A 144,179-nucleotide genomic window follows, 5' to 3' on the forward strand; every position below is an offset into this window, starting at 1 on the left:
AAAAACGATTTACGTTTTGCTTGAAAACAGACCCCATTGTCCAGCAAGATCGTAGAAGGATCTGAACCCTCACGAATCCTTTCCACCACGCGGACATTTTTCGCTCCTTTAGCGTTGCTCTGTAGGCTTGGCGCATGGGTGGGTCGTGATCCTCATTTGAAATACAAACAAAGCGATTCTCCGAATCTAGAGCCCCCGACCCTTCATGGCGGCCTCACGGAGAATGGGCTCGGAGTAACCCATCAAGAGACACCAGCAAGTGTCGCACAAAGTGTAGGCCCAGTGCTGGAAAACAAGGTGTTTAATCAGGCAGTAGCAGTGCAGCATTCTTCCAAATACTAACGTTTCGGCCGGAGCCTTGATCACAGCTGGAAGTCATAATCATGATTGGCAAGTGCGTGTGTGCCTGCTTTTAAAGAAATATCAGTCACCTGACAGTGCGTAGAAAATACAAGTCCCGCAATGATTGCAACACATAGAAAGCCATTATTTTTGAAAGTTCACAATCTTTCTTTTACCATCGTAGTGGATGCAATATTCTTACGTGCAATGACATCGTGTTTGTGTGTGATTAATCCTCAGAGTTGTCAGGCGATTTAGGCAGTCTCTGCAATTTAAAAACGATTTACGTTTTGCTTGAAAACAGACCCCATTGTCCAGCAAAATCGTATAAGGATGTGAACCCTCACGAATCCTTTCCACCACGCTGACATTTTTCGCTCCTTTAGCGTTCCTCTGTTGGCTTGGCGCGTGGGTGGGTCATGCTCCTTATTTGAAATACAAACAAAGCGATTCTCCGAATCTGGAGCCCCCGACCCTTCATGGCGGCCTCACGGAGAATGGGCTCGGAGTAACCCATCAAGAGACACCAACAAGTGTCGCACAAAGTGTAGGCCCAGTGCTGGAAAACAAGGTGTTTAATCAGGCAGTAGCAGTGCAGCATTCTTCCGAATACTAACGTTTCGGCCGGAGCCTTGATCACAGCTGGAAGTCATAATCATGATTGGCAAGTGCGTGTGTGCCTGCTTTTAAAGAAATATCAGTCACCTGACAGTGCGTAGAACATACAAGTCCCGCAATGCATTGCAACACATAGTAAGATATTATTTTTGAAAGTTCACAATCTTTCTTTTACCATCGTAGTGGATGCAATATTCTTACGTGCAATGACATCGTGTTGGTGTGGGATTAATCCTCATAGTTGTCAGGCGAATTCGGCAGTCTCTGCGATTTAAAAACGATTTACGTTTTGCTTGAAAACAGACCCCATTGTCCAGCAAGATCGTAGAAGGATCTGAACCCTCACGAATCCTTTCCACCACGCGGACATTTTTCGCTCCTTTAGCGTTCCTCTGTAGGCTTGGCGCATGGGTGGGTCATGCTCCTCATTTGAAATACAAACAAAGCGATTCTCCGAATCTGGAGTCCCCGACCCTTCAAGGTGGCCTCACGGAGAATGGGCTCGGCGTAACCCATCAAGAGACACCAACAAGTGTAGCACAAAGTGTGAGGCCCAGTGCTGGAAAACATGGTGTTTAATCAGGCAGTAGCAGTGCAGCATTCTTCCAAATACTAACGTTTCGGCGGGAGCCTTGATCACAGGTGGAAGTCATAATCATGATTGGCAAGTGCGTGTGTGTCTGCTTTTAAAGAAATATCAGTCACCTGACAGTGCGTAGAAAATACAAGTCCCGCAATGCAGTGCAACACATAGTAAGATATTATTTTTGAAAGTTCACAATCTTTCTTTTGCAATCATAGTGGATGCAATATTCTTACGTGCAATGACATCGTGTTGGTGTGGGATTAATCCTCAGAGTTGTCAGGCGATTTAGGCAGTCTCTGCGATTTAAAAACGATTTACGTTTTGCTTGAAAACAGACCCCATTGTCCAGCAAGATCGTAGAAGGATCTGAACCCTCACGAATCCTTTCCACCACGGGGACATTTTTCGCTCCTTTAGCGTTGCTCTGTAGGCTTGGCGCATGGGTGGGTCATGCTCCTCATTTGAAATACAAACAAAGCGATTCTCCGAATCCGGAGCCCCCGACCCTTCAAGGCGGCCTCACGGAGAATGGGCTCGGAGTAACCCATCAAGAGACACCAACAAGTGTAGCACAAAGTGTGAGGCCCAGTGCTGGAAAACATGGTGTTTAATCAGGCAGTAGCAGTGCAGCATTCTTCCAAATTCTAAAGTTTCGGCCGGAGCCTTGATCACAGCTGGAAGTCATAATCATGATTGGCAAGTGCGTGTGTGCCTGCTTTTAAAGAAATATCAGTCACCTGACAGTGCGTAGAAAATACAAGTCCCGCAATGCATTGCAACACATAGTGAGATATTATTTTTGAAAGTTCACAATCTTTCTTTTACCATCGTAGTGGATGCAATATTCTTACGTGCAATGACATCGTGTTGGTGTGGGATTAATCCTCATAATTGTCAGGCGATTTAGGCAGTCTCTGCGATTTAAAAACGATTTACTTTTTGCTTGAAAACAGACCCCATTGTCCAGCAAGATCGTAGAAGGATCTGCACCCTCACGAATCCTTACCACCAAGCGGACATTTTTCGCTCCTTTAGCGTTCCTCTGTAGGTTTGGCGCATGGGTGGGTCATGCTCCTCATTTGAAATACAAACAAAGCGATTCTCCGAATCTGGAGTCCCCGACCCTTCAAGGCGGCCTCACGGAGAATGGGCTCAGCGTAACCCATCAAGAGACACCAACAAGTGTAGCACAAAGTGTGAGGCCCAGTGCTGGAAAACATGGTCTTTAATCAGGCAGTAGCAGTGCAGCATTCTTCCAAATACTAACGTTTCAGCGGGAGCCTTGATCACAGGTGGAAGTCATAATCATGATTGGCAAGTGCGTGTTTGCCTGCTTTTAAAGAAATATCAGTCACCTGACAGTGCGTAGAAAATACAAGTCCCGCAATGCATTGCAACACATAGAAAGCCATTATTTTTGAAAGTTCACAATCTTTCTTTTACCATCGTAGTGAATGCAATATTCTTACGTGCAATGACATCGTGTTTGTGTGGGATTAATCCTCAGAGTTGTCAGGCGATTTAGGCAGTCTCTGCAATTTAAAAACGATTTACGTTTTGCTTGAAAACAGACCCCATTGTCCAGCAAAATCGTATAAGGATGTGAACCCTCCCGAATCCTTTCCACCACGCTGACATTTTTCGCTCCTTTAGCGTTCCTCTGTAGGCTTGTTACGTGGGTGGGTCATGCTCCTCATTTGAAATACAAACAAAGCGATTCTCTGAATCTGGAGCCCCCGGCCCTTCATGGCGGCCTCACGGAGAATGGGCTCAGAGTAACCCACCAAGAGACACCAATGAGTGTCGCACAAAGTGTAGGCCCAGTGCTGGAAAACAAGGTGTTTAATCAGGCAGTAGCAGTGCAGCATTCTTCCGAATACTAACGTTTCGGCCGGAGCCTTGATCACAGCTGGAAGTCATAATCATGATTGGCAAGTGCGTGTGTGCCTGCTTTTAAAGAAATATCAGTCACCTGACAGTGCGTAGAAAATACAAGTCCCGCAATGCATTGCAACACATAGTAAGATATTATTTTTGAAAGTTCACAATCTTTCTTTTATCATCATAGTGGATGCAATATTCTTACGTGCAATGACATCGTGTTGGTGTGGGATTAATCCTCAGAGTTGTCAGGCGATTTAGGCAGTCTCTGCGATTTAAAAACGATTTACGTTTTGCTTGAAAACAGACCCCATTGTCCAGCAAGATCGTAGAAGGATCTGAACCCTCACGAATCCTTTCCACCACGCGGACATTTTTCGCTCCTTTAGCGTTGCTCTGTAGGCTTGGCGCATGGGTGGGTCGTGATCCTCATTTGAAATACAAACAAAGCGATTCTCCGAATCTGGAGCCCCCGACCCTCAAGGCGGCCTCAAGGAGAATGGGCTCGGAGTCACCCATCAAGAGACACCAACAAGTGTAGCACAAAGTGTGAGGCCCAGTGCTGGAAAACAAGGTGTTTAATCAGGCAGTAGCAGTGCAGCATTCTTCCAAAAACTAACGTTTCGGCCGGAGCCTTGATCACAGCTGGAAGTCATTATCATGATTGGCAAGTGCGTGTGTGCCTGCTTTTAAAGAAATATCAGTCACCTGACAGTGCGTAGAAAATACAAGTCCTGCAATGCATTGCAACACATAGTAAGCCATTATTTTTGAAAGTTCACAATCTTTCTTTTACCATCGTAGTGGATGCAATATTTTTACGTGCAATGACATCATGTTGGTGTGGGATTAATCCTCAGAGTTGTCAGGCGATTTAGGCAGTCTCTGCGATTTAAAAACGATTCACGTTTTGCTTGAAAACAGACCCCATTGTCCAGCAAGATCGTAGAAGGATCTGAACCCTCACGAATCCTTTCCACCACGCGGACATTTTTCGCTCCTTTAGCGTTCCTCTGTAGGCTTGGCGCGTGGGTGGGTCATGCTCCTCATTTGAAATACAAACAAAGTGATTCTCCGAATCTGGAGCTCCCGACCCTTCATGGCGGCCTCACGGAGAATGGGCTCGGAGTAACCCATCAAGAGACACCAACAAGTGTCGCACAAAGTGTAGGCCCAGTGCTGGAAAACAAGGTGTTTAATCAGGCAGTAGCAGTGCAGCATTCTTCCAAATACTAACGTTTCGGCGGGAGCCTTGATCACAGCTGGAAGTCAAATCATGATTGGCAAGTGCGTGTGTGCCTGCTTTTAAAGAAATATCAGTCATCTGATAGTTTGTAGAAAATACAAGTCCCGCAATGCATTGCAACACATAGAAAGCCAATATTTTTTAAAGTTCACAATCTTTCTTTTACCATGGTAGTGGATGCAATACTCTTACGTGCAATGACATCGTGTTTGTGTGGGATTAATCCTCAGAGTCGTCAGGTGATTTAGGCAGTCTCTGCAATTTAAAAACGATTTACGTTTTGCTTGAAAACAGACCCCATTGTCCAGCAAAATCATAGAAGGATGTGAACCCTCACGAATCCTTTCCACCACGCTGACATTTTTCACTCCTTTAGCGTTCCTCTGTAGGCTTGGCGCGTGGGTGGGTCATGCTCCTCATTTGAAATACAAACAAAGCGATTCTCCGAATCTGGAGCCCCCGACCCTTCAAGGCGGCCTCACGGAGAATGGGCTCGGAGTAACCCATCAAGAGACACCAACAAGTGTAGCACAAAGTGTGAGGTCCAGTGCTGGAAAACAAAGTGTTTAATCAGGCAGTAGCAGTGCAGCATTCTTCCAAATACTAACGTTTCGGCCGGAGCCTTGATCACAGCTGGAAGTCATAATCATGATTGGCAAGTGCGTGTGTGCCTGCTTTTAAAGAAATATCAGTCACCTGACAGTGCGTAGAAAATACAAGTCCAGCAATGCATTGCAACACATAGAAAGCCATTATTTTTGAAAGTTCACAATCTTTCTTTTACCATCGTAGTGGATGCAATATTCTTATGTGCAATGACATCGTGTTGGTGTGGGATTAATCCTCAGAGTTGTCAGGCGATTTAGGCAGTCTCTGCGATTTAAAAACGATTTACGTTTTGCTTGAAAACAGACCCCATTGTCCAGCAAGATCGTAGAAGGATCTGAACCCTGACAAATCCTTTCCACCACGCGGAAATTTTTCGCTCTTTTAGCGTTGCTCTGTAGGCTTGGCGCGTGGGTGGGTCATGCTCCTCATTTGAAATACAGACAAAGCGATTCTCCGAATCTGGAGCCCCCGACCCTCAAGGCGGCCTCAAGGAGAATGGGCTCGGAGTCACCCATCAAGAGACACCAACAAGTGTAGCACAAAGTGTGAGGCCCAGTGCTGGAAAACAAGGTGTTTAATCAGGCAGTAGCAGTGCAGCATTCTTCCAAAAACTAACGTTTCGGCCGGAGCCTTGATCACAGCTGGAAGTCATTATCATGATTGGCAAGTGCGTGTGTGCCTGCTTTTAAAGAAATATCAGTCACCTGACAGTGCGTAGAAAATACAAGTCCCGCAATGCATTGCAACACATAGTAAGCCATTATTTTTGAAAGTTCACAATCTTTCTTTTACCATCGTAGTGGATGCAATATTTTTACGTGCAATGACATCATGTTGGTGTGGGATTAATCCTCAGAGTTGTCAGGCGATTTAGGCAGTCTCTGAGATTTAAAAACGATTCACGTTTTGCTTGAAAACAGACCCCATTGTCCAGCAAGATCATAGAAGGATGTGAACCCTCACAAATCCTTTCCACCACGCGGACATTTTTCGCTCCTTTAGCGTTCCTCTGTAGGCTTGGCGCGTGGGTGAGTCATGCTCCTCATTTGAAATACAAACAAAGCGATTCTCCGAATCTGGAGCCCCCGACCCTTCAAGGCGGCCTCACGGAGAATGGGCTCGGCGTAACCCATCAAGAGACACCAACAAGTGTAGCACAAAGTGTGAGGCCCAGTGCTGGAAAACAAGGTGTTTAATCAGGCAGTAGCAGTGCAGCATTCTTCCAAATACTAACGTTTCGGCGGGAGCCTTGATCACAGCTGGAAGTCAAATCATGATTGGCAAGTGCGTGTGTGCCTGCTTTTAAAGAAATATCAGTCATCTGATAGTTTGTAGAAAATACAAGTCCCGCAATGCATTGCAACACATAGAAAGCCAATATTTTTTAAAGTTCACAATCTTTCTTTTACCATGGTAGTGGATGCAATACTCTTACGTGCAATGACATCGTGTTTGTGTGGGATTAATCCTCAGAGTCGTCAGGTGATTTAGGCAGTCTCTGCAATTTAAAAACGATTTACGTTTTGCTTGAAAACAGACCCCATTGTCCAGCAAAATCATAGAAGGATGTGAACCCTCACGAATCCTTTCCACCACGCTGACATTTTTCACTCCTTTAGCGTTCCTCTGTAGGCTTGGCGCGTGGGTGGGTCATGCTCCTCATTTGAAATACAAACAAAGCGATTCTCCGAATCTGGAGCCCCCGACCCTTTAAGGCGGCCTCACGGATAATGGGCTCGGAGTAACCCATCAAAAGACACCAACAAGTGTAGCACAAAGTGTGAGGTCCAATGCTGGAAAACAAAGTGTTTAATCAGGCAGTAGCAGTGCCGCATTCTTCCAAATACTAACGTTTCGGCCGGAGCCTTGATCACAGCTGGAAGTCATAATCATGATTGGCAAGTGCGTGTGTGCCTGCTTTTAAAGAAATATCAGTCACCTGACAGTGCGTAGAAAATACAAGTCCCGCAATGCATTGCAACACATAGAAAGCCATTATTTTTGAAAGTTCACAATCTTTCTTTTACCATCGTAGTGGATGCAATATTCTTACGTGCAATGACATCATGTTTGTGTGGGATTAATCCTCAGAGTTGTCAGGCGATTTAGGCAGTCTCTGCAATTTAAAAACGATTTACGTTTTGCTTGAAAACAGACCCCATTGTCCAGCAAAATCGTATAAGGATGTGAACCCTCACGAATCCTTTCCACCAGGCGGACATTTTTCGCTCCTTTAGCGTTCCTCTGTAGGCTTGGCGCATGGGTGGGTCATGCTCCTCATTTGAAATACAAACAAAGCGATTCTCCGAATCTGGAGTCCCCGACCCTTCAAGGCGGCCTCACGGAGAATGGGCTCAGCGTAACCCATCAAGAGACACCAACAAGTGTAGCACAAAGTGTGAGGCCCAGTGCTGGAAAACATGGTGTTTAATCAGGCAGTAGCAGTGCAGCATTCTTCCAAATACTAACGTTTCGGCGGGAGCCTTGATCACAGGTGGAAGTCATAATCATGATTGGCAAGTGCGTGTGTGCCTGCTTTTAAAGAAATATCAGTCACCTGACAGTGCGTAGAAAATACAAGTCCCGCAATGCATTGCAACACATAGAAAGCCATTATTTTTGAAAGTTCACAATCTTTCTTTTACCATCGTAGTGGATGCAATATTCTTACGTGCAATGACATCGTGTTTGTGTGGGATTAATCCTCAGAGTTGTCAGGCGATTTAGGCAGTCTCTGCAATTTAAAAACGATTTACGTTTTGCTTGAAAACAGACCCCATTGTCCCGCAAAATCGTATAAGGATGTGAACCCTCACGAATCCTTTCCACCACGCTGACATTTTTCACTCCTTTAGCGTTCCTCTGTAGGCTTGGTACGTGGGTGGGTCATGCTCCTCATTTGAAATACAAACAAAGCGATTCTCCGAATCTGGAGCCCCCGACCCTTCATGGCGGCCTCACGGAGAATGGGCTCAGAGTTACCCACCAAGAGACACCAACGAGTGTCGCACAAAGTGTAGGCCCAGTGCTGGAAAACAAGGTGTTTAATCAGGCAGTAGCAGTGCAGCATACTTCCAAATCCTAACGTTTCGGCCGGAGCCTTGATCACAGCTGGAAGTCATAATCATGATTGGCAAGTGCGTGTGTGCCTGCTTTTAAAGAAATATCAGTCACCTGACAGTGCGTAGAAAATACAAGTCCGGCAATGCATTGCAACACATAGTAAGATATTATTTTTGAAAGTTCACAATCTTTCTTTTATCATCATAGTGGATGCAATATTCTTACGTGCAATGACATCGTGTTGGTGTGGGATTAATCCTCAGAGTTGTCAGGCGATTTAGGCAGTCTCTGCGATTTAAAAACGATTTACGTTTTGCTTGAAAACAGACCCCATTGTCCAGCAAGATCGTAGAAGGATCTGAACCCTCACAAATCCTTTCCACCACGCGGACATTTTTCGCTCCTTTAGCGTTGCTCTGTAGGCTTGGCGCATGGGTGGGTCATGATCCTCATTTGAAATACAAACAAAGCGATTCTCCGAATCTGGAGCCCCCGACCCTTCATGGCGGCCTCACGGAGAATGGGCTAGGAGTAACCCATCAAGAGACACCAACAAGTGTAGCACAAAGTGTGAGGCCCAGTGCTGGAAAACAAGGTGTTTAATCAGGCAGTAGCAGTGCAGCATTCTTCCAAATACTAACGTTTCGGACGAAGCCTTGATCACAGCTGGAAGTCATAATCATGATTGGCAAGTGCGTGTGTGCCTGCTTTTAAAGAAATATCAGTCACCTGACAGTGCGTAGAAAATACAAGCCCCGCAATGCATTGCAACACTTAGTAAGCCATTATTTTTGAAAGTTCACAATCTTTCTTTTACAATCGTAGTGGATGCAATATTCTTACGTGCAATGACATTGTGTTGGTGTGGGATTAATCCTCAGAGTTGTCAGGCGATTTAGGCAGTCTCTGCGATTTAAAAACGATTTATGTTTTGCTTGAAAACAGACCCCATTGTCCAGCAAGATCGTAGAAGGATCTGAACCCCGACAAATCCTTTCCACCACGCGGACATTTTTCGCTCTTTTAGCATTCCTCTGTAGGCTTGGCGCGTGGGTGAGTCATGCTCCTCATTTGAAATACAAACAAAGCGATTCTCCGAATCTGGAGCCCCCGACCCTTCAAGGCGGCCTCACGGAGAATGGGCTCGGCGTAACCCATCAAGAGACACCAACAAGTGTAGCACAAAGTGTGAGGCCCAGTGCTGGAAAACAAGGTGTTTAATCAGGCAGTAGCAGTGCAGCATTCTTCCAAAAACTAACGTTTCGGCCGGAGCCTTGATCACAGCTGGAAGTCATTATCATGATTGGCAAGTGCGTGTGTGCCTGCTTTTAAAGAAATATCAGTCACCTGACAGTGCGTAGAAAATACAAGTCCCGCAATGCATTGCAACACATAGTAAGCCATTATTTTTGAAAGTTCACAATCTTTCTTTTACCATCGTAGTGGATGCAATATTTTTACGTGCAATGACATTGTGTTGGTGTGGGATTAATCCTCAGAGTTGTCAGGCGATTTAGGCAGTCTCTGCGATTTAAAAACGATTCACGTTTTGCTTGAAAACAGACCCCATTGTCCAGCAAGATCATAGAAGGATGTGAACCCTCACAAATCCTTTCCACCACGCGGACATTTTTCGCTCCTTTAGCATTCCTCTGTAGGCTTGGCGCGTGGGTGAGTCATGCTCCTCATTTGAAATACAAACAAAGCGATTCTCCGAATCTGGAGCCCCCGACCCTTCAAGGCGGCCTCACGGAGAATGGGCTCGGCGTAACCCATCAAGAGACACCAACAAGTGTAGCACAAAGTGTGAGGCCCAGTGCTGGAAAACAAGGTGTTTAATCAGGCAGTAGCAGTGCAGCATTCTTCCAAATACTAACGTTTCGGCGGGAGCCTTGATCACAGCTGGAAGTCAAATCATGATTGGCAAGTGCGTGTGTGCCTGCTTTTAAAGAAATATCAGTCATCTGATAGTTTGTAGAAAATACAAGTCCCGCAATGCATTGCAACACATAGAAAGCCAATATTTTTTAAAGTTCACAATCTTTCTTTTACCATGGTAGTGGATGCAATACTCTTACGTGCAATGACATCGTGTTTGTGTGGGATTAATCCTCAGAGTCGTCAGGTGATTTAGGCAGTCTCTGCAATTTAAAAACGATTTACGTTTTGGTTGAAAACAGACCCCATTGTCCAGCAAAATCATAGAAGGATGTGAACCCTCACGAATCCTTTCCACCACGCTGACATTTTTCACTCCTTTAGCGTTCCTCTGTAGGCTTGGCGCGTGGGTGGGTCATGCTCCTCATTTGAAATACAAACAAAGCGATTCTCCGAATCTGGAGCCCCCGACCCTTCAAGGCGGCCTCACGGAGAATGGGCTCGGAGTAACCCATCAAGAGACACCAACAAGTGTAGCACAAAGTGTGAGGTCCAGTGCTGGAAAACAAAGTGTTTAATCAGGCAGTAGCAGTGCAGCATTCTTCCAAATACTAACGTTTCGTCCGGAGCCTTGATCACAGCTGGAAGTCATAATCATGATTGGCAAGTGCGTGTGTGCCTGCTTTTAAAGAAATATCAGTCACCTGACAGTGCGTAGAAAATACAAGTCCTGCAATGCATTGCAACACATAGTAAGATATTATTTTTGAAAGTTCACAATCTTTCTTTTACCATCGTAGTGGATGCAATATTCTTACGTACAATGACATCGTGTTGGTGTGGGATTAATCCTCAGAGTTGTCAGGCGATTTAGGCAGTCTCTGCGATTTAAAAACGATTTACGTTTTGCTTGAAAACAGACCTCATTGTCCAGCAAGATCGTAGAAGGATCTGAACCCTCACAAATCCTTTCCACCACGCGGACATTTTTCGCTCCTTTAGCGTTGCTCTGTATGCTTGGCGCTTGGGTGGGTCATGCTCCTCATTTGAAATACAAACAAAGCGATTCTCCGAATCTGGAGCCCCCGACCCTTCAAGGTGGCCTCACGGAGAATGGGCTCAGAGTAACCCATCAAGAGACACCAACAAGTGTAGCACAAAGTGTGAGCCCAGTGCTGGAAAACAAGGTGTTTATCAGGCAGTAGAAGTGCAGCATTCTTCCAAATACTAACGTTTCGGACGAAGCCTTGATCACAGCTGGAAGTCATAATCATGATTGGCAAGTGCGTGTGTGCCTGCTTTTAAAGAAATATCAGTCACCTGACAGTGCGTAGAAAATACAAGTCCCGCAATGCATTGCAACACATAGTAAGCCATTATTTTTGAGAGTTTACAATCTTTCTTTTACCATTATAGTGGATGCAATATTCTTACGTGCAATGGCATTGTGTTGGTGTGGGATTAATCCTCAGAGTTGTCAGGTGATATAGGCAGCCTCTGCGATTCAAAAACAATTTACGTTTTGCTTGAAAACAGACCCCATTGTCCAGCAAGATCGTAGAAGGATGTGAACCCTCACGAATCCTTTCCACCACGCAGACATTTTTCGCTCCTTTAGCGTTGCTCTGTATGCTTGGCGCTTGGGTGGGTCATGCTCCTCATTTGAAATACAAACAAAGCGATTCTCCGAATCTGGAGCCCCCGACCCTTCAAGGTGGCCTCACGGAGAATGGGCTCAGAGTAACCCATCAAGAGACACCAACAAGTGTAGCACAAAGTGTGAGCCCAGTGCTGGAAAACAAGGTGTTTATCAGGCAGTAGAAGTGCAGCATTCTTCCAAATACTAACGTTTCCGCCGGAGCCTTGATCACAGCTGGAAGTCATAATCATGATTGGCAAGTGCGTGTGTGCCTGCTTTTAAAGAAATATCAGTCACCTGACAGTGCGTAGAAAATACAAGTCCCGCAATGCATTGCATTACATAGTAAGCCATTATTTTTGAAAGTTCACAATCTTTCTTTTACCATCGTAATGGATGCAATATTCTTACGTGCAACGACATCGTGTTGGTTTGGGATTAATCCTCAGAGTTGTCAGGCGATTTAGGCAGTCTCTGCGATTTAAAAACGATTTACGTTTTGCTTGAAAACAGACCCCATTGTCCAGCAAGATCGTAGAAGGATGTGAACCCTCACGAATCCTTTCCACCACGCGGACACTTTTCGCTCCTTTAGCGTTCCTCTGTAGGCTTGGCGCGTAGGTGGGTCATGCTCCTCATTTGAAATACAAACAAAGCGATTCTCCGAATCTGGAGCCCCCGACCCTTCAAGGCGGCCTCACGGAGAATGGGCTCGGAGTAACCCATCAAGAGACACCAACAAGTGTAGCACAAAGTGTGAGGCCCAGTGCTGGAAAACACGGTGTTTAATCAGGCAGTAGCAGTGCAGCATTCTTCCAAATACTAACGTTTCGACCGGAGCCTTGATCACAGCTGGAAGTCATAATCATGATTGGCAAGTGCGTGTGTGCCTGCTTTTAAAGAAATATCAGTCACCTGACAGTGCGTAGAAAATACAAGTCCCGCAATGCATTGCATTACATAGTAAGCCATTATTTTTGAAAGTTCACAATCTTTCTTTTACCATCGTAATGGATGCAATATTCTTACGTGCAATGACATCGTGTTGGTGTGGGATTAATCCTCAGAGTTGTCAGGCGATTTAGGCAGTCTCTGCGATTTAAAAACGATTTACGTTTTGCTTGAAAACAGACCTCATTGTCCAGGAAGATCGTAGAAGGATCTGAACCCTCACGAATCCTTTCCACCACGCGGACATTTTTTCGCTCCTTTAGCGTTGCTCTGTAGGCTTGGCGCATGGGTGGGTCATGCTCTTCATTTGAAATACAAACAAAGCGATTCTCCGAATCTGGAGCCCCCGACCCTTCAAGGCGGTCTCACGGAGAATGGGCTCGGAGTAACCCATCAAGAGACACCAACAAGTGTAGCACAAAGTGTGAGGTCCAGTGCTGGAAAACAAGGTGTTTAATCAGGCAGTAGCAGTGCAGCATTCTTCCAAATACTAACGTTTCGGCCGGAGCCTTGTCCACAGCTGGAAGTCATTATCATGATTGGCAAGTGCGTGTGTGCCTGCTTTTAAAGAAATATCAGTCACCTGACAGTGCGTAGAAAATACAAGTCCCTCAATGCATTGCAACACATAGAAAGCCAATATTTTTTAAAGTTCACAATCATTCTTTTACCATGGTAGTGGATGCAATACTCTTACGTGCAATGACATCGTGTTTGTGTGGGATTAATCCTCAGAGTCGTCAGGTGATTTAGGCAGTCTCTGCAATTTAAAAACGATTTACGTTTTGCTTGAAAACAGACCCCATTGTCCAGCAAAATCATAGAAGGATGTGAACCCTCACGAATCCTTTCCACCACGCTGACATTTTTCACTCCTTTAGCGTTCCTCTGTAGGCTAGGCGCGTGGGTGGGTCATGCTCCTCATTTGAAATACAAACAAAGCGATTCTCCGAATCTGGAGCCCCCGACACTTCAAGGCGGCCTCACGGACAATGGGCTCGGAGTAACCCATCAAGAGACACCAACAAGTGTAGCACAAAGTGTGAGGTCCAGTGCTGGAAAACAAAGTGTTTAATCAGGCAGTAGCAGTGCAGCATTCTTCCAAATACTAACGTTTCGGCCGGAGCCTTGATCACAGCTGGAAGTCATAATCATGATTGGCAAGTGCGTGTGTGCCTGCTTTTAAAGAAATATCAGTCACCTGACAGTGCGTAGAAAATACAAGTCCCGCAATGCATTGCAACACATAGTAAGATATTATTTTTGAAAGTTCACAATCTTTCTTTTACCATCGTAGTGGATGCAATATTCTTACGTGCAATGACATCGTGTTGGTGTGGGATTAATCCTCAAAGTTGTCAGGCGATTTAGGCAGTCTCTGCGATTTAAAAACGATTTACATTTTGCTTGAAAACAGACCTCATTTTCCAGCAAGATCGTAGAAGGATCTGAACCCTCACGAATCCTTTCCACCACGCGGACATTTTTCGCTCCTTTAGCGTTGCTCTGTATGCTTGGCGCTTGGGTGGGTCATGCTCCTCATTTGAAATACAAACAAAGCGATTCTCCGAATCTGGAGCCCCCGACCCTTCAAGGTGGCCTCACGGAGAATGGGCTCAGAGTAACCCATCAAGAGACACCAACAAGTGTAGCACAAGGTGTGAGCCCAGTGCTGGAAAACAAGGTGTTTATCAGGCAGTAGAAGTGCAGCATTCTTCCAAATACTAACGTTTCGGCCGGAGCCTTGATCACAGCTGGAAGTCATAATCATGATTGGCAAGTGCGTGTGTGCCTGCTTTTAAAGAAATATCAGTCACCTGACAGTGCGTAGAAAATACAAGTCCTGCAATGCATTGCAACACATAGTAAGCCATTATTTTTGAGAGTTCACAATCTTTCTTTTACCATCGTAGTGGATGCAATATTCTTACGTGCAATGACATCGTGTTGGTGTGGGATTAATCCTCAGAGTTGTCAGGTGATTTAGGCAGTCTCTGCAATTCAAAAACGATTTACGTTTTGCTTGAAAACAGACCCCATTGTCCAGCAAGATCGTAGAAGGATGTGAACCCTCACGAATCCTTTCCACCACGCGGACATTTTTCGCTCCTTTAGCGTTCCTATGTAGGCTTGGCGCGTGGGTGGGTCATGCTCCTCATTTGAAATACAAACAAAGCGATTCTCCGAATCTGGAGCCCCCGACCCTTCACGGCGGCCTCACGGAGAATGGGCTCGGAGTAACCCATCAAGACACACCAACAAGTGTAGCACAAAGTGTGAGGCCCAGTGCTGGAAAACACGGTGTTTAATCAGGCAGTAGCAGTGCAGCATTCTTCCAAATACTAACGTTTCGGCCGGAGCCTTGATCACAGCTGGAAGTCATAATCATGATTGGCAAGTGCGTGTGTGCCTGCTTTTAAAGAAATATCAGTCACCTGACAGTGCGTAGAAAATACAAGTCCCGCAATGCATTGCATTACATAGTAAGCCATTATTTTTGAAAGTTCACAATCTTTCTTTTACCATCGTAATGGATGCAATATTCTTACGTGCAATGACATCGTGTTGGTGTGGGATTAATCCTCAGAGTTGTCAGGCGATTTAGGCAGTCTCTGCGATTTAAAAACGATTTTTTGTTTTGCTTGAAAACAGACCTCATTGTCCAGCAAGATCGTAGAAGGATCTGAACCCTCACGAATCCTTTCCACCACGCGGACATTTTTCGCTCCTTTAGCGTTGCTCTGTATGCTTGGCGCTTGGGTGGGTCATGCTCCTCATTTGAAATACAAACAAAGCGATTCTCCGAATCTGGAGCCCCCGACCCTTCAAGGTGGCCTCACGGAGAATGGGCTCAGAGTAACCCATCAAGAGACACCAACAAGTGTAGCACAAGGTGTGAGCCCAGTGCTGGAAAACAAGGTGTTTATCAGGCAGTAGAAGTGCAGCATTCTTCCAAATACTAACGTTTCGGCCGGAGCCTTGATCACAGCTGGAAGTCATAATCATGATTGGCAAGTGCGTGTGTGCCTGCTTTTAAAGAAATATCAGTCACCTGACAGTGCGTAGAAAATACAAGTCCTGCAATGCATTGCAACACATAGTAAGCCATTATTTTTGAGAGTTCACAATCTTTCTTTTACCATCGTAGTGGATGCAATATTCTTACGTGCAATGACATCGTGTTGGTGTGGGATTAATCCTCAGAGTTGTCAGGTGATTTAGGCAGTCTCTGCAATTCAAAAACGATTTACGTTTTGCTTGAAAACAGACCCCATTGTCCAGCAAGATCGTAGAAGGATGTGAACCCTCACGAATCCTTTCCACCACGCGGACATTTTTCGCTCCTTTAGCGTTCCTATGTAGGCTTGGCGCGTGGGTGGGTCATGCTCCTCATTTGAAATACAAACAAAGCGATTCTCCGAATCTGGAGCCCCCGACCCTTCAAGGCGGTCTCACGGAGAATGGGCTCGGAGTAACCCATCAAGACACACCAACAAGTGTAGCACAAAGTGTGAGGCCCAGTGCTGGAAAACACGGTGTTTAATCAGGCAGTAGCAGTGCAGCATTCTTCCAAATACTAACGTTTCGGCCGGAGCCTTGATCACAGCTGGAAGTCATAATCATGATTGGCAAGTGCGTGTGTGCCTGCTTTTAAAGAAATATCAGTCACCTGACAGTGCGTAGAAAATACAAGTCCCGCAATGCATTGCATTACATAGTAAGCCATTATTTTTGAAAGTTCACAATCTTTCTTTTACCATCGTAATGGATGCAATATTCTTACGTGCAATGACATCGTGTTGGTGTGGGATTAATCCTCAGAGTTGTCAGGCGATTTAGGCAGTCTCTGCGATTTAAAAACGATTTTTTGTTTTGCTTGAAAACAGACCTCATTGTCCAGCAAGATCGTAGAAGGATCTGAACCCTTACGAATCCTTTCCACCACGCGGACATTTTTCGCTCCTTTAGCGTTGCTCTGTAGGCTTGCCGCATGGGTGGGTCATGCTCTTCATTTGAAATACAAACAAAGCGATTCTCCGAATCTGGAGCCCCCGACCCTTCAAGGCGGTCTCACGGAGAATGGGCTCGGAGTAACCCATCAAGAGACATCAACAAGTGTAGCACAAAGTGTGAGGTCCAGTGCTGGAAAACAAGGTGTTTAATCAGGCAGTAGCAGTGCAGCATTCTTCCAAATACTAACGTTTCGGACGAAGCCTTGATCACAGCTGGAAGTCATAATCATGATTGGCAAGTGCGTGTGTGCCTGCTTTTAAAGAAATATCAGTCACCTGACAGTGCGTAGAAAATACAAGTCCCGTAGTGCATTGCAACACATAGTAAGCCATTATTTTTGAGAGTTTACAATCTTTCTTTTACCATTATAGTGGATGCAATATTCTTACGTGCAATGACATTGTGTTGGTGTGGCATTAATCCTCAGAGTTGTCAGGTGATATAGGCAGCCTCTGCGATTCAAAAACAATTTACGTTTTGCTTGAAAACAGACCCCATTGTCCAGCAAGATCGTAGAAGGATGTGAACCCTCACGAATCCTTTCCAGCACGCAGACATTTTTCGCTCCTTTAGCCTTCCTATGTAGGCTTGGCGCGTGGGTGGGTCATGCTCCTCATTTGAAATACAAACAAAGCGATTCTCCGAATCTGGAGCCGCCGACCCTTCAAGGCAGCCTCGCGGAGAATGGGCTTGGAGTAACCCATCAAGAGACACCAACAAGTGTAGCACAAAGTGTGAGGCCCAGTGCTGGAAAACACGGTGTTAAATCAGGCAGTAGCAGTGCAGCATTCTTCCAAATACTAACGTTTCGGCCGGAGCCTTGATCACAGTTGGAAGTCATAATCATGATTGGCAAGTGCGTGTGTGCCTGCTTTTAAAGAAATATCAGTCACCTGACAGTGCGTAGAAAATACAAGTCCCGCAATGCATTGCATTACATAGTAAGCCATTATTTTTGAAAGTTCACAATCTTTCTTTTACCATCGTAATGGATGCAATATTCTTACTTGCAATGACATCGTGTTGGTGTGGGATTAATCCTCAGAGTTGTCAGGCGATTTAGGCAGTCTCTGCGATTTAAAAACGATTTACGTTTTGCTTGAAAACAGACCTCATTGTCCAGGAAGATCGTAGAAGGATCTGAACCCTCACGAATCCTTTCCACCAAGCGGACATTTTTCGCTCCTTTAGCATTGCTCTGTAGGCTTGGCGCATGGGTGGGTCATGCTCTTCATTTGAAATACAAACAAAGCGATTCTCCGAATCTGGAGCCCCCGACCCTTCAAGGCGGTCTCACGGAGAATGGGCTCGGAGTAACCCATCAAGAGACACCAACAAGTGTAGCACAAAGTGTGAGGTCCAGTGCTGGAAAACAAGGTGTTTAATCAGGCAGTAGCAGTGCAGCATTCTTCCAAATACTAACATTTCGGCCGGAGCCTTGTCCACAGCTGGAAGTCATTATCATGATTGGCAAGTGCGTGTGTGCCTGCTTTTAAAGAAATATCAGTCACCTGACAGTGCGTAGAAAATACAAGCCCCGCAATGCATTGCAACACATAGTAAGCCATTATTTTTGAAAGTTCACAATCTTTCTTTTACCATTGTAGTGGATGCAATATTCTTAAGTGCAATGACATCGTGTTGGTGTGGGATTAATCCTCAGAGTTGTCAGGCGATTTAGGCAGTCTCTGCGATTTAAAAACAATTTACGTTTTGCTTGAAAACAGACCCCATTGTCCAGCAAGATCGTAGAAGGATGTGAAACCTCACGAATCCTTTCCACCACGCGGACATTTTTCGCTCCTTTAGCGTTCCTCTGTAGGCTTGGCGCGTGGGTGGGTCATGCTCCTCATTTGAAATACAAACAAAGCGATTCTCCGAATCTGGAGCCCCCGACCCTTGAAGGCGGCCTCACGGAGAATGGGCTCGGAGTAACCCATCAAGAGACACCAACAAGTGTAGCACAAAGTGTGAGGCCCAGTGCTGGAAAACAAGGTGCTTACTCAGGCAGTAGCAGTGCAGCATTCTTCCAAATACTAACGTTTCGGCCGGAGCCTTGATCACAGCTGGAAGTCATAATCATGATTGGCAAGTGCGTGTGTGCCTGCTTTTAAAGAAATATCAGTCACCTGACAGTGCGTAGAAAATACAAGTCCTGCAATGCATTGCAACACATAGTAAGCCATTATTTTTGAGAGTTCACAATCTTTCTTTTACCATCGTAGTGGATGCAATATTCTTACGTGCAATGACATCGTGTTGGTGTGGGATTAATCCTCAGAGTTGTCAGGTGATTTAGGCAGTCTCTGCAATTCAAAAACGATTTACGTTTTGCTTGAAAACAGACCCCATTGTCCAGCAAGATCGTAGAAGGATGTGAACCCTCACGAATCCTTTCCACCACGCGGACATTTTTCGCTCCTTTAGCGTTCCTATGTAGGCTTGGCGCGTGGGTGGGTCATGCTCCTCATTTGAAATACAAACAAAGCGATTCTCCGAATCTGGAGCCCCCGACCCTTCAAGGCGGCCTCAGGGAGAATGGGCTTGGAGTAACCCATCAAGAGACACCAACAAGTGTAGCACAAAGTGTGAGGCCCGGTGCTGGAAAACACGGTGTTTAATCAGGTAGTAGCAGTGCAGCATTCTTCCAAATACTAACGTTTCTGCCGGAGCCTTGATCACAGCTGGAAGTCATAATCATGATTGGCAAGTGCGTGTGTGCCTGCTTTTAAAGAAATATCAGTCACCTGACAGTGCGTAGAAAATACAAGTCCCGCAATGCATTGCATTACATAGTAAGCCATTATTTTTGAAAGTTCACAATCTTTCTTTTACCATCGTCGTGGATGCAATATTCTTAAGTGTAATGACATCGTGTTGGTGTGGGATTAATCCTCAGAGTTGTCAGGCGATTTAGGCAGTCTCTGCGATTTAAAAACAATTTACGTTTTGCTTGAAAACAGACCCCATTGTCCAGCAAGATCGTAGAAGGATGTGAAACCTCACGAATCCTTTCCACCACGCGGACATTTTTCGCTCCTTTAGCGTTCCTCTGTAGGCTTGGCGCGTGGGTGGGTCATGCTCCTCATTTGAAATACAAACAAAGCGATTCTCCGAATCTGGAGCCCCCGACCCTTTAAGGCGGCCTCACGGAGAATGGGCTCGGAGTAACCCATCAAGAGACACCAACAAGTGTAGCACAAATTGTGAGGCCCAGTGCTGGAAAACAAGGTGCTTACTCAGGCAGTAGCAGTGCAGCATTCTTCCAAATACTAAAGTTTCGGCCGGAGCCTTGATCACAGCTGGAAGTCATAATCATGATTGGCAAGTGCGTGTGTGCCTGCTTTTAAAGAAATATCGGTCACCTGACAGTGCGTAGAAAATACAAGTCCTGCAATGCATTGCAACACATAGTAAGCCATTATTTTTGAGAGTTCACAATCTTTCTTTTACCATCGTAGTGGATGCAATATTCTTACGTGCAATGACATCGTGTTGGTGTGGGATTAATCCTCAGAGTTGTCAGGTGATATAGGCAGTCTCTGCAATTCAAAAACGATTTACGTTTTGCTTGAAAACAGACCCCATTGTCCAGCAAGATCGTACAAGGATGTGAACCCTCACGAATCCTTTCCACCACGCGGACATTTTTCGCTTCTTTAGCGTTCCTATGTAGGCTTGGCGCGTGGGTGGGTCATGCTCCTCATTTGAAATACAAACAAAGCGATTCTCCGAATCTGGAGCCCCCGACCCTTCAAGGCGGCCTCACGGAGAATGGGCTTGGAGTAACCCATCAAGAGACACCAACAAGTGTAGCACAAAGTGTGAGGCCCAGTGCTGGAAAACACGGTGTTTAATCAGGCAGTAGCAGTGCAGCATTCTTCCAAATACTAACGTTTCTGCCGGAGCCTTGATCACAGCTGGAAGTCATAATCATGATTGGCAAGTGCGTGTGTGCCTGCTTTTAAAGAAATATCAGTCACCTGACAGTGCGTAGAAAATACAAGTCCCGCAATGCATTGCATTACATAGTAAGCCATTATTTTTGAAAGTTCACAATCTTTCTTTTACCATCGTAATGGATGCAATATTCTTACGTGCAATGACATTGTGTTGGTGTGGGATTAATCCTCAGAGTTGCCAGGCGATTTAGGCAGTCTCTGCGATCTAAAAACGATTTACGTTTTGCTTGAAAACAGACCCCATTGTCCAGCAAGATCGTAGAAGGATATGAACCCTCACGAATCCTTTCCACCACGCGTACACTTTTTGCTCCTTTAGCGTTCCACTGTAGGTTTGGCGCGTGGGTGGGTCATGCTCCTCATTTGAAATACAAACAAAGCGATTCTCCGAATCTGGAGCCCCCGACCCTTCAAGGCGGCCTCACGGAGAATGACCTCGAAGTAACCTATATATAATTATACATTTTTACATATTTTGAGGTGCTTATTCACAAGCATATTGCCCACCTTAACCTGGGAAAGTGTCAGAGGTGTAAGGGAATCACAGCAAAGATAAATATATTTATTTCTCTTCGTTTTTACTTTTTCTATGTGTGCTACATAATGCAGCACACATAGAAAGAGGAAAACACATCTTGTGATAGTGTCCCTTCTTGCACAAAAACAATCACCGCTTGCGTCAAAATATTGTAAATGAGACCCATCATTTTTTTTTAAGTGCGTCAGATAGCTAGCATGCGGAAATAATTAATCATTACATCATATTTTCAAACACATGTAATCTACCTAAAAGCTTCAGGTACTTTTCACTTCCTCAAATAGTAATGAAGATGCTTATTATGTGCTGTCTAACACATACAAATGCAATCTTGATTTCCCTTACATTATCCGTGAATCGCTCGTGAAAGATTTGCTCAGGCTAAACGCCATTTAGAAAACCAATATTCACAGAGAAATCATAATTTGTATCTGTATACCGATACATAATTAATTCATAATTAGAAAATCTTTGAGACAGCTAATTAAGCAGCATTTTTTTCATGAATTCATTTCCCGTTTTTGAGATGTTTACAGAGCTACAGGCAAAATAGATTAGGTTTGCAAATTGTTTTTCATAATGGTGTGAAAAAACAGTTTAACTCTTAAAGAATTTAATCAGCATGGGAAGGATGGAAAAGTTGGTGTACCGGCGAGTTCAGCGGTGGAAAGATATACCTGACAACAATGTGCATCGTGTTTTCGGTGAAATTGACACGTTCGTTCATTCGCTCTCCAATTAACAAAGGCCATTTCTCATATCGAAATAATTATGTATTTGGTTCTTTTGTAAGACTTTAATTCGCATGTTCTCCTTCGTCAGTTCTTTTATATATTTGTAAAATTGGCCAGACTAAGCGACACTTGAATCTTATGAACTCAGCAATTGATTTTCTCAAAAAGATTCTCCTGGAAAATAGTGATATATCTTGCTAATAGTTTGCCCCTGCTGGAATAATAATAATAGAATTGAGGATTTGCTCTCATGTCACAGGTGGTGCAATCTTCTCACACAGTATGCTTTCATCATTTGTTTTCTATCCTTGAAAATGAAACAAATTATATTTGTTCAGATTACATTTCCCCAAAAACGCGTTATTCTTTGGCAATTGCGCTACTGCGACAGATTAAGGTGTACGTCCCTTGCCTGATGCTGGAGCAGAAAAGTCATTTTCCACTTATATGTTTAGACTTGTGGATTATACTCCTCAACGTTTTAAGGGATTGACCTAAAACAATAAAGCAATTATCTTCCTAGGAGGTAAAGAGACATGTTTGAGATCTGCAGTGAGAGTCTGTTGTTTACATGCCAATGTAAAATTTATTTTTATCAATATTTCATTTCCTCTTTTTGTCCAATGGGTCTTTCTAGAGCTGTGTGTACTGTTATATTTTGCTTATGGCAGACTTCACCAGATATCACGGCAATTATCCTTTTTTCCATGATGGAAATATGTGCTTCTCCTGGTGAACAAATCACTTACCTTCGGCCATGTTCTTTCTGGTAGAGTCTCTAACTGCAGATTCCTCACCTTTTGAATATTCCCCAAGGTGCAAGACTGAATCTGGAAACTTTTGGGCAGTACCACTGTGCGCCGGTAGGGGATGCTGTGCGGCTCCGTAATGAGGCCATTCTACTCTGGAAATGTAATGTTAGGCCCTTTACAGCCACCACTCACATCCACTGATGTCAGTTGCTTTTGAGGCTGTCTGCGTACACAGATGTAGAGCCCCAGCAGCAAATTGTCTTCGACCTGTGTGCAGATTCCTAGCCGTGGGTTCTTATTCAGGGATAGAGCTGAACTTACAGAATGGGGAGGATGGGAGGGTGAATGAGGAGTCTGTTCTTAGATAGAGTCTCGACCATAAAGAGCATTACCGGAAGTAATTAACTTGCTCTTCTGATTGAGACTCCATATTCTTTGCATTTTTTATAGATACCATAGATATGGTCTGTGAATTGGCTCAAACCAAGAAGTCCTGTATGACCAAGTGGTTGAACCTGCTGTCCACACAGAACTGCTTTGTGGATCTATGTTGTGACTCCCACGTAGCAGTCTGGCAGATGTCCAGAACAGGAATTCCACATAGCAACACAGTGGTAGCAGCTTTGGCCTTGGTGGATTCGACTCACAGACTATGTGATACCTGCTTTTGAGGAATGTGTAGCAGATCTTGATGCAGAGTCCTCTTCTACATGGCCTTTCCTTTTGTTGCCCCATAAAACCCCACAAAGAGCTGATCGCCCACCAGGTGTTCTTTAGTACAATCAATTTGAAATCTCAGTGCTCTTTTGGTGTCCAAGCAATGTGGTATTTCCTCCATTAGAGGGGTGAGGCAGAGCATACAACACTGACAGGTTGATGTTTTGACTCATGTGGAATGGTGTTACAACGTTTGGTAATAAAGATGCTTACTTTCCCACAAACAGTTTGTCCGGGAAGAAGTTGGTGTATGACATGGTAACACAGAGAGCTTGAAGCTGTGTCACTTGCAGAACCATGATGATGGCAATGAGGAACACCACCATGTAGGCGAAGAGCCACAAATAACAGCTGTGAAGGGGATCAAAGGGAGTGCACATTAAATATGTGGGGACAAAATTGAGGTCTCAATGAGGCATGACGAAAAGAGAGCGGGAGAACGTGTTGGAGACCTTTCAAACAAGGCATCTGAATAGCTGATTTAAATAATGAGGACTGATCAAGAAGCAACATAAAGGCTAAAGGAGCTGAAAAGTATCCCTTAAAAGTGCACAAAGCAAAGCCTTGCTGGGTAAGAGTGAAAACAAACAACAGAACATCAGAGAACCTTCCATGGAGGGGGCCAATCTGGTGTATAAAGTACCAAACCACAAACTTGTCCCAATTACAGTCATATAAAGTTATAGCGAGGGACGCTTGGCTATAAAGATGACATGAAGCACCTCTGGAGGTGGAGAATGTGAAGGATGTGTGCACAACCCTGCAACGTTGTTGTGACAGTAGGCCCCCCAGGAGGGCAACCTGAATGAAGTACACTTGCTTAAGCCTGGAGCTCTAGTTACCATACTTTTCATGCCTAATCTTAGAAAACTAAGATGACTTGGGTCCAGTCATTCCTGATCTTCTTAAAAAATCAGGGCAGGGGTATTATCAACAGGAAGGCATGCAGGAGTCCAGAGTTCCACGGAGATTAGTATAACAGGTCTTTATTGTTCTATGTGTACAGCAAACTCAACATTCTAAACCTGCATTCACTTTACTATACTCTAACGCTTACATCACAGTTATATGGAGTCCCTCAGGAACCAAACGGGTTCCGTCATTGCCAAGTCACATTACACTACATCTCCCCCTCTGTTAAATATTTTTTTGTTTTTGTTTTACAAATACATACATTTATAACTCATCAATGAGACTTTGTAGCATTCTGATCTCATGTCCTGGCCATGTCTTTGGAAACTGGGTTCAGTCAGTCAAAGTGTCCATGAACTGCATTGATGATGTGGGGACAGAAGTAGTCAGGGGGTCTCCAATTCCCTTTCAATCCCAGACTCTACATTGACATCAGCTCCTAATGAGTGATGAGCCACATGTCAGAAATCCGAGGAATCTCACATAATAAATTTGACAGGATGTTGGCAGTCACTGTGTGTCCCTTGCTGGTCAAAACATTAACCAGCTCAACATCGAAGGGAGCATCATATTTACATTTTCTAGGCTGATGGACAAGACCTCAGTCTCCTTTAATGAACGTTATGTCCAATGCATGTCAGCACTTATTTTCATCAGGTTTTATTTTACTTTTATGAACCAAGTCTCTTATGCAGGATTCTTCCTCAGTACTCACTCTTCTGTTGGTCCATTGAGGTAGCTTGGTTGTCATAGCTCTCCTGAACATAAAGGTTGCAGGGCTTTCACATGTGGTCGAGATAGGGGTCAAATGGTATGCTCAAAGAGTAGAATCTAAGACAGTTTGAAGATTGTGCTTTTCTAATACAGCACACTGAACAGCTTTCTCGAGAGCACTCATGAAATGTTAGACAAAGCCATTGGCCTGTGGCCAAAGAGGAGTGCTCTTCTTATGCTACACATTAAGATGACTGAGAAAGTCTTACAACTCTCGACCATTGAAAGGTGGTTTGTTGTCAGATTCTAGGTTCCAGGAATACCCTATTTCATGAAGTTGCCAATCAATCTATCGATGACTCTTTCTTGAGTGATGGATGAGAGATCTTCTATCAATAGAAAGCAGGAGTGTTCATCAACAATCACCATCAGGTAATGTCCATTGTCAAGAGGACGGAAGAAGAAAACAACAATACATTCCCATGCATGCTTTGGCAACTCTGACATATTTGTGTTGAGTGGTTTTCAATGAAAGGCAGTTTCATAGATAAAAGGCCTTCAATTCTCTTTCAACACTCTCATCAAGATGGAGAAACCAGCATCCGACTCAGAGAGCTCGTTTTCTGGAAATGGTTCCATGATGTTCTTCATGAGCCAATTCAATTATCTGTTGTCGCAGATTCTACAGAATAACAATCCTCAAACCTCTCAGGGCAACACCTTCTTGAGTAACAAGCAGTATGTCTTTGACATTTTTAAACTTCTGGTGTTCACTGTCACTGGGAAGAGGTTGAGTGTGCTTGTTCCAAGACTGATGTGCAAAAATGTATTTTAATTGTAACATGTCACTATCTTGACTTGTGGCAGTCACAATTTGTTCCAACAAAATGGCAGCTGGTGTGTTGCATTTCACAATAAATTTATTTAGGCTTCAGCTGTCTTTAAAGAGGTACCATGGCACTGCAGAGGCACTCGTGAGAAGAAGTCAGCCAGGTTTTGATCTTTACCTGGATGGTGCAGAATTGAATAGGTGTATTCTTCTAATCATAGACCCTAATGTTCAATGTGAGGAGTCATCTTGGCCTTTGGATTGCTAAAGATGGCCAACAACTCTTGATGATCTGTCACAAGCGTGAAAGACTTTCCACAGAAGAATACATGGAAGTGTTCACCAGTCCACACAACTGGTAAACTTTCTTTCTCAGGTTGTGAATAAGCATATTCAGTTTGGGGTTTCTGCTTGCACATGCTACAATACACCTCCAGGCATTTGGGTGTCCACTGTTCTGTGCAAGGTTTGTGCCTAACCCGACTGGGCTAGTGTTAATAAAAACATCTGCTTGAAGCTTTTGATTAAAGTATACTATTTCAGTAGCATTTTCAATTGTTTGTCTGATCTTCTTGAAGCTTTGCTTGCATTTATGGGGCCAATGAAATTAAACATTCTTTTTTTTCAAGTCTCTTGGTGGAGCACTTACAGTGGCAAAGCCTTGTATATACCTAGAGCAGTAGCTGGCCGTGCCAAGGAATGAACGTAACATGGAAACATCTTGTGGGGTTTGGTAGTTGACAACGCTTGCACTTTAGCTGGATCGGGTGTCATGCCCCCATCAGAAAAGGTATGCCCAAAGAATTTTTGTTTTGTCTTTTAGAACTCATATTTGTTGGCATTCAAAATCAAATCTGCATCAGCAAGTAAATGACACACTTGCATGAGAGCTTTATCATACTCCTTGAGTGTAGCTACAAAAAACAATTTGCCATCACTATCATTAAATGCATTCATGACAGGCTGTATGATACACCGAATGGTATCTTGAAATAACTCTGCAGCTGATAACACTCTGAAACTTAGGGCCTGATATGAACTCGGTGGATGGGTTACTCCATCACAACGGTGACGGATATCCCGTCCGCTGAAATATATACCATTAAATCATATGGGATTTATATTCCGGCAGATGGGATATCCGTCACCCTTGTGATGGAATAACCCATCCATCAAGATCTAAATCAAGCCCTTACTCTTTTGTTTCAGGGCAGACCAATATGTGTAGAAAAGGTTGGAGTGTACCTGCAATTCTCCTTGAGTTCCTACTGATGATATCCTCTATTCAAAGAAAGGCGAGAGAACATCTGTACACCATTCAATTGGGTTATCATGTTGGCAATGTGCGGACCTGGATTTCGTTCTCATTCAATTGCCTTGTTTGCCTGATGTTTGTCAACACAGATGCGTGCAGCTCATTTACTGTTCTTTTTGGGCACTACCACTATGGGAAAACCCCAGGGCTTTTGATCAGTGGAACGTTCATATATATCATGTTTGAGCAATGATTCAAGGTTTTTTACAACAGAGTCTTGTAAGTGAAATGCAGGTCGTCTGTATCTTTGAGCAATAGGACAAACAACCTAATATTATGGTGTAATTGTACTTTCATAGTCTTGATTTTTCCTAACCCATGAAACAATAAAGGGAACTGACTTACTATTCTCTAATGAGCATTCATATTATAGTTCACTGATATCAGTCCCATATCAGCAGCTGTGCTGAATCTGAGCAAACATGCACTTGACATCGTACCTTGAAATACACAAATGGGTGCTTGTACTTTCCTTTTCTTGTGTTTCATTATTGCTTCAAATAAACCTTGACTTTTTAATGATGTTGTGTAGTGTAGTTCCTATATTCCCAATAGGCTCTGCGCATTGGAATAACATAAACAGCAGTTTAGACGTAGGACTGAGGTCATCTAGGTCTCTACTGACTATGTTAGACTTAATTAGTTTTGCCAGCTAGCTCAGAGGTCACTAGAAACTTTCTCGAATGTTCAGGAAAGAGTTAACCGTCCTGATTTAGACAAGAAGGGATTAGTTTCTGACAACCGCATAAACATGACAACTTTGCTCCCTCCGAATAAAGAGTGTATCTCTAGAGTCATGTGAAAACAATAGACAGTTATTTCACTCTGTCAATCGTGCATACTTAGTTTCACCAGAGTGCAGAGAAATAGAGAGACGGGCGTTTTCAATAAAAGGTGTTATTTATTGAGCAGTCTTCTTTCTCATGCAAGAGAAATGAGTTGCCACAATTGCAATACTTATCATAAAGTAAAGTACGTACAGTAAAAGGAGTATTATGAAATAATACTGTAAAAGCATTGATATGGTTTCTTAGCCATATGATACTTTAAAATGGATAAAATATACATACATAAAAACATTGACTAACCAACTCAACTGCTGCTTCTAAGATACGCCTACCCCGTTGTACCTGACCTAAGCCTAATACGTGGGAAGGAGTAAGTAAGTTGCAGTTTAAGTTAAGTTAAGTTTTTGCCAAGAATCTGAATCAAGAATTCTCTTAAGGGTTTAGTCAGCTCCGTACCTTGGTAATAGAATGTAGGAGGTCTTGTATCTCTCTCTCAGGACTCGATCTCCCAGCAACCCGCAAGGGTGACTGGAAACACCGGAGCTAGATTTCTCGGCGTGAGAAAAGACAGCGTCTCTCAGTGCGTCAAAAGGGAGGGGCGGCTTCCTTCGGCTTCTCGCATCAGCTGGGCTTCGGGTAAGTAGATAGCTGCTCTGTTCCAAACCACTGCGTGTTTGCTTAAGGCAACGTTGGTATATTTGTACCTGGAAGGTACCGGGTTTGACGTAAGGTTGGACATAAGACGTCACTAAGAACTAACAGTTCTTGCTGGACTCTAGAAGTTCTTGTGCAAATCAAAACAAGAGCAGCGGGATTTCCCGGGCTGCTGGAGGCTTGGTTTGTTTAAAGAACGCATTGTACTTTCTAGGAGTCTAGGGGAGTAGCCTTGCCATATTTTGACTGCATGGGCTATTACTAAATATGGATATGATTCTTATGCCTTTATAAGGATATTATTTATTATAAGACATAAGGGCATAAATCGGGAATATCTAATTAGGGTCCTAGATAGAAACACAACACCCACTCCACGTACTAATGTCCATCATTACTAAAAACGAAGCAATATTAAACTTATAACGATGCATGTGTGTTTTCCAACCCACCCCAAAATACATAATTCGCATTTGAAATGGTGTATGGTAAATACATGAAAATGAGTATTGGTACTGTACGTTTTTCAAGCAGTGGTATCATTCAGTTAAATGCATATATATATCAGCTGAATGAATTGCGAAAATTACACATGAAATGGCTCTGTATACAGAAAAGAAGGTCGAGACCATTTCATCACATATTTATACATTACTGTACATGTGCTAGAGGCTGAGGTAAAATATTGTCTCTAGAGTTCCTAAATTAGAAGCTCTGTTCTCTAAGAATAGTTCTACTTTAAGCCGATTACCATGTGCCAGAAAAAAGGTAAATATTTTGGAAGTGAAAAAAAATAATTTTGCTTTCAGGGGAAAAAATAGTTCCAAATGTTTTCAGTAGTTTTGTTCATCAAAAACTGAAGGCCGAATTCAGAGTTCAGGAAACGCTGTGTGCTCGTTGTTTTAAAAGTTATTCCCGTTGACTGGAGAGAACATCATTTCAGACAGGCTTGCAAAAAATTGGTCTACAACATCAGGTGAAAGTTCGACCAAGTTCGAAAAAGTTGAAATTGTGCACATGTGAGACTGATTGCTATCATCGATGTCGGGATCAGCAATGCTCACAGAAGGTTGTACCTGTTTGGTGCTGCTTTCCTCTCGTACTTCACCGCCACCTACTCGTAATGGTGAAGTCTCAACGAATGCCGTCATCAGAATAGGTAGCCGCTCGGGACAACACGATGCATGAGTCGTTACAGGACCTAGCAAAGTATCGATATCCATTAGTACTGCTGATGGTAGTGTAAGACAGACGTCCAACACGCATTCTTCTCCGCATAGCAGACATCGAAGCACAGGTAAGATGCAATTCTGCCAGATGGGTCTGAATGAAAGAAACCATGTTGTATTCAGATCTCTTAGCCATGCTAATCCGATGACTTTAGTGATTCGGTCTCGGTAGCGTATTGCTAGGATCGTTTCTTCCATCATAGCTGAAGCTTTATCTCTGGCTTGGCTTGCCATATCGGAGCAAGAGGATCAAAAATAAAATTCCTGCTATAAGTCCCAAAAGAAGAGGCAGGCCGCCAAAAAGGGAATGAACAAAATTCGGGAAAATGCCCAGAACTGTTTCAAAGGGTGCTAACAGTCCCGAAAAAATTGTCTTAAATACATGTGCGATGCCACTGGTATCAGACATGTTTAAGATTTGACCTAACATTTCTACGAAATGCACGGGGCAATTTGTTGATAATAGGAAATGTATCTCTGCCGCTGTCCTTGAAACTTGCAGATCATACGTTTCTTTGGACGAGGTTAAAGGCACAGTTGTCTGTAAAAGAACTGACTTCATTCTGCTTAAAGTATCAATTCTAATAGAAGAGATATTCAAAGAAGGCCATATTGCCGCCTCCGTGTCTGGATTGCTGTTTGGATACAATACTTGCATACAGCAAGTGACCATGGAAGTACCGCTCATGAGATAGGCTTTTCCTGGCACCATGCCACAACAGCTGTGGTCACTTATTAGAACGTACCTGCCGTTGGAAAGCTGTCTAAAGAATGGCTCTATGTGTGTTGCAGTAGTACCATGCAGGTGACATGAAAGGTTATTTGATGAACCCTCGCAGGCTCCATGCAAGTTAATACCTTGACACAGAAGTGTACCACTTAGTGATTTTTTACAATTATTACCACTAAGAAATACCTCCTTTTTTCCTTCACTATAACATTTGTGTGTATAAGGTAATTTCCATGTTGACTTGATGTATCCTTTACCCAACCTTTCATACAGGCCTGCTGGTATATATTTTTGGCAATACTTAAACTGGAAAGTTGTTATTGGAATAGTAATTATTCCGTGTATTATCCATTCAATGACAGGTCTCTCTGACATTGTCAATGGTAATCTCTCAAGTTTTTCAATACTCAGAATTGTATAGTCTGCTCTTTTTTGTGCCAAACTGATTTGTTTATCAGTAAGGTTAAAGATAGAGGATAATGACATTATGTTGATTAGACGCCATGGCACGTAGCCTGAACGCAGATTTTGCAACGTCCAGCCAAGTTGTACAATAGAACGCAATTGAGACTGACCATGTTGTAACATTAGTAAGTCCTGCTCTATTATATCAATAGCAGATGGTACAATGCTGTACAGTGAGTATATTCTGGAGGACAGAGTCGTTAACCCATTGTCCACTACAGAAAGTGATTTTCCCAAATTTATACGATCAATTTCTCGTATTTTTTCTGCAGTTTCAATTTGTGTTACTTTCCAAGCTTCGTTGTAAGCAGCGTATATACCGGCGTATATGAAACGTTTTTGACTCTGTTTGCGTGGTCCCAGTATGAAATCACGCAAGTCAGCACCGTCTTTAAGTAAAGTCAAGTGTTGCCTAATTTCAGCCAGTGTGGATTTCTGTAGCCACTCAAGGCATAGTTTCCCTAGACTGTATGTTGTAACTATCCCTGGATGTTGTCTCTGGGAGTATCTTGAGTCTGGCCTGTTCAGTTTTAACCACTGTATTTTGTTCATGAATCTATCTTGACAGTTATTAGTGTCTGTGGGCCAGATCAACCATTTTTTCCAATCAGGATTTGTTCTATTTTGTTGAAAAATATGGGATACGTCTATTTCCTCATCTGTAGTGCTATTACTATCAGGTATGTGCTTTGGAATAGACGGTTTGTTTAAGTCTTTTATCTTGGCTAAACCAAGACAGGTTGTTTGCTGAATGGTGTCATTCAGGAATATTATCTGTTCTGGGATCATGCAGGCTCTAAATAATGCTTCTAGACCTTGTACCTGCCATTCCTTTGAACCCCAGATGGTTTTTGTTTCAATGTTATTTTTCCAAAATTCAAAACCAAATGTAGACATTTTGTCATAAAATTTTTCAGAATAAATCAATTTAGTACTTGTCAACATTGTTTTCATTCCTGTCTTATTTAACATTTTAAAATAAAACGTTTCTGGATCAGTTGTGTTAAACCCTGAGAGGTATGGGAATTTCTCATAAAATGTTTTTGAGTTGCCTTTTGGCGGAGTTGCACAATGTTCCCATTGGTTATAATTAAAAACATTTCTAGGTTTAGCAGATTTATGCAAATAGTGATGCCCATATTGATTATAGCAATACATTTCTTCATATTTTGCTGAACCCTGCAAATAATCTTGTTCAGTGAATTTTGCTGACATGACTAATTCTGACATCCTATTATTAATATTTTCAAAGTCCCAATCATCAGAGAAAGTACTTGGTTTTACAAAGTCACTTAATGAAACCTTGAACTGTTGTGGATATTTCTGGAGCTCAATCGGGCCATAAATGTCATAATCAGTTTTGTCCCATGCTACCCCACCGGGTATTGGATTGGCTGTGATGTTCACTGATGACAGTTCTCTTTTCTCGATGTGTGAGGATTTGTGAGGCTTTAGGACCAAGTTGATGTTCTGACTTGCTGTGTCCATTGTACTATATTTTCCTTCAATGAATTTTTCCAAACCATGATGAGCCAAAATAGGAGGATAAGTACACCTAACACAATCCAAAATTCAATCCATGGTGAAATCAGATATGTTTCTTTTAGTTGGTGAAAAAGTTCAGTTATTTTGTCTTTGAACGTTTTTGTTGCTGGTGTTTCTTCATGCTTGTTTGGATCTTCAGAAAAGTCATCGAAATTGATGAAGTAGCGAGATGCAGTTCTGTCAATTGTTGGAATTGCTTCCGGATTTTCATTTGTCTTTGGATCTTTCTTTGTTACATTAGTATAGTTTGAAGCTATATCATTGTAGACAGGTGTTTCTTGACAAACTGTTGCTAATTGGGTTTCAAGAGGCACAAGTTCCATGGATTTGTTGCATAGTCCTTTTTTATTCACTGCAGGTTTATCAAATGTGATTAGTCTCTCAGTTTGAACCTCTTGGATTGTAGCAAGATTTGGTCTTCTGCTATTTCTTGGGAGTCCACTGGGCCTACTACTTATTATTGGCCACATGATTGTGGTTTTACCAGGTCGATGGATACAACTCGGTTCTCCTTTTTACCAGCAAGGGGCGGTAGTACAACTGATCTTGTTCCGCTGACAGCTAAGACAGGTACTGCTTTTCTGTAAGAAGGCCCAAATTCCTTCTTCACCTCGATCTTCTCTCTGACTAGATCCCCAATCTTTGGAATCCAGACAGGTCTTGCTGGGACAGGTGGTTTCTCTTCAGTGGCTGTTGGCTTTAACTTTATATTACTCAGACTTCTTCTTGTTTCATTAAAGTCCTGTAAAACAGCCAAATGATCTTTGATATCAAAGGAGTTTGTATGTACCACTGAAGTCTGACTATCTAAGTCCTGGATGTGCATTCTAGTACCGAACAATAGTTCGTATGGAGTGAAACGTTCTAGAGAATTTCTGGGCAAATTGTTAAGACTATGTTGGACACTTGTTAAATGTTTGACCAACCCATCACCGAACCTAATACCCTCGCCGTTATAGATTGCTTTATGTCACGTTTTTTCTTTCCACTACCGCATTACCCTCAGGATGGAAGGGGGAAGAGTACCGCAATGCAATGCCCATGCTGGCCATGGCCTCCTTGTACGCTCGAGAGCTAAACGCAGGACCCTGGTCAGAATGTAGCATGCCGATTGCGTATGTGCCGATAAACACTCGCAAATCTTTGTATAACAGTTCTGGCATCAGCCGAGCGCAGATGTCTGCATTTTTAAGTGTTTTTAGTCTTAATAATTATGGGAACGCATTTCTCCGGCAGGATTTTTGCGTATAGATAGCCTGATGCTTTCTAATAACGGTGTCCTGGCAATAGTCTGGTCCGGTTCACGGCTGCGATCTCTGTTGCAGTGTGGACAATCCTTTGCAAATTTGTAATTTTGCAGGCTCATCCCCAGCCACCAGTATTCTGATTGTAATTCTTTTAAAGATTTCACGATCTCTTGGTGCCTTAGACCCAATCCCATGTGCGCGTCTTCAATCAAGAAGACTCTCCGGTTTGTGTTTGGAATTACTCTATCCCCCACTCCAGGGATTTGAGCAAAAGGAACGGAGTTTGCATCAATTATGTATGTAATATTGAGTGGATAGCCGAGAGGTAATGCTGCATAGTCGCCTTTTAAAGACGCTTTTACCGCCAGCATGGTTTCTAAGTCTATTTGTTTTTTAGTATGCTTTTTTGTGACTACGGAAGCCGGTTGAACCGCTGCGGCTGTGGCTCTGTCAGCCAATGAAATCCCTGCAACGTGAACGCCATCACGTTGATGACTCAGTGTATGTATCACATGAGTCTTTCGTAGTTCTTTCTGCAAAAGAACTACTTGTTCCCAAAGCTTTTTATGCTTTATTGTGGCTCCTGTGTCATCTTTGTAACCATTTTTGATCCATGTCTGCATGTAATTATTGTAAGACCTGACGCAGTAATGCGAATCGCACACTATTAGTGTGGGGAATTCGTGATCGGCATTTTCAAGCTCCATCTTTAAAGATCTTATTTCAGCTCGCTGAGCTGAGCAGTTTCTGAGTGATTCAGTTTTGGTGATAATTGGTCTGAATTTACCAAAGCGCCAGCGACCTTTAACAATCGCGCACGCTGCGTTGTAGGATTTTTTCTCTACATCGTAGTGTTGTGCAAATCTGTCCATGTAGATTACACAGGTGTATTGATTTAGAGGCAGAATTTCGATTGGCTGAGGATATTCTTCTTCATATTCTAGACTTTCTACTTTTTTAATTTTTGGGTCAAAATAGTGCTTCACGTCTTCTGCAGAAAGAGAATTTTCCCGTTGTATCCATTTTGGATCTAATGCCACAGCATTCAAATTGCATGGGCTTGTTAGTGCCTCAAGGGCTGATTCTGCTGTTAAAACAGATATCCGTCTGCCTTGGGCTAGGGCTCTTTCTTTTGCTACAGCAGTTTGAACTGCTATTAGGATTTTTTCAGTTGAACTGAATTTCATTTCAGCTTGTGTGTAAAAGTGAGATTTGTAAGCTATTGGTACCGTTTCTCCCTCATTAGAGGTCAGGTACGTGAATCTGCATCTTCCTGGGATGACTCGGATTACAAGGTTGCGTACGTTTTCGCGAGTTTGCAATTTTGTTTTAGCTAACATGTCTGTTTGCAATGATCCTAAAATTTCTGTATGTTTCTGAGTCCAATTGATTGGTTTGAAATCAGGTTTTATTAATTCATAGAGAGGTTTAACCCTCTCTGCATAATTTAGAATGTATGTTCTTCCGAAATTCAGGAAACCTAGTATTGATTGTAAGTTCTTCAGCGTTTTTGGTGCTTGGAGTACAGCACATTTCTCTAAGAAATTGTCTGCTAGGCTTTTGCCTTCACTTGATAATTCATATCCTAAAAACAGGACAGTTAGATGAGCAATTCGTGATTTTTTAAAGTTGAATTTGTACCCTTCAGCTGCGATCCCAAGTATTATGGTGTTCACTCTTTTCAAGTGTGTCTCCAGGTCATCATCTGTGAGATAGATGTCATCGACATAAGATAATGCCTCATCATCATATATTTGTAGTAACTCTGCTTCCCTTGCTGAGAATAATCCTGGGCTATTCTTGAATCCCTGTGGGAGTTGACAGAAGTGTTTTTGCGACCCCGTTATTGAGAAAGCAGTCAAATACCTGCTTTCAGGTGCTATGTTTTGATAAAAGAATCCATTAGAGATATCTAATGATGTTTTATATTTTTTGCACACGATGTTATTCATTAGTGCTGCACTGTGTGAATTTTGTACTGCAAATGTTTTGCAACAGGAGTTTAAGTGTCTGTAGTCCAAAACTAGACGATATTAATAGTCTGGCTTGGACACAGGAAACAAAGGATTGTTCATTTGTGAGGTGCATGTTTCAATCACCCCCTGGTATTCAAGTTGATCTAAGATCTCCCTGACTTGCTTTTTAGCTTCTTGTTTAACTGGGTACTGCCTTTGTGCAGTGGGTTGATTTTTTAACTGGATTTTGTAAGGAGGAGCATCCTCATCCCATCCTACATGATTTTTATATAATGCAGGGGCTTGGGCCACTGCCCATTTTCTTGCTAATGTGTATTTTTTATGAATTGGAATATGATTTGAGAAGGCAGGCATAATCATTTCTTCGCCATGAGGGCACTCCCTGACAAACTCTGGTGGCCAGTCTTTTTCAGCTAACAGGATGTCATAGCCTTTAGATAAGTTATCCCAAAAGAGACCCCTTATTTTCCTAGTTTTATCCCCCTCTATACGCAATGTTATCTCGTATAATTTATGGGGTTTGCTACCTCTGGAGTCTGCAGTTTCCACCTGAATGTATTCATCTGTGTCCACTGTCTCCAGAAGATTCATCAGGATCTTGCGAACTATGGTTACTTCTGCTGCGCTGTCTAGCACTGTCTGGACCCACTCTCCGTATCCTCGGCATGTTTTATTTTAATACTGGCTACATTCTTTCTTGGAAATTGTAATTTTTTACTTTGATGAGCAGGTTCCTTGTCTTTGGACTTGACATGCTCTTACTTGTGTTCTGACCGTCCTCTTCTTTCCGATTTCTATGAGGATTTCTGAAAAGATCGAGAGGGACGTGTGTCAATATCTTGATATCTGTCAGGTTTTCTCAATTTAACCCTATATCTAAGGTTGTATCTTTTCTCAGAGGGCTCCCTTTGGGGAGACTTGTTTCCTCGGTCTGGAGATCTATTTCTCCGTTGAGGAGACCTTCCTCTGGACTGGAATCGTTTTTCTTTGGGAGTGGATTGTTTGTTACCATCCCAACTCTTTTTTTGGAGTATTCAGATTATTTTTAATAAAAGTTTTTTCAGGACTTTCAATTGGTTTTAGTGGTTTCCCACCCAAACTATCTCTTCCTAGTTCTTCATAGGATTTTTCTATGATTCTGGCAAGTTCAAAAGGTTGTTCTGCTATATCTGTTTCTTTCAATTTCTGGTGGATCGCCACAGATGCTGCTTCTCCTTTTATGTTGGCTAATAATATAGCCGCAACCTGCTTGAAGTCTTTCAGTAATTTCATACCCAGAGTTAAAGCAGGTTCTGGATCGTATTCATTTTGAATCTGTCTTAGTACATCTGGTATAACCGCCATAGACGGGACACCATGTTGTTTTGTGTAAATTGAAGCAAAGACTGTGCCCCAAGTGTCACAGTCCTCCACATGTGGTGAGATCCCCATTGGAAGGCAAATAGTCAGAATTCTGTGTTTCTCATGAGGTGTAGTATCAGGAAATACTGCCTCTATTTGAGTTATTTTTTGTGCTAACCAGAATGGAATTTGTTACCGTTTTGCAGTTATTTTGCCAATGGCTGATTGTATATTCTGTGGTGTGATTTTATTTGTGTTCCCCTGGTGAGGGGTTTGTTGTGGAATTCTTATTGCTGGTTGGACTGTTGAAGTCCGCATAACATATTGGACCAATTGTCTATGTATTTTAATTAGTAGTTTTAGCTGAGCTAAAAGTTCCCGGTCTGACATTTTGTCAATGTCTGGATGTGGTGTGTAGCTGGCTAGAACCGGCCAAGTAGCTCCTGGTCTGCCTAGTGGACCGAGCCTGGTAATGTGATTTTGATGTTTTAGGGTGCCTTTCAACCAGAGCAGGTGCTCTTGGTAAGTTAGTGGGATTTCAACGTCCTCGAAAGGAACGTATTCCTCCGGAGATTCCCCTATTTTGTAATAGTGGAAGTCTTGTGTTGCAGCGTTTGCTGCTGGAAAATGTATCCATGAATAGAATACCTCTGTCTGCCAATATTCATGGGCCTCTACCACGAATATGACTGTACCACCTCTCGATGATAGTCCATTTTCTATAAGTTTAAGAGATATAGTTCTTCTTACATTAACCGGAATGATTATAACATTCGGGTCATTTTCTTGGAGACTTGTGTCATCCGCTAGGAGTTGAGCTCTTAATGGAGCTCTCTCCCTTTCGTCTTCACTTTCTCCCATTTTACTGACAGAAAGTTTTGTTGCAGATCAAGTTTCAAGGAAACAAAGATTAGGTGCACAATATTTTGGAACACTGTATCCTTCAACGTTGACTAAACCAAAAACTAATACATAGGAATCTCTTCCTACTAAGTTCCGGCGGATTTTAACCTTTTAGCCACTCCAGACGTCTTTTGGAGATTTTATGGAAAAAGGGGTCTGTGTGAACAAGCACGACTGAGTTACTCTAATGTCTTGCATTAGATTATTGCCTTACCAAACGTTGGGCGCCATGTAGTGTAGTTACTATATTCCCAATAGGCTCTGCGTATTGGAATAACATAAACAGCAGTTTAGACGTAGGACTGAGGTCATCTAGGTCTCTACTGACTATGTTAGACTTAATTAGTTTTGCCAGCTAGCTCAGAGGTCACTAGAAACTTTCTCGAATGTTCAGGAAAGAGTTAACCGTCCTGATTTAGACAAGAAGGGATTAGTTTCTGACAACCGCATAAACATGACAACTTTGCTCCCTCAGAATAAAGAGTGTATCTCTAGAGTTGTGTGAAAACAATAGACAGTTATTTCACTCAGTCAATCGTGCATACTTAGTTTCACCAGAGTGCAAAGAAATAGAGAGACGGGCGTTTTCAATAAAAGGTGTTATTTATTGAGCAGTCTTCTTTCTCACGCAGAAGAAATGAGTTGCCACAATTGCAATACTTATCATGAAGTAAAGTACGTACAGTAAAAGGAGTATTATGAAATAATACTGTAAAAGCATTGATATGGTTTCTTAGCCATATGATACTTTAAAATGGATAAAATATATACATACATAAAAACATTGACTAACAAACTCAACTGGTGCTTCTAAGATACGCCCACCCCGGTGTACCTGACCTAAGCCTAATACGTGGGAAGGAGTAAGTAAGTTGCAGTTTAAGTTAAGTTAAGTTTTTGCCAAGAATCTGAATCAAGAATTCTCTTAAGGGTTTAGTCAGCTCCGTACCTTGGTAATAGAATGTAGGAGGTCTTGTATCTCTCTCTCAGGACTCGATCTCCCAGCAACCCGCAAGGGTGACTGGAAACACCGGAGCTGGATTTCTCAGCGTGAGAAAAGACAGCGTCTCTCAGTGCGTCAAAAGGGAGGGGCGGCTTCCTTCGGCTTCTAGCATCAGCTGGGCTTCGGGTAAGTAGATAGCCGCTCTGCTCCAAACCACTGTGTGTTTGCTTAAGGCAACGTTGGTATATTTATACCTGGAAGGTGCCGGGTTTGACGTAAGGTTGGACATAAGACGTCACTAAGAACTAACAGTTCTTGCTGGACTCTAGAAGTTCTTGTGCAACTCAAAACAAGAGCAGGGGGATTTCCCGGGCTGCTGGAGGCTTGGTTTGTTTAAAGAACGCGTTGTACTTTCTAGGAGTCTAGGGGAGTAGCCTTGCCGTATTTGGACTGCATGGGCTATTACTAAATATGGATATGATTCTTATGCCTTTATAAGCATATTATTTATTATAACCACATAAGGGCATAAATTGGGAATATCGGATTAGGGTCATAGATAGAAACACAACAGTTGATGCAGCCCATAGCTACACTATAGTTTGTGATGGCTTAAATCGTGGCAAGGGAGAAAGCTCATTGCATTTATCCTCAGGCCGTATGTTTATCAATGCAACACTGTCGATAATAAAAGGCATTGAGCTACCACTTATCTTTAGTCTTCAGACAATGTTTAAATCACTTTGGTGCTTTTTTGTATCAACATTTCTTTGACCTGTACTTTTCTTCACAAGTGGTCAGTCCCACATGCACACATTTTTCTGAGTTAAACATTGACATTGCACAACCTTCGTCTACACTTCACAGGTAGATATTGAAGAACTCTCGGATGATGATTTAGATGACTCACTTCTTTTTCCCTTCACCTTGCCAACCGTTACAAATTATTTCTCCTTCTCACAGCTGTTGTCCAATAGCGGGACATTTACCTTCATGTGGAAATGAAAATCCACACCTGAAGCACAATTTATCCCTCTGTGGTGACATTATTCACCGTCCCTCGGCCTTGTGCTTTGGATTTCTTTTTACGTTCATGAATGACTCACTCTGGGCACCTCCTGCCTTCATGTTAGCAGCTTGTCGATCGGCATGCTCTTAAGCTCAGGCAGGCATAAGAACATGCTCCAGACTAGAAGTTTCTCTCGGCATTTATCCTCAGAAAAAAATCTGACAGGCATCTGTCAATCACTCCGAGGCGTATTGCTTTCTCATCATTGAATTATTTAAGCTTACACTGTTTGATGAGTGTATCCACTCTCTTAACAAATGTGTTGCTGGTTTAACCATCTTATATCATTCTTGAATGAAAAATTACCTTTCTTAATCTACATTTAGCATTGGGTTAAACTTGAGATTCACACTGTCGTCAGGATGCTTAAGTGCAGAAAACACTGTCATCGAGTAGCTGCTGCGCTGGAATCGAAGGACGTCAAAGATGATTTAGGACTAGCTGCAAGAAACCAGTTCTGAGTAGGCCTGGGCAGAGTTGGCAGAGTTTTATTTCGTAGAACTCCACAAAGTGCCGAAAGAACTCCGCAGCACTCTGCAGCATTAGTGAGAGCAGCACACCATGGCAGATTCTGTTAAGGTGTGCTGCTCTCACTAATTGTTAGTGCTGGGAGTATGTCCTGCTCTCTAAAATCAGCACAAATTACAATATATGTGTTACACCAGAGGGTGCTGCTGCTTCCTGCCATGAAATTTGACATTCTACTTGAGCGGCAGCCTCCTCAAAAGGAGCAGCAGAGTTCTCAATGTGAGCGTTGCAATCTTCCACGTCACTTTGCGGAGTGGACAAAGCTCTACAAACTCCACTGGTGGAGCGTAATTCTTTGCCCACCCATACTTCTGAGGTCCAGGAATGGAGGGGGCACCTCAGGCAAGGGTAGGACTCACAGATGGCAGAGTGCAGAAGCTTGAGAAGAGTTGAGGGAAATCTTTGATGGCTCTGTGTTTGGGGGTGAACCTGCAGAAAGGGCCAGGTCCAATACAACCCACCTCCAGCCTAAAGCCAGGGTAGAATAATCGATACCTTGATAGACTTCCCTTCTCAAGGTGATAGAACATGGACAATGGCCCACTTCTGAAGGGGCACTTGCCAGTACTACACCTCTCTGAACTAAGTTGTATCCCTCTATCTAAACTCTTGGGCCCACTGAACCAACCCATGGGGACCCCTTCTCCTCACCTGTGGACCCTATCTCTGCAGCACCTAACCTTACTTTGCTCACAGTTGCATCCTGGTAGCAGTTGCATCCTGGTAGGCAGACATTATCACCATCGCCAACTGTGTGATGTGGCCCTTCCCACATTTTGGGCCTGACTTCTCTCCCCAACCTAGGGTAAACTTCGACCACAAAGACAACAGTGTCCAGAGCTAGGCCTCAATCCATTCAGGGCCTGCTAACCTCTGTGCTTTCTCAAAGTGGGGAGCTACAGCACAGGTGCATTGCACCCTTTTTGAACTTCACCTCCCTACAGCACAGGTGCATTGCATCCTTTTTTAACTTCACCTCCCATCATTTCAGGGGTGGTATCCTGAGACTGGTCTTTCAAGTTAGGATCTGTACCCTTACGCTGAACATGTGCCTGGCAAGCCAGGACTTCCAGGGGAGTATAGCTACCTCCCAAGGCAAACATATTCTGTGTGTGTTGTGCAAGAGTCTGTCTGTCGTCGATCCCCAGCCTTCTGTCATTGTAACAGTGCATGGAGCCCCCCAAGCCAGAAGTAGCTTCACCAGAGTCAGTTTTGGTGTGCTCTGATCTCAGAGCTGGCAACCTCTGACTCACTGGTTCTCCCACTGTGGAGTGATTCTACCTTCTGCCCCTCCATCTAGGCCTCTGTACTCTCCACTGTGGAGTCGTACCGCCAGAAACCAGAACTGGTAGGGTGCTTCTGGCAAATGCACCCTCCTGCTCTCCTGACTCTGTGGGACTTCCATCAGTGGGTGATCTCCTGGCACAGACCAGGTTCCCCTGCGTGTGCCCCTTTGAGAGCAGTTCAAACACTCATCTAGGAAATTCCAGGGCTTTGTTTTTTCAGAATCCCAAAGGGGTCCTTCTCCTCCTCAAAGTCCCTTGTTGAAGCTTTTCCGCTGAGTGCCTCCTCAAAGCATACATGGCTACCGGAAGATACTGATTTCTGGCTCTCTTATTCACTGCCAGCCCCCTCTGCTTACAGAAATGTCTCAGCTCCTTCACTGTATAGAATGATAGGCAGATGAGATCCAGGAGAAATTACATCCTGACAAGTCACTACTGGTGCAAAAACAAGAGACCCAGATTTAACAACAGAAAGAGTCCCAAGTTGATGAGGATGCAGCAGGAGTAACGTTTACAAAAATGACCCATTGACAGAAAAAAGGAGAAACACATAATGGTCTTAGATGTGAATGGTAGTGTGCACCAAATTATTGTAAGGCACTGCACAAGCACCAGACCTATCCCCACCGCTGATCTCCAATGTTCGAAATTGAGGTTTTTGTTTGGTAGAGTATATGCCCTGTCCATGCAGGAGCCACAATCCTAGTCAGAGTAAGTCAGATACACAATCTAAATTATCCTGCGCTCACCCTGTGCTAGCTTGGCACAGAGCAGGCACGCTTACTTGAGATCTAAAGTGTAAAGTATTTGTGGAATACTTGAATGACTGTAACACAGCAAAAACAAAAAAAATTAGAATATATATCTGAGCCAAACAAGACCAAAACAACAAACATCCAATTAGTAGGAGTCGAGATAAGAATTTAAAAAATCAGATCTAAAAACAGTCCTTAGATATCAATCGAGCTAAAATGTTACTTGTAGTCGCGCTAGACTGGAGTAAATCCTGAGTTCAGGCCAACCGCGATGGAGGACAGGTCTGCTAATGGACTCAGACAGGTCCCACTGAGGAAATACCTGGGCTGGAGCAAGTGCCGACATCAAGCCACGCAAAGAGGTTCCTACGTCGTCGAGCTCCGTTGGAATGAAGCTGCTTCATTGAGCAGCATCGGTGGTAGGATTGCTGTTGTCATCGAGCTGTGTTGGCCCTGGAAATGCTGTCATCGAGCAGCCTCTGCATTCATGTTGAAGGGTGATGCGTCGGCACCGATTGGTGCAAAGTCACAGATGGGTCAACATCAACATAGAAAAAGCTGCAAGAACCCATTTTTGAGGTCTAGGACTGGAGGGGGCAACTCAGGCAAGGATAGGACTCACAGATGGCCAAGTCCACAGGCTTGAGCAGGGTTGAGGGTTAATTTTCATTACCCTGGGACTTCAAGAGCAGGAGACAAGTCAGCAAGCCCTGGATGAATCTTGGTGCAGGGATGTTGAGAGCAGATACAGTCCTTCTCACTTCCAGGCAAGAAGCAGCAGGCAAACACGGCAAAGTAAGTAGGAAAATGGCAGCCCAGCCTGTAGCACAATAAACAGCAGGCAGCAGGCCAACCCGGCAATGCAGTGAGCAAAGTGGCAGTCCCTCCTACAGCACAGCAGCTCATCTTCCAGGCAGAATGTCCTTGGTTCCAGGTACGTTTGATTTGGTCTTGTCAGGGGTCCAGTATTTATACAGAAATGTGCCTTTGAAGTGGAGGAGACTTCAAAGAGGCCTTTGAAGACCACAAGGTCCCTGCCTTTCCTGTCCTCTAGCTCTTTGTGTGGAGACAGCCCAATTCAGGTGCAAGTGTCATTTCTGCAGCGTACCGGCTCCAGGAGGGGTCGTTCTTCAGCCTACCAGCACCACTCAGTGCCACTGGGTCCCTGACGTTGTGGCCGCCCCCGCCGCTGTGCAGCGCCATCGCACGGCCGCTGAGCGGAGCGGACCACAACTCCCAGCGTGCCTTGCCTAACCCACCGCCCACTTCCTGCACAAGCGCCAGGAGGCGCATCAAAAGGCGGCAGCTCCCTCCGCCTCGCGGACGCGCGCGGGCGGCGCCGGGCGGAGCCCGGGCAGAGGGCGGGCCGTCTAAGGCCGTCCAAGGACGACCAGGGACGGGACGGACCACGTCCATAACATCATTAAACATGGGTAAGCGCAAATTGGTTACAACAGTGGCAGATGAAGCAAAAGCGAAGGTGCCAAAGTATACTACCAGCATACTGACATACTTAACATCAAAGGTGGGGGAATTATCATCGCAGATTGCTGAGTCCGAACATGAACTAGGCCTTGGCCCAAGCCCGGGGAGTGTTGACACATCCAATTCCTCTGCTATAAACTGTATTCCGTTGGAGCCTCGGGTTATCATTGAGGCTTGTAGACCTACTTTATCACAACTCGCCACAGTTCTTCCATGCCCGGCTGTAACTGAAACTGTGATACCTAACGTCCCTATGAACCCCGGGGAGGTTGGAAGGTCTGCCTCAACTATGGCTGCTTCTACGCAGCCAACCTTTGTAACGGAGGAGGGCATTATGGCCTTACTGGAAAAACTGTTCACAGAAAGACTTGAGACTGCCTTAATTCAGATTGCCTCGGATATTAATGAAACTTTAAAGGATTGTGTTAAGAACCTTATGGCAAAATGTGATTGCATCAATGATGCTCTTAGCACTCGGGCCCCTTCTTCTTCTATGCCTTTTGCTCCATGTCCTTCAGTTGTCCAGGTGTCTGCCTCTAAAGTTGGTGACCTACCTACAATCAGGCCGGTGGCTATCCCTCTTCTGCCTAGTGTTAACCCTGTGTTACAAAAAGGGAAAGTAGATAATGGAATATATATTCCCATTACAGAGGCTGACAACAGTGCAAGTTCCTCCACAAGGCCTAGAGGCCAGTGGGGGGTAGCGGAAAAAAGGGTTCCACCAATACATTTACCTCCGGATGCAACTCCCTTTGTTGCAATTTTGGTAAACGTGCCCAAACTTGAAGATGGGGTGGTGGAACAACATGAGACCCTTCTTAGGCATGTAAAAAAATGGTGTAATGCTAACTGCACAGGAGAAAGTAATATTGCAGATAATATCGTTACAAGTAGACGGGTAAATTGGGTGGGCAGAAGCAAGAAGGAGGTATCTGGAGACTGTGTCATTGTAAATTTTAAATCCAAGAATGTCGCTAGTCGACTGCTCTGGGATGACTCTCCTCTGGATCCTGCAAGTAAGGGGGTTCGGGCGATGCCCCTTGGCTTTTTTTATCCTCTTCCTTATAGACCAGGTGTCATGGAGACCAATAAATTACAGTTTATTGATAATAATACCTGGGCAGAGGACAAACTTATCTCGCCTATGCCCACCAATGTCTGGATGACTAAGCCATCCAAAGGTAATGGGGTGGTAAATGCTGTAAGGAACACACCCTCTAATGATCTTCCTTTGTCAAACATGTTTTCGGCTTTAGCTGACAGAATAGACATTGAATGACTAGAACCTGAACCTGAACAGGAAAACCTGTCTCGCCTATGCTTAGGCACTACTGAGGTGGCCCCACCGGATGACAGAGTTGAAACTGTTACATATGATCCATTACAAATAGGTGGAGGGCACATACGTTTATTATCATGGAACATTGCGGGCCTACGGGCAAAACAGGACGATCTGATTTGGTTACAATCAGTGAAGAACCATGATATAGTAGCCTTACAAGAAACTTGGACGAAAGATAAAGGTTTTTGGGTTGATGGTTATATTTCCTTCTTTGTTGATGCCCAGAGTTCTACATCAGGAAGGGATAGAGGGGGTTTGCTACTCCTTGTTTCAGTTAAAATCGCAGGGAATGCTAGAGAAATCCCCAGTGCCTCGCATTATTTTCAACTGGTGGAAATTTGTTTGGCTGACAGGAACAAGATGGTATTAATAAATTGGTATAATTCCATGCAGGGGGGGGCCCCTAATTTTGTGTTAGATGGTTTATCGGCCTTTTTAACTAAATATATGTCAAAACAAACCACTTTTGTTCAACTCATAATGATGGGTGATTTTAATGTTCATGCGTGTAAGTCCCATTGTCAGATCATTGATGATACTGGTCCTGATCATACTTCAGTGCCACACTTTGAACATAGCCCGAAAGGTGTGGCAATGGAAAATCTGTTATCATCAAATGACTTATATGAACCGGGGTCTTCAGACCCAACAAACCGTGTGGCCACGTATAACGCAAGGGGCAGTGAATCGATTATCGATTACTTTTTTATGTCTCCAGGGCTCCTTCGCTACGTATTGTTTTATAATGCAATAGTAAGTGGGTTTAGTGACCACAACCCTGTTTTGTTGGTTTTGGACGCCCGCTCTGGGTTGCATAAAGGTGAATTAAGGGCTAGCTCTACAAGGGACGTAAGGAGTAAGGATCAGGGAAGATGCCTTAAATGGTGTAAAGTCTGCCCGGAGGATTTTCATGGTCTTATTGTACAAGATATGTCAGTTGAAATTGAGAAATGTATGAATGGAGAGGGGAGGGAGGGGGAGGTGGTGAGTGCCTTTGAAGCTATCTGTGCCAGAGTAGAAAAAGAGCTTAGAGCTAAACCAGGGAGGGGTTCTGCTCCAGCGTGCAGATGGTTTGACCGCTCTTGTTCGCAGGCTCACTCAGCTTTGCTGAGGGGTCTTAAACAATCTCCCAGAGATAGGTCTTTGGTGGCACGTCTAAGAAGACAATATGTTTTGGCAGTTAAGATTCGAAAAAATGCCATCAAGGATGAAGCATGGGACTCTTTGATGGATCCTATAACTCTTAAACATAGCTCCAAATTCTGGGCCATAATAAATAACCCTTTTTTCTCCCACACTAACAATATGGATCTTGAAATAAATATCCCTGAAGCGGACTGGATTAACCATTTCTCCAGTATATATGGCTCAAATGAAATAGCCGAGGCGTTCAACATTCCTTACTCCCTATCGTCCACTTTTAAATTAAATTTTACCAAATCAGAAGTAGAGTTGGCAATTTTGGGCTCTGCTGCAAATAAAGCTCCGGGCCCGGACGGGGTACCCCTGGACCTATATAAACTTAACTCTGAGATGTGGGCTGAGATTTTAGCTAATGTTTTTAATTGTGTGTATGAGGGGGGTTTGCCAAAAACGTGGTCCTGTGCTACTATAGTACCCATTTTTAAAAAGGGTCAAAGAAGCGACCCTAAGTGTTTTCGACCAATTTCGTTATTAGATTCTTCAATGAAGATTTTGGGCAAAGTCCTGCTAGCTAGAATTAACACCTGGTCCATAGATAACGATATTCTAGTAGATGCCCAGTATGGGTTCCGTGCTGGTAGAGGGACTGAGGACCAATGCTTAAATCTTCATTTGTTAATCTCGAAATACACAATTGCTAAAAAAGGGTCAATTTTTGTTGCTTTTATGGACCTGTCCACGGCTTTTGATTTGGTGAATAGAGCCCGGCTGTGGACCATGCTATTGAAGCTGGGCCTTGATCCTCCCCTTGTATACTTTTTGGCAGAACTACACAAAGATTTAAAAGCCTCAATTAGAATGGACCAAGAAGGAAATAGTACTGCGTGGTTCAAATCCAGTAGGGGCGTGCGGCAGGGCTGCATTCTTGCTCCCATGCTGTTCACTTTGTACATAAATTCACTTGAGGAGACTCTTTTAACTGCTACCTTGGATATTCCGCGTGCAGGGGACACTCGTATTCCTGTTCTCCTGTACGCGGATGACGCAGCTCTAATAGCTCGGACCCCGATAGGTTTGCAAAAACTTTTAAATGCTTTTAATGATTTTATGTCATCATTAGACTTAGTGATAAATAACTCCAAGTCTCACGTCATGGCTTTTGGGGCTGGTAAAAATAACTCAAAACAGTTCTACTGCAATGGTAACGTGATCACTAATGTCAAATCTTTTACATACCTGGGTGTTATCTTTGACACTAAGGGGAGTTGGGCTCCGCAAATTGTAGCTAAAACCAAAGCGGTTAGGAGCTCGGCCAATGCTATTTTAAGTTTTTCCAGGAGACTTGGCGGGAAGCCAACTGGTGCCTTACTTAACTTGTACAGGGCGAAATCTGTAGCAATAGCCAGGTACGGCTCAGGTCTGTGGGGCTATGTAAATAGTGAATCACTACAAAGGGAAGAAAATAAGTTTCTTCGTTCCACCTTAGGGCTTCCCCAATCTACAGCCACGTTTTCAGTTCACCAGGAAGTTGGCCTTGGGTACATATCTGATATCCTTCTCATGGCCCCTATCTTGTTATGGATAAGGCTCTGGACCAATAAAAACTTGGGTCTGAATCATAAAATACTGGTGGACTGTTTAAATCTGGATAATTACAAAAACATTACTTGGCTTTCTTATATACAAAAGTGTTCTCTGGACCTGGGACGGCCTGACATTTTTTTAGTCCCCCAGGGCCTAAAGAAATCTGATTTAGATTGGGTGAAGGCCAATTTCATCACATCAAAAAATGTGGAGAGGGAGGAACGCGAATTACTTAAGCCCAGGGTCAGAGCTCATTACCTGACCATCACCTGCCTTACTATACAACCGTACCTTACTATCGTCACTATCCCCTTTCATAGGTGGCTTCTGGTTAAACTTCGGTTTAATCAGATTTACACAGTTTTGTGTGATAGTCAAGGCTGGTTTAAGGAGGAGGACGCTCCTGTCTGTAATTGCGATAACTTCTCTATGCAAAATAATATGCACTTTATGTTGTTTTGTAATTTTTTCACTGCGCCCAGACAGAAATACCTGGTACCATTACTTAAGGACAAAGCTTTTTACCAGGCAAAACCTGCTCTCCTTCATCTCCAATTATTGGATTCAGCGTTGACCATGTTTAGCGTGGCCAATTACCTTGTTGCTGCTGTTAGGATTAGGAGGAGAAGACTTAATAATGCTACATTAGGGTTTTGTAGAGATGATCGAAATGGTAATGTTGTGCATATTTAAATATCTATTTTATAGAGTATATACCTTTTTACGATGTATTTTTAAACTGTATATAATTTTTTTTATTATTGATGTTTTTTTTTATATCTTCTTTTTACTATGCATATGTAAATATTATTGTTTAATGATTTTTGTAACTCCTCATGAATTTGTATCGCCCTTTTGTGATGTGATTGTAGAATGCTTTTATGATTTTTAACTAAATCGAATAAAGTGGTTTTGACTTGACTTGACTTGAAGGTGCAAGTGTCAGCTCTTCCGTCCCAATCAACATCAGGAAGGTTCATCAGCCTGGTGACAGGCCATTAGGATGAATGCCACATCCCACCCCCTTTAGTCTGACTGTCTAGGGGGAATGCACAAAGCCCAGCTGTCACTCAACCCAGATGTGTATTCAAGACAAGCTGAGGCACAGAATGGTTAAAGTTAGAAAATGCCAACTTTCAAAAAGTAAGATTTTCAGACTTACAACTTAAAATCCGACTTCATTATAAGTTGGGATATTAAAGTGTTTGTCCAAAGACACCAAATGCCAAACATTGATATTTTCCCAATTGGAAACTATACTTAAAAGATGTTTTAAGTCAATTCCAATGTTAACCTATTGGAGAGATAGTCCTTGCAGTAGTGAAAACACATTTAGCAGTTTTTCACTACCAGGACATGTAAAACTCAAAAGTACATGTCCTACCTTTTAAATATACTGCACCATGCCCATAGGGCTGCCTAGGTCATACCTTAGGGCGAATTACATGTGATAAAAGGGAAGGTTTGGGCCTTGCAAGTAACTTAACAGGTCAAAATGGCAGTTTAAAGTGCACACTCATATTCTGCAGTGGCAGGCCTGAGCACTGTTTAAGGGCTACTGAATTGGGTGGCACAATCAGTGCTGCGGACCCACTAGTAGCATTTAATTTACAGGACATCAGCACTTTACTATGGGCTTACAAGTCAATTAACTATGCCAATTGTAGATAAGCCATTGTTATCATGTTTAGAGTATGAAGCATATGCACCTTAGTTCTGGTTAGCAGTGGTAAAAGCTCAGAACCTTAAAGCCAACAAAACTTAAGAAAAAAAAGAAGAGGGAGGCAAATGGTTTGAAGGTGGCCCTGCAGAAAGGGCCAGGTCCAATTCAAGGCTTCTTTGATTTGACAGTATGCAATTTTGTCAACTCGCAGGATTTTCTTTATGAATCTTTTACACTTTCACCAGCTAGATTTTAAGGTATTTGATAATCTTCTTGTTATCTCTTTCTTCTAGAGCACCAATAAAATCATTAAAGATCTCTATCCAAGCAGTCCATCTGTTGCCAATATTATTATCGAATTATGGTGGTGGTTTCAGGAAGGCGCTGGCATTATAACCATTTATGTGATTGGCCGACACTAAGGGGTCGATTCCGATCCGGTAAAAAATTCCGCCGTACGAATCGTATTCGTAGCCGATTCCATACGAAAGGAAAAATTCCCTCCGAACTGCGAAGTACCATCCATTTCCGTCTTTCTCCGTACGATTACCAGGGATCCGTACGAACCGCAGTCGAAGACCCATACGAATAAGCGTCGGGAATCATACCGTACGATTTGTAAACCTGCCGTACAAACTGACAAGCACGATGCACTGCGGCAACCCAGTACGCGACTTGTACGGACCAAAGTAGTCGCGCATGATGAATGATTCGTACGGAAAATATTGCATTACTGCAAGCCGCATCAACATATACGACCCGCACCCCCCCCCCCCGATCAAGCGTACACGAACCCCCTACCCCCCAAACGGCCCGTATAAGTCACACGCACCAACAAGTACGACACGCACACCCCCGATCAAGCGTACACGAACCCCCCCACCCCCCAACGGGCCGTATAAGTCACACGCACCAACAAATACGACCCGCACACCCCACCGATCAAGCATACATGAACCCCCTACCCCCCAACGGCCCGTATAAGTCACACGCACCAACAAGTATGACACGCACCCCCCCGATCAAGCGTACATGAACCCCCCCACCCCCCAATGGCCCGTATAAGTCACACGCACCAACAAATACGACCCGCACACCCCACCGATCAAGCGTACACGAACCCCCTACCCCCAACGGCCCATATAAGTCACACGCACCAACAAGTATGACACGCACACCCCCGATCAAGCGTACACGAACCCCCCCACCCCCAACGGGCCGTATAAGTCACACGCACCAACAAATACGACCCGCACCCCCCCATCAAGCGTACACGAACCCCCTACCCCCCAACGGCCCGTATAAGTCACACGCACCAACAAGTATGACACGCACACCCACCCCCCCGATCAAGTGTACACGAACCCCTCCACCCCCCAATGGCCCGTATAAGTCACACGCACCAGCAAATACAACCCGCACACCCCCGATCAAGCATACATGAACCCCTGACCCCCAACGGCCCATATAAGTCACACGCACCAACAAGTACGACACGCACCCCCCGATCAAGCGTACACGAACCCCCCCACCCCCCAACAGCCCGTATAAGTCACACGCACCAACAAATATGACCCGCACACCCCTCCGATCAAGCGTACACAAACCCCCTGTCCCCGAACGGCCCGTATAAGTCACATGCACCAACAAGTACGATGCACACCCCCCCGATCAAGCGTACACGAACCCCTCCACCCCCCAACGGCCCGTATAGGTCACACGCACCAACAAATATGACCCGCACACACTCCCGCCGATCAAGCGTACAAGAACCTCCTACCCCCCAACGGCCCGTATAAGTCACCCGCACCTACAAGTACGACACGCACACATAACAATTATAAAGCGCACGTGAACCCCGAAACCAGCACAAGGAGTCCGCAAACGAGCCGCACAACAACACAAAACATGTCTCCTGTGTACACTCCATTGGGAAACAATGTCCTGGCCACATACAAACAGGCAAACAGAGGGCCCAAGTAACACCCACCCCATATAACACACCCACCACCAATGCAAAATAAGCCACACCCACAAATTGACCAATAAAAGGGTCCACACATACAACCCATCATCCTTTGCAGCATACCTATTTGCAAAAAGAAGACACTGCCAGCACTTCAACAACTGCACCCATTAACCCTCACACATACACCCTATCTCATCTACACCCACAACACCCCCTTCACAATCAGACCCACACACCCCCATCCATACACATCATCACCCCCTCAATCACATACACCCCACACCATAACTACACCAAAGAATCCAAAGTTCACTAACCCGGAGATGGAGGTCCTTACAGATGAGGTCATCAGAGTGGAGCTACAGCTGTTTGGCGCATTCGTCAGACAGACCAGCATAGCTGAGAAAACACGCCTGTGGCAGAGGATCGCAGACCGGGTCAATGCTGTTGCACCCATCAGGCGCACCAGGCAGGAATGTCCGTCCAGGTGGTATGATCTGTGGAGGATGGTCAAGAAGAAGATGGACCAGGACTACGCCTGTGCACACCACACTGGAGGTGGTGGTCCCCGCAGACCTCCACAATACCAGCCCATGGAGGAGAAAGTCATGGCCCTGCTACCACCGGTGGGAGTTCACGGAATACAAGGAGCCGTTGAGCCTGGTAAGTATAAAACAACTCAAATAATATGGGGGACTCCCAGCAGTGCCCAAAAGTATGGGGGTGGGGTGGATATGAGTCCCAGCAGTGCCCAATGGTATGGGGTGGGGTGGATATGAGTCCCAGCAGTGCCCAATGGTATGGGGGTGGGTGGCCATGAGTCCCAGCAGTGGCCAAAAGTATGGGGCGGGTGGATATGAGTCCCAGCAGTGCCCAACAATATGGGGGTGGGGTGGATATGAGTCCCAGCAGTGCCCAATGGTATGGGGGTGGGGTGAATATGAGTCCCAGCAGTGCCCAATGGTATGGGGGTGGGGTGGATATGAGTCCCAGCAGTGCCCAATGGTATGGGGGTTGGGTGGATATGAGTCCCAGCAGTGCCCAATGGTATGGGGGTGGGGTGGATATGAGTCCCAGCAGTGCCCAATGGTATGGGGGTGGGGTGGATCTGAGTCCCAGCAGTGCCCAACAGTATGGGGGTGGGGTGGATATGAGTCCCATCAGTGCCCAATGGTATGGGGGTGGGGTGGATATGAGTCCCAGCAGTGCCCAACAGTATGGGGGTGGGGTAGATATGAGTCCCAGCAGTGCCCAATGGTATGGGGGTGGTTGTAAGGGGGAGGGTGATAGTGTGGAAGGTATAGGGTAGGAGGCTGCCCTCATCCCATATGTCCCAGGTACACACCCAAGCACCATGCCCAATGTACAGGGAGTGTGAAAGGACGCACAAGATAGCAGACAATGGGCCCTGGTGTAGAATTGTTCTGATTCAATTCAGCACAAGGCCCTCCTGTGACCAGTGCAAACACAAACACCAGGACAAGGTCAGACATCCTGTGCAGGAACCTACAACCACGATCATGGCAGCATGCTTTATGGGGGCACAGCCAAACCACGAAGGATGGACGCTAGCAAATCACACTCAAACAACTAGCATGGCCTGTCACACACACCCTTTACAGAAACGTATCCCCTGGGGACAGGCAATGGAGTGCAACACTGTCACAATTGTCATGTAACAACAAAACAATCACTGATATGATGACGCTTCCAAATTTAACAGGCACAATGCTGATTCTCAAGTCCATTGTGCCTCTCACACAATGCACTTGACCCATCTCATGAACGTTGTGGATGCACTAAAGTTGCACCATGGACATGGGTATTGACAAGGTGATGCGTCTTGGAGAAGTGCCACGTCCTAAAGCCTTGAGCTAGAAGTGGGTGTACAGGTCCAGGGGGGTTGGCATCCTTTGGCCATCATGGAACAGCAACACCTATCAAAAGTAGCTGAATTGAATCTGAACAAATCTGCTCTGTCTCTTACATTAACATGCTGCAACTAAACCCTGTGCATGCTTGATGCTGGCATAAGGATTGACACTATATGTTGAAAATTGCATCAAACAGAGCACTGCTGTATCTGTGTCGTCCCGGAAACACAAGCCACAGCAATGGCTGTGTCAGTCATTCTCAAGAAAATGGAACATGGCTAATACCCCTGAGCACATGTTAATTGGATCCCACTACATACACATACACAAGTGAACAATGACAACAATGTAACGCAGGTTGAACTGTGATGCTGACAATGGAGAACAAAAAAAATATGTCATGATAGTGCATTAACAGCGTCTGTCTCTCACACCCACAGGGCAACGTGTGGAAACCACCCCCAACCAGGGGGGAGAAGGATCCCAGTCCCAGGCTCAGCAGGACCCTGACCCCCCCGACAGCGACACCTCACAACACACCGTGGATGACCCCAACCAACCTGGCCCCTCTGGATCCCAAACACCTGCAGCAACTGGATCAGATACATCTGTGCCAACCACCAGACCCATTCCCACCACATCCCAGCAGACAGGTCAGAGCCCTGCCCATAATCCACCAGAGAGCCAGTCTGAAAATGAGGCACACCCTTCGGCGGGCACCCTGAAGGTGGCAGACAACATCCAACCTGCCAACACTCGGGGGTCCCGTCGATTCGATGTGCCCACAAGTGCAGACCGTGCTCTTGTGGGTCAGGGTGGTGGGAGTGGCGCAAGGTGGAGGTGAGATTCTGGCCAGGAAGCTGCAGGCACCGGTATGGCTCAACTGAGTACCATCCTGGAGGCATACCGGTGGGACACCAGGGAGGTCAGCCAGGTAGTGGAGGCCCTCAACGAACTGAAACAACAGCAGGCCGAGCAACATGGCAGGCAAGTACAACATCATGGACGGGTGGAGGCAACACTGGCTGAGCTCTTGACGGTGCATCAGGATATGAGCCAATCTCTCCGTCAGATGTCTGCCAACATGCAGCACCCTCCCTGTGTCACTAGGCCACAAACATCAAGGCAAAGTTCTACTCCAGCCACAGGGAGGAAGGAGGAGGAGGAACAGTCTGACGGAGCATCCCATGCATCGTCAAGGCCTGCATGTGAGGGTCCCCTAAGGAAGGTGGATTGTCCACGGCGAAGACGTTGAGAGGCAATGGGCCATGCACAACTCCCAGGACACCTGCCTGGCATATTGCCCTTGGGTGCAACAGCATCACCTATTTGACTCTCCCACATGGACTTGCTGGTCACAGTCTGCCCAATGATGCCACGCACTGTGGCCTGGACTCGGTTGACTGAAACTGTAAGGCATCTCATCTCCAGCTGTGAACTTTGGATTCCCACATTTTTGTACAGCACCTACTCACGTTTCCTGCACAAGATCACCAAATAAATCTAAGAAACATCATACGCATTGGTGTAGTAATCTTGTACCCAGAGTCTAAAGCATATGTGTGTGGAAATGTATGAAATGCTAGAGTATTGAACAAACCGCAGCCATTCACACACTTGGATCAGAGTCCGGTTGAGGACACACATAGGTCAAATTTATCAAATAACAAGATACATGGATGGCAATACACACCCGTGATGGTTACTAAATACAGTAGGGGGGTTTGGCTTGGAATACTGCAATTACAGACAAGCACAGGAGAGTCACTTGTAGGCGTATAGATCAGGGTTAAAATGTAGGTGTCCATGTAGGGAGTACCAACATCTGTGTCCTGATGTATGAGAACTATCATCAGCATGCAGCTGTACTGTGGATGTGATTAATGGTGCACAGGCCAAGGGTGGCAGGACAAACTGTGGGCAATGGCCTGTTGCACTCTCTACAAGCTCACCTGATCACGTGACCGTCCCCGATGCAGCTACAACAACCAAACTCATGTGACGGGTGTAACGCATCCAGAACTCTTCGCCACGTCTGAGAAATCTCTTCACCAGACCGGCCACATCACCCCACACCCAAGAGACGTAGTTTTGGTGTGTGTTCCCGGGGGCTATTTGACTGTCTGCGACTGCCATGTTGAAGTGTTGTGCTGAGGTTGCGTACTGCCACGTTACTGTAAGAAAGGCGAGGTGTGCTGCTGTGGTTTTGACAAGGTAACACAGTACAATATTGTGCAGCTAGAAGGTGTGTGTGTGCTGTACGAGGCACATGACCTGGTTGTACGTAGACACATTGTCATGTGGGGCAGCATAGTCTTGCCAGCATGTGTTGCACACACAGGCAGAGAAGCTGTTATGGGTGAGTTTGAGGTATCGTGATACCAGGTGGATGAATGTCTGATGTCCACTGTGTGTAGGCTGGCAGGAGCATGCTCTACAAATGGATGGAAGGAGGAGTATCCTGTAGGCGTGTGGGCTCCAGGATCTGGCCACTCTGCGCTGCATTGTGGCTGTGGGTGTGTCTGGGTGACTCAGGGTCACTGCAAGCAAAATGGCAGAGTAATCACCAAATATCACGGTCACAGGATCAGGCCCCTTAGGGCCAAGTGGGGCACAGGACACACAGCGTCAGCAGGTGTAGTCTGCACGTAGTGGGTAGCAAGGTAAACAGCACTTACACAGCCATCTACCTCACACACAATATTGAACTTTTGTCTTTAACAACACCATGCATGTTGTCACTGTACACGTATCAACATATGAACAATTAATTATCATTAGGCAATATTGAATACATGCACATTAGAAAGACATGTGCATTGACAGCAAGGAGGCATGACAGTGACATGACATACTGGCACAAGGGGCAATGCATCCATGCAAACAGACTCACACGACAGTTGTCTTAACATGAGGGACATACACCGGCCCACACCTACACATCATGGTATTTGAGAAACTAAAGTGTACTGGGCCACAGGGTTGAGGGGATGATCCAGACACATCCTGCTGCACACAGTGAGGCTGCAATCCCCCACAGAGCTTGTGGTTGTGATCTCCCACACAATGTCCAAGCATGGTATATGCAATGTTTCAGTGTCAATGTTTACACACATTGATGCTTTCACCAGAGTCAAAACTCAACGACAGATGACTGTTGGATAGGGTGACTATCCTGTCATGGGAGTGGGGCTACATGGAATCGGAAACCTGATGTTGTTGCATGTACGCATGGTCCAACAACTTGCGCATGAACATGTACCACACAATTGAAACCATACCAACGCTAAAAAGCCTAAAATGAGTTCTTACCCAAACTGACATTTCCACATGTCTGATTTTGGAAAAGGTGATGGACAGAGTTTCTGAATGATGCAGAATACTCTTACCAAGTCAATAGATCATGGTTTTAATCCATCACTGTTTTTTAGCTCACTGCACCATCCCAGCTCAGAACCTGGCTATATGCAAATTAGTCTGTTCCTGTCCCAGTGCATGATGGGAACAGGGCAAACCAAACTACCAAGCCAATTCTTATACTGGGAAGGAAACAAGCTTCCGGGGACCGGTTTCTGGCATCACAGCCGTCTTCGGCCCGGCTTGCTTGAATCCTGATGGTGCAATGAGCAAGGGACTCACGTCTGAGTATACCCTCCCACACATAGTGTGGATAAAATCGATTTTGGAAAAGGTGATGGACAGAGTTTCTGAATGATGCAGAATACTCTTACCAAGTCAATAGATCATGGTTTTAATCCATCACTGTTTTTTAGCTCACTGCACCATCCCAGCTCAGAACCTGGCTATATGCAAATTAGTCTGTTCCTGTCCCAGTGCATGATGGGAACAGGGCAAACCAAACTACCAAGCCAATTCTTATACTGGGAAGGAAACAAGCTTCCGGGGACCGGTTTCTGGCATCACAGCCGTCTTCGGCCCGGCTTGCTTGAATCCTGATGGTGCAATGAGCAAGGGACTCACGTCTGAGTATACCCTCCCACACATAGTGTGGATAAAATCGATTTTGGAAAAGGTGATGGACAGAGTTTCTGAATGATGCAGAATACTCTTACCAAGTCAATAGATCATGGTTTTAATCCATCACTGTTTTTTAGCTCACTGCACCATCCCAGCTCAGAACCTGGCTATATGCAAATTAGTCTGTTCCTGTCCCAGTGCATGATGGGAACAGGGCAAACCAAACTACCAAGCCAATTCTTATACTGGGAAGGAAACAAGCTTCCGGGGACCGGTTTCTGGCATCACAGCCGTCTTCGGCCCGGCTTGCTTGAATCCTGATGGTGCAATGAGCAAGGGAGGGTATACTCAGACGTGAGTCCCTTGCTCATTGCAAGGTAGTTTGGTTTGCCCTGTTCCCATCATGCACTGGGACAGGAACAGACTAATTTGCATATAGCCAGGTTCTGAGCTGGGATGGTGCAGTGAGCTAAAAAACGGTGATGGATTAAAACCATGATCTATTGACTTGGTAAGAGTATTCTGCATCATTCAGAAACTCTGTCCATCACCACCCCCCTTTTCCAAAATCGGTTTTATCCACACTATGTGTGGGAGGGTATACTCAGACGTGAGTCCCTTGCTCATTGCACCATCAGGATTCAAGCAAGCCGGGCCGAAGAAGGCTGTGATGCCAGAAACCGGTCCCCGGAAGCTTGTTTCCTTCCCAGTATAAGAATTGGCTTGGTAGTTTGGTTTGCCCTGTTCCCATCATGCACTGGGACAGGAACAGACTAATTTGCATATAGCCAGGTTCTGAGCTGGGATGGTGCAGTGAGCTAAAAAACGGTGATGGATTAAAACCATGATCTATTGACTTGGTAAGAGTATTCTGCATCATTCAGAAACTCTGTCCATCACCACCCCCCTTTTCCAAAATCGGTTTTATCCACACTATGTGTGGGAGGGTATACTCAGACGTGAGTCCCTTGCTCATTGCACCATCAGGATTCAAGCAAGCCGGGCCGAAGAAGGCTGTGATGCCAGAAACCGGTCCCCGGAAGCTTGTTTCCTTCCCAGTATAAGAATTGGCTTGGTAGTTTGGTTTGCCCTGTTCCCATCATGCACTGGGACAGGAACAGACTAATTTGCATATAGCCAGGTTCTGAGCTGGGATGGTGCAGTGAGCTAAAAAACGGTGATGGATTAAAACCATGATCTATTGACTTGGTAAGAGTATTCTGCATCATTCAGAAACTCTGTCCATCACCACCCCCCTTTTCCAAAATCGATTTCCACATGTCTGTGCATGGTCCAATGATTTGGCTGACATTGCTATCATCACGAGCAATAGCAGGCTGACCAAGATGACACCAACGGACAACAGGCAGTGCAACCTGGGAATGAGAGGCACACAAGGGGTCAAGTACATAATAAATTCAATAAGACATGGTCATGTTGAATAGACTAAGGTTGTACTACATTTGTACATTCCAAGTTCACACATAGCACGTCTGTGTGTGGCATTACATCTGTACCTGTGTGACACTGCACAACAAACATCAAAGTGACATTGCATACAGTCAGCTGGACACACAGCATGCTACCCAGTCAACTCTATGGTACATGCGTGAACAAAATGCACCTAGGACTCACCATTATGAAAAGAAGTTGCGGATGAGGTGACTCCGGATATCATCTTCATCCTCCTCGTCACTGGCATCCTGGCAAAGTCCTTCATCCTCCACAGGCGGATGTTCCAGCTCATCAGGATCTAGGATGAGTGGCACGGCCTCCTCCACTGCCATGTTGTGTAGCATGCAGCACACGGTGAAGATGTCACACACCTTAAGCGGGGTGTTTGGGAGTGCTCCGCCTGTCTTGTCGAGGCACCTAACCCGGCTCTTCAGGAGTCCAAATATTCGCTCTATCACCCGCCTGGTCTGCCCATGAGCATTGTTGTACCGCTGGTCTGCAGCTGTTCTGGGGTTGCGTAGCGGAGTCATGAGCCACGGCATGTTTGGATATCCTGCGTCTCCTGCAAATTGACATCATTGAAATGAGTGTGTAATATGATGCAGTTAAGGCAATAATGGCATACATACATACATGAGTAACAGAGTTTATCCACCAACAAGACATGCACGATGGTTGCGCAGCTGCAGCATCATCTGTGGTACCCTGCTACGCCTCATTATGAACGCATCGTGGCACGATCCTGGAAAACGTGCACAAACATGGGAGATCAGCATGTTGGCAAGACACACCACCAGGGCCTTTATCGAGTGGTAATGTTTCCTGTTGTGGTACGCTTGCTCCTGAGCCTGTGGTGGCACCAGAGAAACATGTGTTCCATCAATAGCACCAATTACATGTGGCATGCATCCCAGGCCATAGAATTTCCCCTTTACATCTGTCAACTGTGCTGGAGTAGGGAATCTAATCATTTTTGAGTCTGGCGTGGGCTACACATTGAGGACACATGTGCCAGCTGGCTGCCACTCCTCCATGACTACTGATAGACCTGTTGTCTGTGGAATGGACATGACATGCATACAAATGATCTGCTGGGCTGGTCTGAGCGAGCAGGACCATGCATCATGTCAGTGACACACGTCACGTGAACTGCATGAGGAGGTTGTCTGCACATCCAGACAGCTGACAGCAATGCACACACCCACATCACATGTGCCATCATTTGCACATATCAGACATATTGTACTTGAGGTGTGCATTTGCAACAACTACAACATGGACATTATCAGGCTGCAGATATGTATGTTTGGGGACAAATGGTCTATAATGCCATCACACATATGAGCGGATCATTTGCACCAGTGGCATGGTGTGCGTACTTGTGTAACCCTGACATCACGGCAAAGACCCATCATAGATTCTCCTACAGCAGATGAACTTGACAGTATACAAACAGCATGCACAATTACACACATGGCACACACATGACGTGGTCACACACGGTCATGCTGGGCGTCATTTTTACATCTGTGACAGTGGGCATGTTGCTGTCATCATGTGACAGATGCGTGTACTGAATGTTGTGCCATACCAGTGTTGATGTGCATCACAATATGTTCATGATGCAACTCAGGTGAGAAGTGTTGAATGTATGTGGAACACATGTGCACCGTGATTAATGACATGTCTGAACAGCTCTTCCCACATCAACTCTGCCACAATATCACATTCCCTGTGCTATATCACTGTCTGCCACACATAGGGCCTGCTGATGTAAGGATGCCATGCAAATCTATACATCCACATCCTCAACATGAGCCTACACCTACATCCCTGCCATGTGATTTCCTGGTATCACTCTCCCAATGTTGACATCAATGAGCTTATGAACGCAGCCTACACATGTATTCACTTGAGCATGTCAAACGCACAGTACCCGGATTGAATGTGCGTGTGTACGGCTCGTTTCCCTATTGCATTGTAGCTATACGCGAGCAATGCGTACCCCAAGTGAAGGTGCGTGTGTACGGCTCGTTTCCCTATTGCATTGTAGCTATACGCGAGCAATGCGTACCCCGATTGAACGTGCGTGCGTACGGCTCGTTTCCCTATTGCATTGTAGCTATACGCGAGCAATGCGTACCCCGATTGAACGTGCGTGCGTATGGCTCGTTTCCCTATTGCATTGTAGCTATACGCGAGCAATGCGTACCCCGATTGACCGTGCGTGTGTACAGCTCGTTTCCCTATTGCATTGTAGCTATACGCGAGCAATGCGTACCCCGATTGAACGTGCATGTGTACGGCTCGTTTCCCTATTGCATTGTAGCTGTACGCGAGCAGCACATAACCCAAGTGAACGTGCGTTTGTACGGCTCGATTCTCTATTGCATTGTAGCTATACGCGAGTAAGGCGTACCCCGATTGAACGTGCGTATGTACGGCTCGTTTCCCTATTGCATTGTAGCTATACGCGAGCAATGCGTACCCCGATTGAACGTGCGTGTGTACGGCTCGTTTCCCTATTACATTGTAGCTATACGCGAGCAATGCGTACCCCGATTGAACGTGCGTGTGTACGGCTCGTTTCCCTATTGCATTGTAGCTATACGCGAGCAATATGTACCCTAAGTGAACGTGCATGTGTACGGCTCGTTTCACCATTGAATGAGTTGCATTTGCGACGGCAATCGCACCATACTTGTGTGGGGATTCTAGAAAATACATAGGGAACATCTAGGGGAACAGTGGAATGTTTAGAATGCAGCCAGGTTGTCAAGGAAACAGATTTTAGAGTGTTCTACAGGTGTTCTTGAAAATTCAGTTGGGCAAAACTATACAATGTTGCAAAAGTTGTTGTTGAGCTTATGCTCATTTTTCAAACCATGCAAATGTGTGTCATGGCTTTATGTGTCATGGTATTGGATGAAACATAGGATGCAAACTATTCTGGCCTATCACACAGTACTCCTTTGACTCAAAGACCCTCTGCAGCACAGATATAAGGCAGCATGTGCCTGTGAGAGGGCACTTGCCTGCACAACATTGGAGTGGACAACACAGCTGCTGTGTCTGTATCCTCTGGACCCTGATTAGCTGAGCATGGAGAGGGCACCTGCATTCAGTGAGGGGGAGAACAAGGCCCTGCTGGATGCCCTCCTGCCTAACTACAGCAAGCTGTATGGGGGACCAGAGGAGCAGGTGAGTGATGTGTGCACTACCTTGGACTGTGCACCTGTTGTGTGTGTGACACTACAGCCATTGTGTATGTATTGTTAAGAGAAGCTATGTGGTTTGGAGTGAGTGCTGGTGTGTACAGTGTGGTCTCTCACATGCAGTTAATGATGTGGTGTAATAGTGTTTACTGCTCCTCAGCATTGAGCTAACTGTGACATTAACTGCAGTGTGCATCACACTTTCTGCTGTGCCACACCTTGCATGTTCTTTTTGGATGTTTTCCTGAATTGTTGCAGTGTTCCCACACGAATGACAGATGAATGTACTCACTGTGGATGGATTTGTTAATGACATGTGTGCCTGTTGGACAAAAGCATGCTTTGAAGTGATGTACATTGAAGAGTGTGATAGATCTTAGTCACCTGGCAAATTGTGTTGGTGATGTTTTGCAAGACTGGTGCATGACGTATGCCGCAGCTATCCCCATGTGATGAGACAAGTATGCTGCGCCGTGTGCATGACTTGGACAGTAAGCTTGAGGCCTGTGTCACATCTTTCGCAGGTGTGACATGTGCTAAGTGATGTATACACTGTTGACAATGACAAGCAGATGAGCTGTGCCAGGGTGTGCATGTGTGGTCTGAAGATGGTTATTTGGTGTAGTGGGGTGTGTGACAGCATGTCACGTGCTGCAGTGCACCCTGATGTAGCATATATTGCTCAGTGTGTGCCATGCTCACAGAGTGGTTTGCACCCTTTATGGCATCTGTAGCCTTTCTATGGCATGTAGTGCATTGTTGTTTGCTCACAGGCCACATACACATGGACAATGATGCAAGTGTGGTCAGCATCCCATGCCCTGTTGTCATCATCTATTTGGTGCAAGTGTGTGTCTTTGGGACATGGACCAGGTGTTCTGATGTTGTCTCACTTTATATTCGTGACAGGTATCTGCCTATGAGAAGGGTGACATCTGGATGGACATCGCCAGGGCTGTCAGGAGTGAGGGGGGCCTCGCAGGAGGCTCAGTAACATCAGGAAGAGGTGGCAGGACATCCGGTGCCGGACCCGCCCTATCGCCAGGGTACAGCTCAAGCTCGAGGCTCCACGCCGGCATGGCGGCACCCGCCACCTCACCCCTCCACATGCTCCGGGTCCTGGAAGTGGTGTTCCTAGACCTCCATAGGCAGTTGCAGGAGGGACAGCAGCAAGAAGGGGGTAGGTACATGTCTGTTTGTTGTCATGTGTGTCACATGCTACCTGCAGTGCTCCGAGGCATGGTAACACTCCCACAGTTGGAGTGGTGTGGTCAGATAGGCACTTTATGCATTGGCATAAGAATGGCCCAGTTTCAGCAGATGCTTCTTTACATGCCTTGCCCTACTCCAGATTTGACCAGCGCTTTGGCTATTGATTGTTTTTCACATGTACTCCTAAGGTGCAATGTCTTAGTATGCATATTCCTTTGCACATCATCATGTTGGAGGGAGGTCTGTGACACCTGTTGGTACCTTACATGTAGCACCACATGTGCACTGTGTCTGCCCTTCTTCATATTTTGCCACTGATCAGGAGTCTCAACATGTGTTTTCTGCACGAGTCAGCCTCAGTGACCTTTGTCCATGGTACACTTTCTAATTGTCATGTGTTAGCTACAGGTGCACACTGTACATGTAAACTAATTTTTGCTCGTGCATACCCACACTGGGCAGTGCGCATAAACTCAAAATATGTTGCATGTTGTTTGTAAATAATATTGATGGTCAGCCACACAATGTGACTTTGAGTGTAGACAGCTGTGATGCCAGTGTGAGGTGATGGAACACTTGTTTCAGGTCCCAGGATGGCATCACATGGCAGTTCTGGCAGGACTTTTCACATGTGGCACAGGGTCAAAGCGATTCAAACATGACCAGGTCTGGATTTGGGTGGCAGGGTGGGCAAATGAACAGTGATTCATCATCTGCAATCCTGTTGTCAGACAGTGGCTCATAATTGTGTATCTCATACAAGTTGTTGCCTTGCCTGTTACTTGTAACCTACTATACATTGAGTGTTGTGTCTCTTACAATTGCCCAAGACTAGGCTTAGCATTGTGCAGAGTTCAGTGGCACGTGACTCATGAGGCATGCCATGTTTAGAAATGTGCCCAAATGATTTGTAGCTGATATGTCTGATGTGTACAGGTGACTGATATGTTTTTCTTATTCTCCTTGCCAACAGCATCATCACCACAATCTGGAGGAGACACAGGCGCAGACCAGACAGAGGGACCCAGCGACAGTGCCACCTGCTTTGAGGAGTCAGAGGGAGGCGGTGGCACGGAGGGTTAGGTGAGTCAGACGGCCGGACCTCATGAGCACGACACTTCCTACCATGTGGACGGCTCGGAATCAGTCTCTCCGGAGGAGGGGGAATATGCAGCTATGCCATCTTCTACATCTTTGGCTGTTCCCTCCTCCTCCAGTACCATTGCCACCCTCCCAGTTGTTAGGGTCCCTAGGGTCCGCGCTAGCCCCCGTGTCTCTTTTGTTTCCGGCACCGCAGCCCCTGCCCTTGTCTCCCCTGCTGCCCTCAGTGCTGAGTCTGTGCACCTACTCCAGCAGATTCTAGTAGGTCAGACATCCATGTTGACTGTCCTCCATGGACATACACGAATAATGACACCGTTGTTGTCGTTCATGGAGGGCATGTCATCTGCCATGCCTGCTCTACGTCGGAGTATGGCTGCCATAGAGTCATCACTGACGGCAGCACTGTCCACCCAGCAGCATCTGCCCCCCCTCCTTCAGACCCATCCACCTCAGCCTCTCCCATACCTACCCAACGTACACGCAGACGCGACAGGTCAGACACCACTACAGACACACCCAGCACACCCACACGGCAGACAAAGCGCAAATCTCCACGCACCCAATCTCAAGGGGATGTAGGCACACCAACAGGGAGAGGGGACCCACGTCATACACACATCCACAAACCCATGACAACAGACTCACAGCCCTCTACCTCCACCCCCAATATGTCCCCGGGTTCAGGTGGTAGTTTTTCTGAACTGGCTGAAGTGTGCAGCCAAGTATATCTAGTCACATTCTGCAAGGCACCGGCCAGTGTGGAGGGATCCATACCACCTGCACCCACTACACCTGTCCTTCCCTCTACAGTCCCTGCGGTGCCAGAGGATTCCACAGATGATGCCCCCACTGTTTCCACAGACAATTGAACTCTATGTGCAGGCAAGTTTGGGTGTGACAACATCCAGGATGCCACAACATTTTTTCAACGTTGTTTGGACTGTCCATTGGCCTTCTGTGAGCATGGACTCTTATTTACTTATTATCTTTTGATGCGGTTGAATAAAGCTTTTGATTTTTGGTTCAGTACTTTTGGTTTTCTGATGATGGCTTTGACTGCTGTGTACCTGGGAGCTGGTGTGATGTTCACATTTGGGTATTTAACATGTGTCTATTTCCTGATGGTAATGAGGTTAACCATGGTATGTTTCTGCTTTCACTGCTGGGCACTGCTGGGACTCATAGCCACACACACCCTATGCTGCTGGGCACTGCTGGGACTCATAGCCACACACACACTCTAATGCTGGGCACTGCTGGGCACTGCTGGGGGTCTTAGCCACACACACACACTCTAATGCCGGGCACTGCTGGGCACTGATGTGGGTCTTGGTCACACACACCCTATGCTGCTGGGCACTGCAGGGCACTGCTGAGACTCATAGCCACACACACACTCTAATGCTGGGCACTGCTGGGGGTCTTAGCCACACACACACTCTAATGCTGGGCACTGCTGGGGGACTTAGCCACACACACCGTATGCTGCTGGGCATTGCTGAGGGTCTTAGCCACACACACCCTATGCTGCTGGGCACTGCTGGGGGTCTTAGCCACACACACCCTATGCAGCTGGGCACTGCTGGGCACTGCTGGGGGTCTTACCACACACACACTCTAATGCTGGGCACTGCTGGGGTCTTATCCACACACACTCTAATGCTGGGCACTGCTGGGCACTGCTGGGGGGTCTTTGCTACACAAAACCTTTGCTGATGGGCACTGCTGGGACTCATAGCCACACACACACTCTGATGCTGGGCATTGCTGGGCACTGCTGGGGGTCTTAGCCACACACACACTCTAATGCTGGGCACTGCTGGGCACTGCTGTGGGTCTTAGCCACACACACCCTATGCTGCTGGGCTCTGCTGGGGGTCTTAGCCACACACACCCTCTGCTGCTGGGCACTGCTGGGGGTCTTAGCCACACACAACCGTTGCTGCTGGGCACTGCTGGGACGCATAGCCACACACACCCTATGCTGCTGGGCACTGCTGGGCATTGCTGGGACTCATAGCCACACACACTCTATAATGCTGGGCACTGCTGGGGGTCTTAGCCACACACACCCTATGCTGCAGGGCACTGCTGGGTGTGTTTTACACACATCACTTAGATGTGACGCAACATACACATACATTACTGACGTATGTCACACACGTCTCACCATTCCACTGGTGATATGCGGTAGCGTACCGAACCCCGAGGTCGATGATGTAGGTGCGGCATGTCTCACAATTACAATGGTGATATACGGTAGCGTACCGTACCCCGAGGTTGATGACGTAGATGCGGCACGTCTCACTATTACAATGGGGATATGCGGTAGCGTACCGTACCCCGAGGTCGATGACGTAGGTGCGGCACGTCTCACTATTACAATGGTGATATGCGGTAGCGTATCGTACCTCAAGATCGATGACGTTGGTGTGGCACGTCTCACTATTACAATGGGGATATGCGGTAGCGTACCGTACTCCGAGGTTGAAGACGTAGGTGCGGCACGTCTCACTATTACAATGGTGATATGCGGTAGCGTACCGTACCCCGAGGTCGATGACGTAGATGCGGCACGTCTCACTATTACAATGGGGATATGCGGTAGCGTACCGTACCCCGAGGTCGATGACGTGGGTGCGGCACATCTTACTATTACAATGGGGATATGCGGTAGCATGTGGTGCAACGTACCGAGCCATTACAGGTGTGCAATGGTGGTGTGCTTGTGTGGCGCCACGTACAGGTATACTTCAGTTGTTGGGGTTCGTTGTACACACCGTCTGCGCCCGTCGTCGGTTTCTATGTACGAGGTGGTGGGCGTACAGGACTGGGATGACACGGACGATGGGGTTCATGTATTGTTTGTTGCGTACTGGGGTGCGGTTCATGCCGGACTCTGCTTTTATGGCAGTTTTGAGCTCTCGTATCAAAAGAGTCGTACGGAGTTTCTTCAACACGGATCGTACTTCCTGGTACGGATGGCGCGGTCTATTTACGTGTTATGTCCCATGGAGGTGAGCAGTCTCGAACACTGCCTTGAGACGTGTTTTTCAGGTAGAAACTACAGTTCCCATGATCCTCGGCGATGCGCGCGACGCATCATGCAGATGACGTCACACGCGGAAGCATCAAGACGGAGCCGTGGACAACAGCGCCTGACCGTTGATTCTACCTTTCTTCACGAAGACACGGTAGGGGTGTTCGCACCTAGTTCCAGAGTATCCTTTTTCGTGAGCCTCTCGGCTCGTCAGGTTTCCGGTTCCTTGAGTATCCCGGTTGAGCTCTGTGCTCGAGTGGGAGTTGACTATTGTGTGTTGTTTGGATCAGTTGGCTGGAGGCTCCAATTCTCGAGATCCTGAGGAGGAGCTTTCGTTCTGCTTCCTAGTGTCGGAACTTTCACTGGACTCTCCGTTCACGAGAGTGATATTGACATTGATTGTATGAGCGCCCGGATCGGGGCCTCGGATTGAGTGACCTCATTTCTTGATTCTTTTCCTGAGAATTCGTGACAATGTTTCCAAGCCCTTTGGGCCATTTTGCATTGACTTGGGCGATTGCTCTCTGGATTAAGAGATACAATAATACTTCTTTTATAGGAGGTTTCCTTTGGTACAGTGGGACTGCACAATTTAGGACATCATGCCAAACTGATGTTTATCTTTCTGTTTTGCTGAAGAAGTATTCAGCAATCTTTTGACTTGGTCCCTATGTGATATGCAGTAGGTATTCCTATATTGGATTGTCCGAAGTCTATTATTCATAGTACCACCCTCCAGGTGAAGCTAACCAGGAGAACATATCTATTGTGGGATCTGTGACTAACGATTGCGTTATCTTTTGGGTTTTCTTGCAACAGGGGTTTTATGAGCTTCGCCTGGCAGGCTGTTTTCCATTGCCCTCTGTTGAAGCCTTTTCTGTTATTACAGTTGGTACGTGTTTATAGTACTAGAGTGTTGGTATGTCATGTACTGGTGACCTGAAAGATAACCTGTAGTTCTTTGCTTTCTAGATTTGTGACAAATGTTCTACATTCCGATTGCCAGGCAAAGCAAACCTTTTTCCTTCCTACAGGTACTAAGCTTATTAGTCCATCTATCTCTTGTGGTACAATGTTTAATGCATCTGGGTAAAGTGTCTCCAGTGTATGTGCTTGACTTATAGTGCCTTGTTCTCGTTACAGCTTCCTCTCCCCGCTGTCCCCATCCTACCCTACCTGTTATCCCTCACTTGACCACTCCTGCGTGTCTGTGTTCATTCAGACCAAGGGGCTGTCAAGAGGTGGAACCCATTGAGCATCGTACGATCCTGAGGACACCCGGACCTGACAGAATCAACGGCCCAAGAAATTTAGTCCTCCCGATCGTACGATACAATGTCCACCATAGACGATGTTATGGCAGCACTGGCACTGGTGCAGTCTGAGTTGCAGGCTTCTAGAGCTGAGACTGCTGCGTTACAGGCACAGGTGGACAGGTTGAGCCGAAATCCCTTTGATGCTGGTACCACGCCGACTTCCTCACTGGTGGTGGAAGTACCCGCTCCAATACCCCTAGCCCCCCCGGAAAGATTCTATGGGGATAGCAGCAAGGTACAAGTATTCCTTACGCAGGTGTTACTACACTTCTCCTGCAAGCCTAAGGCCTTTCTCATTTCCTACCTAGCCGGGGATGCGGCTCAATGGGCATTACCTTTAGTAAAGAGAGATGACCCCATATTGAGGGATTGGGAGGCTTTTCTTCTAGACTTTGAGAAAACCTTCAATCGTAGATCAGCAACCCTGTCAGCGGATAGGGAATTGCTGGACTTAAAACAGGGAAACAGAGATTTGATTGCGTACCTCAATGATTTCCGAAGGCTCATAGCAGAAACTGATTGGCCGGAGGAGAAACGTCATGCCATCTTTTACAAGGGTCGGAAGGAGGAGATGAAGGACGTATTGGCACAGATCGATCCTCAGCCCAGCACGTGTGAGGATATGATTAGTCTGGTTCTGAGATTGGATCATCGCCTCAGCGACAGGAGGAGAGAAAACCGGCGGAAGGAAAGGCTACCACCACGTTACGAACATTCCAGAGTCACAGAGGGGATTGCAGCAGCTAAACCGGAACCCATGGAAATAGGGGCAGTGAGGTCTCCTTTAACTACAGAGGAAAGAGAATATAGAAGAAAGAAAGGATTGTGTTTATATTGCGGCCGGAAGGGGCATTTTATCAGGGAATGCCCTTCGAGAACAAGACCCAAATACGAATACAAGAAGGTATCTGTGGTTGCTTCAGACCAGGGGTCGGGAAACGAGAAAGCTTGAAGGTGGACGAAGGGATCCCTTCAAGTACTTTGTTCATCCCTTCGTTGGACGGCGATGTGATAAAGGAGGGTCTACATTTCTATGTTGATATCAGGTTGGAAATACACCATGAGTGGTTGATGATCCGAGCGATGTTGGATTCAGGAGCAACGGGTTGCTTTATGGACAAAACCAAGGCTACAGGCTTAGGGCTTGTATTGCTGGAAAAAGAGACACCCGAAGCCGTTTTTGCAGTGGATGGTAGAAAGCTGGATTCGGGACCTATCAGGTTACAAACCGGGGATCTCAGTATGTCCATGGGAATGGAACATCATGAAACGTTATACTTTAACATTATCCAGGCGCCGCAGTATGGGGTAATCCTGGGACTTCCTTGGTTACGAAAACACAACCCCACGGTGGATTGGGAAGGTCAGACCCTACAATTCACATCGGATTATTGTCAACAGAACTGCTACCCTTCAAGGCATAGCCCCGCTTCTGGTCTAGCTTGTATACATCATATAGCCACTGCAGCAGAACAAGACGTGGAACTCCCATTTGAGTATCAGGAGATGGCGGAAGTCTTTAGTGAGGCTATGGCAGAGGTGTCACCACCACACAGACCTTATGATTGCCAGATCGACTTGATTCCAGGGGCATAGATACCAGCAGGGCGTGTTTATGCGCTTACAGACCCAGAAACTTTACATCTTCGGTCGTATCTGGATAAGCTGTTGGAGCTTGGATTTATCAGAGAATCAAAGTCCCCTGCTGCCTCCCCGTTGTTCTTTATTCCCAAGGCTAATGGGGAACTTCGTGCTTGTGCGGATTATAGAGCTTTGAACGCCATCACGATAAAGAATAGATATCCTCTCCCCCTCATCAATGTGCTGCTGGAGCAGGTGAAAAAGGCGGTGATTTTCACACGGCTGGATCTTAAGGGAGCATACCACTTAGTCAGAATGCGACCGGGGGACGAGTGGAAAACTGCCATCAAGACCCGCTTCGGGCTCTACGAGTACCTAGTAATGCCCTTCGGGTAATGTAATGCGCCTGCCGCTTTCCAGTTCTTCCTGGATGATGTGCTCAAGGACTACTTGGAGCGCTTTGTCGTGGTATATATAGACGACATCCTGGTTTATTCGTCCACCAAGGAACAACATGCAGAGCATGTGAAAGCTGTCCTGCGTACATTACTGGAACATAGTCTTTATTGCAAGCTCAGCAAGTGTGAGTTTAATACTACCTCTGTGGAATTCCTAGGGGTGATGCTCACGCCGAGAGGACAAGAAATGTCAGAAAGAAAGATCTTGGCAGTGAAGAATTGGCCAATACCCAAAACAGTGACGGATATCCAGTGTTTTATTGGGTTTGCGAATTTTTATCGCAGGTTTATTGAGAATTTTTCCGCAATGGCCACCCCTATGATGAAACTTTTGAAAAATAAGGTGCCATTCGTTTGGACAGAGGAAGCCCAAAGAAGTTTTGAAAATCTGAAGAAGGCCTTTGTTTCAGCACCCGTTTTGGTACATGCAGATTCCGACAAGCCTTACATAGTGGAAGCTGATGCTTCGGATTCCGAGGTAGGAGGTAGGATCTCAACGCCACGCTGATACAGGCCAATTGCATCCAGTGGCCTACCTCTCTCGTAAACTGAATCAGGCTGAACAGAATTATGTTATTTCAGAAAAGGAATTACTGGCTATAAGAACCGCATTTTTGGAATGGAGACATCATCTCATGGAGACATCATCTCATGGGAGCTCGGCACACAGTAACGGTATATACAGATCACGTAACTTGCAATACATGGCAGCGGCCCGCCATTTAACACCAAGGCAGATGCGATGGATGATGTTCTTTGCTGAATTTGATTTCATTGTAACATACAGGCCAGGGAAGGATAACAGCAAGGCGGATGCTTTATCTAGGCAGTCCACTAAGACAGAACCCAATGAAGTACGTGAAGAATCCATTATCAGCCCGGAGAAGGATATCGGCGTAACATGTACCCAGGCGTTTCTGCGTAGTGTCGCTAGAAACATATTGCAGGATGGGTGAAAGAAATGGTTAAAAGAAAACAATGAGTGGAAGGTGGTTCAGGGACTCCCTATGCGGCAGAAACAACTTTTGTTACCCATCCTGGCGCTAAGGAAGCAAGCGTTCCAGTGGTGTCACAGTGCACCGTGTGCCGGACATAACGGAACCGGTAAGACACTCGAAAGATTACAAAGACAGTTTTGGTGGCCGAATATAAGAAAGGATGTTGCTGTTGGGTAGCTGGGTGTCCTGTTTGTAGTCAAATGAAGGCACTACATACCAAACAATCTGGACTATTACAGCCTCTTCCTACTCCTGAAGTACCCTGGGAGAACATTTCTATGGATTTCGTGGTGGGCATGCCTGTTGACCAAGGTTGTACAGCCATCCTGGTAGTGGTGGACTATTTAACGAAGATGGCTCATTTTATTGCATGTAAACAGGTTCCTTCTGCTAGTTTGTTAGCTCGTTTAATTCTATCACACATAGTAAGGCTACATGGACTACCCAGGGTGATAGTTTCAGACCGGGGCAGTCAATTCACAGCTAGATTCTGGAAGACCTGGTGTAAGGCCCTGGGAATAACATCTAGCACTTCCACTAGTTTCCATCCCCAAACAGAAGGGCAAACTGAACGGGTTAATCAAACTCTAAAGCAGTATTTACGATGCTATGTGGATGTCACAAAGGAGGACTGGGTAGACAGATTATGGTTAGCTGAAATAGCGTACAATAGTGCTGTACATGGTTCCACTAAACATGCCCCTTTTTACAGTACATATGGTTTTCATCCCAATTTCACACCCTTCTTACATCCTGCATCGGCAACACCAGTTCCAGAAGTACAGGAAAGAGTACAGGCTATTCAGGAGACATGGCAGAAAGTCAAGGGTTATTTGAGACAAGCCAAAATGAGTTACAAGGCCTATGTTGACAAGCACAAACAATCTGGTCCGGTGTATAAAAAGGGGGATTATGTTTGGCTATCAACTAAGAACATACGCTTCAAACGTTACAGTATCTTCAATCCTAAATACATAGGTCCTTACAAGGTAGTCAAACTTATCAATCCTGTGGTGGTCAAGTTGGCACTCCCGTCATCTTTGCGGATACACACTGCCTTTCACGTGTCTCTGGTCAAACCCACACGCACTGTTAAGAGAATCAGCCCTGCAATAGTTGCAGGAGATGGTGAAGAAGAACATGAGGTGAGAGGGATTGTGGATTCAAAAATATACTGCACCAGATTGTGGTATTTGGTGGCATGGAAGGGGTATGGCAATGAGGAAAATTGATGGGAACCAGCATCGGGTGTCCATGCTCCTAAGTACGTAAGACAATTCCACAAACGATTCCCATTCAAGCCATGTCTCTGTCAGTGTTCTTCGGGGGAGGGATGTACTGTTATGTCCCATGGAGGTGAGCAGTCTCGAACACTGCCTTGAGACGTGTTTTTCAGGTGGAAACTACAGTTCCCATGATCCTCGGCGATGCGCGCGACGCATCATGCAGATGACGTCACACGCGGAAGCATCAAGACGGAGCCGTGGACAACAGCGCCTTGCCGTTGGTTCTACCTTTCTTCACGAAGACACGGTAGGGGTGTTCGCACCAAGTTCCAGAGTATCCTTTTTCATGAGCCTCTCGGCTCGTCAGGTTTCCAGTTCCTTGAGTATCCCGGTTGAGCTCTGTGCTCGAGTGGGAGGTGACTATTGTGTGTTGTTTGGATCAGTTGGCTGGAGGCTCCAATTCTCGAGATCCTGAGGAGGAGCTTTCGTTCTGCTTCCTAGTGTCGGAACTTTCACTGGACTCTCCGTTCACAAGAGTGATATTGACATTGATTGTATGAGCGCCCGGATCGGGGCCTCGGATTGAGTGAGCTTATTTCTTGATTCTTTTCCTGAGAATTCGTGACACTGTTTCCAAGCCCTTTGGGCCATTTTGCATTGACTTGGGCGATTGCTCTCTGGATTAAGAGATACAATAATACTTCTTTTATAAGAGGTTTCCTTTGGTACAGTGGGACTGCACAATTTAGGACATCATGCCAAACTGATGTTTATCTTTCTGTTTTGCTGAAGAAGTATTCAGCAATCTTTTGACTTGGTCCCTATGTGATATGCAGTAGGTATTCCTATATTGGATTGTCCGAAGTCTATTATTCATAGTACCACCCTCCAGGTGAAGCTAACCAGGAGAACATATCTATTGTGGGATCTGTGACTAACGATTGCGTTATCTTTTGGGTTTTCTTGCAACAGGGGTTTTATGAGCTTCGCCTGGCAGGCTGTTTTCCATTGCCCTCTGTTGAAGCCTTTTCTGTTATTACAGTTGGTACGTGTTTATAGTACTAGAGTGTTGTTATGTCATGTACTGGTGACCTGAAAGATAACCTGTAGTTCTTTGCTTTCTAGATTTGTGACAAATGTTCTACATTCCGATTGCCAGGCAAAGCAAACCTTTTTCCTTCCTACAGGTACTAAGCTTATTAGTCCATCTATCTCTTGTGGTACAATGTTTAATGCATCTGGGTAAAGTGTCTCCAGTGTATGTGCTTGACTTATAGTGCCTTGTTCTCGTTACAGCTTCCTCTCCCCGCTGTCCCCATCCTACCCTACCTGTTATCCCTCACTTGACCACTCCTGCGTGTCTGTGTTCATTCAGACCAAGGGGCTGTCAAGAGGTGGAACCCATTGAGCATCGTACGATCCTGAGGACACCCGGACCTGACATTACGTTTGGACGTAGCGGTAAGCGTCAGCCGAATGCAAATCGTATGGACTTGCGATTTGTACGGAGTTTGTTACGAGTCGTACTGAGTGACGATTTTGGTTGGGATAGTACTTGCTGAATCGTACGGGGATGTTTACGAATACGAATCGTACGGGGAAAAACGCTCCGTACGTAGATTCGGAGCGCTTTTTACCGGATCGGAATCGACCCCTAAGAGTGCAAATCTCTCCGACACTGTCTGCTGTCTACTAGGACCTGCTTCCTTCATACCACCTCTAAGGCCCTGTACTGTTCTGCCCTCTGGGTCATGTTGGTGATTTGGTGGAACTGTGACCTCCATCTTGGTCTCCATGGAAGCACTTCACCTTTTTTGAGACCTCTGGAGTTGTTCTAAGCTGCCACCCAGGAGCTTTGATGGCGTGCTGCTTCAGATATGGACACCTGTGTAAGCCCAGCCTTGAGAACTTCTTCTAGGGCTATTCTGTCCAACAATGTGGGATGATGACTCTCATTATTAAGTTCTGATAAGCAGATAACAATTTCTTATATTTGAATTGCTTTGTTTGTAAGTGTCTCTTTCTACTGGTTGATCTCTGTCTTACAGCACTTCTGTTTGCAACATTCTCTTGCAATTGGCTGTCGCTATTTGCTGCTCTTTCAAAACCTGGATGAATCACCTACAGCATTATCACTCTGCATGATCAATCTCCGAATTATGTATGGCTTTAGGTTGCGTAGTAGTGCAGTATCTCTCTTTGAGGCAATCCCAGCAGGTTTTTTGCCAACGATTTGTAAACTTCTCAGTGAAACCTTTTATTATCTCCAAATGCTTTACACAGGCTGGAGTTGCACTTTGACTCCACATACATCAAGCGTCGATTCAACACATTAACTGAGGCAAACATGACATTTGTGAGAAGTGTGATGGACCACGGCAAACTATCTAGTAGAACACTGTTGATCTTCGGGTTACTTATTCCCTGTCTCCTCAACAGTTGTAGCTTCCGCCCCAGCCTGGGTAACTGCTAATGACTACCTCAAACACAGAGCTTAGTATACACATTATCATTCTACAGTGTGTAACCCCAAACTCAACATTCTAAACCTGCATTTAGTTCATTAGGCACTAATGCTTACATGACAGTTCTATGGAGTGATCAGGAGCCAAAAAGGTTGCATCATTGGTAACTCACAGAACACTACAGCACCATCTCAGGTTTATTTGACACTTGTGACGTAGTAGGCCTTGATAGCTGAGCTCATAGGCCCTGGGTTTCAAAGATCCTGCAAGTTGGTTCACCACCATGAAGATACCTTGATGGTCTAGTCATTTCCAGAGGCATGGTGCCTCCTGGCATAGGGTCCAATTTCCCACACTACCTTGCTTGGTGCAATACCACATGGCAGTGGTCTTGTCCATAGGCACCTGCACCCGCCTCCATTTGAAAGAAAGTCATTCAGTGACAAGTGAATAGCACGTAGCTCTAGGAGGTGGATATGAAACTGAGCCTCCACCTGAGACCAGAAGCCTCTGATTTCAACCTCCTGATGGCCACCCTGGCCCAGAAGCAACACAGCTGTTGCAACGGGTAACTCTGGCTTGGGTAGAGAGAGGGGGCTGCCACTGACCCAATTGTAGTACAGTTACTACCACTACAGATCTTTCACAGTCTCATCCAAGATTTGGATGCGGCCAGAAAGATCCCCTTGAATTTGTCTCTACTAAGATTTAGTATTGAACTACTGAGCCCTCATATGCCGCCTGGACATCAGACCTAGTATCCTCAGCATTGACCTCATTGAATTCCAGGGCAGAGTCTGAAAGATGGGGATGATAACCTGATAATCCTGAACTCTCCTTTCCAGAGAAAAGCAGTAAACCAAGCCATATTCAGAATGGCTCCAATGAAAGAAAGCATCTGAAAAAGAGTCAGGTGTGACTTTAGATACATTGATAGTGAACCTCAAAGATGACAATAGGTTCACAGTAGGCAGGGGGTGGTTGATGACTGCTTGGAGTTAGCCCACCATCAACAGACAGTCATTGAGGAGGAGGAAGACTGAAGCCCCTTTAACCTTCAAATGTGTGTTGATACCACCACCATCATATTTATGAACTCCGGAGAGACACTGGTGAGACTAAAGTGGTACATAGCCAACAGAAAATGAACCAGTCCTACATGAACCTCTGGTAGCATCAGTGGCCCTGCAGGATGAGCACCATAAGCCTTCAAGGTCAAGTGCAGCCAAGACCCGGGCATGAGTGAACCGCCTGAATTTTTCCTACCAAATGAAGGTGTTTAGAGGGCAGAAGTCTAAAATAAGTTCAGGACCTCCATCCTTCTTTTTCTCCAGAAAGAAGAGGGACTTACTACCACAGCCTACTTCTGGCGCTGGCACATGATCGATGGCCCCTTTGGCCAAAAGGAGTTGCATTTTCTGCCATAAGATGGACAGATAGTCCTCCATCAGTCACTCTGACAATGTTGGAATGTGCAGCATAGTGGCAATTAAAGGTAAGGTCTCCCCTTCCAGATTATCTGCAGGAGCCACCTGTTGAGGTGATTCCCTGCCAACCTGGCAAGGATCATCAGATCTGACCTCCAACATGGTTACTTTGCTGCTCGAAGAGTACACTAAAGCAGGGTTTGCAGCTGGGTCTGTGGGGAGGGTCACTGTATTCAGAGGCTTGCTAGCTGTGAATGTGGGAGCAGTGGGTGCCTGGGCCACTAAACTGCTCAGCGACTTGCTGAGGCTGAATTGGCAGAAGGTATGGTGTACCTGTGCTAAAGTTGTGAAAAGAACAGTAGGGCTGATGAAGCAGGCAAGGCGGGACTGATAAGCCCAGAGATCTTGCAGTGATCCTGCTCTGTTTGAACCACTCTAGTGCAGAATTAGCTTTCATAAGAGATGATTGGATGTCACCTGACAAACCAGTTGAGCTCAGCCAGGTGTGTTAGTGAAAGGAAACTCTGGAGCCAGTTGCTCACCTGATGGAATCAGTGATGTCCAAGCCACAAAGATTTATGAACTTGGCCACATCATCACTGTCCTGGATGGCTTGAGTGAGGACAGGTCATAATTAAACTGGGACACCTGGTAGGACTTGAGACACTGAATCCCAAAAAGCGTGGTCATAGCATCCCAGGAGGAAGCTTGCATTCACAGAATGGAGGGTCAAGCAGGTTGACGAAAATACCCTCTTTCTAAAGGTCTCCACTTGTTTGGACTTCCTATCAGAATCAATAGTCGAAAAGGTGTTTGGTTTCTTCCTACTTGTAGACTCCTGAACCACCAACTATTCAGGGGAAGGCTCCTGAGATACAAATGCAGTGTCTCCTGGAGCAGGATGGTGGCATCTCGCGATCTGACGTTGGATTGTTGTGCTACAGCAAGGCTTGGCCAAAGCTCCAAAAGGGTATCTGAACACACCTCAATGAAGAGCAGGAGGGGCTAAATAGATATTTCCCGGGCCTGGCTGGTTTTGACCTCTCTGGTGGAGAGCTGGAGGTCAAGAGCTTCGGCATCTCTAAGCAATGCTATGGCATAAGAAGCATACTCCTCAGGGACAGGACCAGCGGGTGGTAGGATGCTGACTCAGGGGATGTATCAAGGCTACTGGATTCTTAAAGATCATAAAAATGTTCCTTGTGGTATGATGAATCTCATTACCAGCATCATCATTATTGTTCAAATCTGTACTAAATAAGGCATACAACATAGGCGTCCTTCCTTGCGCGGGTGATATGTCAAATGGAGGAGGTGTCTTGTCAATGGAATCTGAGCTCTTCCTTGGGTAAGGTTGTAAAGGTGCTTACCTGGAGTGAAAGAACACAATCGCCCTCCAGCGTCAATGGAGTTGGCATTGGTTTTGATGCTCCAGGAACAGAATAGGAGCTTGAGGAGCACTACTTGTGAATTTAGTGCCAAGGACAAACCAGCTAGTGGTGCCCTACAGGTGCATTAGAGGAAGTGGGTAAGGATCCAAAGAGTTATAACATGGCCTTGGGGAACTCTCTGATCTTCCTCAGTGCCACCGACAGCCCTTGAAACTTGGATTGTGCTGGTAAAAGTTGCAAAATAGGCTCCAACATTGATCTTCTTCAGGAGAAAGATCAAGAAGCATGGTTATCTCTTCATGCTTTGTCAGGAGTGTGTGAGTGCTTGGAAAGGTACACGTCCGACTTGGATTTTTGTTTTGTTCCTCACGGAGTCTTCTTGGGCTTAGCGACTAAGAATTTTGCCTCACAGTATGTCCTTCGGGTTTATCAACACGCAGACACTTTAGGCTTTGGAGTCGTGGCTCAACTCCAGGCACCACAGGTAAACCTGATGAGGACCTGTCCCAGACATTTATTTGCAATAGTTTTTACAGCGTTTAAAGCATGTGATTTTGGAAGGTGACATTTTGATGGCACACTGGATTTTCACATTTGCAAGCAAATTAAGTCTGTGAGAGACAAGTGATAACTGCAGTTAAACTTCTGGGGACATGGAAAGGAAGGAACTGACGTCAGTGATTCCTATATAGGCCCTCCACATCATTTCCAGAGTGGAACGGAATCAGTGTGAATGTGCCTGCTTCACCTATCGGCATGCAATGGTACTGCCTGACATCTGGGGAATATTCAAAAGGGAGGAATCTGTAGTTAGAAGTCTCTATCAGAACACTCTTTACCCATACTTGTCCAATAGTCCTTTGTCAGGAGAGTGCCTTTGGTCCAGTACTGGTTGCATTGCTGTGATTGTATAAAGAACAATATAAAGTAAATATGTAATGCTGTTAAATAATAATGTCATGTTGTGATAAAGTTTATTGCCCAATATACACATAGCACGCAATGCAATACACACACTGCAGGTGGTGATCTTCAAACCAAATAAAATGTATGTCTGTTTATTGGTTGTCTCAACATACATAAACGACAAGGGCATTATTCACTGAGTGGGCCAATTTAGCTAAAAAGATCTCAAGTACAACATAATAGAAAATTTAGCTTAAAAGCCACAATTAAGCAAAATTTGTGAACAGTGAAAATGTGAAAGCTGTCCTCAACACGTCCCTATATTTGGGAAACAGCCATTACACCAACACAGAAATTAAATTTAATACTGTATGACATTATAACATTATAACACTGTCAATTACTGCATGCCTTTACCACACAATTTTTTTACCACACAACTATTTACCAAGTATATGCCTTTACTACACATGACTTTAAAATGCATGGAAAGTCTATTTAAGGTAAGTATAATGTTGGTGTGTGTGTATGGGTGACTGAGTGTGTGTATGGCTACGTCAGTGAGTGACTGGGTGTGTCAGTGGTATATGGGTGTGTGACTGCATATGTGAAAGGCAGTATAACTGAGTGTTGAGTTCTATGAGTGACTGTATGTATGAGTAGCTACATGGGTGAGTGTGTGCTTGTGTAAGTGACTGTTTAGGTGAGTGAGTAGCTCTATGGGTGACTGACTGTGTGAGTGACCATATGGATGTATGTGAGCATAAATCAGTGGCTTTATTAGTGAGTGAGCTAGTGTATGAGTGGCTTTATGGGTGACTGAGTAGATTTGTGTTTGTAGACCAATGAATCAGAGAGTGGATATGTAAGTACTGGTATGGCTGTGTCAATGGTCTTGAGAATGGTAGTTTGTAAGTTGGAGTGGTTGTATGAATAGCTAAATTGGGGAGTGAGTGGGTACATCAAAGAATCTGTATCTGATGTGGATGATGTAATCAGTGATGTCATTTCAGATGTCATCAGTGATGTCACTGACCATGTCATGAATGATGTAATATGTGAGGTCATAAGCAGTGCGTTGTGGGGCATGAGTTATAGTTAGCTCATATTTATGCCAAGGATTCGGGGTGAGGGTATTCCTATCCTACCCCCTTTTCTTTTTTTTCAGCTTTAATGTGTGACTCGGCTTAAGCCGAGGCCCAAGATGGCTGCCAAATTTCTCTGATTGAAATGATGGCAGCCAATCAGAGCTCAACATTTCCCTGCACTAGTCCTCTATTACTGTGGCCACAGATAATGCTATCTCTCTTTTCTTAAAGTTCTTAACAACTAATGAATGGATATATACCAAATAACTTAAAGTGTGGTCTGAGTAACCAAATCTAACTTTCTGATTAATTTGATGCAATTTTGTTCAGTGCTCCAGGCTGCAGGTTCGACTGGAGGTCGTATGGGAATTAACATGTGAAGCACACTATTTTACCCCCTCCTTTTTCTAGTCTCCCACTTCACAGATCACCCCAAAAATTTCCAGAACAAGATTTATGGGGGCACTCTTTATGAAAATGTCATGAAGATTCTGCAAACGGCGCCAACGATATTGGCAAGTCAGAATATGGTTTCCTATGGAAACATGGTTCTAACAATAACTACATACTGACTATAATGAGTAGGTAAAACTCATATATATATAAAGCTGTCAGTCTGAAACGAGTCTGCTTAGTGTTGCAATCAACATTCACCCTGAGCGCTTGAATTTTGGCAAAAAAACAGTTGTCAGCACCGAGCATATGAGGCACCCATTGTTCTGGAAAAGGGGAATGGATTATATACATATATATATACATACTTTCACACTTTCGTCGATTCAAACGAAATAGACAGCACTCCAAGGTCGTATTCGTGAAGAGGATTTATTGGCAGACCCACTGCCCCCTCGGACAGACGCGTTTCGCCTTTCACTTCGAAAAAAGAATATATATATATTCACTGAAAAACCATAGGTTTCAGGGGTGTTATAGTTAAAAATTTGCATTTTAAAAACCTTTAAAATTTACTGAAAAAAACATAGGTTTCACACATGTTATAGTTAGCTGGACATTTCACTCCTACAAAACCTTTGAAATTCCCCCGTTATAGTTAATTCAGCTAACTATAACTCGCGCATCCGCAATGCACTGCTGATGACGTCACATATTAAATCACTCATGACATGGTCAGTGACATCACTCATGACATCACTGATGACATCTCAAATGACATCACTGATGACTACACTGATAACATCATCCTATAAATGTGTGTCTTTCTGAAAAATAAATATGTTTTATATATGTATATCTAAAGGTCGATGGAAGAATAAATGGATAAATAAGTGTCTAAACGGATGGTTCTTTTTGTAAAACTGATTGTATAACTAACTTATTAAGTGTATCTTAGTGAATACATGTATTAGTGTCTTATGTTTAAATATTTAAATATCTGTATCAGTGTCTCACTTTCTGTATAAGTGTCTACATGGGTTGCTGCCTAGCTACATGAATGTGTATATGGGTTATTGGTTGTTTTTTTGAGTATCAGAGATGAGTGTCTATGTTTCTGTGGGGGATATTACTTAGTGTATAGATGCATGAATGAGTGACTCACTGTTGGTATGTGTTTTGACGACAGCATGTGTGCAGGACTGTATGGGTGGATGAGAGTGTGTATGGGTGTGTTAGTGAGTGATTGACTGTCTCAATAGTATCTTTATGAGTTACTACATTTGTTTTAATCTAGTATATGTGAGTATTGATGCATATAGGTGATTATATGTGAGAGTGAGAGATTGGAAGAGTTCCTGTAAAAATAAGTATGCGTTTCTATAAGTGATTGTGTAAGAGAGTAAGTATGTGAACGTTTCTGTAGAACTAAGTGTAGTGGAGTGTGTATAGCTGTATATGCAAGTAAATGGATGTTTGATAGTTTATTTGCATGTGTGAGTATGTGTGTGAGTAATTCTCTGGATGAGTGTTGGTGTGTAACAGGATGTATAGGTCTATGAGTACATATGATGAGTGAGTACATGTATGATCGACTATATGGAACTATTGGTGAATGAGTGGATGTGTATGTAGATTTTGGAATTACTGAATATGTTGTTGTAAGTGGTATTGGTATCTCCTTTGTTTTGAAATTTTTAGCTTCTATTTTTGAATGTGTGTATCAAAGGAAATATTACGCTGAGAAGAGGTCTGCCACTCTTTCACAAGGATGATGTCATCAGTGATGTCATCAGTGATGTAATTTGTGATGTCATCAGTGATGTCATGAGCAATGTCCATGACCATGTCATGAGTGATGTAATATGTATCGTCAACAGCAGTGCATTGCGGGCGCGCGAGTTATAGTTAGCTGAATTAACAATAACGGGGGAATTTTTAAGGTTTTGTAAGACTGAAATGTCCAGCTAACTATAACATGTGTGAAACCTATGGGTTTTTCAGTGAATTTTAAAGGTTTTTTAAATGCTAATTATAAATATAACATCCCTGAAACCTATGGTTTTTTCAGTGAATTTCTAAGGGTTTTTAAATGCTAATTTTTTACTCTAACGTGTTTTTAATTGTAACGTAGGAGAAACCTATGGTTTTTTCAGTGAATTTGAAAAGTTCTGTAAATGATAATTCTTAAATGTATTAATTATTGAGTTTTTATTAAATGTCCTCATTTTTATAATAAATATTTACATATTATTTTGTTTTATTTATATTTCATAATATAATGTAAAATAATAACAAAACTAAACTCAAAAATATTTTTTTTATTATTTTTTTTTACAAATATAAAAGTTACATTTTATATTATTCCTTTTTTTTAGATAGTCGCACCGTACGCGTACAGTGAACGCACCAACATTTGTACTGTAAATTGTACCCAGCGGGCACGCACACATCACGAGTACGCTTTGACGTTATGCGGCGCATCCGTGCTTCCGTGTGACCTCATCTACGTTTGTACGACCCCCGTACGCGCACCTCCGAAAGTTTTATAATGTTAAAAACAATATATTTATGTATTTTTGTAATTTTTTAAGGTAGACATTATCTGGGATAATCTAGAAAATGTTTATTTTTTTATTTTTAAGAACCGTATATTACTTTTTAATTTAAGAATATCGCGATCGTACGTCCAGCGTACACGCACCGTAAGAGCATCGTAAGCGGAACGTAAGAACTCCCTAAGCGTACCGTAAGAGTACATACAGTCATGTGACATTAAAAGAAGAGCTTTCATTGGTTCATAATACTTCCAACTCCAATTGTTAAAAGACCCCTCCCATTTTGTTAATTCTACTTGGACTTTCAGACAAGCAGGATCTTTTCCATCAAGGTGAAGTTTTGTGCAACTGTACTTTATTAATATGGCTGCTCGGTCTCCATCACCATCGGACCACTCTTCTGATGAAAATACTTATCTTCCTGAGCCTCCTCCTCAGAAGAAGAAGGAGGCTTTCATTTGGAAATATTTTACTTTTCCAGAAGGGGAGAAGAAAGTGAATGCTCCAAAGGTCACTTGCAATATCTGCCAAGTGACACTGTTTCACGGTGACCCAACCAAAAAATATTCATTTGGGACTGCAAGCATGGACCGGCATGTAAAAACCTTGCATCCCAACAACTACGCAAGGGAGGCCACACGTAGCCGACAGGATGTTGTACCACCTGCAGTAGTGAGCACCTACACTGCATAACCTTCTGGAAGCACTCCTACGCATGTGATTGTTCCCCAGTTTGCAAATATAAAGTTCCTATGCAAACACTGCAATGAACTGCTAGGCTATGGGGAACAGTCAGTGGACCTGATTGTAAGGAGGCAGGAGCACCACCAATGCCCCAAAAAGTGATTTTTGTTTTCTTTTTTATACAGTTCCACAGTTTTTTGTTTGGAAAAGTTCAATTTTTCTAGTTTCTGTTTAAAAAAAAAAATTGTTAAAAAAACTACAAAAAAAATACAAAATAACAAAGAAAAAAACCCAGTTCTTTTTAGAACTACCTCTACTGGTCAAAAAAAGAACTATATTTCTATGTTTGTCTGTAAATGTTTTTCAGAAAGAATGTGTAGTTCATAAATGAATGAATGAATATGAAAGTGTAAAACTATAAGGATGTGCTACAGCATTAATCTATAGGGTGTTTACCTATAGTATACTGTAGTACCTCCGAAGTACTTGATTGTAACATATGTATATAAATATGTTACAAGTCTATGCTTCAATTTGCACTATTGGTAAAACTGCGTGGATTAATTGGTATGTATTAAGGGTGGTTTTACAACCCCCTTGTGCCTCTTTTACACAACCGTTGCATCACGGTGGTGCAAAAGATGTACCATGATGTATGCTATTTACAATCTGACGTCATTGAAAGGTGCGTCACATTGTAAAGCTGTGCGCCAAAAGGAGGCTTTCCTGCATAGATGGGGGATGTTCTGGTGCAGGAACGCCTCCTAAAAGTGACTAAGTGAAATTTAAAAGATTTCATCCAGTCACTTTTGGGTTTATACTGTGTCAAAACCCTGCACCTGTTTGAAGCAGGTGTAAGGATTGATACAGCATTATGAGCATAGGGCCCAAACAGCATTTCTGCAGCTGCATTTTGCTTGCAATGCAAATGAAGCAATGTGCCATCTTCACAGCACAGATACATCACATATCTGCACCACTTTTCCCTCATAGTGCACCACATTGTAAATATGGTGCATCCATGGTGGTGATGTCACAGTGTACAAGAACTGTCATATCTCTGGGGATCTACCAGTTGTTCTACATCTACTAATTACTGTTTCATTTTAGTGAATGCCGTATTACACACTCTTCAATGAGTCACTAGAAAAGTATACCAAGAGTAACAGAGCGTTTACTGGAAGTGAAAAGATAGAAATTGCAAAATTCAACATAAAAAATGCAAATTTGCAGGTGCATACAACAATGTATGCACAGTCTGTAGGGGTTTGAAGCACTCTATGCCCTTAGGCCTACTTTGCACCATGAGTAATTGACTACTCACATAGGCCTCATTTATGAGATTTTACCGCAGAAAAGTGCAGCAGGCCTTCCTGCTACGCTTCCCTATGGGAAAAGAAAAATACAGGAATGTGCCATATCTATAAGATGTACAACAATAATCTCAAGATACTTTTCCTTTTTCTACGTATGTTGCAGAAAACAGCACACATAGAGAAAAGAAAAAAACGGGGAGGATTAAAACTATGTTTCCCCATTTTACCTTCTTTATGCCTCTCCTGGGAAGGCATACGTTTTTTGCAGTGCCTCAGATTTATAATTTCTTATAAATGTAGAGCAGTGTCAAAAGGCCATGGTTGTTGCTGGAAACACCCCCAGCAACACCTATTGCACATCCCTTTAACACAGAATACTACATTAAAAGGTCTGATATTTCTCAAGCAACAGCACACCAAAAAAGTGCATTAGTGCTGCCTGATAAATATTACCCTGACAGTTATGCCACAGAACATCACAAAAAGTGACTAGAAACCTTCCTCAGAAAATCATAAGTAAAATCATAACTATATCTATAGAAGCTTACCGTACTCTATACTGTACTCTGTACAGTATGCGTACACTGTGCATAGCTTCCCGAGCACATGCTGCAAGCTGATTGAATGTCAACTGTCTGGTTGAATATATAGCATCTTCACTTTTACAATATAGCCTTATAGCTCACCATAAAGGGCTATACCGGCTATTAGAACATTGGAATGTTGGGAGCTCCATTGCAGACAATGGAGTGCTCCCTGCCGGTAAAGGCCCGCAGAGCAACATTCCAATGTTCTACAAAGGCTTCTCGAAGTTCGAGGGGATTTATATCCCCTCGAGCTTCGAGAACCCTTTGTTTAATTTGTTAGAACATTCTACCCTCTAGTGGCAAAATGTTCTAGAAGCCTTATAGCCCTTCGTAGCAGGGCTATACGGCTATTAAAGTCCCGCTGTTTCGTTAAAGTCCCGTGCCTTCGGCCCGGGCCTTTAACGATTCAGCGGGCCTGTAATAGCCGGTATAGCCCGCTACGGCGGGCTATAAGGCTATATTAAAGACTCTCTCCATCATTAAAGGCGCGAGTCGAAGGTGAGGGCCTTTAACGAGGGAGAGGAACTTTAATAGCCAGTATAGCCCAGCTGCAAAGGGCTATAAGACTATTAGAACATTCTACCATTAGAAGACAGAATGTTCTAACAAAAAAGAACAAAGCCTTCAGTGAGTGCGAGAGGATTGGAATCCCCTCAGGCTCCCTGAAGCTTTTATTCACAGCCAGAGCAGTGAACAAAGTAACATTGGAATGTTGGAGCTCCAGGCTTATACCAGTCATTATAAGCCAAGAGCACTCCATTGTTATCAGTGGAGCTCCCAACATTCCAATGTTCTAATAGTTTATAGATAAGCACATAGTGCTGTATGACTCAATACAATACTGAAACAGTAGAGTGAGAGCGATTGATGAAAGTGTAATAATACAGACTGGAGAATTCAATATAAAAAAACACTAGTTTGTAGGTACATAGAAGACTGTAAGGATCTCCTGCACCAATACTTTCTTCTTCATTCTCAGTCTCCATGAAATGTATATTTAACTCTTCCATCAGAGAGTTAGTAATTTCAAAACTCTGTTCCATATTCTTCTGCTCCTCTTCCATAGTAAATTTGAATATGTTGTTGTTCCTTGCAGAAAAACATAAACACTTCATTTGAATATTTTCCCTAATACATAATACAAAATTAGCTTTATCAACTATTTTGCTCTTTAAAAAATATTATGCGAAAACCATTCTCAACTACGTTATATGATTATATCTATAAAATTTGCTTATATGAATATTTAGCTATAAAATTCCCTTACATTTTCAAACCAGTCACTCTTTATCAGTATAAAAAAACTAAGGCTATTATGATAAAATGCAGTACTAAAAAAAGTAAAAAATATCTATTCAGCTTACCAGTTCCAAAGCAGTTGATGTGTTGTAGTAAAATACAAAGTACACAGGTACACTCAGTATATATATTTTTTAATTTCTTCAAATGTGTTTCAAAGATACAAACCGTCTTTACAAACTTTTGTACACCATGGACGTTCTGTTACTTCACCTCTGTAGAAGTACATTCCATTGATTATTTTTGACAGTTGGTTATTCTTACCTTCAAAATAACAAATAAAAAAAAAAATTATTATTACAAATTTAGCATCTGTAGAAGACAAATAAAAATAGAGTTACAATTTCTCTTTTACAACACAAAATAATTTCTAAAGCATTTAATTTGCCTATTTTGCTGTTCTCAGAATATATTGAATTTCACTACAAACAGTGAGTTCAATAGTACTCATCACATAACAGCAGGCAAAAAAAAGACAATCAAAAAGATTATCTTAAAAAAACCTAAACAACAATCTCAATAACAATCTTAAATGTTTTTTTCTAAGACCAATTTCTTATGTAACTATGAGGTATGCCAAACAATCCTGAAATAACAAAACACCATTCATTTTTTTTATTCCATTATAAATAATGTTACTTACAAATATATGCTAACAAAATTTGGAACAAAAAGTTATTAAAGGTTACACATACTTTTCCACATGGCCAAATAGTATGTGTGAAATTCTTAGTTTGAAAGTTGTTCAATACTAATTCCGAACATCTGCCTTCCAGCCTTCTGATCCAAATCCACTGATATTATTTGCACTGTCCCCCAGTGCTAATCTCTCAGCCCAATGCTATTCAACATCTTCATGACCACCCTCACAAAAATAGCCCGCCATCTCAATAACAACATCATCTCTTACATCGACGACACCCAGCGCATCCTCTTGCTCACCAAGGAGCCACATACCATAAACAACTTCATGCCACTGACCCTGGTTGGAAAGGAGGAATAACTGAACCTGATCACCGCCTGTTGTTTGACTGAGGATCTGTGCCACTGCTCGCCGGACCCGCTTCGCGGGTCCCGCTTCGCGCTCCCTGGACACTGCCAAGCCTGCATTTGAATTAGCTCAGAGGCTCTGTGGTCAGGAGAGGCGAGGGTGAACTCGGCAGCAAGGCTGCGAGCGTTACTACAGGGACTCCGTCTCCCAGGAGTCCCTGTATGACCAATTAGCACCACCTGGTCCGCTCTCCCTGCCTGCCCCGCCCCCAGTCCACGAAGGAACAAAAACCGCTGCCTTCAGCACTACGGTGGGAGACTTCATGCCACTGACCCTGGTTGGAAAGGAGTAATAACTGAACCTGATCACCGCCTGTTGTTTGACTGAGGATTTGTGCCACTGCTCGCCGGACCCGCTTCGCGCTCCCTGGACACTGCCAAGCCTGCATTTTAATTAACTCAGAGGCTCTGTGGTCAGGAGAGGCGAGGGTGAACTCGGCAGCAAGGCTGCGAGCGTTACTACAGGGACTCCATCTCCCAGGAGTCCCTGTATGACCAATTAGCACCACCTGGTCCGCTCTCCCTGCCTGCCCCGCCCCCAGTCCACGAAGGAACAAAAACCGCTGCCTTCAGCACTACGGTGGGAGACTTCATGCCACTGACCCTGGTTGGAAAGGAGTAATAACTGAACCTGATCACCGCCTGTTGTTTGACTGAGGATTTGTGCCACTGCTCGCCGGACCCGCTTCGCGGGTCCCGCTTCGCGCTCCCTGGACACTGCCAAGCCTGCATTTGGATTAGCTCAGAGGCTCTGTGGTCAGGAGAGGTGAGGGTGAACTCGGCAGCAGGGCTGCGAGCGGTACTACAGGGACTCCGTCTCCCAGGAGTCCCTGTATGACCAATTAGCAGCACCTGGGCCGCTCTCCCTGCCTGCCCCGCCCCCAGACCACTCTTCCTCTCCTTATAGCAGGCAGAGCCTACCGCTGTGCGGGAGCATCCCGGGAGAAGCCCGGGACAAGGGCGGGCTGTCTGTGGCCGTCAGGGGCTGTAGGAGGCTGGGCTGGGCCTACCCTCTAACTTCTGGCTCAGATTTTTTGTCATTGTCTCGTCCTGCTGCTGTGAGTTATTACCCTTTTGAGTTACAAACTGTTAGCACTATAAGTATTTCATATTGTTGTGCTTCCCTGTGTTGTGGTATTTTGTGAATACGATCTACCTCACCATACTTAGCTTGTTTAAACAAGTCAATGCATTCACCAAACCCCTTACCTTCTACGGTAGGGGTTGCAATATTAGGTCCACTAGATAATTATTTTCTTAAGGCTACCCGTGAGATAGATAGAGAAATTGCCCTAGCGGAGAGACGCGCTGATCGCAGGCTATCCGTTGAACTCCTTAAACACCCCCTAGAGAAGCGGCCGTCCCTGGGTTTCCCGCTAACGATCCTTTCTCCAACTCTGGCAATCAACTCTGTATCGAATGCTTGTTCACTCGAGGATAAGTCATTGGCTGCTGCTTTGATGCCTAGTCCTGATAGGGTGGAGTGTATGACTGACTCAGCCCCACCTATTGAAGATGAAGCCCGGGCTGAGAGGTCTACTAACTTTCCAGTCCCCACGCCTGCCCCTAATACCATTTCTAGCCACGGGGAACCCTCTTCTACACCAGTGTTATTACCACGGACAGTAGCCAGAATGGTCCACACCAAAAGGAAAAGAATTGCTAACCCACGCAAAGGTCGTCATCCTAACCCCCATAGGAAGATCAGGAAACTTGGCACTAGGGTGGGAGTGATCCAAAAGACGATAGGGGCGGGCGCAGATCGTTCGCAGGGTGACTTGGGGGGGTGTCCCTCGGCGCGTTACTAACAATTCCACACGCTGCCATGGCCATGGATACTGCCGAGCTCACACCCCCCGAGATCCCCCTGATTGCTCAGATAGAGAAGATGATGAAATCTCTATTGTCTCCGGTTGTAGAGAGAGTCCAAAGGTTGGCGGAGCGGTTGGAGAGCTTTGAACAAGCGGCACTGGATAACTTCTTCTCCACCAAATCTCTAATCAAAGTACATTCTAGGATTGGGGAGGAAGATCCGGGGGGGAACTTACTGCTAGGGTGACCTTTGCTACCACTCAGGATTTATCTAACATAAATGGAGTGGTCGAAAGGATGCCAGCGGCAGAGGCGCAAGCTCTACCTGCTGCCTCCGCCATTGGAGTCAACCGGAACCTTGGGCTGGTTACTAAAAACACTACTAAATACCCAGATCCTCCAAGGGCCACAAATATTGATCCTAAGAAGTCCGCACGTTCTGAGGCTACTGGCAAAAAGGGCTCTGCTAGCTCAAGAAATTCTGGAACTGGTAAAGGTTCTGAGCTAGTCCAATCTGGTAGAACTAGTTCCATTCCACCTCTTATTACCCAGCCTGATGTACCTCCTCCCAAAGAGGCCCCCAGAATACCACCCATGAATTTGCCCCCTGACTGCCACCCTTACGTTGCTGTTCTCACTAATGTACCACCCTTGTTGGCTGGGCAGCCAGAATCCTACCAGATGCTAAAAAACTAAACTATGCACTGGCTAAGGATTAATAGACTACTGCCCAGGGAAATAGATGGGTTGATTTTGGGTGTTAGAAGGGTAGGATGGGTGGGCCATGGGCACAAGCGGTTTGAGGGAGATTGTGTGGTGGTTAATTTGAAGGATGATAGGGTTGCCCATATCATTTGCAATCAGAACCTAGGGATTGGTGGTGCGGGCATTGGAGTAGTAGATTTGTCCTACTTCTACCCGAGATCAGCAGGCAAATATTATAGTACTAACTCGGTTGGAAGAGGGAGGTGTAATTTCACCCTCCCTGGGATTGATTCCTACCCTATGCCTTACCAGCCAGCTGCATGGTTGGGGTCTTATGGGAGGCTGCCAGGATACTGATACGATACCTTCCCCGGGGTGGTTCCCTTGTCCCCGGGTCCGGGTCTTTAGAAGGAGCCTTATGTCTTGAAGGTTACTAATACTAGTCTGATATCCCCTCCAGCCGTATGTAGTCCACAAGGACGGGATGCCAATCAGGGTGTTGAGATTAAGCAAGGAGTAAGTATACCGCGGATTCTCCCCGAGGGGGAGCGGGTCCTCAACCTCGTACCTTATAGCGAGCCTGCTGTGACGGATCCAGTTATAAGGATTCTCAGCTGGAACGTTGTGGGTATTTCGAGGAACCTGGCTGTACCAGAATGGAATACCTTTGTGGAAGGCTATTCTATTTGTATCTTCCAAGAAACCTGGAGCAGGGAGATTTGCCACAAGGTAGGCTATTCATCTTTCTTCCTACCAGCACTGTCACCTCTCTCCGGGAGGGGCCGAGCCCTTTGGAGGCCTCCTGATATGGGTCGCCATTTCACTTGGTTGCCAAGCTACTCAGCGAGAGTCAAACTCGTTAGATCTTCTGAGTATATCACTCAAGGGACTCAGGAGAGGGCTGACCCTAGATACTTATAACATCTACGATAGGAGCATGAAGGGTGGTTCATGTTCGCCCATAGTGACAGAGTTGGAATCTATGCTCAGGCAGGGTACAAATAGTTCTCATATCCTGGTCGCAGGGGACTTTAACTGTACGTTTGAGCCCCTTGGACTGGAGGACATTTTGAGGTCTGCCGATGAAGATACTAGGAGAGGAATACCTGCTCTATCTTTACCTCCCATTAGAAGGTGATCCCAAGTGGCGGTTCAAATTTACTCCTTAAACATAGAATTTGGCCTTCGGGCGGTGAATGGAAGGACGACCTCGGATCCATCTGGAGCCCATACTTACAACAGGGTGGACCATACGTCCAGGATAGATTACATCCTCCTTGACGTAAAACTCTGGGGCTATCTGCAGTACATGAGGTACTCCCTTCAGTCGAGAGTGATCACAATCCCCTTTCTCTTGCTCTCCGTCCACTGTGGACGGGGAACTCGGAGATGCTTGCGTCCCATTTGGCGTCTGCCCATCAGGAAGTATACCCTTCCAAATGTGGCAGACGCCTAAAATGGAGCAAGCTTATTATGGATGAAAGGAAAGTGTCAGCTATTGCGGCACTCTTAGAAACTGCACAGTCCCAACTGGACTTAATGATTGCCCAGCCCGAGGAAGTCTCAGTGCTATTTTGCGCCACCACTAAGGCTCTGAGTGAGCTTTTCCATCTCCCAAGCAAGGTCCCTAGAGCCGTCAAGTGTGAGAATATGTCGAACTCACATGGCTGGTACACCAAAAAATGTAGGGAGAAGAAAAATTCCCTGATTGGTGCGGTTAAAAGTAAATCCTTGGCTGCCATAAGATTGGCAAGGAAAAAGTACTCGCAGTTCACCTCTGCAGCCAAGAGAGAATGGGAGGACAGGTTTTGGTTAGATCTCAGGAAAGCAAGCTGGGAGAGGGATGCTAGAAGCTTTTGGAACCATATAAGATCTAGGGATAGGCCAGTTAGCACCTTGATGCCATGCAACATCCCTGCCCAGAGCTGGTTCAACCATTTCTCGTCTCTCTATACCTCTATTGAGTCGTTTGGCCTCACCACACTCTCTCTGGCTGCCTGCCCAGGGGGTCCTGAGTATTACCCCTTCACTGCTAGAGAGGTGGAGGATGTAATTAGGACTTTGGTGCCCTTGAAAGCAGCAGGGCACGATGGGATACCGGGTGACCTACTACGGGCAAACCCCAAGGTGTGGGGGAAGATTGTTTCATCACTGTTAAATGCCAATAGCAAAGGTGCGCCCATACCCGAATCCTGGAAGGGTGCAGAGGTTGTCCCGATATTCAAAAAGGGGTGTCGGGACAACCCTGCCAACTATAGGCCAATTAGTCTTGTCGACTCTTCCCAATAAGTGGCAGGGAAGGTGATTCTGGGAAGGGTACTCCAGTGGGTGGACGACAATCACATTCTGTCGGACCTCCAAGCCGGATTCCGCTCTGGTACCGGAACCATTGAACAGGCCTTCAGATTGGCCCTCCTACATTGGAAGGTGGTGGTGCTGGGCGGGGGCAGTCTATATTTGGCCTTTATAGACCTTAAGACTGCCTTCGACCTGGTTCCCAGGGAGAAGTTATGGAGGGTTCTGTTAGATCTAGGGTTGCCCGAGCATATTCTTTCTCTTTTGGTGAAATTACATGCTGGCAATTTTGCGCAGGCTCGTTGGGGTACGAAGGGTGAAAAAACTAACAGGATCCCAGTGGGAAGGGGCGTCCGTCAGGGATGCGTGTTAGCCCCCACAGTGTTTTCCCTTTATGTAAACGGTGTGGTTGAGCATTTGCTAAGAAATCCCTCGGACGCTCCATCCCTGGCGGGCAAACGGATCCCAACACTGCTTTTTGCAGGCGATACTCTTCTCATCTCAAAGTCCCCCATGGGGCTTCAGAGCCTTTTGAACAGTTTTCAGGAGTTTTGTCTGTTGAGGGGGTTGGTAATTAATACTGATAAAACTAAGTTCTTGGTTATGAATCCCCCGAAGAAACTCGGACGACCCCCGGCCTTGAATTCCGATCCATTGGAGAGGGTTTCCGAGTTCGATTACCTGGATATTCGCCTGAATGATTCCCTTATCTGGAATCCGCATATCCAAAAAATGATTCTGGGCCACAAAAGGGTTGGAGGTACTTTACTTAAGGAACAACACTCCTCCACAAGCAAACCTATAGCCCCTGTAGTGAAAATATATAGAGCTAGAGGGGTCAGTGCTGCCCTATATGGGGCGGAGCTGTGGGGTACCTGCAACCTGGACACACTAGCTAGATCGGAGAGCAAATTCTTGAAAGATCTGATGGCTCTCCCATGGAGCACACCATCTTTCACAGTGCTATTGGATCTAGGTTGCAGATCTATCAAGGACCAAGTGCAACTCCGCCCCTTGCTCCTCTGGGCCCGGCTGTGGTGGGTGCCCGAACTAGCCTCCTATGCGGAAGTGCTATCAGAGGTTATGGCCAGGGCAGGTTGGTCTAGGATCAAATGGCTGAGGGATGTCAAATGGCTATTAGCGGAGATAGGGCTAGCAGACGCATGGGCATCGAGATCTGCCCCACCCAAAGCTATGATTAAAAAGCTGTATTAGTACTGGGTCACCTCCAAACTACATTTAGATTCTCGACATTGCAACTCAACTGTAGCTTTTGTAAGGATTAAAGATGTGGGTGCTTATGAATAAGCATGGGCGTAAAATCCGCTCCGATCGCGGATTTTTCGGATTTTCGGCAAATTCGCAATCCGCGAACGCTCGCGAATTTGTCGAAAATCCGTGAATCCGCTCGCGGCGGATTTTTTGCTTGGTTGCGGCGCGCGGCGTGGTGCACGGAGTTCACTTTCCGTCATTTAGCGTTTGCCGAGTTGTTTTTCTTTGCGAGTGATGCGCCATTTTAGATCTTGCTGCGTGTTCCCGCGGGAGTTTGGCGCCCGCGAATACGTAATCGCGGCTTGCCACCTTGCACAGCACACCTCGCGAGAGTTCGCAATTGCGAACATGTAGTTGCGGCGGAAAGGAACAATCTCGCACTTGCGAAATAGAGATTTTGCAATTTCGCACAAGAAAATCACCAGCAAACAGGATAAACCTTCAGAAAATTAAATTATGATGTTTATCAGAATCACTCCTCAGGTTGACATTTGCATGGCCTTTTTTTTTGCAAGGGGTCCATTTTGGGGGGGGGGGGAGGAAGGAAGTGCCCCACAGTCTCCAACTTCCTGTTCCTGTCCAGCAGGCTCCTCCCAGTGCTTTGTCCATCTCCTGGTCACTTTCATTTGGATCTGGAGCTGGAAGGATTACTTTTTGTGGGTGCTGTTGGATATTTGGATTTGAGGCCTTTTTGACTGTCTTTGGATCACTTTTGGATTAGAAATCAACTTTCACAAGTAAGTTTGTTTGGGGCATTACAGTTGCTGCAAGTAAAATTTTGGAACTTTTTCAGAACATTAAATAAATTATATTGTGGGTAGCCACAGTATCCAGTAGGACCAGGGTTGGTTAGGGGTGCATGATACAACTGTTTTGTTGAATTTAAACACCATTGAGGCCATGGATGGGCTGGGATTGTGCTGATTTTTGTCGTTTTTTTGGGCCTGCTGGTGGGGCCCTTTGCCCAGGGGTGGTGAGTGTTGCATGGGCCTAGTCTTTCTGTGGGGTGTCTTCTTGAATTTAAACATAATTGAGGCCATGGATGGGCTGGGATTGTGCTTATTTTATTGTTTTTTGTCGTTTTTGGGGGGCTGCTGGTGTGGCCTTTTGCCCAGGGGTGGTGGTGCATGGACTGAGTGTGCCTGTGGTGTGGTCTCACTCTCTTTAATGTAAACATCATGGATGGCATTGGATTGTGGTGATTTCTGGCTGTTTTTCTGTTTTTTGGGGGTGTACTGTTGATGTGGACTGGCCATGTGGGTGGTGGTGGTGGCCATCTTGAGTGCTGGCTGGTACAGGCAACATGTGCTTTGGGTGTAAGGGGCCATTTTGAGGAGAGGCAGTGTCTGAGGCCTGCACTTATTTTGCCTACTTTTCATCCATTATGCCCAGGGGTAGTGAGTGTTGCATGGGCCTAGTGTTTCTGAGGGGTGTCTTCTTGAATTTAAACACCATTGAGGCCATGGATGGGCTGGGATTGTGCTTATTTTATTGTTTTTTGTCGTTTTTGGGGGGCTGCTGGTGTGGCCTTTTGCCCAGGGGTGGTGCTGCATGGACTGAGTGTGCCTGTGGTGTGGTCTGGTCTCACTCTCTTTAATGTAAACATCATGGATGGCATTGGATTGTGGTGATTTCTGGCTGTTTTTCTGTTTTTTGGGGGTGTACTGTTGATGTGGACTGGCCATGTGGGTGGTGGTGGTGGCCATCTTGAGTGCTGGCTGGTACAGGCAACATGTGCTTTGGGTGTAAGGGGCCATTTTGAGGAGAGGCAGTGTCTGAGGCCTGCACTTATTTTGCCTACTTTTCATCCATTATGCCCAGGGGTAGTGAGTGTTGCATGGGCCTAGTGTTTCTGAGGGGTGTCTTCTTGAATTTAAACACCATTGAGGCCATGGATGGGCTGGGATTGTGCTTATTTTATTGTTTTTTGTCGTTTTTGGGGGGCTGCTGGTGTGGCCTTTTGCCCAGGGGTGGTGGTGCATGGACTGAGTGTGCCTGTGGTGTGGTCTGGTCTCACTCTCTTTAATGTAAACATCATGGATGGCATTGGATTGTGGTGATTTCTGGCTGTTTTTCTGTTTTTTGGGGGTGTACTGTTGATGTGGACTGGCCATGTGGGTGGTGGTGGTGGCCATCTTGAGTGCTGGCTGGTACAGGCAACATGTGCTTGGGGTGTAAGGGGCCATTTTGAAGAGAGGCAGTGTCTGAGGCATGCACTTATTTTGCCTACTTTTCATCCATTATGCCCAGGGGTAGTGAGTGTTGCATACTTGCATGTCCCTAGTCTTTCTGTGGGGTGTCTTCAATGTAAACATCATGGATGGCATGGGATTGTGCTCATTTTTCTGTGTTTTGTCCATTTTTTGGGGTGTATAACTGAACTGATGTTCCTCTGTCTTCCATTGCTTTTAGGTGCACAAGAAGACTCAAGAGAACCACTAGTGCCAGGAAGAAGTCCTGCAGCGGTGTGTGTGTGCAGCATAACGTCACGCGACGTCACGTCTGGACACAGAACCCTCTGCAACTCGTGCAACTGCTGCCTGCTGACCTGCTCTGAAGAAGATGGCCCCAAAAAAAGTAACCCGTAGCTCCTCTAGCAAGAAAGGTGCCAGTAAGGAGCAGAAGAAGCAAGTTACCAAGGACACTGGTGTGCCGCCCGCCCCTTTTTTTGGGAGTAAAAAAAAAAGTATGCCTGCAGCAGCAGCGGGATCTGCTGGGGACCAAGCTGGCAGCAGCACCCCCGCTCCATTGGGCTCAGTGCCACCACCACCACCACTCCAACTTAAGTCCAAGCCCTTGAGTGCTGCAGAGGCAGCCAGTATAGTTCTTCAATCACCATCGACCAGTGATGTTGGCTCATCGCAAGAAAGCAGCAGCAATGTCCCTCAATCAACACAGGTTGTTGTAGCTCATCTGACGAGTGTTGAACAACCACAGCAGCAACAACAATCACATGTGCAAGTACAAGCCCAAGTACATGTGGAAGGAGAGGCAGCGCAAGGAGATGCGCAAGCAGAGGTGCATGGAGGGTCACAAGTGCCCACAATAGTTGTTCCTCCCGAAGTAGGGGCACATCAGGAAATCGACAATCAAGGCGAGGTATCATTTGAGGAAGCCACTCCTCCTGATGATCCTTCATTGTCTTCCACACCCCTAGCAAGGAAGAGATCAAGGGTGGTGTCTACATCTTCTTCAAGCACACCTCCTTCTGATGATACGGATCAAACTTGGGAACCAGCACCACAGCCGTCTGAGAGTGAGGCACAACATGATCCGACAAAGGTAGTTAAGCGTAAAAGGAAGCTCGTCCAAAGTCTCAGAGTTATGGAGTGTGATGAGGCTCAACAAGAAGTGGCGGATACTGCTGCTGATGAAGACTCTGCCAACGACGACCCAGTCATCATAAAGGTCACTGCAGCCCCAGCGGGCATGCAGCAAACAGACATTTTGACCCTAGCCCGAAGAGCTGCTGAGCGTGATGATGATGATGATGTTGTCGATGAGGAGGCAGTTGAAACACCACAATCATTGGAGTTAAGTAGTACACCAACTCGTCCCGCTTTCATATTTCTTTCTGGCAAGAAGAGACCTCCGTCAACCTCGACCTTAATTAGTGGCGGTGAAAGTGCAAAACGTACAAAAGTTGGGCAATCCAGATCCTCCTCTTCATCTGGCATTAGCTTCATGACCACCACCACCAGTATCGCCGCCTCCTCCATGTCCCACAGACACTTCAAGTCCCCAGTTTGGGACTTCTTTACTGTTTGTCCAAAAAATCCAAAGTTTGCCATTTGTACCATTTGTAAGCAAGCAGTTAGTCGTGGTAAGCCAGGTACCAACTATGGTACCGGAGGCCAGAGAGGTCATCTTAGGAGACAGCACACTGTCAAATGGTTTGCGCACCTAGATGCGATCAAGAAAGGCCGAATTCAAGGAAACGTTGATGTTTCATCTGATGATGACGAGGAGGAAGAAGACGTGTCAAACACTTCCCTTACACCCAGTACCCCTGTCAGCAGCACACCCAATGTGAGGCACACTAAGAGTGTTGGAGCGACTGAGACACCAACGCACAAAAGTTCACCAGCGAGGAAAATTGGGTTAACGAAGTCCAATTCCAATTCAAAACTTTATTCGGAAGCATGTAAATCATGTCCATAAAAGTACATACATACAATACATGTTAAAAGAAAATACACTTTGACAATCGCAATCAGCTACAAATACAGTAAGATACATATAACAATCAAATGACACACTTAAAATTTTTTCAATAAATAAGATGGAATAAGAAATTTGATAAATATATTTAAAAAATCATGCTTTTCCTATAGCTGATGGCCCTAAGTAAAAAACTAGCCGTGTAAAAACAGATGTCAGGGTGATGCAAGTTAAAAAGTAATTTCATTGCCGCTTTAACAGTTCTTGCTCCAAATTTAATAAATAAAGGTTTTAAAAAGAATTTACGACATTCGCTATACAGGTTACATATAAGTAGAAAGTGCTCTGTGCTTTGTTCCGAAATATTGTCGCACCGACATGGACCAGTAGGGCGCTTCTTAATCTCAGGGAATGCAACCAGTAGGTGGACCGTACCCATCCTCATCCTGGTGAGAACAAACCGGTGTTGCCCTTTAGTCACCTGGATGAGGTAAGGGTGTAGGCCCACAAATTCATTCAAATGGTTATAACGTATACAAGTGGAAAGTTTAAGATCATCCGTAGCTCGTCTTTCTGCACAATGATTTAAGAAAATTGATTTCAGACTCTCCTTAGAGAGATCCGAGGCAGAACAGTGATCTAATGTAACGTTAAGCCCAAATACACTAGAGAAAGAATCAATTGTGTACTTGATCCATGGGATTTTAAGAAAATAGTCTAGGCGTAAACAATCCTCGATGATGGCCCTATTAAATGAGGTTTCGTCTTTCATCCAGACTGAACGCCACAACATCAAAGGTCTCAACAATAATAGATCGTTTATATGGTGTAGTCCTAGTTCTTTATGGACCAAACTATTAGCAGTAGAGGTTGGGAGACACAGCAATTTTTTCAGGAACATATTCTCTTCTACCTGTAGGGATTCTACCCTAGATACCCCCCATACCCCTGCTCCGTAGAGGGCAGCCGAGAGACACCTAGCTTCAAAAATCTTAAGCATTTCTTTAGGCCTTCTACTACCTAATTTACTTGCAAATGCAAATATTCCATTGGCACTCCTGATCATTTTGTCGCGCACCACCTTGTGCTCGACATCCCAGTGGCCATTTTTGGAAAAGTTAACTCCCAGGTAGCAGAAGTTTTCCACAGACTGCACCACTTGGCCGTCAATGAGATACCTATAGGGCTTTTTAATTTTTACCTTACTAGCTCCGCACTCCATCACAAATGTCTTGCTTTTATTAATGACCAACTTTCTTTTCTCAATAAAGGCCACAAATTTATCTATCAAAAGCTGTAGACCCCGGGGAGTCCTAGAGAGCAACACAGCGTCGTCCGCATAGAGTAACACGGGGATGGTACTTGTGTTTACTCTAGGTGCGTCAGCTGGCGCCCTCTGTAAGATCGAGTCTATTTCATTAATAAACAGAGTGAAGAGCAAGGGTGCCAATACACACCCTTGTCTGATACCAACGAAGTCATTATCAGCCCGTAAATGCTTGGTCCAGGGCAACATTAGAACAATGCTTACTTCAGACGTGCCATATGAACGCAACCACCCACTGACGCGTCTGTATAACACTAAGCTGGCTAAAATGCTAGCTGTGGACCTTCTCCCTTTTTCTTTTGTAGAAGCGGTAGGTTTTCTAGAATTAGTGGCAACGCTCTGCCCTAAATGGAAGGTTCCTAGCTGGTTCTATTTTGCCAGAGTTGCGGTTCCAGCACTACATGAAGATGTGCTGGAGGCGATTGAGGCAGCTTTGCAGAAGAGTGCTGTTCACACAATACATCTGACAACAGACATGTGGACCAGTGGCGCAGGCGCTGATTACATGTGCATCACTGCAAACTGGGTCTCTTTTTCAGGTGTTAAAGCAAAGCTAAACGCAGGTGTTGACCCGGACCAAGTTTTTAAAGCTGCTCGGAAACATGCAACACTAGCCATGTTTGGCTTGGAGAAAAGTCACACAGCAGAAAACCTTTTGGAAGAGTTTAACAAAAAGGTCTTGAAAATGCTATCCCCCCAAAAACGCATGATTGGTTATGTTTCCACGGATAATGGCGCCAATGTAGTTAAGGCCATGTTTCAGGGTGACTATTTTAGAGTGCCGTGTTTGGCGCACTGTATCAACCTGGTAGTTCAAAATTTCTTGAGTGATAAACACAGTCCAGCGTTCGAGGTAATGGCCACCTGCCGCAAAATGTGCAACCATTTCAGCCATTCTTTTAAGGCCCGGAAGCATCTGAGGAGACTGCTACTTGAACGTCAAATGCCAGTGAAAGCACTCATCCAGGAGGTGGCAACACGTTGGAACTCAACCTTCTACATGCTTGAGCGTCTGTATGAGCAGTATACGGTACTCGATCACTATTTCTTCACAGAGGGTACATCTCAGAAGGAGGACATGCGGTTGGGTGCGGCGCAATGGGACATAGTTAAAAGCCTGACAGACATGCTTCGTCCTTTTGAGTTCTTCACGCGTGCAGTCAGCCAGGAGGACTGTAATTTGGGAAAAGCTATCCCATTGTTGTGCATGCTGGAGCACCAACTGATGGCGGTGTCTTCTGAGTTTGAAAAAGATGAAAAAAAAGAGACAATTTTATTTTGTCTGAGAAATTATTAGAGCGCCTACGTGGTGATGAACGTCTTAAAAACATCAAGTCAGAACAGCATTACATTTGTGCTACTATTCTGGATCCACGCTACAAAAAGGCACTGGCAGGCGAAGCATTCTTTCCTTTTGCTGATGCAGATGTTCAAAAGTACAAACATTGGTTAGCCTTGTCAGCCAAGAGGTTTGAAAAAGAACGGCAGGTTATTGAAGGAGAAGACAGTACATCAGCATCAGCATCAGCAGGCCATCCCCAGTCACAAGAATCCACTTCTGCACCTGTGGCTGGGGCACAAGTGACCTCTCAGCCGTTAAAGGCAACTGGATCATCTGCACCACACACAACAGTATCAGTGGCTGTTGTAGAGGATTGGCTAAGTTTGCTTGGGTATGGTTCTCGAAAAAATGTCAAAGGCACAGCAAAAAGTAAGCAAAGTGGAGGAACCGTTGATGACCTTGAGTCGATGGTGCAGGACTATATGAATGACTCAACAGAGGTCTTTCTTAATGATGAGCCATTGCAGTATTGGCATGGCAAAAAACAATTGTGGCCACAGCTCTCCAACCTGGCTATAAACTATTTGTCTTGCCCACTCGCAAGTGTGTCTTCTGAACGTGTTTTCAGTGCTGCTGGTGGCATTGTAACTCCCAAACGGAGCCGCCTCTCGCCCAAAAATGTGGAGCGGCTGACAATGATCAAGATGAATCAGCACCTCATACCACCAGATTACAAAGTACGAGAAAGCACGCCGCATGAAGACGAGGAGGACGGCAACGTAGATGAGGGGATTTGTTCTCTGTTCGGTGGCACTGACCTCATCCTGCCTGAATTCGCAGAGTATGATGACGAAATCTTCTTCTTATTCCCTGACACAGAGCCCTGAAAATGAGACAATGAATCAAGAACTTTCTTTTTCGTCCTTATTCACTTTTATTCCTGTTTGTCTCTCTTTCTTTGGTTTGCACAGTTAATTTAATTCAAACTTTAATCACCTAATCCCAAAAACAAGACCATCAGCAGAACTGTCTTCACTTGTTTGCTTATTGATTTGAAGGTGCCGCAGTCTACATTCCTCAGGTTCACAAGTTCTGAAGAACATGCTCCTCTATCCTCCTCCTCCAGACTGCGATTTCCCTCAAAGCAGAGTGCTGGATTACGCCCAATGAAGAAAGACTCAGCACTTGTGGGGGTGTTGTACTTCTTTGCGGGTGAGTTGACGGATTTGGGCCCATTGCTGTGAAGCTCTAATAATGGACAAAAGTGTTTTGGACCAAATATGAGGTGGAAATTTCTTGCCGTTTTTGCTGACTTGCTTGCCTTTGGGGTGCTCTTTGGCGGGGTTCCGGGTGTTTGTGGGTGATTTTTGGTGTCTGGGAGCACTGCTGCGACAGTCTAATCTTGATTGCATTTGCTTTTCAGGAAATCCGTGGTGGAAAACAGGAGTTATGATGATTGATGATGATGACCTAGCTGCACAGCGCCGCGATTGGACCGAAGGCCGAGAGATATTGTAAGTATGAGATTTAGCTTTTTCGCTGTTTGGGGGTGTTGTCGGGTGGTTTTTTCCGGGTGGGTTGGCGGGTCTTGCCTGGGGCATTCCTGGGAAGGTCTAATACCGGATAGAAGTGTTTTGGACAAAATCCTTAAGGAACAGCCTTTTTTTTGCTATTTCTTCTGTCATCTTGCTCAATGTAGCGTTTTGGGGGGCTTCCTGCTGTTCGTGGGTGGGTTGCGGCCGGGGTCTCTGTCGAAGCACTGCTGCGACAATCTAATCTTGATTGCATTTGCTTTTCAGGAAATCCGTGGTGGAAAACAGGAGTTATGATGATTGATGATGATGATGATGACCTAGCTGCACAGCGCCGCGATTGGACCGAAGGCCGAGAGATATTGTAAGTATGAGATTTAGCTTTTTCGCTGTTTGGGGGTGTTGTCGGGTGGTTTTTTCCGGGTGGGTTGGCGGGTCTTGCCTGGGGCATTCCTGGGAAGGTCTAATACCGGATAGAAGTGTTTTGGACAAAATCCTTAAGGAACAGCCTTTTTTTTGCTATTTCTTCTGTCATCTTGCTCAATGTAGCGTTTTGGGGGGCTTCCTGCTGTTCGTGGGTGGGTTGCGGCCGGGGTCTCTGTCGAAGCACTGCTGCGACAATCTAATCTTGATTGCATTTGCTTTTCAGAAATCCATGGTGGAAAACAGGAGTTATGATGATTGATGATGATGATGATGACCTAGCTGCACAGCGCCGCGATTGGACCGAAGGCCGAGAGATATTGTAAGTATGAGATTTAGCTTTTTCGCTGTTTGGGGGTGTTGTCGGGTGGTTTTTTCCGGGTGGGTTGGCGGGTCTTGCCTGGGGCATTCCTGGGAAGGTCTAATACCGGATAGAAGTGTTTTGGACAAAATCCTTAAGGAACAGCCTTTTTTTTGCTATTTCTTCTGTCATCTTGCTCAATGTAGCGTTTTGGGGGGCTTCCTGCTGTTCGTGGGTGGGTTGCGGCCGGGGTCTCTGTCGAAGCACTGCTGCGACAATCTAATCTTGATTGCATTTGCTTTTCAGGAAATCCGTGGTGGAAAACAGGAGTTATGATGATTGATGATGATGATGATGACCTAGCTGCACAGCGCCGCGTTTGGACCGAAGGCCGAGAGATATTGTAAGTATGAGATTTAGCTTTTTCGCTGTTTGGGGGTGTTGTCGGGTGGTTTTTTCCGGGTGGGTTGGCGGGTCTTGCCTGGGGCATTCCTGGGAAGGTCTAATACCGGATAGAAGTGTTTTGGACAAAATCCATAAGGAAACACCAGTTTTGGCACTTTTTGTAAGTTAAGGTTCGTTAGGGTTAGCCCTAGCAGCAGGATTGCATGTGTTTCGGGGGGTTCTATTGCAACGCAGTTCTGGTGTTGTAGAGCACTGTTGGAGCGATGCTGGCTATGGATACTTTTGCTTGCTTGCAAGTGGTTTGAATACAATGCACGGTCTGTATTTGGGCCTACTGTTACTTTCAAAGTACGTTTTGTAACCATTTTTCTGCTAGGCATCGTTTTTGGAGATCTGATTGGGGTTCTTCTACATTTTTGCGACTGGCTTTAGTAAGGGTCTTGGTGGGAGCATTGCTGGGAAGGTCAAATTTTGTTCTAAAACACAGTTTACAGTACACCTACCTTGAGGGGAAAGATCCGCTATAATATTTTGGCCATACTTATTTATCCTTAAAAAGGTGACTCAGACAGAGCACGCAATTTCAAAAATATTGTACTGTCTATTAGGGAAATCAAAGTGTCACTTTTTGAACCGCACAGCGTACATACCTTTTATTTATTTATCAGTGGTATTGTAATAGCACTTCCTGTTTTCCGTTCAATAATTACAGGCCGGGTTTCAGTCAACATCCGCCAGGCAGGCAGTGGACAGGGTGTCTTCTGTCAGTGGTCACCAACATTGATGGACGAAGCGTCAGCTGGAATGGAGGAGTGCCGCCAATAAGAGGAATTGTTTGCTGCATGCAACTTACTTACCAAATTCAACAGGACAACTCCAACAACATACGCAATACAGATACAGTATCCATTGTTTTATTCTATGAGTGTGACTGCATGTGCTTAGCTTTAGTTTGTAACCAAAGATTGTCTTTATCTTCAATTATTGTTTGTCCATGCTCTGCTTTTTTTTTCTTCTCTCAACAAAACCTACCCAAAAAGAAACCCCCATTCCCATCCATTTTACAAACCCTAACCCTCTTCCCCCGGGCTGTGTTGTTTTGCTTGATGTCTGACTAAAATGACATCAATAATTCCACACACTTGCTGGGGAGGATAAGGTCATAGCAACAGGCTGGTGAAGGAATACGAGGATATCTTCTAGACTTACTCAGCTTCAGTACTATATCTTCTAGTAGTAGTAGCCAATGTCAAATAAATTCAACGCAAGTACTAGTTATACTTGCAAGCAAATACTTTACCATTTGTTAGGCTACATTATGGCACTGTTCTGTCTGTCACCTGCTATATTCTCGATCGTACCGTAACCGTTGTAATGCTACAGTAAGGACAAACAAGGTTTCGTTTTCTTTTTTTCCATAGGCATGCAACTGCCACTGTGTCACACCACTAGTACCACCGCAATGAGGAAATGTCACCCGCCCAGGATTGACAACGTTAATCCCCATTTCACGTGGAGCCAGCCCTGGGCCTAGCCCTAATTTCTAACACAAATTACAGGTAAGATAAGCGTTTGGTGGGAGGTAGTATAATGGAGTATTATTTCGGAGTAGACAAGAGATTGACGGTTGTACTACTAAAGTCCTACGACTGTTCAGGAAAACAAAGTTACTGTTACACCCCCGCCCCCCACCCACCAGACTGAAAAGCAGTAAAAAACAGGTATGGTCAGATAAAGTTTAAAAATATATTTATGTAGCCCTAACAAAATAATCTCCCTCACCCACCCTAACCCCAACGATTGTCTTTGAAACGTCCCAAAACGATCCCAACTCCCAGATCCCACCCCCCAAAAGTCTATAAAAAAAGGGCAAGGGACACTCCACTACTGGAGGGTGCTGGTGCTGGTGCATTTTGCGGCATGGGCATCATACTCCTTGCGGAGGGTGGCAAGCTCGGAGCGGAGGCCCTTAACCAAGTTCTTATACTTCAGGACCTCCTGCTCCAGGTTGGACATTCGGACTCGTAGGCGCCGTTGGCGTTCCTTGCAGCTCCTGTGGGGGGCAGCTGGTATTTCTGTTGCTTGGCGGTGGCGGTTGTCTTTGTTAGCCCGGCTCGGTCCCGCTGGCTTAGTCACGGAGGAGGATGCAGTGGTCCCAGTCGAGGATGTTGTTGTTGCCCCGCTCGACTGCGTGTCCTCCTCCTCCTCCAGGGCCACCAGCCGCCGATATTCGGCGACAGTGGCCTCCAGCCTCCGTTGCCGGGCCATTCTAGCCTGCTCCTTCCGTGTTGTTGATTTGGAAGGAGCAACTATATGAAGAAAGAAAGACATAGTCTGTAACCAATGCTCCTTAGCATTAATAACACAAAGTGATTGAGCCGAAAGTTGGGTCACAGTACAAGTAGCAAATTGAAAGCACAGTACATAACTATTGAGGACAGTATCTATGTAACCTCCCACTTCTGCATCCTTGCTCTAACATTAGTGGTAGTTTAATGAACAAATTCTACGACCACTATGGACTTACATTACAGTCGACTATGACAGTACACCAGTCTTATTCTTCTTCTTCTCTCTTGTTTAGGGAAATTGGTACGTTATCTTATGCAAGCCGGCAGAATGACATGGACAGCACAGTGAACTTGCACCCGAGAAAAAAAGTTGCACACCATGATGAGTGAGACAGACTTGCGTTACTGTACCGGTCCAGTACATGCAGGTGGTGAAGCTATTACTTTTCTATTACGGGTGGCACTGAGAATACTCTGTTACAAGGGCTACTGCTTAATTAATTTACCTTTCACCCTACAGTGCAAATGAGTACTAGAAAAGGAAAATGAAGAAGCTAACTAATTTGATTATCTATCACTTCACATGGGACGTATTTGATGACATATGGGATGACTTTAGGTGCTTTGCTTAATATTGAGTGAACAGTGATACACCCACACATGAATGACGTACTACAAGTAAACTAAAGTTATTAAGAGAGGTACGGAGTGTCCACCGTAATAACCAGATATATGCTGTGATTGCAGACGCAATACAAAGTACTGCTACTATTCATGGTAGTATTGGACACATTTACAATTTCTTTTCCTTGCCTTCCCTGCACTGGAACGGACGTGCGGGTGCGGTGGTACATGCTCTTCAAGGTAACACTTAGTTCATCTGGCGACCATCTACTCTCTCTAGATACACATGTGCTATCTAAGAGTCAGAGAATACCATGCTCCAGGCATCCATTCAGTCAAAGTATACGCACACATACAGTTTCTGTTTCACCCACCCAGGCTGCTGTCCTTCCACCCATCCTTGCTTCATCATTGAACCAGCCATGCACCATACCATATTCTTTCCTTCCCAGCCACCTCGGGGGCCAAGCAAACACATATCGTTCTTCTTTGCCAGCCATCATACAAGTTCGCGTCCCACTTACTTACACCCTTCTTTCGCTTTTCGTTCATCCCATCCATCACGTTCGTCTAAGAACTTATTGGGATTCTTCTCACCAAAAACTTCACAGCTAAGTCGAAGTACATTTCGAGGAGGCTACTACCTGGTTGATTTGTAATACACCCGTGCAGAAAGCACTCTATGCAGTCTTCAATCTCAATAAGTAAGGAATATATAGCTTACCTGTTTCCGCCACCACCGTTTGAACCCCCACAGGACCGTCCGCCGGCTCTTGCACCGCCTCCTCCCCAGAGTCCTCCGAGTCCTCGCCCAACACAGCCACCTCCGCGCTGGCCCCGTCACCAGATGTTACACCTACAAAGTACATTTAAGAATGTTAGAATACACCACTCACTACTATGTAATATTTGGTCTAGGAGAAATGTTAAAAAAACTGAATACAATGTAATAATTTGTGACTGTCTACTCCAAAGTAAAAATGTCCCTTTTTCCAGGGAAGGCTGTTGTCTTGCTGCACTTTTATGCACAACTGATGAATGCTTGCTTTTGATTTTTAACACGCACCACTTTTTCTCCTAACAGACAGAAGCTTGACTCCTAAGAACACGACCAGGATCAAGTTCAAACCAGGTGAGAGCTCGGCTCCACCACAAGAAATGTGTCCAATTAATCGTCAGCACTAAACACTTTTCCGTTTTCAGTTAAATAGTTTTATGACAAAGTAGATTTTAATAAATGTGTTTACTTTTAATAAAGCTTTTAAACTTAAATAGACTCTGTGGTTTTTGTTCCTCCAGACTAGAGTGGATGAGCTAAAGGTTTTGGAATTTTTGCAAGCATGAGTGCCTCTGACACTTCTTGACTGTGCTGTGACTCCGTACTCTCTTGTCCTGCGTACGATAATCTAGAGATCATTGGGGATCAATAATCGGTGACTTCGGGAGCTGAATGACTCTGCCACACTATCTAGTCAGTAAGGAGACAGTGCATAGAGCTATTGCTGAATAGAATGGGAGTCCAATGGAATTGCCAAATGTCCAATCTTAGTTAGCTACACAGACAGACTAATAAGAATAGTCTAGTAATACCACAGGGAGTCATATTCGAGGCAGGATAAGAATTTATATCCAGTCTACAAGAAGATCAAAGACGATTTAGAAAAAATCGAATGAGGAACGCTAGGAAAAAATAGGTACTCTTTATTAAAATGTAAACTTACTGGGGCCAGCAAAGGAGCCCTCGCCTGCCCGATCCTGGCCTGCATCCTCAGCACCCTCCTCCTGTGTCCTCTTGCCCTTGGGGGGAGCTGATGTACAACATGAAAGAAAGAAAGACCAGAAAACATGGATGAGATTTTTCAACCAAATCAAACATTTCAAAAGAACAATAACAAAATATTTTGGAGAAATAGCAAATAGATAGACAACTATTCCACGGGATCTATCTCATGTGGTATACTACGTTATTCGTATTGCCTGATTTGCGGAACGTTGACTTAGAAAGTTCCTATGTAACTCAATAAACAGACTACTAAAGAGGTTTGCCTAGGCCTGGCACTGCAGGCAGCAGTCCGCAGCACGGGAAGTGACAGACAAAGTCCATCCTGCTTGCAGATCAGTGAATACTCAAACTATCAATCCACCCACCACCGCCACTATTTCTTCTTATAGCCATGTGTCTAAAGGAAGGACTGGACTTCAGTCTGTTGGGGCTGATTTAGAAGTCCCTTGCGGATCATTTTCCTCCATTGTTGCGTGCCTTTTGTGACGCAGCGGCAGAACAAAAGACTCGCCATGGTGTTGGTGCGGCGTATATATTAAAAAAAAACACATATGGGCATATGGGCGATGCATCACGTTGTAAAGCCCTGCGCCATCAGGGGGCGTTCCGGCGCAAGGGAGGGCGTACCTGCGCAGGAACGAATCCTAAAAGTGGCTGAGGGAAATCTACAAGATGTCAATCAGTCACTTTTAGGACAATGATGCATGACTCAAACCCTGCGCGCTTGAAGCCGACGTACGGCTTGATGCAGCATTGGGGAGATAGGGTACCCCAGAGCATTGCTGGAGCTGCGCCATCGTTGGCACGCAACTCCAGCAATGCGCTGCCTTTACGGCACAGATGCGTAAGGCTTCTGTGACGTTTTGGGCCAATGGGTGGTGGTGGCATGGCACACAATTACTGCCGCATCCCTGCTACTTTGCAGGGATGCGCCGGTAATTGAAAATATGACCCTTAGTGTCTAGCATTACGCAGTTCTTATCTTTACACTACACTCATACATAATTTCTCAGGCCAATGAAATGCTTCTGAAAACAACATACAAAACAAAGAAGCATAGTAGCAAGCAAGGCTACTGAGAAGGAGAGCAGTGCACCTGAAATGCATAGAAGATTTTGAAATATAATTTACCTCAATGTAATCGGCAGCATTATTGCTCTTGGTAAAGAACAAAGATTTGCAAATAACAGAGCCGGATAAAACAGAGTAGTAAATGAATAGCTACTACTACTCACCAAGCCCGGGGACCTCTACGCCGAGCGCGTCCAGCAAGTCCCGTTCCCGGTCCATGACATCGGTCCAGCGGTGGGTGGCCTGGTTATATGTGCGCCGGACCCCAGAGAGCTTATACATGGCCCGGCACACCTTCTCCCACCGCTTGCGGCGCTCCCGGATGCCATAGCCAGTCGCGATCTTGCCGCCTCCCAGGATCGTCTTGGGGAGGCGGCGCTGGACGTGGAAGATGAGTGCCGCCACTTCCTCCGCTCTGAAGATCTCCCGCGGCACCACTTGCTCCCCCCTCAAACGCCCGCACGGGAGCCGGGCATGGGGTGCGGGACCCTTCCCCTTCTCAGGGTGCTTCCCGGCTCCCTTTACCATGGTCTGGGCAGAAATACAGTTAAATGATAAACAAGAAATAGAATAGTGAAGAAGAAAAGAAAAGAGTTTAAAAAAGTAGTTTAAAAGTAACTAAAAGCAGCAGAAAACACAAAAATATAGAGCTAGAAAAATAGAGGGATAGATAATAAGTACAATTAGATCAAATAAACTTCAAACAAGCAAAGGATGGCAGAGATTGAGAGAGGATAGAGAAAGCATGCCCAGAACCATAGCAATGAATGAGAAACAAGATGGCCGCGCCCGTTCACGACCGCGTGGGTAAGTTCGCGCGAGATTTTCCTCGCGAGCACGCGCAAAATTGTACTAGCGAGCAGCACACTTTGCGAGATTACACATAGCGGCCGGAAACGGAATTACGTCACGCAAACAAGATGGCCGCGCCCGTGTACGACCGATAGGGTAACTTGGCAAACGTATAGCTAGAAGCGCCTCGCGAACACGCACAAGATCACGTGAACATACACGTCGCAAAAAAAACAATTTTGTATTCGCACGCATTCGCGGCTTCCGAAATCGATCTCGCACGGATTCGCGCCCCAAAAAACGCGCGAAATTGCAGAAAAAACGATTTTAGCTAAACTGAAAGCAATGAGCAGGTGCAAAAGTTCAAACTGAACATTAGTAACATTCAAGGTAGTGCTTCCTGAGGGGCCCCTCCAGAGTTTGCAACTATTCTATGACCCTGCTATGACCCAAACAGCAGGCTCATAGAATAGCTACAAGTAGACCATAAAGGTCCTGTGAAAAAAAAATTCACTGCAACAAAAAGCAAATTACAGATAAGGAAGGAAGCAGGTGCCAGCCAGACTGGAAGTTTCAAAATTACTGACACATTAATGACCCACAAATTAATTGATGGCAGTTGAAGAAGGGCAGGTGTGCTTGCTTTTTTCAACCACCATAATCTACAGTGATAAATAAACCTAATGGGTGGCAGTGAGGATGTACCAGAGGGTGGCATGGGTGTCCCAGAGGGTGGCAGTGGTGAAACAGAGGGTGCTGTGAACCTGTGATGATAAACCAGACGTAGAAACAACATAGTCGCGGCAGTTGCGAGCCGAAAAGTAAGTTCGCAATTGCGAACTTGTCCCAAAATCGGCGCGAACGCGCGCCAACACAAAAAACGGGAAAATCCGCAAATCCGCTAGAGTTCGCGTATCTTCGCGGATTGCGAATCCGTAAATCCGCAATTTCGCGTACGCGAGATCCGCTAGATCCGCCCATGCTTACTTATGAACCCTATTTAGATATCATTTGCACCCCTTTTGACCGTACCTTGTACTTTAAGTTTAGAGTGTGGACTCTCCCAGTAGGCGAAGTAGTTGCCCGTTGGAAACTGCCCTATCAATCCTCCCTGTGTTGTGCGTCCTGTCCCACTCGAGTAGAGTCGGTAGCCCACATTCTTTTTGAATGTCCGGACTACCGTGCACCCAGGAACCGGTGGTTAAAACCCTTATGCAGACTCCTGGGCACCCGTCAGCACATAGTGGCGATGCGTATTTTAATGTCAGACACTTCTACTGTGATTGTTTGTGCTGTGTCTACATTTTTAAAATGTTCTTGGTTGATTCGTGCAAGAAGGCTTTCTCTGTCAATGTAATCCTGTCTTAACGGTTTTCAACATTTTCTTGTTGTTTTAACTTTTTATACGCAACTAGAATGTGATGTTAGTTTTGTTGTATTTTGTATTTGTTGTACAAGCTTTTATGGTATTTTTATATCGAAATAAAGCCTATCAATCATAAACAACAATCTCCACAACGTAATTAAGGACATCACCAAGTTGATAAAGAGCAGCTCTCTAAATCTGAACTCGCACAACATGAAGATACTCATCCTCAGACCCACCCCCTCAGTTTCAGATGACTCCTGCTGGCCAACTACATTGTAAACAGTACCAACACCTACTGTCCATATACACAACCTACAATTCATCCTCAACTCCTCCTTGTACATGTGTAAACAAGTCTACAGCATTTCGTCATACCGCTATAACACCCTCCACATTCTGCACATCATTTACAAGTACATCCTAAAGAAAACAAGAAGAAATAGACTACTCTGTGGCAACCCACTCTACACAAGAATTACAGCCAAACAACTATAACGACTACAACCAATCCAAACTACCTCCACCTGACTGATCTTCAAAGTCCCCTGCTACAGCCACATCACCCACAACATGATACAGCTACACTACCTCAACATCAACAAGAGATTTTCCTTCAAGCTCTTCACCCTCAGTTACAAAATACTCTACAACACCAGACTAATCTACCTTTCCAGCAGTAATCCTGAAAGGCCAAATTTTGATCTTAAAATTTTGGCTTTAAAAATATTAGGTAAGAATTTGGTAACTCTTTAGGCAGACGTTGCTTAATAACTAATTGACTATCATTACAATGTATCCAACCTTTCAGACATTTCAAATAAACAGTGTAATGTCAAGATGTTGTAGAAGGTCCATCATGAAAAATAATTGCAACAGCTACAAAAGTCCTTCCTGATATTGAAACTTGACCAGCTACAACATTTTTTATTAAAGTTTCCAATTTTCTTCCATCAGCTCTACAACGTTGCAGCATTAAAATAACATAGCGGGTCATTAGGATGACGGGCGGACTTAGTCCACCTGCCATCCTATCGGGACTCAGGGCCGCCCGCCATAAGGGCGGGGGACCCGTGGGTGGTATTAGGATGCGGCCGCCACAGTGGCGGGTGCATCCTGCATTTATAACATTGTGGCGGGCGCTGCTCTCTGCACCGCCCGCCACAATGCCATAAATGCATATATGCATTTGCATACACAATGCGGCAGGCACCGCGCGGTGCCTACCGCATTGTATATGCAAATGCAGGGGGTACCACAGGTACCCCCCTGTGTGCACCCCACCCCTCCTTCATTTTGGGGGCCCGCAGGGGTCCCCCAAAGTGAAGACCGCATGGCCATGGAAAGGCATTGAAAATGCCCATCATAATATGGCTGGCAGTCTGTTAGACACCGCTACCATATTATTCCTTTTCCACCCCGGCCGCAAGGCGACCGGGGTGGAAAAGCGCGGACGGTCTTTCCGTCCGCCGAGGTCCTCCCGCCATACTAATATGGCGGGAGGGGAAACGATTGTGGATGTCGGGCGGATTGCCCCCGCCAGGCTGGCGGTGGCTACCGCCAGCCTGGCGGGCGCAATCCGCCCGACATCATAATGGGCCCCATAGTGTCCATATCTTTGTATGAATAATGTTGATGACATTTCTGATTTACATTGGCTACACTCCATGTTTTGACTAGCTCCTCTAACTAGATTGTTAAAAGACACTGATTCACAGTCTGGTAAAGTCAAATATATGAATCTTTCAGTGTCTTTATTAGTGCTACATGTAAACAAACAATTTTGACAGTCATGTTGCCATTTATAAGAAAGGCCAACAATATGTTCAATATCTATACCTTCATCTTCCAGTACATTAAGCATAAACATTAAAAATTCCTGCCAACCTTGCTGAATATTCTCTGTAAATTGAGTAGAACCAGAACATATGTCCAAAAGATTTTGAATATCAGAAACACTTTGTATTTCACTTTTATCACTACTACATTTATCATAAACAGAATACACAACGAACAGAATCTTTCGTCCCGATTTTCAACAATTTGCTGTTGTAAACTTTCAAGAAATAAAACAACATTAACAACTACATTAGCATAGCAGTTGACACCACAACTATTTTCAAACCGATAACCAACATGCTCTTCAACACTGTCCTTTTTCTTTTTGCTTGCAGACACAGCTTCATCTTGTTTTTTTCTTTCTCTACACTTTCACTACAGATATTCTCAAATCTTCTTTTTCTACCTACCACACGCTTTTCAAATACTGGATATTGACCTAAATTGGGAGAATATTTTCTTCTTAATCTATTATACTCTTTGACACAATTTGAATCTGCACTAACCTTTGTCTCATCAAAATCAGCCAAGTACAATCCAGATAAAGTTCTGATTCGGGACAAAGCAACACATGCCATACCCTCTTTAAACACAGTACTTCCAATATTTACTAAAGCACTATCTACACTTAAACCTTGAGATTTATGAATAGTCACTGCATATGCCAAACAAATAGGAAACTGTTTTCTGCGTACATACAAATCTTTTACAAGCAAGAACCGAGATGAACAACGACTAAATTGTTGTATTTCTGCAATTTCATCAAATTTGATCTTCAAGAATTCAATCCCATCTCTATTTACATAATGAACAAAATCAAGAATTTTACCCATTGCTCCATTTACTAAACCTTTTTCCACATTCAAATTACGGCGTAAAATTACCCTACAGTTTACACATGCATACAAATTCTTTTCTAAACCAGCAGTTTTAGTTATCGACTTCTCTAAAGAATCAAATTTCTTCTTCAACTTTTCAGTCAAAATAATAGTGATTCCTTCATGTTCAATTTTGTCAATAGCTTCCAATTTTATAATTTCTTCATTTTCTAACTTTAACATTTCTTCATTAAATACTGAACATTCACGCAGTGTTGGCATTAAGCAGATTACAGACTTGTTTTCTGCAATTTTCATATATATTTTCTCTGGAACAATATTTTCATTTGGAAACAATTGGGAAGTAATTGTCTCTGTAAAGCTTGTTTGCCATGTTCTGTCACTTTTCCTATTCTTATATCTTGAAGAATAGTTCCATAATCAGCATCATTTGCCATATTTCTAATAAGTTCCTTATATTGAAAAAATGACCAAATGTTAACATTTCCAATACTTCCTAAAGACTTTCTGATATCTTCATGTGCCAGTGTTCTAAACACTGGTTGTCCTTTTACAGGAGTAAGTTGTAGTAGATCTCCAAAAACTATGACGTGTTTTCCTCCAAATAATATGTCATACTCCGTTTTAAGAACTTGCTGCATTCTCAAATGCACAAAGGCAAGCATTACGTTTGATACCATGCTTACCTCATCAATAATGAGAAGTTTCATTTTCTTCAAGACTCTTGCAACTACAAAAAAAGCTTCTCCAGATAGGTTGCGGTATTCCCATTTATTTTCATGCTCCCCTGGTAGCATTAATAAACAATGTAAAGTAATTCCTTTAATATTGTGTGCTGCCAACCAGAGCGAGCAGTGACAACACAAGACAACTACGACTCAGTTGTTTTCTGTAGATAAGTTGAAATTACTTTAATTAAAAAACGTTTTCCTGTCCCAGCTTCTCCACTCACGTACAATCGGATAGGTCGAAACGATGAGCAAGAACACTCTCTCTTTTCATGAAGTAATCCATGGTTAACCTGCTCTTTCATTTGCTCATATATTTGTTTCTGCTCAACATTTAATTGTTCTTCTAAGTTTCCTAAGTTTCTTACATCTTCTTGAGCTTGATACATTGCTGATTCCACCTCTTCCATAGCAGTTGCTGCTTCATTTTGAACAATTGATTCTCTTAGTGGGTCCTGACTCAACGAAGTAGAAGTTTGACTGTCTTGAGACTTATCTCTAGCAATCTCAGCTGCAATTGTAGCTTCTTGCTCAATTTAGTCGTTCAACATTTTCACATAATTAGCAAAAACAGGACATTCTATAGTATCTTTAGTTGCATTGAAGAAATCTTCATAGCTCTCGAAATCTCTAAGTAATTCTTATTCTGAACACCATGGCTTGAAAAGTTGCAAAAGAGCTAAATAGTAGAATTCCCTTTTGTCAGGTGTTTCGCAACTCAGTTTAAGGTGATTAATCAAATGTCCTCTTCTTTGTTTCACCAGACATCCTTCAGAACCAAACACGGCATATATACCATTATTGATGTTTTCTGTAATATTTCATTTAACCACATTGGTGCTAAGGCAATTCCCGCCGGGTGCTGACCAGTCAGATTTACCATTGTTCATGACAAGGTCAGCTCGTCATCAGCACAGGAGCAGTGCACTGCATGACGAGCTGACCTTGTCATGAGCATGGAAGGGGTTAAAAATATAGTTTTGAAGCACTTCATAGAGACAAATGTTCTCAAGATGATGATTTCTGTTTGGATAATATGTATCCAACATATTTTTTTCACAATATCTGTACTTTCTGGCTCCTTTTCAGCTAAATATTCAATTTCCTGTACAGGTTTAAGTACTCGGTTTCGTGTTGCAGCAAGACCTAGACTCACCCAAATGATTCTTCTAGATTTGGAGTATAGACTTGCAGATGATAATCGTTCCGAGCATTTATACGCTCCAATTTCTCGATGAGATAACATTTTTAAACTGTAAGTATATAATTTCTTACTTAGACTCTTCTCGTGGGAAATCTCTTCCCACATTTCCTTCAATTCTGTCTTTTCTGATTTTGTTATGTACGATGTTACATATCGAGCAACAGCAATGGAATTGTCAGCAACATATTGAATATCCATGTTAGCATTCCACATGGACAAAATGACTGGGTTATAGTCATTTATGTATTTTGAATCTTTATTTCTTCTTAAATTGTAGGTATTTTTAGGAGACATTCTTGTGATAGTATGTCGCAAAGATGACATGAAACTGTTCACTCTTCCTTTCGATATTACTGGACATGGAAATCCAAAACGAAATTTGGTGTTGAATTTGTCCTTAGATTTGTACTTTCGACAACAGTATTTCCCTCAACGATGGCTTTGGAATGGTAAGACTTGTTATCTTAAGTCCTTATTCTGTGTACTTTTCAGTTTATCACATGTATCATCTGAATCTGTTCCAAATTTGGGAGCGTCTTTGATCCATATTAGCATGTGTATGTGAGGAGCACCTCTTGCTCGATACTCCTTTCTCCAAAAGAAGTCCACAACCTCTCCAAGAGGAGGATTTTTTTTATTTGTGATAAAAGACATCATAGCTTCAGATCTATGATTGAAATATCTGCATACATTAACTGCATCCAAAGAGCACAATTCTCCAGGTGTCTTGTATTCAATATTTAGTATATTTGGATTTGCCTCTCGACGAAATTGAATTAAATCAACCCAAGCATATTCAGCACAGCTTAGAGTAAGGAACCATGTAGGAGTTCCTAAATTCCTTAGCATACATTTAAGTTCTCCATGACGACGGTACATGTACTCATTAGTACCACGCTTACATGCCATGAGATTAATTAGCTGAGATCCCAAAACATTATCTTTCTGTTGTACTTTATCCATAAATTCATTTGCCGAAACATTTTGCAGATGTACACCTGTTTTCAATATATTGTTTACTGCATAAGAAAGTCCAGACAAATCACTCTCAAACAAAAGATGAAACACATACGGAATACATTGTAGAAATCTTGGATCTTCTGCATGCAATCTTAATGTCCAGTATTCAGATGCAGGAATCTGCACAGGTCGGTCATCATATCTTACTCCTTTTCCTGTGGGAAACAAATGAGGGAAACAACTTGCTTCCAAGCTTTTTTTCCCATACACTAATGCTACTTCCCTTTGCTTCTTTCATTTAGAATAACTCTGTAGTATTCCCCATCACTTCTTTGGAATGCAGTGGATGAACACTGTAATGTTCGTAGATTTCTTCAGTTCTGGACACATCCACTTTTTTAATTTGTCCAGATGGTAAGTCATTATCTTCTTCAACAGTTATTTCTTCTTCACTCATAAACACATCTTTATAATATTGATTATTTTTTATCAGATACAAAGTTGCCTTTTTCACTTTCCTAACATCCACTAATTCCTGCCAGATTTTCTTACTCTTAGTAGCACCATTAACAAAAATAGCTAAAAGTTAATCTTCTACATTTTCTACACCAACTGTTTCAATATTTTTCTTTCTTTAAATGTAATGGCAAATACACAACTCTTCCCTTTAATCCTCTCTGTAAATCTGAAGGAGGCAGTTTCCCTGTCTTAGGCTCCATACGAACTATAGCCTGAAAAGGATGCACACATTGAATAAGAATAGACTCATAAGTATTTAAATCCACCAGTTCAGAAGGAATATTTCCCAACTCAAAATTATTATGCACAGCTCTAGCAGGCATTTTATTCTCATCTAATTTGTTATAACAATATTTACAAATACGCTGATCACAACCCAAATCAAAAGTATTCTCGACCAACAAATAAGTTACAAATTGCATCCACTCATTATTATTTTCCTTTTCACATTTTAAATACAGATCAACAGTCCTAGTCTGATTTTTATAATGAGTACGTCGACAACAAATACAATACTAATTTGGTGTTTCACCTGAAACCACCTTGAACTTTGTAATTTCTTGCTCAAATTTTTCTGTACTGCAATGTTGTACATTTTTGTCTACATTTCCTTCTACTAACATATGAATTTCTGCACTATCTTCTTCTGCACCAAAGTAACTAACCTGAATTTCATCACAAACTTTCTTTACATCTGACACAGATCCATGCAAAAGAGCACTGTTCAACTTCTTTAACATTAGAGCTGGACTTTTGGCATAATACAACGTTCTGACTAATTTCCTCATTTCAGTATGATGTACTGCCAACATTCTGAAATGGTGAAAAACACTTCTACAAACTTTTTTAGAAAGACAAGCCAAATGATGTCCTTGCAAACCAGTATTTTCTCTCTATCCGCAAGGGTATTATCCTTCCGCCGGATGTATGACGGTACAACGCGTGCTTTTACAATGCGTACCGCTACGACGCAGGTTATACAACGTAAGTCGTTACAACGACTTGCGTTGGGGGGCGCGGGATAGTGAATAGTTTAATTTACTATTCCAACTCCAGTCCCCGTGGATAGTAGGGAAGATGTTGGATAGTATATTAAACTATTACCTATCCTAGAGCGCCATACGGAATACATTGTAGAAATCTTGGATCTTCTGCATGCAATCTTAATGTCCAGTATTCAGATGCAGGAATCTGCACAGGTCGGTCATCATATCTTACTCCTTTTCCTGTGGGAAACAAATGAGGGAAACAACTTGCTTCCAAGCTTTTTTCCCATACACTAATGCTACTTCCCTTTGCTTCTTTCATTTAGAATAACTCTGTAGTATTCCCCATCACTTCTTTGGAATGCAGTGGATGAACACTGTAATGTTCGTAGATTTCTTCAGTTCTGGACACATCCACTTTTTTAATTTGTCCAGATGGTAAGTCATTATCTTCTTCAACAGTTATTTCTTCTTCACTCATAAACACATCTTTATAATATTGATTATTTTTTATCAGATACAAAGTTGCCTTTTTCACTTTCCTAACATCCACTAATTCCTGCCAGATTTTCTTACTCTTAGTAGCACCATTAACAAAAATAGCTAAAAGTTAATCTTCTACATTTTCTACACCAACTGTTTCAATATTTTTCTTTCTTTAAATGTAATGGCAAATACACAACTCTTCCCTTTAATCCTCTCTGTAAATCTGAAGGAGGCAGTTTCCCTGTCTTAGGCTCCATACGAACTATAGCCTGAAAAGGATGCACACATTGAATAAGAATAGACTCATAAGTATTTAAATCCACCAGTTCAGAAGGAATATTTCCCAACTCAAAATTATTATGCACAGCTCTAGCAGGCATTTTATTCTCATCTAATTTGTTATAACAATATTTACAAATACGCTGATCACAACCCAAATCAAAAGTATTCTCGACCAACAAATAAGTTACAAATTGCATCCACTCATTATTATTTTCCTTTTCACATTTTAAATACAGATCAACAGTCCTAGTCTGATTTTCATAATGAGTACGTCGACAACAAATACAATACTAATTTGGTGTTTCACCTGAAACCACCTTGAACTTTGTAATTTCTTGCTCAAATTTTTCTGTACTGCAATGTTGTACATTTTTGTCTACATTTCCTTCTACTAACATATGAATTTCTGCACTATCTTCTTCTGCACCAAAGTAACTAACCTGAATTTCATCACAAACGTTCTTTACATCTGACACAGATCCATGCAAAAGAGCACTGTTCAACTTCTTTAACATTAGAGCTGGACTTTTGGCATAATACAACGTTCTGACTAATTTCCTCATTTCAGTATGATGTACTGCCAACATTCTGAAATGGTGAAAAACACTTCTACAAACTTTTTTAGAAAGACAAGCCAAATGATGTCCTTGCAAACCAGTATTTTCTCTCTATCCGCAAGGGTATTATCCTTCCGCCGGATGTATGACGGTACAACGCGTGCTTTTACAATGCGTACCGCTACGACGCAGGTTATACAACGTAAGTCGTTACAACGACTTGCGTTGGGGGGCGCGGGATAGTGAATAGTTTAATTTACTATTCCAACTCCAGTCCCCGTGGATAGTAGGGAAGATGTTGGATAGTATATTAAACTATTACCTATCCTAGAGCGCCCTCCAGCGAAAGTCGTTGTAATGACTTTCGTGTTAAACCTGCGTCGTAACGGTACTTTGTTGTAAAAGTTCCGTTGTAAAGGACGTTCCCCCTTGCAACATCTTAATCTTTTGTTTAACACTTTTCTTAGTATAGTTACGTAAGAAATTATGTAAAAAATCAATAGATTCCTGCTGTACAATACAAATACTACTGCAATTCCAAGTGTACACTGGAGCTTTAGGCCTTCTCCCTAATACCTCATCAGCTAACACCTCTTCTGCATTTCTTTGAACAATTTTCTCTTTCGCAATAGGACAATCATTTTTAACCTCATAAGCATGACCTGTAGTGTCAACTGCATGCAACAAGTCATTACTCTGAAGATAACTTTCCTCATTAAAAAAAGGCTCAGAACTTGAACTATGTTTCCATTTACCCAAAAAAACTTCAGAAAAATTAGTTCTGTTAATTATTCTTCTCCACTTACTTTTGCTCTTCATTAAATGGATTGGCTTATCTAGTGATCGAATTTATTGATTACTAAAACAAAAGTTTTTTTTAATTCAAAAGCTTTCTCTACTACATTTTCAATACATTTCCTTTTCTTATAAAATGTGGTTTTCTTCTTACAATTCTTTATTAACTTAGTTAAATTGAACAAAATTCTATTATAAAACATCTTCCTTCTTATGTCGTTAAATGGATTGATCCTCCTTTTACTATATACATTTTTTTCTGAAGTTGTTCCATGACTCTTGTTTTTTCTCTTAATTGCAGAAACAGTCACAGTATTGTTTACTTTGCGCACTCTACTGTTAGCAGTTGTCAATCTTTGCAGAAAAGTTTTAGTTTTCTTACCAGGACTTTTTTCTTTTTGTTACTACATTGATCTTCAGGTACATGTTGTAGATGAGTCCTCTTTAAATAAACTGCTTTTTTTCGTCCTTTCTTCTTCTCAGTTTTAGAAAGCAGGATCATTTTTTTAAGTAGTGACCAAAATAATCGATTATAAATATATATATCACTTTAGAAAAATAAATTATATCAAATACACTAATATATTAGTTATAAGAAAACAGGAGAGATTATGACAACAAACATAAGAAGATGAAAATAGAAGGACTTACAACAAGAGAAAGAAGACTACAAGACAATATGGAATATAAATAGAAAAGAGAATATATGCAGACAATGCAGTATAAGGGGATAAATGGAGTATGAAAAGACTGGAAAATATGAAGAGAAAATGAGGATTATGAGGAGAAAGGTAGCAGTATGAGGAGAGAAGGGAGACTATTAGAAGAAAGTTACAGAGTATGAGAAGACAGGGGGACAGTATAAAAAAAGGTTAGACAAGGGAGTATAAAAAAATGTGAGTATTAGGAGACAGACGAGACAATGAGGACAGAGAGACACTAACGGGCCCATTATGATGGCGGGCAGATTGCCCCCGCCAGGCTGCAATACCCACCTTCAGCCTGGTGAGGGCAATCCCAACCAGAATGACCCTCTACCATGACTGAAAGCTCCACAGCAGTGGCAAAGACCGTCCACTGCTTTCCTGCCCCAGGTCACCTTACGACCAGGGTGGAAAGGGTTTAACATGGTAGTGGTGTCTAATACACAGTGCCAGCCATATCATAATGGGCCACTGCAGATGCCTTTCCGTAGCAGCAATACCGTCACGGAAATGCATGCGGTCTTTACTGTGTGGGCCCCTTGTACTCCCCCAGACTAAAAGTGTAATTGACAGTGCACATGAGAGGAACCAGTGGTATCTCCCAGCATTCACATACACAAAACAGACATGATGCAGACAGAGGGAGTAATGTTACAGGAGGAGGGGAAATGGTGCATACAGAGGGGGAGATGATGCAGGCAGAGAGAGAGATGGTACAGGCAGAGAGTGAGATAGTGCAGGCAGAGAGGGACATGGTACAGGCAGAGGGTGAGATGGTGCAGGTTGAGGGGGAGATGGTGCAGGCAGAGGGGAGATGGTACAGGCACAAGGAGAGATGGTGCAGGCAGAAGGGACATGGTGTGGGCAAAGAGAGAGATAGTGCAGACGGAGGAGAGAATGTGCAGGCAGAGGGAGGTATAATGAGAGAGAGAGGATTAAAAGATCAGACAACAGATTATAAAAAGAAGGGGTACCATTAAGAGACAGAGGAGACAACGAGCACAGGAACACACTAAGAGTACAGAAGAGACTGTAAGAACAAACAGCACTATAACGAAATACAAGTAAAAATAAAGAAAGAGGGAAAATATCACAATAGAGGAGTCAGTATAAGCAGAGAGAAGTAGACTGTAAGCAGAAACTGTGAAGATTATGGAAAAGGCTGCAACTATAATTCCTTAATTTACACAGATGCTCAGTGTGATTCTACACAAATGATTCAAAACTATACATTTTAGCAAAACGCATTTCCCACACTAAAACATTTAAGTGACTAAACACATTACATGTATTTGACCACTACATTTCAGTGGACAATCCTGACTCAATTTTCAAATACATTTCAAATTTACTGCATTATTTTTTTGCCAGCATTACACCCAAAACTGAAATGCAATAGTTCAAGAAACAGGCCCAAGAGACTTGTCAGTGGCGTTACTAGAGGGGTGCAGAGGGTGCAGACCGCACCGGGTGATACCCTCACATGGTGTGACACCATCTGCTTACGCTATGTATGTAACACAGGTAGACAGCCTCGCCTCTGCTCTGTGTCTATGTAAACTTATTTCAACAGCACACGCACGAATTCAAAGCACATTTCATATGTTTATTTCAGTGACTTTAAAAAAAGACAAGAACTGTGAGGAACAAACCATGGGGCAGGAGGGGGAAAATGTGATGAGAAAACAGTTAAAATAGCAGCAGGCGGAAGAGGGGGTGCAGGCGGAGGGGGACAGATGGTGCAGACAGAGAGCGAGATGGTGCAGGCAGAGAGCAAGATGTGCAGGCAGAGGATAGATTGTGCAGGGCTGCAGGCAGAAGGAGAGATGGTGCAGGCAGAGAGGAGATGGAGCAGAGACAGCGTGAGATGGTTCAGGCAGAGAGACAGATGGTGCAGGCAGAGAGAGAGATGATGCACACAGGGAGTGAGATGGTGCAGCAGAGAGGAAATGGTGCGAACAGAGGGAGAAATGTTACATGCAGAGGGGAGATGGAGCACACAGAGGGGGAGATAGTACAGACAGAGAGGGAGATGGTACAGGCAGAGGGTGAGATGCTTCAGGCAGAGAGGGAAAGGATTTAACATGGTAGCGGTGTCTAATACACACCACCAGCCATATCATAATAGGCCACTACACATGCCTTTCAGTAGTAGCAATAGCATCACAGAAAGGTATGCGGTCTTTAGTATGTGGGCCCCTTGCACGCCCCGAGTAAAAGTGTAATTGGGAGTGCACATGAGAGGTACCTATGGTATCTCCCAGAATTCACATACACAAAGAAGATGATGCAGACAGAGGTAGTGATGTTACAGGAGGAGAGTCGATGGTGCAGACTGAGGGGGAGATGATGCAGGCAGAGAGAGAGATGGTCCAGTCGGAGAGTGAAATGGTGCAGGCAGAGAGAGAGATGGTGCAGGTTGAGGGGTAGATGGTGCAGGCAGAGGGGAGATGATGCAGGCACAGAGAGAGATGGTGCATACAAAGGGTGATATGGTGCAGGTTAAGGGGGAGATGATGCAGGCACAGCGAGAGATGGCACAGGCAGAGAGAGAGATGGTGCAGCCATACACAGTCATATTACAGGCAGAGGGAGAGATGGTGCAGGCGGAAGAAGAGATGGTGCATGCAGAGGGGAGATAGTGTGGACAAAAGGAGAGATAATGCAGGAAGAGAGGAGATGGTGCATGCAGAAACTGTGAAGATTACGGAAAAAGGTGCAACTATAAATCCTTAATGTACACAGATGCTCAGTGTGATTCTAGACAAATTATTTAAAACCATACATTTCAACAAAACACATTTCCCACACTAAAACGTTTAAGTGACTCAACACATTACATGTGTATGAACACTACATTTCAGTACACAATCCTGACTCATTTTTCAAATACATTTCAAATTTGCTGCATTATATTTTGCCAACATTACAAGCAAAAGTTAGACACAATAAAACAAGAAACAGGCCCAAGGGGCTTGTAAATCTACCTAAGACTGTATACAGCAGTCTATGTATTCTGGCTGAGGAATTCTTGACAGGGAGGTATGATGAGAGACTGTGCATTAAAAGGTCAGAGAAGCCAGTATAAAAAGAATGGAGACTATTAAGAAACAAATAAGACAATAAGGACAGAGAGACACTAAGAGTACAGAAAAGACTATGACAACAATCAGCACTGTAAGGAAAGACAAGTAAAAATAAAGAGAGAGAGAAAATATCACAAGAGAACAGACAGTATAAGCAGAGAGAGGTAAACTGTCAGGAAAAACGGTGGCGATTATGAAAAAAGGTGCAACTATAAATCTTTAATTTACACAGATGCTCAGTGTGATTCTAGACAAATTATTTAAAACCATACATTTCAACTAAACACATTTCCCACACTAAAACGTTTAAGTGACTCAACACATTACATATGAACACTACATTCCAGTAGACAATTCTGACTCATTTTTCAAATACATTTCAAATTTGCTGCATTATATTTTTGCCAACATTACAAGCAAAAGTGAGACACAATAAAACAAGAAACAGGCCCAAGGGGCTCATAAATCTACCTAACACTGTGTGCAGCAATCTATGTATTCTGGCTGAGGAATTCTTAACAGGGAGGTATGATGAGAGACGGTGCATTCAAAGGTCACAGAAGCCAATATAAAAAGAATGGAGAACATTAAGAAACAAATGAAAAAATAAGGACAAAGAGACACTAAGAGTACAGAAAGGACTATGACAGCAAGCAGCACTATAAGGAAAGACAAGTAAAAATAAAGAAAAAGAAAATATCACAAGAGAACAGACAATATAAACAGAGAGGGGTAGACTGTCAGGAAAAACAGCGGAGATTATTGAAAAAGGTGCAACTATAAATCCTTAATTTACACAGATGCTCAGCGTGATTCTAGTCAAATTATTTAAAACCATAAATTTTACCAAAACATATTAACCAAACTAAAACATTTAACTGACTGCACACATTCTACATTTGTTAGTACTGCACTTTATTGCAAAAACCTGACTCACCGACAACATTAATTTACCAAATAATTTTTATCACAATACTTATTCAAATACAGTCAAACTCAAAATATAATTCTACAAACTTTTCAAGATCAAACACATTACTTTTACAAAAAATAAAATGCACTACATAGATTCCCTTACAACTTTTAAACTCACCTCTCAAAGTGATTGGTAGATTAAGAAGAATGCCACTCACACAGCAGATAGCCTTATACAGAACCTCTCTGCTCCAGTGCTTGCAGCAGAACCAAAGAAATGGCACATTTTCCCTCTCAATTTACACATATATTTATTTACTAACAAATCAAATTCCTTCACACAATAATTGAAAACCAAAGACATATTTATATTGGTTCAATAATTCAAACCTTGCCAATTGACATAACTTTCCACCCTACCCCCAACTGTAAACTGTCACCAGAGGTCAAAAAGTTCACCACTCTATAAAACACTGCTTCCTAGCATATTTAGACTATACATAAGTACTTACTTATAAGTACCAATAAAAAGAAAAGCTCTAGTTAGAACCAACTAACACATAAATACATAAACTACAAACATATCTCTAAAATATATTTTTTCAAATAATAATTTTCATGCTAGGGTAAGCTTACAGAACGACTTACGGACTTTGCACCGTACGTCGTATGTAATTTGCACCGTACGCGCATGGTAAATCTATCACAAATTTTTTATAATCCCCGGGGACCCCATCCCCAGGGGCTAATAAAAAACGTTGGGAACCGTGAGTGGAGCCTAAATGCCCCAACGGTCCCAGATGGCTCCCCACGTCCTTTGGGAGCCTGCATTGCTTTTCGTCAGAGAGACCAGCTAGCATGCTGGTCTCTCTGACAAAATGCAGTTTGCTGTGGTAGGGTGGGAGCCTCAAGACTCTGTCCTACCACAGCAAACAGCAGTGTCCCAGGATTGGGCACCACGGGACACTGCAGGAGCCGGCCCAGGACCATCGAGGGCTCCAGGAGGGGGGCCGTGCAGCCCCCTCCCAACAACAACAAAGCCCCGGGGGTGGTGATCCCGGTAGCTGTGGGGTCCATCACAGACCCCCTATATTAAATATTACAGCCCCTACACGATTTCTTTTTTTTTAAAGGAAGCCCCGGAGGGTGGCGGTCCCCGGGGCTGCAGGGGGGCAAACAGCCCCCCGCAAACATATGCAATAAGCCCCAGGGGATGGGGTCCCCGGGGATTATAAAAAATTAGTAATAGAAGCTAATATTTTTTTTACAATAGATTTACCGTAAGCGTACAGTGCGAATTCCGTAAGTCATCCCGGAAGCGTACACAACTAATTATTTTTTTTAAAACTGAACTTTGGGAATCATTGCAAAACCCCCTAACTAACCCAAGGGAGTCAGGAACTCCTATAGCAAAAAGCAAACATTTCCTGTCAATATACACATTCAATCCACGCACATATACAAATAAATTACAAATCACATTTATTCACACCTTAAATTAAAATGAAACAAACTTTTAAATTGCTTGAACTTTTGAACCCTTTCCCACTGACAACACTTTGAACCCTTCCCCCATTCCACATTCTGCCAGTTACCATAGAAACACTTCAGGGAACACCTAAGTGACAACACAGGTGAAAAGTTCATCATACATTGTTGCAAATCAAAACAGCAAGTATGCTTGACTTGTGTATATACCAGCTTATCCAAAGTAATGTTCTTTTCTATCACTTTTTCTTAACCAATAAATAACAGGCTTTTAAAAAACAGAAGATTGCACCCTATGTTTGTAGCTAGTAACATTTCAAACAACCAATCACTTCTTTGCTTTTTTTCAAAACTCCACTTATCCACCATTTTAGAAAAAAAAACTTCAAACTGCCCTTTCATTTACAGACTCCATCTAAGTGCATCAGGCCCTCTCTTCAAGATGCTTACAGTGTGGATTGTGGGACACAGCTATATTTTCTGGAGTGAAAGGTACGCACAGCAGAAAGAAATTCACAAAGACTTAGGTTTACCAAATGTGGACATTACATGGATTGGACAAAGAGGTTTAAAGTGGCATCAATTGATACCATTGGTAAAATCCTTTATGCATCTCCAACACCCTGACCTCATAATTGTGCACTGTGGTGGCAATGACCTAGGCACTTTGACTGGGGGAGGACTGGAAATTTTTATGAAGGACACCTTTACAGAAATGATGTCACTTTTCCCTCAAACTGCCTTTGTCTATTCTAATATATGTCAAAGGTAGAAATGGAACTGGTCCAATCAATTTTGTCCACAAATTGAGAAAGCTATGAAGCATGTGAATAAATCTGTTTCTGCGTTTCTAAGAGACTACAGAATGGGGTCCATTTACCGTAACAATCTGCGCTTCAATATTCATGGCATCTATAGGAGAGATGGTGTACATTTTACAGATGAGGGGAGCAGAGTCTTTCTCTTGAGCCTTAGACTCTGCATAGGTACTTACTTGTAGGTACTAAACTGTCCAAATAAACACAAGGGCTCTTTTTAGATCCACCAAACATCTTAACACATACACTTCATAAATATCTAAAAATATTTATTTTTTCTTGAATAGGTAAGCTTACGGAATGACTTACGGACTTTGCACCGTATGTCGTACGTAATTTGCACCGTACGCGCACGGTAAATCTATCGTAAAAAAAAAACATCTATTACAAAATATTCCGGGGCTAATAAAAAACGTTGGCGACTGCGAGGGGAGCCCAAATGCTCCCACGGTCCCATCCCGCTCCCCACGTCCATAGGGAGCCGGCATTGCTTTTAGTCAGAGATACCAGCTTACATGCTGGTCTCTCTGACAAAAAGCAGTTTGCTGTGGTAGGGTGGGAGCCACGAGGCTCTGCCCTACCACAGCAAATGGCAGTGTCACGGGATTGGGCACCCCGGGACACTGCAGGAGCCGGCCCTGGGGGGTGGTGGTCCCCAGGTCCATTGAGGGCTCCAGCAGCGGCCCCCTCCCAATATCAACAAAGCCCCGGGGGGTGGTGGTTCCCGGGGATGGGGGGTCTGTCACAGACCCCCCTATTTTACATATAAGTGTCCCGGGGAGGTGACGGTCCCCGGGGTGTGTGGGGGGGTTGAGCCCCCCCACAATATTTTTTTTGTAAATAAAAAAACGAAGCCCCGGGGGGTGGTGGTCCCCGGGCAGTGATTTTTCTTTTTTCCAGCAGAGTTCACAGTGGATTGTGGGCACAAGAGTTACAGTTAGTACAACTAACTATAACGGAGGAATTTCAATGGTTTTGTATGAGTGAAATGTCAAGCTAAAAATAATATCCATAAAACCTATGGTTTTTTCAGTGAATGTCTAAGGTTTTTTAAATGCTAATTCCTAACTATAACATGTCTGAAATCTATGTTTTTTTCAGTGAATTTCAAAGGTTTTTAAAAAAGCTAATTCCTAACTATACCATGTCTGAAACCTATGTTTTTGCTGTGAAAGGTTTTATAAATGACAATTTTTAAATGTATTAATTGTTATATTTATTTTGTTGATTCTGATTTACTACACTTTTTTAAACAATATATTTTTAAATATTTTATTTTTTTAATTTACATTATATTTACGTTATACATAAGATTACAAAATATACTTTCTCTGAATGAATTACTTTAGTTTAAATACTTTGCAAATAGGCAATTTACATTTAAGTACAGTAGTGACAGTTGTTGCAATGGGCAACACAATTTCAAACACAATGGAACATTGAGCTCAATGTGAATTTCTATTTGAATGCAAATAGTTACTTTATGGATTACTTTTCTAACCACAGGACTGGATCCTAGATTCAGTCCTTGGACATCTCCTATAAACAGTTGAGTAAAAGCGTTTTGGTTACAGTAGTGATTTTTAAGGATTATTATTGTATTTTAAAAGTTGACACTTAGAAACTTTTTCACATAGAATCACCAATGTTATCTTATGGGAGGAAATTTACTTAGCAGGTAAGTAGTGTTATTGTTACTTTTTCTTACTCAGTGGTGGGTCCTGGATCCAGCACTGGTGCATCTCCTGTAAACAGTTGAAAGAATGTGTTTATGTCATACAGGCGATTTTTAAGGAATATTTGTAGTTTGTGAAAATCGACTCTTAGAAACTTTTCTGGTGAAAACCAGAAAATGGATTCCTATGGAAGGAAATACAAGTTACTGGTAAGTACGGATAGAATTACTTTTCAATGTCAGTGCCCGGCTAAAAGATGCAGCACTGGGTTCTCTCCTGATAACAAGTGAGTTAATTGGAATTCGTTGTTCGGATAATTTTAGGTGAATAATTTAAAGTTCCAAAACTCCACACTTAGAAGAATTGCCAAGTGAAACCAGTCAATGTTAGCCTTTGGAAAGAAATTCAATTTACTGGTAAGTATGGTTAGAATTACTTTTCAGCATCAATACGGGGCTCAAAGATGCAGCACTGAGGTCTCTCCTGATAATCGTTGAGTGCATCGGAATTCGTAGTTCAACTAATTTTAGAGGAATATTTGTTAGTTTCAAAAATTGACACAAAAACTTTTACAGCAAAAAGCAGTCAATGATATCCTATGGAAGGAAATTCAAGTTACTGGTAAGTATGGTTAGAGCTACTTTGCAGGATCAGTACTGGGCTCAAAGATGCAGCACTGAAGCCTCTCATGATAACAGGTCAGTAAATCGGAAGTTGTAGTTTGGCTGATTTTAGAGGAATATTTAAAATTTCCAAAACTCCACACTTAAAAGAATTTCCAAGTTAAACCAGTCAATGTTGGCCTATTTAAGGAAATTCAAGTTACTGGTAAGTATGGTTAGAATTACTTTGCAGGATCAGTAGTGGGCTCAAAGATGCAGCACTGAGGTCTCTCCTGATTACAGGTGAGTAAATCAGAATTCGTAGTTCGGCTGATTTTAGAGGAATATTTACACAATGGTGAAGAAAGGGGGCGGGGCCTGAGGTGACTTGTCTGCAAACACGCCCTGTGGCACATTTTAAGTTGGAGAATTAATTCCTCCTCAATCCCGAGGGTCCCTAGGGGCCAACTAGCCCACCAGGTACCTCAAGCATGCGCCAGAAAGCTCTGTTCCAGAGAGGTGTTCAGAGGCCACGCCCCTTTTTACAACTCTCTTCAACACAGCTCCCTGGCGCTTACTTGGAGGTACCTGGTGGGCTAGTTGGCCCACAAGGACCCTCACGATTGAAGAGGAATTACCTCCTGAACTTAGAACGCTTCACAGGGCGTGTTTGCACACCTATCACCTCAGGCTCCGCCCTCTCCCTTCACCACTGTGCAAACACGCCCGTGGCACGTTTTAAGTTGTGGGATTACCTCCCCTTGAATCCTGAGGCTCCCTGGGGTGGCGGGTTGTGGTCCCCAGGTCACTCGAGGGCTCCCGGAGGGGGGACGCGTGGCTCCCCTTTCACCTTTTTCAAAGTCCGGGGGGTGGTGGTCCCCGGGGCTGGGGGGTCCGTCAGGGATCCCCCTGATTTACATATTTAGAGCCCCAGGAAGGTGGCAGTCCCCGGGGCAATTGGGGAGGGGGCGTAAGCCCCCCACACAGGATAGTTAGTTCTTAAAAAGCCCTGGGGTGGTAGTCCCCGGGGCCGTGGAGGGCTGTGAGCCCACTGCCATTCTTTTCTAAAAGCCCCGGGGCGTGGCAGTCCCTAGGGCTGGGGGACCTGAGAGCCCCCCTGCAAAAACTTTGAAGAAGCCCCAGGGGGGGGCGGTCCCCCGGGCTGGGGGGCCTCAGAGCCCCCCACCTAATGTCAGGGAAGCCTCGGAGTGGCGGTCCCCGGGGCTCGGGGGGCCTGAGAGCTGCCCACCTAATTTCAAGAAGCCCCAGGGGGTGGTGGTCCCCGGGACTGGGGGGGCCTGAGAAACCCCTACACAATTGAAAGAAGCTTCGGGGGTGGCAGTCCCTGGGGTTGGGGGGGCCTGAGCGCACCGGATCATAAATTAAAAAAGCACCGGGTGGCAGTACCTGGGGTTGGGGGCCCCTCTTGGCCCCCCTTTACATAAGTATTGCCCCTGGGAACACCAGAGAAGCGCTTAATCCTGCGCGGATTTTGCCAAATTTGAAAAAATAAAAATCTTTTCTTTGGTGCCTTGGGGGTTCTTGTGGGACCCCTTGAACAGCCCTAGGGGGTCAGGATGTTTCTACCCTACCCCCATTTTGTATTTTTCACGTTTTTTATTTAGGTTTCTTGTGCCTCAGTACTACCAAGGCACAAGATGGCTGCCAACACTTCCTGGTTTGGATTGTTGACAGCCAATTAGCATTCAGGTCGTGCTCGGCAGGATGAGCGGATCATACACTGCCATGGATATATATGTAATTTTAATTGTGATTTTCTCAGGAACTACTGAACGGATTTACACCATTTAAGCAAAAGGCACAACTCAGAACTAAGGTCTACCTCTTTGCCAAATGTTGTCCAATTCTGTTCGGCAATTCGAGCTGTTGCCCTGGCTAAAGGTACCTATGGGAAATTGCATGGGGAAAACACATATTGGGACCCCTCTTTTTTCTCAGCCTCCATTTGACGAATCACCCCGAGATAGGAGCGAACTGGAGCGCCCCACCAGTTTTGAACATTTTGCATAGATTTGTCAACTGGCGCCAAAGTTATCCCAAATAGAACGTTGCAAATTTCCTATGGTAGCTAGGTCCTAACTATAACACCTACTGGCGACCGCCAGTAGGTGATATATATGTATATATATATTCCACGTTATTGTTAGTTGGACTCACTATAACTTGCGCGTGTAATGCACTGCTGATGACGTCACATATTACATCACTCATGAAATCACTGATGACACCATCCAGTGAATGTGTGTCTTTCTGAAAAATAAATATGTGTTATATATGTATATATAATATTGAATATCTTAGTGAATACATATATTACTGAGTAATGGTTAAATATTTAAATATATGTATTAGTGTTTCACTTTGTGTATAAGTGGCTGCATGGGTTGATGAGTAGGTACATGTGTATGTATATAGGTTATTAGATGTTTTTTTAGTATCAGTATGAGTGTTTGCATGGTTTTGTGGGGGTATTACTTAGTACATAGATGCAAGAATGACTGAGTCTCTGTTTGTATGTGTTTTGAAGACAGCATATGTGCAGGACTGTATGGGTGGATTAGAGTGCATATGTCTGTGTTAGTGAGTGATTCACTGTCTTATTAGTGTCTTTATTAGTAACTACATATGTTTTAATGTAGTATATATGAATATTGATGTATATAAATGAGTATATGTGAGAGTGAGGGATTGTAAGAGTTCCTGTTTAAATTAGTATGTGTTTCTATAAGTGATTTTTTAAGAGAGTAAGTATGTGTAAGTTTCCTTAGAAGTAAAGTGGTAGTGTGTGTATAGCTGTTTATGCAAATAAATGGATGTTCAATAGTTTATTTGCATGTGTGAGTATGTGTGTGAATAACTTTTGGATGACTGTCGGTGTGTAACAGGATGTGTAGGTGTATCACTACATATGATTAGTGAATATATGTATGAGTGACTATATAGAACTGTTGGTGAATTAGTGCATGTGTATATAGATGGTGGAATTATTGAATTGGTTGTTGTAACTGGTATGGGTATCTCCATTTTTTTGAACATTTTAGTTTCTATTTTTGAATGTGTTTCAAGGGTTAGATTACAGTGAAAGGAGGTCTGTCACTGTGTCACAAGGATGGTGTCATCAGGGATGTCATGAGTGATGTAATATGTGACGTCATCAGCAGTGCATTACACGGGCAAGTTATAGTGAGTCCAACTAACTATAACGTGGAATTTCATTGGTTTTATATCAGTAAAATTTCCAGCTAACTATAACTGGTGTCAAACCTATGGTTTTTTCAGTGAATTTCATAGGTTTTGTAAATGCTACTTCCTAACTATAACGTGTGTAAAACCTATGGTTTTTTCAGTGAATTTCATTGGTTTTTAAAATGCTAATTCAGAAATATCTTGTGTATACAACCTATACTTTTGTCAATAAAGTTCTGGCAATATTTTTTTCGGAAACAAGCCGTTTTCTTCACTGTTCAAGTTGCATAGAGACTCCTTGTAAAGCGATACAGAATTAGAAAGTCTGTACCTTGCCTTTTTTTCAACGCATTAAAATTTGTCTGTAAATAAAAATAGCCTTTCTAAACTTTCGTGCACGACCCGGTGTGCGCACTCTCGGCAACAGTTCTCAATAAAATGGATAGCGCATTTCCAGGCTTTCATGCGCGACCGACTGCGCGCACCCGCCTATATATTTCGTCAAAACTTTGCAATCTGAACTTATTGAATTTCTTCATAGACCCATCAAAGAACTTATAATACGTCAAAGAGACTAAACCTAGGCTTCTTTTTTAATATTATGAAAATTTTCATTAAATGGAGCCGAATGTGTTTTTAAACTTTCGTGTGTGACCGAATGTACACACCTTGGTTTTTAAAAAAAAAAATATAAAAGGTTTTATACTTTAACAATTGTATGCTTGATTCAAGCTCAGAAGATATATTAAATCCGGATATGTTTCGATTTACTCCTTTTCACGTTTTGAAACTTCGCTGAATTAGACCGCTACTTCCAAATTGCGTACGTGACCAGATACTATCACCGCCTACACGTCCTGAGACGTGCATGTGAAGTCATGTGACTTGAAAACAACACTTCCAATTGGTTCTTAGTAGTTTCTATTCTGCAATTTACACGGAGAACTCCACCCACTTCTCTCACTATCTTTTCTACTCTCAAAAGAGAACAACGTTCAACACCCTTCGGAAGACTTTGCTGAAATGGCTGCCGCCCCGCATTCATCTTCCGAATCTGAAGGAAATGAGTGACTACCTTTAAAAAGAAAAAAGGAATCTTTTATTTGGCAATTTTTCACTTATCCTGAAGAACAAAAGAAAGTGAATGCGTCAAAAGTTACCTGCATGATATGCAATTCGGTTCTCTCAAGAGGAAATCCAAGAAAAAAATATTCCTTTTCCATACATACCATGGTGCGGCATGTCAAACAAGTGCACCCTGTGGAATTTGCACAGGCATCGACAAGAGCCCTGGCCACGCTATTACCATCAGAGGTGGCCAGCACATCTTCTGGTGGACGACCTGTATCTCCATCGAGTGCTGTGATGGACTTGAGACCATATCTTGCAAAGGTGCACATGAAATGCAACGAGTGTGGAGAAATTCTTCTGTACGGAGAGCAGAGCCTCATTCTTACTAAACTAAAAATTGAGAGTTATAAATGCCCCGAGAAAAGATACATTTCTTCATTTCATTTTGATCCTGTGTCACACATGAAAATATTGTTGCAAGTTAAAAAAATCAAAAACTGCATGACACTGTTCCTGTCAAGTTAGCATAGCTGGCGGCCTAGGGGTGGAGGACCGTTGTGCAAATACCCCGGAGAGGACTCTGGATATGCTTGGTCCCTGAGATTCTTAGATGTCACTGCCTTCCACAAATGGCATAAGTCCTGGATGTTCGGTGCCATACTTGAGGGTTTGACCTAAAGACACGTCCTGCGGTGCCCTGGCCAAAATCAAACAACATAACACTTGTTTTTAAAAAAAAAAAAAAAAAAAAGTTCTTTTCAGAACTAACTCATTGTACCAAAAACAGCTCCAGGAGCATATTATAAAGGGGGTTTATCTCCCTTTTTGGCTTTCGTTCGTGCGCGACCGTGTGCGCGCACCCGCCTATATATTTCGGGAAAACTTCGCGATTGCAACTTATTAAATTTCTTCATAGGCCCATCAAAGAACTTATACTACGTCAAAGACAGTAAACCTAGGCTTCTTTTTTATTATTATGAAAATTTTCATTAAATGGAGCCGAATGTCTTTTTAAACTTTCGTGTGTGACCGAATGTACACACCTTGGTATTTTAAAAAAAAATAAAAAAGGTTTTATACTTTAACAATTGTATGCTTGATTCCAGCTCAGAAGATATATTAAATCCGGATATATTTGGATTTAATCCTTTTCACGTTTTGAAACTTCGCTGAATTAGACCGCTACTTCCAAATGGCGTACGTGACCAGATACTATCACCGCGTACACGTCCTGAGACGCGCATGTGAAGTCATGTGACTTCACAACAACACTTCCAATTGGTTCTTAGTAGTTTCTATTCTGAAATTTACACGAAGCACTCCACCCACTTCTCTCACATCTCTACCCTGTTATCTGCAATTGTGAACATCAAAAGGAGCTGCGCTACGCCCCTGTAAGAGGCCTCACTCCCACTGCTGCAACGGCTTGGCAGTCCTCCAGATGCACAGGAACAGCCCCTCCGATCCATTGAAGTTCTGTGTCGGTCTCAATACCACTTACGAAATGAAAATAAGCACTGAAGAATATTTATGCTGTAGCAGGAGGAGTACTACATGCTTGCAGAATGCATTCTATTACCTATAAAAAAGTGAAACACCCACGCTACAATCATATAGAATACTTCCTCTAAAGAAGCCTATGAATAACTTTCGAACATCAGGTTAACCTTTTTTTACTCTGTCATCATTGTTAAAGATAAGTATTTACAATACAAGCACATGCACAGTTTTGAAACAGCATGGGCCTGAAAGTCACTGAGTGAAATATCATACATTACAGTCAGCCACTTTCAAGACGCATTCCTTCAGAGGAACACTTACCGGTTATTAGAGGTAGATCATCCGACTCCACCGGAGGAGACCCCTAATAAAAAAGACATATATAAAATGCGGACTAGCCACTGTATCGTGCTAGCAAACTTTAACTTAAAAATCGTTAGAAAAAACAAAAGGAATCGAGCAAAATCAGTAGGCCACTGATAGGATCTCTTTTTCCCCTCGCTAAAATAGAAACATTAGGAACAACCCCTCATGAGAAATATGAAACTAGTGAGAGAAACCGAGCTCGACGCCATGATGGCTGCAAGATAGCTCGGCTCCGCCGCCCACCCCGCCCAAAATAACGACAAACCCAATACAAATATTATAAATAAATACAACACACCAGCAAAGTAACAGGGTAAAACGTTTTATTAAATAACTATTTACATGGCAGCCTGCTGCAACATGAAAACAACACTTCCAATTGGTTCTTACTAGTTTCTATTCTGGAATTTACACGCAGCACTCCACCCACTTCTCTCACTATCTTTTCTACTCTCAAGAGAGAACAACGTCCTACATTTTTCGGAAGACTTTGGTGAAATGGCTACCGTATCTCATTCATCTTCCGAATCTGAACAAAATGATCGACTACCTTTAAGAAGAAAAAAAGAATCTTTCATCTGGCAATTTTTCACTTATCCTGAAGATCAAAAGAAAGTAAATGCACCAAAAGTAACCTGCACGATATGCGACTCGTTTCTCTCAAGAGGAAATCCAACAAAAAAATATTCCTTTTCCATACATACCATGGTGCGGCATGTCAAACAAGAGCACCCTGTGCAATTTGCAGAGGGATTGACAAAAGCCCTGGCCACGCTATTACCATTAGAGGTGGCCAGCACATTTTTTGATCGACGACCTATATCTCCATCGAGTGCAGAGATGGACTTGAGATATTTAACTATATATGGTCTATAACCTATAGTTTTTTCAGTGAAATTCCTCCGCCGCCCACCCCGCCCAAAATAACGAGAAACCCTATGCAAATATTATAAATATATACAACACACCAACAAAGTAACAGGGTAAAACGTTTAATTAAATAACTATTTACATGGCAGCCTGCTGCAACATCGATCCAAATGCATGACACTGTTCCTGTCAAGGTAGCATAGCTGGCGGCCTAGGGGTGGAGGACCGTTGTGCAAATACCCCGGGGAGGACTCTGGATATGCTTGGTCCCTGAGATTCTTCGATGTCACTGCCTTCCATAAATGTCATAAGTCCTGGATGTTGGGTGCCATAGTTGAGGGTTTCACCTAAAGACACGTCCTGCGGAGCCCTGGTCCAACCATCACATATACCTGCGCCAGGAGACGGCGTGGGGTGCACTGGAAGGGAGAGGCGGCGCGAACGAGTCTCCGCCACCTCCCCAGGTGGAGGTTTCTCAGCTACACCCCTAAAGACACGTTCTGCGGTGCCCTGGTCCAACCATCACATATACCTGCACCAGGAGACGGCGTGGGGTGCACTGGAAGAGAGAGGCGGCGCGAACGAGCCTCCCCCACCTCCCCAGGTGGAGGTTTCTCAGCTACACCCCTAAGACACATCCTGCGGTGCTCTGGTCCAACCATCACATATACCTGCGCCAGGAGACGGCGTGGGGTGCACTGGAAGGGAGAGGCGGCGCGAACGAGCCTCCCCCACATTCCCCAGGTGGAGGTTTCTCAGCTGCACCCCAGCACTTCACTCAACATAGGCGGCCGGCTCCCAGGGTCCGGCGGAACTTTTAGCCTTTTGGTGACTCTTCCATTCTGGACCTTGTCCCACAATCCGTTTGACCTGAAGACACGTCCTGCGGTGCCCTGGTCCAACCATCACATATACCTGCGCCAGGAGACGGCGTAGGGTGCACTGGAAGGGAGAGGCGGCGCGGACGAGCCTCCCCCACCTCCCCAGGTGGAGGTTTCTCAGCTGCACCCCAGCGCTTCACTCGACAAGATGAGTTGCGCCCGCTCCTGCGGCACAGTGCCTCGCTCGGCCTGCTGAATTACGCCTGCTCTTGCTATTACAGCGTCTCACCCGCCATCCGGCTGAATTGCACCCAATTTTCCGGTACAGCGACAGGCGGCTGCCACGGAGCTCAGGAAATGGCGGTCGGCTCCACAGACTTGGACCTGGCCTGCAAGGATGGCTCTGGACAACCCTGGAACTCGGACGCTTGACTGCTACGGCATGGGCCCCATTCCCAAAAGCGTCCCCTCAGCCTTGAAGATACTACAAGAGTCACCGGGGCCACCGACTCCCGCAGACTTCCGGTGGGGAGCTTCTGCCATGATTGCTCGCAGAATGGCCACGACGTAGCCACGGGGTGCTCTCATGCTGACGCCAGCTTCAGTCTGAAACATCCAGAAACGCTGTAGTATCGCGTTGTCGCATAATGCGTTATATGACGCGCCGCGTCAGCGCATCCGGTGCGCGAAGCGCAGCTTCCCAGAAGCGATCCGGGGCGCGGCGCGAAGCGCGTAACGTAAGCATAACAGGTCATGTGACTTGTTAATAAAACTTTTCATTGGTTCATTTCACTTTTGGTTTCCTAATGATGTAAGGCTAGGTCATGTGACCTTAAAGTAACACTTTTCATTGGTTTAGAACTAAACCACACCTCCTCAGGTGGTGGTTGAGCAAGAGGTGCCCCCCCTCCCCACCTTCATGTTGCCTGATTCGGCCAGCTCAATCGATCGAGCATGAGACTCTATTGTGATCTGAAGAACCGCTGCCTGCGATGCCTCACAGAACATAAGCGGCCGGCTCCCGGGTTCCGGCGGAACTTTTAGCCTTTTGGTGACTCTTTTTGACCTGAACACACGTCCTGCGGTGCCCTCGCAATGCGGCCTGGTCCCTGAATGTGTGCAGAGGGACGGTATTGATTGGATCAAGATGGCGGCTTCACACAAAGCTGACTCAAGTGTTGCTGCTGATGCTATGCAGACAAAAACTGGTTTTCAGTTTGTACATTCTTCAGGCTTTTTCTTCATAAATATAACAATGTGAGACTCACTAGGAGAACGGCCGTTTATCTTTCCTTTCAAAATGCTGCCAACAATATTTTCTGAATGGAAGATACCATCTGAGATCGCCCCCGACATAGGCGGCCGGCCCCAGGGGTCCGGCGGGACTTTTAGCCTTTTGGTGACTCTTGTCTTCTGGACCTTGTCCCACAATCCGTTTGACCTGAAGACACGTCCTGCGGTGCCCTCGCAATGCGGCCTGCTCCCTGAATGTGTTCAGGGGGACGGTATTGATTGGATCAAGATGGCGGCTTCACACAAAGCTGACTCAAGTGTTGCTGCTGATGCTATGCAGACAAAAACTGGTTTTCAGTTTGTACATTCTTCAGGCTTTTTCTTCATAAATGTAACAATATGAGACTCACTAGGAGAACGGCCGTTTATCTTTCCTTTCAAAATGCTGCCAACAATATTTTCTGAATGGAAGACACCATCTGAGATCGCCCCCGACATAGGCGGCCGGCCCCCGGGGTCCGGCGGGACTTTTAGCCTTTTGGTGACTCTTGTCTTCTGGACCTTGTCCCACAATCCGTTTGACCTGAAGACACGTCCTGCGGTGCCCTCGCAATGCGCCCTGGTCCCTGAATGTGTGCAGGGGGACGGTATTGATTGGATCAAGATGGCGGCTTCACACAAAGCTGACTCAAGTGTTGCTGCTGATGCTATGCAGACAAAAACTGGTTTTCAGTTTGTACATTCTTCAGGCTTTTTCTTCATAAATGTAACAATGTGAGACTCACTAGGAGAACTGCCGTTTATCTTTCCTTTCAAAATGCTGCCAACAATATTTTCTGAATGGAAGACACCATCTGAGATCGCCCCTGACATAGGCGGCCGGCCCCCGGGGTCTGGCGGGACTTTTAGCCTCTTGGTGACTCTTGTCTTCTGGACCTTGTCCCACAATCCGTTTGACCTGAAGACACGTCCTGCGGTGCCCTCGCAATGCGGCCTGGTCCCTGAATGTGTGCAGGGGGACGGTATTGATTGGATCAAGATGGCGGCTTCACACAAAGCTGACTCAAGTGTTGCTGCTGATGTTATGCAGACAAAAACTGGTTTTCAGTTTGTACATTCTTCAGGCTTTTTCTTCATAAATGTAACAATGTGAGACTCACTAGGAGAACGGCCGTTTATTTTTCCTTTCAAAATGCTGCCAACAATATTTTCTGAATGGAAGACACCATCTGAGATCGCCCCCGACATAGGCGGCCGGCCCCCGGGGTCCGGCGGAACTTTTAGCCTTTTGGTGACTCTTGTCTTCTGGACCTTGTCCCACAATCCGTTTGACCTGAAGACACGTCCTGCGGTGCCCTCGCAATGCGGCCTGGTCCCTGAATGTGTGCAGGGGGACGGTATTGATTGGATCAAGATGGCGGCTTCACACAAAGCTGACTCAAGTGTTGCTGCTGATGCTACGCAGACAAAAACTGGTTTTCAGTTTGTACATTCTTCAGGCTTTTTCTTCATAAATATAACAATGTGAGACTCACTAGGAGAACGGCCGTTTATCTTTCCTTTCAAAATGCTGCCAACAATATTTTCTGAATGGAAGATACCATCTGAGATCGCCCCCGACATAGGCGGCCGGCCCCAGGGGTCCGGCGGGACTTTTAGCCTTTTGGTGACTCTTGTCTTCTGGACCTTGTCCCACAATCCGTTTGACCTGAAGACACGTCCTGCGGTGCCCTCGCAATGCGGCCTGCTCCCTGAATGTGTGCAGGGGGACGGTATTGATTGGATCAAGATGGCGGCTTCACACAAAGCTGACTCAAGTGTTGCTGCTGATGCTATGCAGACAAAAACTGGTTTTCAGTTTGTACATTCTTCAGGCTTTTTCTTCATAAATGTAACAATATGAGACTCACTAGGAGAACGGCTGTTTATCTTTCCTTTCAAAATGCTGCCAACAATATTTTCTGAATGGAAGACACCATCTGAGATCGCCCCCGACATAGGCGGCCGGCCCCCGGGGTCCGGCGGGACTTTTAGCCTTTTAGTGACTCTTGTCTTCTGGTCCTTGTCCCACAATCCGTTTGACCTGAAGACACGTCCTGCGGTGCCCTCGCAATGCGGCCTGGTCCCTGAATGTGTGCAGGGGGACGGTATTGATTGGATCAAGATGGCGGCTTCACACAAAGCTGACTCAAGTGTTGCTGCTGATGTTATGCAGACGAAAACTGGTTTTCAGTTTGTACATTCTTCAGGCTTTTTCTTCATAAATGTAACAATGTGAGACTCACTAGGAGAACGGCCGTTTATCTTTCCTTTCAAAATGCTGCCAACAATATTTTCTGAATGGAAGACACCATCTGAGATCGCCCCCGACATAGGCGGCCGGCCCGCGGGGTCCGGCGGGACTTTTAGCCTTTTGGTGACTCTTGTCTTCTGGACCTTGTCCCACAATCCGTTTGACCTGAAGACACGTCCTGCGGTGCCCTCGCAATGCGGCCTGCTCCCTGAATGTGTGCAGGGGGACGGTATTGATTGGATCAAGATGGCGGCTTCACACAAAGCTGACTCAAGTGTTGCTGCTGATGCTATGCAGACAAAAACTGGTTTTCAGTTTGTACATTCTTCAGGTTTTTTCTTCATAAATGTAACAATGTGAGACTCACTAGGAGAACGGCCGTTTATCTTTCCTTTCAAAATGCTGCCAACAATATTTTCTGAATGGAAGACACCATCTTGTAGCATAAAGGTCTGCGTCAAGGGTGGTATTGCCCAGAATGTCTTGTTTTCTAGTGCTCGTAATGACGAAGCCAGAACTGCCGAAAGGGATTCTGGTCCTGCCGCTACTTATTGGAGACATTGAACTATACTCTGGTCCTGCCTGACCTCGACCAAAATGGCGCCAGTATGGGAGCGAATTGCAACTCCTTATGACGTTCTAGTTACTTAGCCTTGACGTTATGGGGGATGTATGCGGTCTTTATGCACATTGCGGGCGGGGGAGGGTACTGACTAGGAATACGGACAAACCTATTGATGTTGATTTTTCATTATTGATTATTGTATTAATAAAGTTGCGAAGTAATGTTACCCATGATACTCACCCATGGTATGTGTATTGACGATTTTATTGTAACTGATCCTGTTATACTTTCAATTAAAAAATCAACCTTCACTGATCCTGCAACCGTTTGTCACGTTTAGTTTTTTCAATTAAATGGCTCGCTTGTTACATACTCCTATACCCCTGGCTTTTGAAAGACACCATCTTGTAGAATAAAAGGCTGCGTCAAGGATGGTATTGCCCAGAATGTCTTGTTTTCTAGTGCTCGTAATAACGAAGCCAGAACTGCCTTTGTATATTCCAATATATGCCAAAGACAGAAATGGAATTAGTCCAATCAACATTGTGCACAAATTGAGAAAGCAAGGAGACATGTTAATAAATCTGTTTTTGCTTTCCTCAGAGATTATAGCATGGGTTCTATTTACCACAACAACTTGCGTTACCACGTGCAAGACATCTATAGGACATATGGTGTTCATTTCACGGATGAGGGAAACAGAATCTTCCTCTGCAACATCAGACTCTGCATCGGTACTTACTTATAAACGCAGAAAAAAGTCAATTAACACAAAGGCTCTTTTCAGAGCCACCTTATATCAAAGCACTCAAACTTCTGATTTATCTCCATTTTCACACTCTTTTAAATAGGTGTGCGCGCCCGGGTGCGTGCACCCCGCAACTTTAAAAAAAAAAATATATATATATATTTTCGCGTTTAAGGGCCTTACTGCACACCCTGAGAGAACCTATGCAGCAAAACAATGTCTACCTTCTCCCCTTTCCATGTTCCAACGCTTTGAAATGACAATATATTTACTCGCAGTGACAAAATGGCGGTCAACACTTCCTGATTTCCTTCGAATCGAACGTTAACAGACGTCACGCAGCAAAAAAAAATTCTGCTCGCGCGCAGCCGCTTGAGTGCGCGCACCCGTCCGCGCTTACAGATAGATAATTGACTTTAACTTTAATTTTCTCATCAACTACTGAACGGATTTACACCATTCCAAAAAAAGCGTAATCTGCGAGCCGGACTCTACAGTTTTTCCAAATTTCTTATAAATCCATTCAGCCGTTCGACCTGTAGCCGTGTCTAAACGTCCTATGGAAAATAACATGGGGAAAACACGTTTTGGGACCCCCCTTTTATCTCAGCCCCCACTTCACCAATCCCCCCCAAACTTTCAGGGAAGGAGCGCAGCGGACCGAGCCATCTTCTTTGAGAAATTCGCAAAGATTCATCCACCAGGGCCAAAGTTAATCCAAATAGAAAGTTGAGGATTTCCTCTGGAAACTAGGTCCTAACTATAACTACCTACTGGCGACCGCCAGTAGGTAATATATATATCCGATCAACACTCCTACTAGTCGGCAATGGAAACCAACTAACCACACGTAGGTACAGACCACAAGACAGCGTTGATTTACTTTAGAAGAGGTTTAATGTTCATCTGTCCCCAGCATGACGCGTTTCGGCTGCGCCACAGCAGCCTTGATATATATATATATATATATATGTATATTCATTGAAAAAACCATAGGTTTCAGGGGTGTTATA

This window comes from Lissotriton helveticus, chromosome 9 (genome assembly GCF_964261635.1).
Source record: "Lissotriton helveticus chromosome 9, aLisHel1.1, whole genome shotgun sequence".
NCBI lineage: Eukaryota > Metazoa > Chordata > Amphibia > Caudata > Salamandridae > Lissotriton > Lissotriton helveticus.